At 45.5% G+C, this 144,179-nt stretch overlaps 2 protein-coding genes across 6 annotated transcripts; one reads left to right on the top strand and one right to left on the bottom strand.

Moving 5' to 3' along the window:
• Positions 1-31,360: 31,360 nt before the first annotated feature.
• Positions 31,361-93,583, bottom strand: LOC141272989 (uncharacterized). 2 transcript variants are annotated; one of them, XM_073684254.1, is made up of 9 exons: positions 93,441-93,583; positions 83,351-83,465; positions 80,107-80,298; positions 79,899-80,022; positions 38,252-38,349; positions 38,061-38,139; positions 37,610-37,707; positions 37,370-37,481; positions 31,361-32,962 (listed from the first exon to the last, which is right to left on the bottom strand). In XM_073684254.1, the coding sequence occupies exons 1-9, from the start codon at positions 93,566-93,568 to the stop codon at positions 31,815-31,817; spliced, it is 2,094 nt and encodes a 697-aa protein (XP_073540355.1). In that variant the 5' UTR covers positions 93,569-93,583; the 3' UTR covers positions 31,361-31,814. The 2 variants fall into 2 exon arrangements, with proteins under 2 accessions (XP_073540355.1, XP_073540356.1); XM_073684255.1 differs by having other exon boundaries at positions 93,403-93,541.
• LOC141272987 (uncharacterized) lies at positions 93,578-121,696 on the top strand. Of its 4 annotated transcripts, none has more exons than XM_073684251.1 (9): positions 93,578-93,741; positions 100,701-100,785; positions 105,189-105,259; positions 105,335-105,452; positions 105,542-105,639; positions 115,003-115,114; positions 115,189-115,262; positions 117,317-117,410; positions 119,184-121,696. In XM_073684251.1, the coding sequence occupies exons 2-9, from the start codon at positions 100,776-100,778 to the stop codon at positions 120,920-120,922; spliced, it is 2,316 nt and encodes a 771-aa protein (XP_073540352.1). In that variant the 5' UTR covers positions 93,578-93,741; positions 100,701-100,775; the 3' UTR covers positions 120,923-121,696. The 4 variants fall into 4 exon arrangements, with proteins under 4 accessions (XP_073540352.1, XP_073540350.1, XP_073540353.1 ...); XM_073684249.1 differs by having other exon boundaries at positions 93,579-93,741; positions 115,189-115,286; positions 119,184-121,694; XM_073684250.1 differs by lacking the exon at positions 93,578-93,741 and adding an exon at positions 96,682-96,780 and having other exon boundaries at positions 115,189-115,286; positions 119,184-121,694.
• Positions 121,697-144,179: the final 22,483 nt, after the last annotated feature.

Here is a 144,179-nt window from a genome sequence, read left to right as displayed (position 1 = left end):
ATGAATAATGTGACATGGTTGTCTGTCTGGTACTTTGTACAGTAGAGGAGTTGAGTATCATTTTTCTACTTTCCAGGGGCTTACGTTCCAGGGGCTCTCTGGAGTGCGCAGGTGACTTCAGTGACCTTTTGCCAGACTTTGTTCAGTTTGATGGCAAAAATATGTTTAGTTAGTGAGTTATGGGCTGCTCATTCAGCCATGTGTTTATAACTTAAATCTGGGCGTCCATTTGAATCACCGAAAAACAGGATTCATATTCCCCCCCACCTTCCCATGACCCATAAAATTGAATGAGGAAAGGGAGTCCAACATCTGAATCTTCAGCCTCTGTCTGTGCTCCTCTCTCGCAGTGTCCTTCTTCTCACACAGGCAGAATCATGTAGTCAACTATATTAATGTGTAACGGGTCTGGGAGGCGGAACCTCTGGGCTACAATACAAGGGGGCGGTCCTTGTAAGGGAGCGGGTGGCGACCAGGCAGGCAGTCACAGGAGGTGACCTGGACAGTCTCTGAGTGAACGGGACAGTCTCTGAGTGAACGGGACAGTCTCTGAGTGAACGGGGCTGGAGGTCACGGCAAGTGACCGGGGCAGTCTCTAGGTATAGGGTTGGTACGACCTGTGGCGGCTGAAGATAGACGAGAGCTCCCAGGTGAGCAGGCGAGAGTCTCTGGATGAACGGGTGGTCACAGCATGTGACGGCGGAGCCTCCAGGAAGACCAGCGGACAGGCGACAGATGAGCGCTCCCAGGTGAGCGGGCAGAAGTCTCTGGACAGGCGGGTGGTCACAGCACGTGACGGCAGAGCCTCCGGGTAGGCAGACAGACAGGTAGCAGATGAGCGCTCCCAGGTGAGCGGGCAGGAGTCACTGGACAGGCAGGTGGTCACAGCACGTGACGGCGGAGCCTCCAGGTAGGCTAGCAGGCAGATAGCAGATGTGCGCTCCCAGGTGAGCGGGCAAGCTGGTCCATAGACAGACTGACAGGAGTTGGTAGGCAGACCGTCGGACCTCAGGCAGGCAGGCAGGTAGCTGATGGGCGCTCCCAGGTGAGCGGGCAAGAGTCTCTGGAATAGCTGGTGGTCACAGCACGTGACAGCGGAGCCTCCGGGCAGGCAAGCAGGCAGGTAGCAGATGTGCGCTCCCAGGTGAGCGGGCAGGCTGGTCCTTAGACAGACTGACAGGAATGGTAAGGCAGACCGTCGGACCTCAGACTAGCAGGCAGGTAACAAGTAATCAGGCAGGAATCTGGCAGGTAACTGGCAGGTATCTGGCAACGGGACCTGAGGGCTGAAGCACAGGTGAGACACTGGTGCAAACAACATTGCTCGGGCACGTCCATTTTGGAGGAGGTGCCTTATATATGATGAAGTCCTCCGGCCATTGGCCGGGGACTCCTTAGTACGACGCGCGCGGCCCCTTTAAGAGGAGGGGAGCGCGCGCGCGCGCCCTAAGCACAGGGGCCGGGAAGGAGCGCGGGCTGAGAGCAGAGCGGGAGGAGGACGCCGGGAAGGAGCGCGCGCTGACAGCAGAGCGGGAGAGGGACGCCGGGTACGGGGCAGAGCGGTGAGGGGAGCAGCGTCCCTGCCTAGCAGAGGGCAGGGACGCCGGCACTACATAATGTATCTGAAAAGAAGCGCAAATCTAGTTCAGTGTTTCATACTTTACCTTATTCACCTGTATGGCTCAATCAGGGGCAGGTCTGAATCACGAACCCCAGATGAGAGTCACAAATGCACTGCCAAAAATAGCGTGAATGGCACTTTAGTTAAGCACATGCAGATCCAACCAGATAATGATCACCCCGAGTATATGATGAACCAATTTTATTAATCATAGGTAATCTCAGTGTAGGTCCCACTAATTTTGACTTGCATTCTGATGAACAAATACTTTCACAGTGTTACGGATCCGGGTGGTGGAACCTCTGTGCTGCGGTGCAAGGAGGGACCAGAGGGGCGTGACTAAGTATCTACTCGGCCTGACCAATGTCGCACGGCGGCTCAGTCGACTCCGTGAACCAGGGAGGGACCGAGCAGAGGGACCAGGTGCCACTCTGGGACCTACATTGTATGAGAGCAGGTGACTCCCACAGGTCAGAAGGCAGGAACTGACCGGTACAGCGTAAGACCACGGCAGGCAGGCTGACGGGTGGTCCAGGTAGTCAGGCAGGATTATTCGACTGATAGCCAGACAGGTGCTCCGGGTAGGCAAGCTGGCGGGCACAACAGGTAACAGGCAGGTGCTTCCAGGTAAGCAGGCAAGCGAGCACGGCAGGTAACAGGCAGGTGCTTCCAGGTAAGCAGGCGGGAAGAGCCCATAGACAGACTAGCGGACTGGACTGTAGGCAGACTGTCAGGCAGGAAAGTAGTCAGACTGGCGGACTGAACTGAAGAACAGACTGGCGGACAGGACTGACTTGCAGAGGACCTGAGAGCTGAAGCAAAGTAAGAATAACAAAGCAACAACCTTGCACGGGCACCTCCATATTGGAGGAGGTGCCTTTTATAGAGGAAGTCCTCCGGCCATTGGTCGGCGACTTTTTAAGACGGCGCACGCGGCCCCTTTAAAGAGGGAGGGAGCGCGCGCGCCCTAAGCACAGTGCCAGGGAAGCTGTGTGCACCAGCAGCAGCAGGGAGGCCGGAAGACGCCGGAGCAGGACCGCGGCGGTAGGGGGCCCCTTCTTTTTTAGGCCAGCAAGAAATTCTTTAAGAAGAAGAGGGTCATGGATGTTCTCCCTGTGTTCCCAAGACCTCTCCTCCGGGCCAAACCCCTTCCAATCCACAAGAAAAAAAGTTTTTTCCTCTTACCCTTTTGGTGGCCAAAATGTTCTCTACCTCATAGACGTCCTCAGCAGAGACTGGGGGTGGAGTGGTACCTGATTCATCAGAAAAAGAATTAAGAACAACTGGCTTGAGGAGAGATACGTGGAAGGAGTTGGGAATCCGTAAGGTGGCCGGGAGTTTTAGCTTGTAAGCCATGGGATTAATTTGCTTGAGAACCTAAAACGGGCCGATGAACCGCGGACCCAACTTATACGATGGTATTTTGAGCCAAACATGTTTGGAGGAGAGCCAGACCCGGTCTTCGGACGGAATTGAGGCGGATTCAGACGTGTTTCTTCATCCGCTCAGAGGACAGAAGGAGTGTGGATCTAGTGTTTTCCCAAATAGTGGAAAATTCGCTGACCAGAGACTCCGCGGCAGGATTGTCCACAGAAGCGGAGACGAGAAATGGGATCCGGGGGTGTTGACCATAAACCACAAAGAACGGGGATTTGGAAGAAGACTCATTCTCATGATTGTTATAGGAGAACTCGGCCAGGGCAGGGGCTCAACCCAATCGTTATGGTGAGCATTGACGAAATGCTGGAGAAAGCTGGTAAGGACCTGGTTGATACATTCCACTTGACCATTGGACTGGGGATGATAAGCAGAGGAGAAATCCAGGGTGACATCCAGCAGCTTACACGTAGCTCTCCAGAAGCGCGAAGTGAACTGAACCCCGCGATCAGATACAATGTGGAAGGGAAGGCCGTGGAGACGAAAGATGTGATGGATGAAGTCCTTAGCCAGCACAGATGTGGACGGGAGACCAGGCAGAGGGATGAAGTGGGCCATTTTAGAAAAGCAGTCAGCGACAACCCAAATGACAGTACAACCGGCAGAAACAGGGAGATCCGTAATAAAGTCCATAGCTACAGTACAGACCAAAAGTTTGGACACACCTTCGTAGTTAAAGATTTTTCTGTATTTTCCTGACTATGAAAATTGTACATTCACATTGAAGGCATCAAAACAATGAATTAACACATGTGAAATTATATACTTAACAAAAAAGTGTGAAACAACTGAAAATATGTCTTATATTCTAGGTTCTTCAAAGTAGCCACCTTTTGCTTTGCACACTCTTGGCATTCTCTTGATGAGCTTCAAGAGGTAGTCACTGGAAATGGTTTTCACTTCACAGGTGTGCCCTGTCAGGTTTAATAAGTGCCTTATAAGTGCCTTATAAATGGGGTTGGGACCATCAGTTGTGTTGTGCAGAAGTCAGGTGGCTACACAGCTGATAATCATACTGAATAGACTGTTAGAATTTGTATTATGGCAAGAAAAAAGAAGCTAAGTAAAGAAAATCGAGTGGCCATCTTTACTTTAAGAAATGAAGGTCAGTCCGTCCGAAAAATTGGAAAAACTTTGAAAGTGTCCCCAAGTGCAGTTGCAAAAACCATCATGCGCTACAAAGAAACTGGCTCACATGAGGACCGCCCCAGGAAAGGAAGACCAACAGTCACCTCTGCTTCTGAGGATAAGTTTATCCGAGTCACCAGCCTCAGAAATCGCTGGTTAACAGCAGCTCAGATTAGAGACCAGGTCAATGCCACACAGAGTTCTAGCAGCAGACATATCTCTACAACAACTGTTAAGAGGAGACTTTGTGCAGCAGGCCTTCATGGTAAAATAGCTGCTAGGAAGCCACTGCTAAGGACAGGCAACAAGCAGAAGAGACTTGTTTGGGCTAAAGAACACAAGGAATGGACATTAGACCATTAGAAAGTTGTGCTTTGGTCTAATGAGTCCAAATTTGAGATCTTTGGTTCCAACCACCGTGTCTTTGTGCGACGCAGAAAAGGTGAACGGGTGGACTCTACATGCCTGGTTCCCACCGTGAAGCGTGGAGGAGAAGGTGTGATGGTGTGGGGGTGCTTTGCTGGTGACACTGTTGGGGATTTATTCAAAATTGAAGGCATACTGAACCAGCATGGCTACCACAGCATCTTGCAGCGGCATGCTATTCCATCCAGTTTGCGTTTAGTTGGACCATCATTTATTTTTCAACAGGACAATGACCCCAAACACACCTCCAGGCAGTGTAAGGGCTATTTGACCAAGAAGGAGAGTGATGGGGTGCTACGCCAGATGACCTGGCCTCCACAGTCCCCAGACCTATACCCAGTCTAGATGGTTTGCGGTGAGCTGGACCGCAGAGTGAAGGCAAAAGGGCCAACAAGTGCTAAGCATCTCTGGGAACTCCTTCAAGATTCTTGGAAGACCATTTCCGGTGACTACCTCTTGAAGCTCATCAAGAGAATGCCAAGAGTGTGCAAAGCAGTCATCAAAGCAAAAGGTGGCTACTTTGAAGAACCTAGAATATAAGACATATTTTCAGTTGTTTCACACTTTTTTGTTAAGTATATAATTAAACATGTCTTAAATCATAGTTTTGATGCCTTCAGAGTGAATGTACAATTTTCATAGTCATGAAAATACAGAAAAATCTTTAAATTAGAAGGTGTGTCCAAACTTTTGGTCTGTACTGTATGTGTTGCCACGGGGCGGAAGGTACGGGTAGAGGCAGGAGATGGCCGGCGGGAAGATGCCTGGGAACTTTGTTACGGGCACAGGAGGAACAAGCCGTGACGAAATCCGCAACATCCTTGCATAGAGAGGGCCACCAGTAATGCCGGGCGATGAGCAGGAAGGTCTTCCTCTGGCCTGCATGGCCGGCTAGTTTGGACGAATTACCTCAGAAAAGAACCTTCTTATGATCCGGAACAGCTACAAAAGTCTTCCCGGGTAGAAGACGAGACAGGTCTAACGGAGCCACAGTCATTACTCTGGAGGAGTCGATGATATGCAGAGGCTCCTCCTCTTGGTCGGAGGACAGGAATGAATGGGATAGAGCGTCGGCTTTAATGTTCTTGTCCGCAGGGCGGTAATGTAGAGTAAAGCAGAATCGGGCAAAGAACAGAGACCACCGGGTCTGACGTGGATTGAGTCTCTGGGCGTTTTGTAAATATGCCAGGTTTTTGTGGTCTGTGTAGATGATTACCGGGTGCAGTGCCCCTTCCAGCAGGTAGCGCCACTCCTCCAGCGCCAATTTGATGGCAAGCAGCTCACGATCTCCTATGGAGTAGTTGCGCTCGGATGAGGAGAAGAGCTTGGAGAAGAAGCCGCAGGTTACCATTCTTCCGGACGGGGAATTCTGGGTGAGCACTGCTCCGGCTCCGGAGGAGGAAGCATCAATCCGGACGGTGCAGCACAGGGGCGGAGGAGAAGGCTTGTTTTAGGGAGATGAAAACCTCCTCCGCTTCGGAAGTCCATTCCTTGGGATTTGCTCCCTTACGGGTGAGCGCGGAGATGGGGGCGGTCCGGGAGGAGAAATGAGAGATGAAGAGGCGGTAATAATTTGCGAAGCCCAGGAATCACTTTCAACCCCTCCGGTCGGGGCCATTTTAAGACGGCAGAAACCTTCTCGGGGTCCATCTGAAGACCAGTCTCGGAGATAATATATCCCAGGAACGGAAGGGAAGTCTGCTCGTAGAGACATTTCTCAAATTTTGCGTAGAGACGATTCTGCCGGAGCCTTAGCAGAACCTGACGAACATTCCTCCGGTGTGTGGGCAGATCAGGAGAGAAGACCAAGATATCGTCCAGGTACACCACTACGCAAGAATACAAGAGATCTCGGAAGATGTCGTTAACCAGCTCCTGGAAGACGGCTGGAGCATTACAGAGACCAAAGGGCATCACGTGGTATTCATAGTGACCATCCCGGGTGTTGAATGCCGTCTTCCACTTGTCTCCCTGGCAGATCCGGACAAATTGTACGCCCCACGAAGATCGAGCTTGGTAAAGATCCTTGCGCCTTAAAGGCGGTCGAACAACTCCGAGATGAGAGGCAGGGGGTACTTATTCTTGATGGTAATCTGGTTAAGGCCTCTGTAGTTGATACACAGCTGTAGTGAGTAGTCTTTCTTTTTAATGAAGAAGAATCCTGCTCCAGCCGGGGAAGTAGATTTCTGAATGAATCCCCTAGCAAGATTCTCCTCAATGTACTCAGACATGGCCCGGGTCTCAGACAGCGACAAGGGTTAGATACGCCAGCGGGGAGGAGAAGCACCGGGTACCAGGTCGATTGGGCAATCATATGGCCTATGAGGTGGTAGAGTCTCAGCTTCCTTCTTGTCGAAGACGTCCGCATAGGACCAGTAGGGTGCCGGCAGACCAGGTAGATTAGCCGGAGAAGACAGAGGTTCAGCTGGAAGAACCGGCACCAGGCAGGTCTCATGGCAACCCTGCCCCCAATGGAGCACCTCACCAGATCGCAAATTCCGGACGGGTTCATGTCTCTGTAGCCAGGGTAGACCTAGCAATAGGGAGTGAGAGAGTCCGGATAGCACATGAAAGGAGATCCTCTCCGAGTGCAGCATTCCCACCTGAAGGGTAACTGGCTCTGTGACGAGCAAGATGGTCTCCGGAAGGAGTCTCCCATCCACGGAAGCGACTGCCAATGGTTCGGCCAGATGTTTGTTAGGAATCTGATACCACTCCATAAGGGCCTGAGAAATGAGATTCCCAGCAGCTCCGGAATCCAGGTGGGCGGTCTCAAAGAAGCGGGTCTCACCACTGGAAATAGAAACGGATAGAGTCAAGGACGGAGAGGATTTACTCTTGCCTAGGACGACCTCTCCGAGCGGTCCTAGACACTGGAGTTTCCCAGCTTCGCCGGACAGGAACGGATCAGATGCTCCTTACTGCCACAGTAGAAGCAGCTCCCCTCGGCTCGGCGTGTCTCTTGGCGAGACTTGACCATCTTGGTCTGGTCAATTTGCATGGGTTCGGGTGAGCGTGACCAGGGATTTGCTGGTTGGGAGGCAGGTTTCTGGAATACAAAAGCGAGACGAGGAAATCTTCCCTCAGGTAGTCTCCTTAACTCGTTCCAGGAAATTGATGTCAATCCAGGTAGCTAGTGACACCAGGTCATCCAGGGTGGAAGGGATGTCATGACCGGCTAGCTCATCCTTGATCCGACCGGAAAGGCCCTCCCAGAAGGTGGACACCAGGGCCTCGTTGTTCCAGGCAAGCTCAGTTGCGAGGGTATGGAACTGTATGGCATACTGGCCCACGGTGAGACTCCCTTGGCGGAGACGGAGAAGAGAGGAGGCAGTAGAAGTCTTTCGTCTGGGCTCATCGAAGACCTTACAGAAGGCAGTGAGGAAAGCCGGAAGATCGGACACCAGGGGATCCCCTCTCTCCCATAGAGGGTTTAGCCATGCCAATGCTTCCCCGGTGAGGTGAGACATGAACGCCACTTGGCCCGGTCGGAGGGAAACTGATGTGCCAGGAGTTCAAAGTGCAGCGTGCACTGGTTTAGAAAACCCCGACATAAGACGGGGTCACCACCAAAACGTGGAGGCACAGAGACCCGGGGACCAGGACCGGATGCCATGACACTAGTGCCGCTCGGCTCGAGACGGACACAGGTGGGATGGACAGCGTGTCCAGGCGGGAGTTGACAGACCACAGGTAGGTCAGGATAGTTTCCTGTTGGGATCTCTGACGAGAAACCTCCTGGTACAGGTCAGAAAGCGAAGGAGCCTGGGAGCCACCGGGTTCCATGGCCCTTGCAAACTGTTACGGATCCGGGTGGTAGAACCTCTGTGCTGCAGTGCAAGGAGGGACCAGAGGCGCGTGACTAAGTATCTACTCGGCCTGACCAAGGTCGCATGGCGGCTCAGTCGACTCCGTGAACCAGGGAGGGACCGAGCAGAGGGACCAGGTGCCACTCTGGGACCTACATTGTATGAGAGCAGGTGACTCCCACGGGTCAGAAGGCAGGAACTGACCGGTACAGCGGAAGAGCACGGCAGGCTGGCTGACGGGTGGTCCAGGTAGTCAGGCAGGCTGATTCGGCTGATAGCCAGACAGGTGCTCCGGGTAGGCAAGCTGGTGGGAACAACAGGTAACAGGCAGGTGCTTCCAGGTAAGCAGGCGGCAGAGCCCATAGACAGACTGGCAGACTGGACTGTAGGCAGACTGTCGGGCAGGAAAGTAGTCAGACTGGCGGACTGAACGGAAGAACAGACTGGCGGACAGGACTGACTTGCAGAGGACCTGAGAGCTGAAACAAAGTAAGAATAACAAAGCAACAACCTTGCACGGGCACCTCCATATTGGAGGAGGTGCCTTTTATAGAGGAAGTTCTCCGGCCATTGGTCGGGGACTTTTTAGGATGGCGCGTGTGGCCCCTTTAAAGAGGGAGGGAGTACGCGCGCCCTAAGCACAGTGCCAGGGAAGCTGCGTGCACCAGCAGCAGCAGGGAGGCCGGAAGACGCCGGAGCAGGACCGCGGCGGTAGGGGGGACGGCGTCTCTGCCTGTCAGGGGGCAGAGACGCCGATGCTACACACAGCACATTGTGGACGCCCCGGGTATTGGCATCAATCCACTGCTAGCAATTTCGTTGAGACTTACATTTTTTTTCCGTTGGATCCACTCCAGTGTAAAGGGGGGTTGTTTCAAGCCCTCTATTGTCAGGGTAGATGTTAGAGGAGGGGGGCACAACCTTTTTTGATCCAATGGCCACATTGATTCAGTATGACTATCACAAGGGTCATATTAAAAATTGAAGAGGATATTTATTTTTGTTGCATCATAAATGTATCAAAATGCTGATCAGTGCAAATTCTCTTTCCAAGACTGTTACCACCACCAATAAGCACTCTACTGGTAGGTTCACAGAGATGATATAGAGCAGACCTGGGCAAACTACAGCCCGCAGGCCACATCTGGCCCTCTGGTTGTTCCAGTCCGGCCCGCGGATCGAGACAGCCGAGGGTCTGGAAAACGGTGGCCCACACCATGCCATCCCACGTCCTTCCGCTGTCTCCATCCGTGCTGACTACATTGGTGGAGGAGGGCCTCCAACCCCTTCTTTCACCAATCAGCATGTGAAACAGCTAACGCAATGATGTCATTTCATTGCGTCAGCTGTGTACTGCGGAGAGTCAGCACAACGGAGACAGGAGCAGAGGCAGAGAGCCGGGGGAACGAGACCAAGGTGAGTATGTGGTGTTCTTTTTGTTCATGTGTATGGGATGTTTGGCTGGACATGGGGATGCTATGGGGGTCTCGTGCTGGACATGGGGAGGCTATGGAAGTCTCGTGCTGGACATGGGGAGGCTATGGAAGTCTCGTGCTGGACATGGGGAGGCTAAGGAAGTCTCGTGCTGGACATGGGGAGGCTATGGAAGTCTCGTGCTGGACATGGGGAGGCTATGGAAGTCTCGTGCTGGACATGAGGAGGCTATAGAAGTCTCGTGCTGGACATGGGGAGGCTATAGAAGTCTCGTGCTGGACATGGGGAGGCTATGGAAGTCTCGTGCTGGACATGGGGAGGCTATGGAAGTCTCGTGCTGGACATGGGGAGGCTATGGAAGTCTCGTGCTGGACATGAGGAGGCTATGGAAGTCTCGTGCTGGACATGGGGAGGCTATGGAAGTCTCGTGCTGGACATGGGGAGGCTATGGAAGTCTCGTGCTGGACATGGGGAGGCTATGGAAGTCTCGTGCTGGACATGGGGAGGCTATGGAAGTCTCGTACTGGACATGGGGCTCTCGTGCTGGGCATGGGGAGGCCATGGGGCTCTCGTGCTGGGCATGGGGAGGCCATGGGGCTCTCGTGCTGGGCATGGGGAGGCCATGGGGCTCTCGTGCTGGGCATGGGGAGGCCATGGGGCTCTCGTGCTGGGCATGGGGAGGCCATGGGGCTCTCGTGCTGGGCATGGGGAGGCCATGGGGCTCTCGTGCTGGGCATGGGGAGGCCATGGGGCTCTCGTGCTCGGCATGGGGAGGCCATGGGGCTCTCGTGCTCGGCATGGGGAGGCCATGAGGCTCTCGTGCTGGACATGGGGAGGCCATGGGGCTCTCGTGCTGGACATGGGGAGGCCATGGGGCTCTCGTGCTGGACATGGGAAGGTCATGGGGCTCTCGTGCTGGACATGGGGAGGCCATGGGGCTCTCGTGCTGGACATGGGGAGGCCATGGGGCTCTCGTGCTGGACATGGGGAGGCCATGCGGCTCTCGTGCTTGACATGGGGAGGCCATGCGGCTCTCGTGCTGGACATGGGGAGGCCATGCGGCTCTCGTGCTGGACATGGGGAGGCCATGCGGCTCTCGTGCTGGACATGGGGAGGCCATGCGGCTCTCGTGCTGGACATGGGGAGGCCATGCGGCTCTCGTGCTGGACATGGGGAGGCCATGCGGCTCTCGTGCTGGACATGGGGAGGCCATGCGGCTCTCGTGCTGGACATGGGGAGGCCATGCGGCTCTCGTGCTGGACATGGGGAGGCCATGCGGCTCTCGTGCTGGACATGGGGAGGCCATGCGGCTCTCGTGCTGGACATGGGGAGGCCATGCGGCTCTCGTGCTGGACATGGGGAGGCCATGCGGCTCTCCTGCTCGACATGGGGAGGCCATGTGGCTCTCCTGCTCGACATGGGGAGGCCATGCGGCTCTCCTGCTCGACATGGGGAGGCCATGGGGCGGCCATGGGGCTCTCGTGCTAGACATGGGGAGGCCATGGGGCTCTCATGCTGGACATATTATTAATAATATAATTATAATTAATATATTGATGTTAATATTGAGCAGAATTAATTTCAACCTATTGGTTCAGCCCTCCACAACAGTCACTGTCTTTCATGTGGACTCTCGGGAAAATTAATTGCCCACCCCTCAGAGGATTTAGGAACAGATTCACCTCCAAAATCCACATAAAAATGCTTCAAATATTCAGAATTATGCTATCGATCAACTGGAATGAGAAAAAAAATATATAGTGTAGAGTTCTGTTTATTTATGTAATTTTCATAATTTCTCCTTAAAATCAACCGAAATCGTATTTATGGATCATTAGAAGCTTTTTTACATGAATTTTGTAGTAAAATCTGCTTCTAAATTCTCATTAAAAAAATTAGTCAATATACCCTAATAAGGAAGAGATCATGCATGCAAATGGCTCTGTACAATAGGTTATAGGTTCTGTACTTCCAACAGAAAGGCCACAGGAGTTATTCACATACAGTGCTGCTCACCATTATTGGCACCCCTTCATTTTTTTCCATAGACTGTACAATATCTTCAGAAAAAAATAAAAATGTACCAAAGTTATATCCTCAGGATTTTTTAATTAGTGGTCCAATAAAACATTGTTTTTCAACTTCCATGTTGCAATGTCAAAGAAGAAACAGAATAAACAGCATGTGCAGCAATAAAAGCACCCCTAATTAATACTTGGTTGCACACCCTTGGGCATTGCTGACAGCCTCCAAACGTTTCTTGTAGCCATCTGTAAGCTTCTTGCACTTCTCAGCTGGAATTTTCTCCCACTCTTCCTTTGCATTTTTCTCAAGCTCTTGAATGTTTGAATGGTTCTTTTTCCCAATGGCAGATTTCAGCTCACCCCAAAGATTTTGAATGGGATTGAGGTCAGGACTCATTTCTGGCCATTTTAAAACAGTCCATTTTTTCTTTTTCAACAATTCCTGTGTACTTTTGGATGTGTGCTTTGGGTCATTGTCTTGCTGGAGGACCCATGATCTTCGACTCAAACCAAGTTTTCTTACACTGGGTAGGACATTTCAATCTAAAATCTCTTGATAATTCTCTGATTTCCTGATTCCTATGATACGGTCAGTACCACATGCAGCAAAGCAACCCCACAGCATTATGGATACTCCACCACACTTAACTGTTGGTAAGGTGTTCTTTTCCTTATAAGCTTCATTGCACCATCTGTAAACAAACTGTTGCTTTACATTGCAAAAAGCTCTATTTTTGTTTCATCTGTCCACAGAACATTTTCCCAGAAGGATTGTGGTTTGTCAAGGTAATCTTTGGCAAAGATCAGTCATTCGTTTTTATGTCTTTTCTTCAGTAATGGTTTCTTCCTTGGCCTTCGCCCATAAAGCTCTGCTTGATTTAGTGTGCGGCGTATGGTACTTGTTGAAACCATGACCCCAGACTGTTCCAGGATGACCTCCAGGTCTTTGGATTTTTGACGTGGTGTTTTTTTCCACCATTCGCACCAACCTTCGAAGACATCCCTTGTCAATTGTCCTCTATCCCCCACGTCCATGGAGGTTCTTGACGGTTCCATGCTAGGCAAACTCCTTAATAACGTTGCGCACTGTTGAAGCTGGGATACCAAGATCTTTGGAAATGGCCTTATATCCTTTGGAAGTCTTGTGTTTGCTAATAATAGCAGTTCTGATATCCTCAGACAGCTCCTTTGTCTTCACCAATGTGACAAAGGAACAGGGCCTACCATGTCACATTTTAAAACACTGAAGTCATCATTCATTGGCTAATTCATGTCACATGGGCACCGACAATTAATCACAGGTGAATCTCTTTTGTGATCTACCACAGGTGAGTCAAAATGTTTCTCCATACTAAATTAATGTAAAGGGTGTCAATACCAGTGTCACAGCAAGCCTTATGTTTTTCTATTTTTCCCTCCCATTGTTTTTTTTTTTAATTATTGTTTATCATTTGCTCTTTTGTACTCGAGTGCTCTATACAAAAAACGGTTTCTCTTGATTCATTTTATTCAGGAGATATTCCACATTATGTACTTAAACTTCATGGATGCCAATAGCAATGAGCAGGACTGTATTCCTTTCTGGAGTGCTGAATGTCCTTATTTTCCTTAGATAGTAACATAGTTTTTAAGGTTGAAGGAAGACTAAGTCCATCTAGTTCAACCCATAGCCTAACATGTTGATCCAGAGGAAGGCAAAAAAAAACCATGTGGCAAACACTAAGCTCCACATTGGGGAAAAAAATTCCTTCCTGACTCAATACGGCAATCAGACTAGTTCCCTGGATCAACGCCCTATCAAGGAATCTAAATATATAACCTGTAATATTGTACTTTTCAAGAAAGGCATCCATGCCTGCCCTTCTTACATTTTAGTAGTGAATCACTCATTACAACATCATGGGGCAAAAAGTTCCATGGTCTCACTGCTCTTACAGTAAAGACTCTGCGTCTATGATTATGATTAAACCTTCTTTCCTCCAAACATAGAAGATGCCCCCTTGTCCCCGTCTCAGGCCTCAGAGTAAAAAGATCAGTAGAAAGGTCTTTGTACTGTCCCCTCATGTACTTGTACATAGTAATAAGATCACCCCTAAGCCTTCGTTTTTCCAAAGTAAATAACCCCAAGTGTAATAACCTGTTTTGGTATTGCAGACCCCCGAGTCCTCTAATAACCTTGGTCGCTCTTCTCTGCACCCGCTCTAATTCAGCTATGTCTTTCTTATACACCAGAGACCAGAACTGTACACAGTATTCTAAGTGTGGTCGCACTAGTGACTTGTATAGAGGTAAAATTATGTTCTCCTCATGAGCATCTATGCCTCTTTTAATGCATCCCATTATTTTATTTGCCTTTGCAGCAGCTGCCTGACACTGGCCATCAAACGTGAGCTTGTCGTCCACCAATACACCCAGGTCTTTTTCAGTTACAGTTTTGCCCAGTGTTTTACAATTAAGCATATAATTATAATTTTATTTCCTCTGCCCAAGTGCATTGCCTTACATTTATCCCCATTAAAGCTCATTTGCCATTTATCAGCCCAAGCTTCTAGTTTACACAGATCCTCCTGTAATATAAAATTGTCCTCCTCTGTATTGATTACCCTGCAGAGTTTAGTGTCATCTGCAAATATTGAAATATTACTCTGTATGCCCCCTACAAGGTCATTAATAAATATGTTAAAAAGAAGGGGGCCCAATACTGACCCCTGTGGTACCCCACTGTTAACTGAGACCCAGTCTGAGTGTGTTCCATTAATAACCACCCTTTGTTTCCTTTCACTGAGCCAGTTCTTAACCCACATACATATATTTTCCCCTATCCCCATTGTTCTCATTTTATGTATCAACCTTTTGTGTGGAACCGTATCAAAAGCTTTTGAAAAGTCCATATACACAACATCCACTGCATTTCCTTGGTCCAGTACAGAACTTGCCTCCTCATAAAAGCTGATCAGATCAGTTTGACAGGAACGGTCCCTCGTAAACCCATGTTGATATTGGGTCATGAGGTTATTCTTCTTCAGATACTCTAGTATAGGATCTCTTAGGAAACCCTCCAGGATTTTACCCACAGTAGAGGTTAAGCTTACTGGCCTATAATTTCCAAGGTCAGTTTTTGTCCCCTTTTTGAATATTGGCACCACATTTGCTATACGCCAGTCCTGTGGTACAGACCCTGTTATTATGGGATCTTTAAAGATTAAAAATAATGGTCTATGACGTTACTTAATTCCTGCAGTACTCGCGGGTGTATCCAATCCGGGCCCGGGGATTTGTCAACTTTAGTGATTTTTAGTATCCGCCGTACTTCCTGCTGGGTTAAACAAGTGACATTTAATGGAGAATTTTTGTCATCACTAATCATGTTTTCTGTCATGCGATTTTCTTGTGTAAATACGGTTGAAAAAAAAAATAATTTCGCATATTGGCTTTTTCCTCATCCTCATCCACCATTTCACCCAGACTATTTTTAAGGGGGCCAACACTATCATTTTTGAGTTTTTTACTATTTATGTAGTTAAAGAATATTTTGGGATTATTTTTACTTTCTCTGGCAATGAGTCTCTCTGGCTCAGACTTTGCTGCCTTGATTTGGTTCTTACATAATTTATTTAATTTTCTGTATTTATTTAATGCCTCATCACTACCTACTTGCTTTAGTTCTCTAAATGCTTTCTTTTTGTCACTTATTACGCCCCTTACAGCTCTATTTAGGCATAGTGGTTTCCTCCTATTTCTAGCATGTTTATTCCTATAGGATATACAGTCATATGAAAAAGTTTGGGCACCCCTATTAATCTTAAGCTTAATGTTTTATAAAAATTGGTGTTTTTGCAACAGCTATTTCAGTTTGATATATGTAATAACTGTTGGATACAGTAATGTTTCTGCCTTGAAATGAGGTTTATTGTACTAACAGAAAATGTGCAATCTGCATTCAAACAAAATTTGACAGGTGCATAAGTATGGGCACCTCACCAGAAAAGTGACATTAATATTTAGTAGATCCTCCTTTTGCCTCTAGTCACTTCCTGTAGCTTTTAATGAGTTCCTGGATCCTGGATGAAGGTATTTTTGACCATTCCTCTTTACAAAACAATTCCAGTTCAGTTAAGTTTGATGGTCGCCGAGCATGGACAGCCTCTTCAAATGATCCCACAGATGTTCAATGATATTCAGGTCTGGGGACTGGGATGGCCATTCCAGAACATTGTAATTGTTCCTCTGCATGAATGCCTGAGTAGATTTGGAGCGGTGTTTTGGATCATTGTCTTGCTGAAAGATCCATCCACTGCGTAACTTCAACTTTATCACTGATTCTTGAACACTATTGCCAAGAATCTGCTGATACTGAGTGGAATCCATGCGTCCCTCAACTTTAACAAGATTCCCAGTGCCGGCATTGACCACACAGCCCCAAAGCATGATGGAACCTCCACCAAATTTTACTGTGGGTAGCAAGTGTTTTTCTTGGAATGCTGTGTTTTTTTGCCACCATGCATAACGCCTTTTTGTATGACCAAACAACTCAATCTTGGTTTCATCAGTCCACAGGACCTTCTTCCAAAAAGAAATAGGCTTCTTCAAATGTGCTTTTGCATACCTCAGCCGACTCTGTTTGTGCGTACTTGCAGAAACGGCTTCTTTCGCATCACTCTCCCATACAGCTTCTCCTTGTGCAAAGTGCGTTGTATAGTTGACCGATGCACAGTGACACCATCTGCAGCAAGTTGATGCTGCAGCTCTCTGGAGGTGGTCTGAGGATTGTCCTTGACTGATCTCACCATTCTTCTTCTCTGCCTTTCTGATGTTTTTCTTGTCCTGACACTTCTGGCCTTAACAAGAACTGTCCCTATGTTCTTCCATTTCCTTACTATGTTCCTCACAGTGGAAACTGACAGGTTAAATCTCTGAGACAGCTTTTTGTATCCTTCCCCTGAACAACTATGTTGAATAATCTTTGTTTTCAGATCATTTGACAGTTGTTTTGAGGAGCCCATGATGCCACTCTTCAGAGGAGATTCAAACAGGAGAACAACTTGCAAGTGGCCACTTTAAGTAGCTTTTCTCATGATTGCATACACCTGGCTATAAAGTTCAAAGCTCAATGAGGTTACAAAACCAAAAAAAGTGCTTTAGTAAGTCAGTAAAAAGTAGGCAGGAGTATTTAAAACAAGAAAATGATAAGGGTGCCCATACTTATGCACCGGTCAAATTTTGTTTGAATGCAGATTGCACATTTTCTGTTAGCACAATAAACCTCATTTCAAGGCAGAAACATTACTGTGTCCAACAGTTATTACATATATCAAACTGAAATAGCTGTTGCAAAAACACCAATTTTTATAAAACATTAAGCTTAAGATTAATAGGGGTGCCCAAACTTTTTCATATGACTGTATATTGTGCACAGGTCCTATTCAGGATGGTAATAAATGTCTCCCATTTGCTTTGTGTAGTTTTAGGTGTCAGGATATCGTCCCAGTTTATTGCACTAAGATCATCTGTCAACCATTGGAAATTTGCCTTCCTGAAGTTTAGTGTCCTTGTAACCCCTCTACTACACATCCTATTAAAGGATACATGAAAACGTATTATTTTGTGATCACTATTACCCAAGTGACCCCCAACTCGTATATTTGATATGCGGTCTGGCCTGTTGGTTAATATTAGGTCTAGCAGTGCCCCCCTTCTTGTTGGGTCCTGAACCCGTTGTCAAAAACCTATTACCTTTGCTTGAACTACAGGTTTCTGTCCCCCCCATGATAATGACTACTCCTTGAGTCGCTGCTTCATCTATTTGCTTTACGAGGATATTCTCTGCTGCTTCCATTATTTTTGGAGACTTATAACAAACCCCTATCAGTAATTTTTTTTTTTTTACCCCCTCCCCTTATCTCCAGCCACAGGGACTCTACCTTATCATTAGATTCACATATATTCCCCCGCAAGATGGGTTTTAATGATGATTTTACATAGAAACAACCCCCCCTCGCTTGTTTGTACGGTCATTTCTGAACAGATTATAGCCCTGTAAATTAACTGTCCAGTCATGGCTCTCGTCCAGCCATGTCTCCGATATCCCCACCATGTCATAATTATTTTCCAACAAAATTAATTCTAATTCCTCCATTTTGTTGGTGAGGCTTCTGGCATTAGTGTACATGCATTTTATGTATCTCTCTGTACCTCTATTCCTTCTTACTATATTGACTGTTCTAACCCCACCCCCAATTTCTTTATTTGTGCCCAGTTCACTATCTGCACTATCTTACCCACCTATAAAATGAATACCCTCCCCCCAATCCCTAGTTTAAACACTCCTCCAACCCTCTAGCCATTTTCTCCCCCAGCACAGCTGCACCCTCCCCATTGAGGTGCAACCCGTCCCTAGCATAAAATCTGTAGCCAACTGAGAAGTCGGCCCAGTTCTCCAGGAACCCAAACCCCTCCTTCCTACACCAGTTCTTGAGCCACTTATTTATCTCCTTAATCTCCTGTTTGCCTCTCTGGCGTGGCATGTGGTACAGGTAGTATTTGAGAGAATACCACCTTGGAGGTCCTTGCTTTAAGCTTGCAGTCTAATTCCCTGAAATCATCTTTAAGGACCTTCCACCTACCTCTAACTTTGTCATTTGTGCCAATGTGCAACATGACCACTGGGTCCTCACCAGCCCCTCACAGTAATCTGTCAACCCCGATCAACGATGTGCCGGACTCGAGCACCAGGTAGGCAGCACACTGTTCAATGATCCCTGTCTTTGTGACAGATTGCCCTATCTGTTCCCTTAATAATTGAGTCCCCCACTACCATCACCTGCCTGGCCTGCCCTGCTCTCCTATTTTCCCCCTTACTGGAGCTGACACTCCTCCAGCTTTCAGAGGACATGCCTTGCTGCAGCAGTGCTACCCCTCTACCGACACCCCCCTCATCTGCCAACTTTGCAAACTTATTGGGGTGTGCCAGATCAGGACTAGCCTCCCTGGCACTCTTCACTCTACCCCCCTTCTGTCACCCAGCTTACGTATGAGGCATCTAGAGATATCTACATTAGTACTTGCCAGTCTCTGCTACTTCATGGCCACTACTCTGTGCGGCTGCTCACATATACATTCCTCAGCATTAAACGTTCAACACCAAGAAGGAAAAGTCAAAACCTATCGATTTATGCAGTGCTGAGTGTGAGCCACTTGCAGAAATTCCTACACTTAAAGCTTCGGCTGCTATGAATTCACTTATTAATGGTCATCTGAGGAAGGTTCTGCACTGAGTGCACTTAGGCAAATTATCAAGATAAGCTGTTGGAAAGCTCGGAAAAACGGCTTCTCGGACACTTTAAATAAATGGCTGTACTACTGGTTCCACAAGTAAATCACTGCTCATAGTGTTCCTGGAATGAAGAAAAGGGGTGTACATTATGCCACCCCACACATAAATCTCTGGAGAACCGGTGTGAGGTTCCAATAACCTAATGCCACCATTCTCAAAAGCTTTTAATGTGCAAAGCAATACAGCAGAGGGCTATCCCTATCAGCAATGAGTCCTACTTTTTTCTTGGACACAATGATAGCAGGAGATTGGTCTGGAGAGTAGGTGGATAATGCTAGGAAGAGGCCTTCACGAGGTAACATCACACTGGTCTTACTCCCAGGATTTTGGAGTATGGCAGCTCTGTGTTGATCTGGCCATGGAACCAGTGGTACGGCCACTTTAAAGTATTCTAGGAGCAATCTGTCAGAATGACAACACCAGGACATTTGTATTACTGTGAGCAGCTTGCCTGGCCTAAAAGTGCTCCCATGGTTTACAGCATCTCACATCGAGCACATCTGGGACTTCATTGGTCACCAAGTACACATGGAGCTGACAGATTTTCATGGCCACATAGATTGGGAATGCTTCTGCCACGCTCAAACAACCATTAATAACTTCATTTATAGCAGTCAAGGCTTTAAGTTCTGGATTACTGTGTGTGGCACTCAATAACTGGTAATTGGTACTAAATAACTTATGATGTTTAAAAAAATTTGTCTCCTTTTTTTCATCATTTGCAGATCAGTAACATGTCTATCTATCCTGTGATTTCCATAGTCTAACTACTTTTCCCTCTTGGTGTTGCAATTTCAATGTTGAGGAGTGTAGTTAACCTGTCGTGCAAGAATATTTGTGTCTATATTTTATAGGACTACACAGAATGGCATTGTGGTCTGCAGGTTGGTTACCCCTATGCTAGTGTATGGACTCCTGGTGGGCAGGGCATTTGGTTACATATCTCTGTGGTCATGTGGGGCACTCGCAGGCATGTTCTGTTTTCTTCCAGACTGCGCAGAAGGTTGGAGAGCAGCAGAGCAGGTGACTGGGTCACTCCAGCGTTGAGTATGAGTCGTGTGAAGAGCTCAGTCACTAGTAAGTGGCTTCTGGAACAATGAGAAGCTGTTAGTGATGATCCACATGCTGAAAGAGACTTTTATATGTAGTTGAAAAGGTGAAAGTGGGAGTAGTGAGGTTAGGGGGCTTATAATTGGGGGGGTGCGGAATTAGGATCGTCTAAAATGGGAGGAGTGTAGAACGATCCTTGAAATGTAGACGAGGGGTGCGAAGAGAGTATAAGGGGGATTTTTCTGTGAAGGTTTTAGCATTTAAAGTACACCTCTGTTCTGAGGTCCTAAATAATGTATGTTTCGAGGTATGTATTCTGGGAGTTTTGGGTTGTCTGCATTAGTGGGTCCCTGTCCCTGTAGTGTATGGAATTGAGTTTTGAGATCTTTATTAGTTAGCGAGTTGTTCTCAGATCTGTAAGATTGTTCTATATTTAGGAATTCTGTTCTCCAGTCTTTGGTTCCTCTAAATCTTGGACAAGCACCTAATGATCATTAGATAACAGCTTTCTAACTACTGTATTAAAAATGGTCTTCGTCAAATATTTTAAACTGCAACGTGTCAGGATGGGTTGCAGACTTAAGAAACATATCTCGAGAAATGTGACAATTGTCAGAGGAGCGGCATTGTGAACTACCATATGTCACTAAGTCACTGAGCAGGGCTGTGGCATGGGAAAAAATGTAATTTCCCTACTGAATGAGCACAACTAGGTTTTTTTCTCTCCAGTCTCAGTCCTGCTGTGTGCTCAGTCTGTTTCTGTCCCCTGTTGTAACATTGTTAGTCTGACTGAGCAGAACAAGAATACAATTACATTAAGCACAGAGAAAAATGAAGCAGGAGGAAAAAAAAAACTATCGTCCTCAGTCAGGATGGAGGTTTATTTTCTCTCATGTCACAACCCTGCTCTGTGGCTGATTGAGGTATGTTTGTTCAGGATGCTGCTTCTCCGACAGTTGAGACACTTCTCAAGCTGTTTCTTCAGTCTGCAACACATCCTGACACGTGACAAGGACAGGCTGCACTTTGAAATATGTGACAAAGGCCGTTTTTATCACATTCCCACAGAACCCCTTTAAGATCATGTAAATTAGTCAGTTTTATTGTTTTGGCATATCTGAATCGTGTATCACCCCATGCATAAAAAGGAGAACAAAATAATCTGAAGGCTGCTATTAGCCATCACCTGATCATTAAAAGTGGTTGTCTATTACCGACAGATGTGACAGAAGCCAGAGAAGAGAACTACGGTACTACATAGAATCTTCTTTAAGGCCTCGTTCAGATGTCCAATTTTTGTGTATGAGTGCTATCCGTGTGTTTTCACGGATAGCATTCGTACCGGTGATAGTCTATTGTGCCATTCACATGACCGTTATTTTTCGCGGGCTGAAAACAAATTGGAAATTATATAAATTTGTGGAGACAAGTCTGATATTGATCAGAGTCTCAGATCTAAATCGGCAATACAAGTCTATGGGTAATGAAAAAAATCGGACCATACTTGGATAACATCAGAGTGTGGTCCGATAGTCAAGAACTGTCAGAATATAGAATTTTTTTTTTAAATCTCTCCAAGTAGGAAAAAATTAGATGACACTCAGAGCAGGTGCTGATCAAACTCTGATCACAATAACAGGTCTATTTTTCGTGTATGTGTAAAAATAAGACATCTGCGTGAAGCCTAAATCGTATATACACGACATCTTTTAAAATGGAATCTGTTACCCCCTGGAATGTATATAACCTATTAATATGGGCATCACGGCTGGCTCCAGGTATTTATGGGCCCTGGGCGAAAGAGTCTCAGTGGGCCCCTATAACACATACCATGTCGTGATGCACAGATACCGCAGAGAAATATATATATACAGTACAGACCAAAAGTTTAGACACACCTTCTCATTTAAAGAAATTTCTGTATTTTCTTGACTATGAAAATTGTACATTCACACTGAAGGCATCAAAACTATGAATTAACACATGTGGAATTATATACTTAACAAAAAAGTGTGAAACAACTGAAAATATGTCTTATATTCTAGGTTCTTCAAAGTAGCCACCTTTTGCTTTGATGACTGCTTTGCACACTCTTGGCATTCTCTTGATGAGCTTCAAGAGGTAGTCACCGGAAATGGTCTTCCAAGAATCTTAAAGGAGTTCCCAGAGATGCTTAGCACTTGTTGGCCCTTTTGCCTTCACTCTGCGGTCCAGCTCACCCCAAACCATCTCGATTGGGTTCAGGTCTGATGACTGTGGAGGCCAGGTCATCTGGCGTAGCACCCCATCACTCTCCTTCTTGGTCAAATAGCCCTTACACAGCCTGGAGGTGTGTTTGGGGTCATTGTCCTGTTGAAAAATAAATGATGGTCCAACTAAACGCAAACCGGATGGAATAGCATGCCGCTGCAAGATGCTGTGGTAGCCATGCTGGTGCAGTATGCCTTCAATTTTGAATAAATCCCCAACAGTGTCACCAGTAAAGCACCCCCACACCATCACACCTCCTCCTCCATGCTTCATGGTGGGAACCAGGCATGTAGAGTCCATCCGTTCACCTTTTCTGCGTTGCACAAAGACACGGTGGTTGGAACCAAAGATCTCAAATTTGGACTCATCAGAAAAAGCACAAATTTCCACTGGTCTAATGTCCATTCCTTGTGTTCTTTAGCCCAAACAAGTCTCTTCTGCTTGTTGCCTGTCCTTAGCAATGGTTTCCTAGCAGCTACTTTACCATGAAGGCCTGCTGCACAAAGTCTCCTTTTCACAGTTGTTGAAGAGATGTGCCAGCTGCTAGAACTCTGTGTGGCATTGACCTGGTCTCTAATTTGAGCTGCTGTTAACCTGCGATTTCTGAGGCTGGTGACTCAGATAAACTTATCCTCAGGAGCAGAGGTGACTCTTGGTCTTCCTTTCCTGGGGCGGTCCTCATGTGAGCCAGTTTCTTTGTAGCGCTTGATGGTTTTTGCAACTACACTTGGGGACACTTTCAAAGTTTTCCCAATTTTTCGCACTGACTGACCTTTATTTCTTAAAGTAATGATGGCCACTCGTTTTTCTTTACTTAACTGCTTTTTTCTTGCCATAATACAAATTCTAACAGTCTATTCAGTAGGACTATCAGCTGTGTATCCACCAGACTTCTGCACAACACAACTGATGGTCCCAACCCCATTTATAAGGCAAGAAATCCCACCTATTAAACCTCACAGGGCACATCTGTGAAGTGAAAACGATTTCCGGTGACTACAATCTTGAAGCTCATCAAGAGAATGCAAAGCAGTCATCAAAGCAAAAGGTGGCTACTTTGAAGAACCTAGAATATAAGACATATTTTCAGTTGTTTCACACTTTTTTGTTAAGTATATAATTCCACATGTGTTAATTCATAGTTTTGATGCCTTCAGTGTGAATGTACAATTTTCATACTCAGTGTAAATTCTACAATAGCTCAGAAACCGGCGAATCCTCGCAGCGCACCGTGCAGACCGGACAGTATAGTCCTCCATACCGTATAATGGCACCACATAGTCCTCCATACAGTATTACGGGCCCCATATAACGCTCCATACAAAATACTGGCCCCCATATAACGCTCCATAGAGGATGCTGTCCCTCATATAACGCTCCATACAGGATGCTGGCCCTCATAACGCTCCATACAGGATACTGGCCCCCATATAATGCCCCATGCAGGCTGTGCCACCCACATAATGCCACATACAGGCTGCCCCCCCCCACACACACACATAATGCCCCATGCAGGCTGCCCCCCCCCACAAAATGCCCCATGCAGGCTGTTTGTGCCACCCACATAATGCCACATACAGGCTGCCCCCCTCACACACACACATAATGCCCCATGCAGGCTGTCGTCCCCCCCCCCCACAAAATGCCCCATGCAGGCTGTTTCTCCCCCCCACACAATGCCCCATGCAGGCTGTTTCTCCCCCCACACTCAATGCCCCATGCAGGCTGTTTCTCCCCCACACACAATGCCCCATGCAGGCAGTTTCTCCCCCACACACAATGCCCCATGCAGACTTTTTCTCCTCCCCCTCACATAATGCCCCATGCAGGCTGTCCGCCCCCCCCATATAATGGCCCATGCGGGATGTCACTCCCCTCCCCTATAATGGCCCATGCGGGATGTCACTCCCCCCCCCCCCTATAATGGCCCATGCGAGATGTCATTCCCCCCCCCCTGCTGGCACCGCACTCCTCCACTCACGGGTCCCATAGCATGCAAAGGTTCCCGATGGCGAGTGGGCCCCCCCGCCAGCTCGGGGCCCCGGCACTTGCTCGGGTGCCGACGCCGGGCCTGATGGGCATACAGGTGATAGAAATGTTAATCTAGTCCTACCTGTATGCCTCATATTAATGGTCTTGTTGTGTTGAAATCTTATATTATATTGTTATGGTAAGTGATTCTTTCCTGGTCCCGGAAAAAATCCCCACCTCCTCTATTCATTATAATAGTACCCCCCTCCCCTGCATGTCACAGTGTCCTGTGATGTGCAGTTGCGGCTCTGTAATCCTGCGCCTTGAACTCCCTCCACGATCCTCCCTTCTAAGGGAGAAAGTCTCCGTGACTCACCAGTGCCTGCACTTAGATCACAGACTAGTGTATTCAGTGATCTTCTGCGCAGGAACCTGCGAGTCTCAGAGACTTTCTCCCTTAGAAGGGAGGATCATGGAGGGAGTTCAAGGTGCAGGATTACAGAGCCGCAACTGCATATCACAGGACACTGAGACATGCAGGGGAGGGGGGTACTATTATAATGAATAGAGGAGGTGGGGATTGTTTCCGGGTCCGAGGCCTGGAAAGAATCATTAACATAAAGATATAATATAAGATTTCAACACAAGACCATTAATATGAGGCATAGAGATAGGACTGTTTTAACATTTTTATTACATGTATGCCCATATTAACAGGTTATAAAAGTCCCAGGGGGTGACAGATTCCCTTTAAGGCAAGATCTGTCTGGAATTAGTCTGAAAAAGCCCCCTATAAAATGAACAGACGAATATAAAGCAAAAAAAAAAAAAAAAAACAGCAGCAGAGCTGTCGCAAGAACGATAGCGTAGACACCGCAGAAAAACAACATGAGGCATTTTCCTGATGTGTCTTCATCTGGGAAAACTTTGTGGCTGCGTCATCGTCTAAACAGTACCAAATCAGAGAACAAAGATCGGAAATGCACATTAATATACTACAGGATCAGGGCTCCACTAATGCAGACAATCAAAATCTCACAAGTACAGATATCTACACATGCATTATTAAAGGGAAGGTGCCATAAAAAAAATATTTGAAAAAATGTAAAGCTCCGTCCACTTTTATGGGAGCACTAGTGTAATGTGTGACCCCGCTCGGTCCACTTCTATGGGAGCAGTGGTGTAATGTGTGACCCCTCTCCTTCCAGTTCCGTTACACTAAATCTCCCAACACACACAGTAAATCTCCCCCAGCCCCGTTACACTAAATCTCCCCCACACAGTAAATTTCCCCCAGCCCCGTTATACTAAATCTCCCCCCTCGCACACAGTAAATACCCACATACACAGTACATCTCCCCCAGCCCCGTTACACTGAATCTACCCCACAACACACAGTAAATATCCCCCAGCCCTGTTACACTAAATGTTCCCCCACACACAATAAATCTCCCCCACACAGTAAATCTACCCCAGCCTGTTACGAATCATGGTTCCATGGTCCCACCTGGTAATGGAGCTGGTCCGTTACTGTGCATCTCCGGTCACCATCGCCGCCATTGACCTGATCCGGGAGGCGGAGTTACTACGCTTGCAGGGAATCAGTCCCAATCTCGTGTAGCGTCTAGTTCTGGTGTTTTGGGATGTGTGAGGACACGAGATGCTGTGTCCCTCACTGATTTCTCTGCCCAGGGAAGATGGGACCCTATCTTCCCTGGTTGCCAAGCAACCCAGGACGCTGCTTTGTTTAGCAATGAGCAATGGTGGGATTTTGTCCAGCCTGTGGTTGAAGCTAGCAGGGAGTGGCTGTCTGGAGATGATTGGGAATTAGTCAACAACTGATCTTTAGGCCAACTATATAATTCTGCTCCATGCTCGGTCCTTTGCTGTTTATTGTAGTTTCCATGTGCTTGGTGGTTTGTGGTGTTAGCATTAGGTTTTGCTATTTCAGCAGGGTTTTTCTCATTTTCCTTTTGGTTACGCTTTCTGGGGTTCCTGCAGAGGTACTCATCTGGTCCTAGACTGAGCACCAACCGCGTCACCAGACGCCAGCTGTCTGGCAACAGTGGGCCTGGGAAGGGCTCTGCTAAAATTCCCCTTCCATTTAATGGGAGCAAGGTCTCACCTAGCTGGGCAGCTTGCGCCAAGTGCGTCTGTAGCTGCGTTGCTGGATTGGTGCCAGTCTTTTGGGTCCCTCTTAGAAGCGCATAACACAGACCCGTTACACTAAATCTCCCCCATGCAGTAAATACCCACACACAGAGTATATACCCCCCCTCGACACACACAAAGAGTATATACCCCGTTACATGAAGCACTTACCACCGATGCTCTTCGCGCTTCTGGGCGCCGGTGAGTGACGTCAGCAGCGTGATCACATGACATGATCACGCTGCTGGCGTCACTCTGACCTTGCGGTCAGAGCTTCAATTGTACTCGTGTCTGAAAGAGGGAGCTGTTGCGCCGCACATTCTGTGAGCTGGCTGTCAGCCTGACAGCCGGCTCAGAGAACGGCCAACTCCAAGTACAGAGGGGGGAAGCAGAATTCAGCCGATGGGGGAGACACTTCAAATCACCGCATTAGACAGCCTGACTGCGACCCCCTGCCACATACCCCGGCTGCCCCAACTAGATATGCCTCTGCACAGCAGCATACATTGCTGTGCTCTGAACGAACACGACGGCGGTGGGGAGCAGTGATCAGCAGCCTGTACTGTACTTCTAAAGTTAGGCTGTGAATACCGCTGCCGATACTCACCTCATGCTGGACCAGGGGGCGTGCCCAGGTCACAACAAGAGGCAGCCACAATGTAGGAGATGTGGTCGGACACCAATTGCAGGCTCCAATGTACAGGGGCTGCTGCATTTGAGGCAAATGTCGTGCTCAGCCACTTAAACACCAACAGATGCAAATGGCAGCCCCCAGTGGCTGCTGAAAAAAATAGTAAATGAAAAACTGTTGAAGTGCAGTTAATTTTGTATTAAAAAATAATTGACTTTATAATCAATAATAATTAATACAAAAAGAAAAATCGCAGCACCTTCCCTTTAAGGACCCCATAACAGAGGCCTACCTTATTGCAGAACACCTTCAGAGGAAAAGCCTCTTTATGCACTCCCCAAACAATACAAAAAAAAAAACACTCCATACAGTTTGCAAATCCCACCAGACATCCCTCAGCATTATATACCCACAAAATCCCACACTGGCATTCCCATAGCATCGCACGCCCTCAAAATCCCACACAGACATTTCCCCAGCATTGATGCGCCCCCAAATACCCGCCAGCACTGTAAGCCCCCTGAATCCCACACAGGTATGCACCCATGGTCACCAACCCCCCAAAATCCCACACAGGCATTCCCCCAGCATCACACGCCCAAAATCCTATGCAGGCATTCTTCCAGCATTGCACGCCCCCCCAAATCCCAAACAGGCATTTCACCCAGCATTGAAGCGCCCACAAATACCCCCCAGCACTGTAAGCCCCCCAAATCCCTCAGAGGCATTTCCCCAGCATTGATGCGCTCCCAAATACCCCCCAGCACTGTAAGCCCCCTGAATCCCACACAGGTATGCACCCATCGTCACCAACCCCCCAAAATCCCACACAGGCATTCCCCCAGCATTGCATGCCCCATTAAATCCCACACAGGCATTCCCACATCATCGCACACCCCCAGTACCATATGCCCCTGAATCCCACACAGGATTTCCCCTAGCATTGCACGCCCCATTAAATCCCACACAGGCATTCCCCCAGCATCGCACACACCCCAAAATCCCCCAAGTACTGTACGCCCCCGAATCTGGTACATTTATTCCGACAGCATTGCACGTCCTCCAAAATCCCACACAGGCATTCCCCCAGCATAGCATACTTGCCAAAATCTTCCCAGTATAATACGCCCCTCGAATCACACACAGGCATAACTCCAGCATCTCACGCCCCCAAAATCCTATACAAGAATCCCCCCAGCATCGCACACCTCCCAAAATTCTCCCAGCATCGTTGCAAACTCCCCTCAACAAGTCCGACACAGGAATCCCCCCACCATCGAACACACCCAAAAATAGCACACAGGCATTCCTCCAGCATGGCTCGCGTCCCCAATCTCCCCCAGCCCCACACACCTACCGAATCCCACACGGGCACCCCCATACAACTTTAAACGCTCTGATGACACCACACTTCGTCCCTTTGCACCTGCATCTTCTCATTGATGCAGAAACAAGGACTAAAGATGGAGCCCATCTGTCCCAGTTTTCTACTATGATTAATGGCGCTCCGAGGAAACCAGACGCACACAACACTTTACGGAAATTATATCATACCATGCCGGAGCCCATACATTCTAGCATTTATCGTGCTGCGTATTTTGTGTGGAGGTGAAACAAAATGGTTCAGTGCACTGGCGTTCCGCCAATGGCGGCAGGCCACGCTACGACTATGGGGCCCCGTGAGCCGGAGGGCCCACAGTGGGCCCTGCTCGCACTGGGCCCTGCCTCTGCCCGTTAGCACCCGGCCGTCCGCACAGAACGATGGAGGTGGAAGCGTCTGCTGGCGCTCCCTACTCAATCATCATTGCTCGCGCTGATGGCCGCAGGGGGGGCCAAGTGCATTACAGCGCGCCCGCTGTTCTGAGATGTCGATGTCCGTTGCTTCACACCGCACGCTGAGGAGACTGGAGCATCGGGTGGAACCAGGAGAGGCGAGTACTGTGTTTATTTTTTTTTAAATCAATGACTGGTGGCCATATAATACAGTATCGGGGTGCATTATATTGTGTGGAGGACCATGGGGGTGCGTTACACTGTATGGAGGACCATGGGGGTGCATTATGCTGTATGGAGGACCATGGGGGTGCATTATGCTGTATGGAGGACCATGGGGGAGCATTATGCTGTATGGAGGACCATGGGGGTGCATTATGTTGTATGGAGGACCATGGGGTGCATTATGCTGTATGGAGGACCATAAGGGTGCATTATGCTATATGGAGGACCATGGGGGTGCCTTATACTGTCTGGAGAATCATGGTGGGCGCATTATATTGTGTGAAGGACCATGGGAGTGCATTATACTATATGGAGGCCTATGGGGGTGCATTATACTTGTATAGAGGACCATGGGGGTGCATTATATTGTGTGGAGGACCATGGGGGTGCATTATATTGTATGGAGAAACATGGGGGTGCATTATATTGTATGGAGGAACATGGGGGTGCATTATATTGTATGGAGGAACATGGGGGTGCATTATATTGTATGGAGGAACATGGGGGTGCATTATATTGTATGAATTACCATGGGGAGAGCATTTTATTATATGGAGGACCATGGAGAGAGCATTTTATTATATGGCGGACCATGGAGGGTGCACTATATTTTATGGAGGACCATGGGGAGTGCACTATATTTTATGAAGGACCATTGGGAGAGCATTATATTGTATGGAGGATCATTGTGAGAGCATTATATTCTATAAAGGACCATGTGGAGTGCATTATACTATATGGAGTGTTATGGGGGGCGCATTATACTATATGGAAGGCTATGTGGGGCCATTATACTGTATGCAAGCAATTATACAGTGTAAAGGTTTGTGTGGGGTCCTTCATACTCTGTGGGGGCCATTATACTGTTTGGAGGGCTAGTACGGGCCATTTATACTGTATGTAGGCCCATTATAGTGCATGGAGAGCTGTGTGGGGGGGGTCACAGTTGGGGGATCATACTGTGTTGGGGTCACCATACTTTGCCTTGGGAGTTGAGGTGGGGTACAGTAGGGTCATTATACTGTGCATGTGGAGGAATTCACTATGGGGGTATCATACTGTGTTGGGTGTGGGGGGCCTTTTGTTTGCATAACACTTTATGGGGGCAATAAAAGAGAAAGGTAAGATCGCCTTACTGTGGCTACCAGGTACACATGAATTGGCCAATTTATGCGCTAAGATTTCTCAGTTATTCCTATTTTCTAGAGCAGTAATGCTATTCAAATTCCATATATTTCATGTTCGCATACTTAGCGTTGCAGAGTGCTACTTTGTTAGATGGCTTCTCCTAGTAAGCACCTGTACACACCTTTTTCTTGTTTTGGAAGTGATAGTCAGTCTTTTTTGTTTGTTGTTTTGAAGATTCTCAATCGGTTATTCTTATTTCTATTCTGCAGCATATATTTTAATTTTATGAATTCAATGACAAAAATCATAGTGACAATTCAGATTTAGTGCATCAAAATGCAGGAAGGAGATTTTCCCTCTTTGGTTTTGTAAACGGTTTCCCATTATTTTCATACTGTCCTATCTTCCTATAAAGGTCATCAATATAAGATCAAAGGGGGTCCAAAACTCAGAACCTCCACCAATCAACTACTATCCTCTCCAGCCACAGCTGGATGTAAACAGTATATGGAGTAGATCACCACAGCTCTGTACACGGTTTAGTGGCTGCTGTTGGGTACTGCAGCTCAGTTCCTATCCTCACCTCCAGAAGCGGATGGATGTAAACAATGTATGCAGTGGAACACTACAGCTCCATACATCGTTTTGGGGCTGCTGCTGGCTATTACAGCTCAACTTCTATTCTCTTCAGTGTGCTGTTGACTTCTGGCTGCCATCAGAGGTGAATATTAGCTGATGGGTGGGTGTTGACACTCCAACAATCTGATATTGATGACCTATTATGAAGATACATCATCGATATCAAAGTAGTGAACAATTCCATTGATTCTTTTGCTCAATATATGACAAGCCCAGTTGACATTATCATTTGGTGGCTTAGCAAATCTGGGTTCATTTCACTATTTAGAACACTTTTATGAATGAAAGAATGCATAAAATACCTAATTTCTTTAAAGTTTTTATTTGGTCCTAAAACAATTCCCACATAATGAACACGAAAACAGCCCCTCCTTGTGGGAATTCTCTGATGCTGAACAAGCTCTAATTCCTAGGTAAAATATTCTGATCATGAATTCTTTGTGCATTTTCTGGTGATAAACAAGACCAGATTTCTTGTAAAAAAATAAACAGTATGAACTGGCAATCAACAAGAATAAAACTTTTCCTCTGCGTCAATTCGGTGATGTTCATGAGTTCTGATTTCAATGTAAACCGTCTTCTACAATCTAAATATAAAAATGGTTTCTCTCGTGTGAGTTCAATGATGTTCAACATGAACTTATGTATGGGTAAAACGTTTCCCGCATTCTTTATTAGTTCCAAAAACATTTTCCTACATATTGAACACAAGCACAGCTGCTCAAAGTGAACTTTCTGACGGCGGACAAGCCGATTCCTCGGTAAAACATTTTCTTCATTCTGTTCATAAATATGGCATCACCACTGTGTGAATTCTCTGGTGATAAACAAGACTTGATTTCTTGGAAAAACACTTTTCACACTCAGAACATGCGAATGGCTTCTCCCCTGAGTGAAATCGATGATGTTTAATAAGATGTGATTTTTGAGTAAAGCCTTTTCCACATTCAGAACATATGAATGGCTTCTCCCCAGTATGAATTCTCTGATGAACCTTCAGTTTTACTTTAGTGATAAAGCATTTTCCACAATCGGAACAAGAATAAGGCTTCTCGCCTGTGTGAATTCTCTGATGTTCAACAAGATCTGATTTCTGTGTAAACCGTTTTCCACATTCTGAACATAAAAATGGTTTCTCTCCCGTGTGAATACGTTGATGTTCAACAAGAACGGATTTCTGGGTAAAACGCTTCCCACATTCTGAGCATGGGTATGGCTTCTCACCTGTGTGAAATCGTTGATGTTTAACAAGATTTGATTTCCGGGTAAAACATCTCCCACATTCCAAACATTTATGTAGTTTCTCACCTGTATGAATTTTCTGATGTTCAACAAGACCTGATTTCTGAATAAAAGCTTTTCCACATTCAGAACAAGAGAATGGCTTCTCCCCTGTGTGAATTTTCTGATGTTCAGCAAGACCTGATTTCTTGGTAAAATATTTACCACATTCAAAACATGTTAGTTCAACTGGTTTCTCCCCTGTATGTATCATTTTATGGCTGAAAAGTAATGATTTCTGAACAAAGCTTTGCCCACATTCTGAACATGAAAAAGGCTTCTGTCCTGTGTGAGTTCTCACATGTTGGTCAAGGCTAAATTTACGGGTAAAACATTTTCCACACTGTGCACAGGAGTATGGCTTCTCCCCAGTGTGAATTCTTTTGTGTACAAAAAGATTTGACTTTTTTGTAAACAGTTTCCCACATTCTCCACATTGAAACATTTTGTTCCGTCTGTAATCTGTACTTGGAGTAACAATCTTTGATTGCTCAGAAGGTTCCTTATAATTTGGGGAATTGGATGACAAATCTATAATGTGGTTGCCTGGATATACAGTTAGGGTAATTAAGTTTTCTACTGAAGAATGTTGCATATCTTTTGCTTTATGTGACAACAGGCAGTTCCCCTCTGTTGTCCTGCTGAGATGATCTGTTAAGATTAAAAATGGATAGGATTATTATTTTCAGTTTTTTAGACTTAAGTAAACAAAAAAAATCCTATTCTAAGTCCTTGGTATAACATTTCATCTTTAGTCACGACTACATTCATTCATTGGCCACATTTATAACGTACACCCAGCCTCAACAAAACTGTGAAGGTAATTCTGCATTGCAATAAAAATTACATAAATTTTCAATGCTGATTTTAAAGAATATAAATTTGTTTCAAAGCAGCTAACACTAGTGCACTTTACAGGTGGATTGGGTCATTTGGAAATAATGTTTTTCTGATGCTTTTAGAACAACTGTACAGAGTTTTTTTTCACAATTTCATGACACTTGGTATTTTTTCACATTTTTCCAGTACATTGTATAAGCTGAATGATCTAATTCAAAACTACAACTCAGCCAAAAATAATAAGCCTTCATTAAATTATTTAGAAGAAAAAATAAAACAAGTTATGACTCTTGGAAAAATGAGAGGAAAGAACAGAAGCACCTGCTCAGGAAGTTATTAGAAGAAAATCACTTTAAGGGTATGTGCACACGATGCGGTTTTTCCGCCGCAGAAACGCATTAAAACCGCTTGTTAATAGGTCTGCTAGCAATGTTAATCCGCATGTGCTGTGCACATGATGTGGAAATTTCAGCTCCGGATTACCATTGCGGCAAAAAACGCAGCAGGACCATTTATTGCGTGATTCCGCCGCAAATTTGCGCCCATTGACTTGCATTGAATCGCAGCAAACCCGCATGTATAATATCTATACATGCGTATTTGCTGTGTTTCAATGAAAATCAATAGGCACAAAATCGCACCATAATCGCGCTATGGGTGGTGCCCGGGTCGGGAGAGGAGGCTATTACTCCTCTCATCCGATCGCCGCTTTGGCTGATAAAAGCAAGGGCAGAGTGGATGGGAGGAGCAGTAGTATGCTCTTCCTAGCCCGCGGTAGTAAAAAAAAAAAAAAAAAAAAAGTAAAAATAAAAAAATAAACCAGTATATTCACCTGTCCGGCGGCCCCTGGTGTCCTGCTGGTCCCCGTTGGCGATGTCTTCAGCCTGGCGGCCTCGCGCCCCACAGTATACTGTGCTTCCGGGACCTGCGCTGACGTCACCGATCACCTGATGGTCACATGACCATCAGCTGATCGCTGCCGGCACTGATCAGCTGATTACCAACCCTAGTGACCTCCTGCAGCAATGTACACTGACAGGGGGTGATTTTACACCCCTGTCAGTGTACATTGCTGTCTTCTACAGCAGTGACATCAGTGATGGCTGATGTCACTGCTGTACAAGTGACCCAGATCACCGCGGGACACGCGGCGGTACGTGGACTGCGTCAATGACAGGTGAGGGATATGCGGACAGGTGAGGGATATGTTTGTTTTTTTACGTTTTTTCAGGAGATCGAGGGCTTTGCAGAGACGTGTAATAATAAAAATTGTAGAACTGTGTGTGTTTTATTTTATTAAAATACTTTATTCTGGCCGTGTTTTATTGAAAAAGTGCCGACCACTTTACTACGCGGTTAGTAATGGGGGCGTCTTATAGACGCCCTCCATTACTAACCTGGGCTTCACGTCAGCCACCAATACAAGGCCGACGTGAACCCCCAACCCCATTGCCACCGCTACAGGGCAGTGGGAAGAGCGAGGCTGAGCGCCGGATTTGGCGCATCTTATGATGCGCCATTTCTGGGACTGCTGAGGGGTGATATTAATAGCCGCGGAGGGGGGCTAGTATCCATGACTCCTTCCCTGGCTATTAATATCAGCCTGCAGCTTTCTACTTTAGCCTTTGCTGATTAGATTTTATAGGGGGACCCCACACCAACTTTTTTTCTGGGGTCCCCCTGTAATCTAGCCAGTAAAGGCTAAACAAACAGCTGTGGGTTGATTTTAATAGCCAGGGAACATTTTAGGCTTATGGTCCCTTCCGTGGCTACTAATATCAGCCCTCAGCGGTCGGCTTTTCCTCTGCTGGTTATAAAAATGATGCGGGAGCCCACACCATTTTTTTTTACATTTTCGGCTCTGTGCCCACGATCCGGTCTTAGCAGCGCTTTGGACGCATATTGTTTCTGCGTCCAAAACGTTGCATTCTATTGGACGTAGGTAAATCCCCATGTGTTCACTGAACCATGCGGATTTACCACATTCAATACATTCTAGTGGTCAAATTTCTGTTGCGCAGACTAGCGACTCCGCAAGAGAATTTGACATGCTGCGGTCCTGAAAGACGTGCGGCATATCAGTGTCCACGGGAAATCCGCAGCCTCTGATGCATGCATAGTGAACATGGGATTTCTAGAGATCTCATCCACTATGCTGTAACATCTGGATGCTGCGGGTTTGACGCTGTATAAACACGCAGCGTCAAACCTGCAGCGGCTCCTGACCGTGGGCACATACCCAAACTCACCCGCAGCATATCAATTTCTGTAGCGGACACGCTAGTCTCTGCTGCAGATTTTGACTGACTGAAGTCTCCTTATAAGCGGTGGATTCACTTGTACCGACAAAAAAAGTGCGGCATTAGAACACGCAATAAATGCACATAAATACGTTGTGTCCAAAGCGCTGCTGGTTGCTGTTCCTGGCAGCTAACGAACCAGCTGTGAGATGCTAATTATGGCCAGGGAAAATGTTTGCCTAATGGCACCTTCCCAGGCTAAAATTAACAGCTCACAGCAGTCACATAAATTACATAAATAGAAATGCTAATGAAGATTGGGTGAATGGGACTAGCTGACACCTAGCTCTTTTGTTTGGTTATGTCAAGGTGTCAATCAGACCTTATCATGACCAAACTTAATTAAAGTAAAGTAAAGAGTTAAATAAACACACAGACAAAAAGTAAACACTTTATTTGTTCCTCCTTGGTGGTTGATATATGCCACCACTGTGGCATTGTCGGATTGGACTCCTATCGGGCGGCTGGAGAGAAGGTTCTGCCAGTGAAGAAGAGCAAGGAGGATTGCTCTGAGTTCCATAATGTTGATAGGAAGGGACAGTTCTTGAGTATTCCAATTGCCCTGTACTGTTAGGTCCTGAAACACTGCTTCCCAACCGAGCAGACTGGCATCCGTTGTTACAACCTTCCAAGTCATTGGCAGAAACAATCTTCTGCGACAGATGACGGGGGAGCGTCTCCACCATTCCAGAGACTTCTTGATCCGGGAAGGAAGTGTGAGAAGCCAGTCCAGACAGTGAGCGGACTTATCCCATCTTGATAGAAGAAAAAGCTTACATTGAGGCTACCATCTTGCCCAGTACGTTCATGCAGAACCGGAGGGGTCATGGGGAGGGACCTCAGAGAGCGAATCCCGCATAGCAGGGCTCAGTACTTTTTTAGGGCAGAAACACACTAGCCCGCACGGTGTTGAACAGCATTCCCATGGTTTCCTGCATCCCCCAATGAAGCTTTAAGCTGTGTGCCCACTATGCGTTTTTTAAGCGTTTCCGCAGCGGGACGATGTTCTTAGGGTTGTACTCATCCTTTTTCCTCCAAACACGGCGAGTTGAGTTAATGCCAAAGAGCTCAATTTTTGTCTCATCTGACCACAGCACCTTCTCCCAATAACTCACAGAATCATCCAAGTGTTCATTGGCAAACTTCCGATGGGCCTGCACATGTGCCCTCTTGAGCAGGGGGACCTTGTCGGCACTGCAGAATTTTAAACCTTTAAGGAGTAGTGTGTTACCAATGGTTTTCTTGGTGACTATGGTCCTAGATGCCTGGAGATCATTAACAAGTGTAGTTTTAGGCTGATCTCTCACCTTCCTCATGATCAAGGATACCCCACGAGGTCAGATTTTGCATGGTGCCCCAGATCGATGTTGATTGACAGTCATTTTGTATTTCTTCCATTTTCTTACTATTGCACCAACAGTTGTCTCCTTCTCACGCAGTGTCTTACTTATGGTTTTGCAGCCCATTCCAGCTTTGTGCAGGTCTATGATCTTGTCCCCGACAGCTCTTTGGTCTTGCCCATGTTGTACAGGTTAGAATCTGACTGATTAATTGAGTATGTGGACAGGAGTCTTTTATACAGGTGACTATGTAAGACAGCTGTCTTTAATGCAGGTAACAAGTTCATTAGGAGCGTCTAACTGGTCTGTAGGAGCCAGAACTCAATGGTTTGTAGGGGATCAAATACTTATTTTTCACTGCAAAATGCAAATAAATGTATCTAAAATTCATAGAATATGATTTTCTTGATTTTTTTTGGATACTCTCTCTCTGTCTCAATGTTAAAATTAACCTACCCTTAAAATTATAGACTATTCATGTCTTTGTCAGTTGGCAACCTTACAAAAACAGCAAGGGATCAAATAATTATTTCCTTCACTGTAGGTGAAGGAGTAGTCTGCTTAGGCTTATTACTAACCTTTGCCAAGAAATACTGGAATTTGTTCCTCCTTCCACAGCTGCACACCTTTCACAAACGCCCCCTCTTCTTCCGCTATTCTCTCCACTTTTACATCAGAGAATTCTTCACCCTGATTTGACATATGTATAACTGAGAAGACATTTGGAGAAGTTCAACGTATTCTTCTAAAAGCAGCAAAAATCTAAGACTACGTTATTTTGACTGACCAGGAGGTTCTCACAATTTTAATCCATCTACCTGATAATTCTGTGGGATATTGTGATCCTCCTTTGGATAACCGTGGGAATACAAAGACCTGAGATGTCCCTCAGGTGGATTTCTTGGACTAAATTCGTCTGTAGGAAATGCGAACAGTGAATTATAATATTCATGTACAAAGAACAGGATTCTCAGATCACCTCTCTCCTTTACAATTAAAATGTAATTAAACTTTAATTTTTTTTTACATAGATCAGTAAGGAACCTAAGACCCCCATTAATCACTTCTGTATAATCACGCGCACAGCAGTACACAGAGACAAAACCCTTGACAATAAATACACCCCTGGGCGCTTCTGTACAGTCTTTTGAATGGACAGTGTTTCAAGATCCGAACTACCGCTAATCTACCTACAGGACTTAATATTTCTAGAAAAGAAAACATCTATAAGTTTAGTTACATGTTAAATCAACTTTTCCACCTTCTTACATTGGTTATCAGACTTCATGAAAGGCTCCTCTTCTACTTCATCTTTTACTTCAACTTTAATATCAAAAAGTGCTTCATCCTAAACAGACACGAAAAAATATTGCAGATCATTAATAAGATAAAAAATAACTTGTCAATTGAGTTAATGTTAATGATATTTTAATATTTGGTGAGATTTCAGCTCAGTTTACCTGATGATCTTGTGGGACACATTCATTTAACTCTGAAAAATCCTGGAAATGTAGAGAACGGGGACATTGCTCAGACTGATTTTTGGTACTGATCCAATCTATAAGAGACACACACACACAATGACTATGCATGTTTTATATGTGACGTCATGATTAAATTACATAAATTTTAGATATTTGTGTATACCAGGATATCAGATGCGCTTACTGAGCATTTTCAACTAAAAAAAAAAAAAAGGTATCAATGAAAATGTCAAATTGTCCAACGAAAAAATCCCACACACAGCTTTACCGGTGAAAAAATAAAGTTACAGCTCTCAGAATTTGACGATGTAATAAATTAAAAACAATATTTTACAAACGTTACTGTGCAAAAGTAGAAAAGCATTAAACTATATAAATCTGGTATAGCAATAACTGAACTGACCCGGAGAACAAAGCCATATTATGACTTGTACCGTACAATATACAGCGTAAAAAATAAAAACAATAACCAAATTGCTGTTTTTTGTTTATTCTGTGTCTGAAAAATCTAAGTATAAAGCTATCAAAAAATGCTATGCACCCCAAAATGGTACCAATAAATACTTCAAATCCTGCAAAAAATTAGCCCTTCTACAGTTCTGTCGGCCAAAAAATAAAAGTTTTGGCTCTCAGAATATGGTGCCGAAATTTTGTTATTTTTTTTTAAGAAAAAAATAAATTTTTAGTGTGTAAAAGTAGCAAAGCACAAAAAAACAATACAAATCTGGTGTTGCAGTAATCTTACTGACCCAAAGAATAAAGTCGCCGTATTACCTATACCGCATGGTGAACTGCATAAAATTAAAAAGGTTCTTGAACTGCTGTTTATTTGTTCAATCTGCCTCCCAAAATCCAAATAGTTGATAAAACATCAACTCAAGAAAAAAAACAATTAGTGAATGTTACAGAGCGGAAAGACAGGTGCGTCTCACTAAATTAGAATACCATCAAAAAGTTAATTTATTTCAGTTCTTCAATACAAAAAGTGAAACTTATATATTATTTAGAGTCAATACAAACAGAGTGATCTATTTCAAGTGTTTATTTCTGTTAATGTTGATGATTATGGCTTACTGACACATTCAGTAAAAATTTCATAACAATCTGTCCAGATCATTTCTCTCATTACCCCTTGTGTGAATTAAGACTGACTCTAAATAGCATTTTAGTGGAAAATCCTTAAATTTTTCATTTTCATGGCCCAATCCTATAAAATTCCATGAAGTAGTTTGTGGGTTAAAAATGCTCAGCCCTAGGTGAATTCCTAATGAGGTTCGGTTTCCCAAATGTGGTCATTTGTGGGTGTTTTGGCACTTCAGGGGCTCTATAAATGCAATATGGTGTCAAAATTCACACACCAAAAATTAAATGATGCTCTTTGCTTACAAAGTTTTGCCATGTGCCCAAACAATATTTTTTTGACCACATAGGGAGGGGGGGTGGGGTTACTTGCATTCAAAAGAAACTGTATAACAAATTATGGGGTGTATTTTCTCCTATTACCCCTTGTGAAAATTACAAATTTGGTGCTAAACATTTTACCATAAAAAATATAACATTTTTCGTTTTCACATCTAAAGTCCTGTGAATCACCTATATGTTAAAAATGATCAACACGCCCCTAGATGAATTTCTTGAGGGGTCTAAAATGGGGGTTTGAAGATTCTGCTGTTTAGGCATGTCAGGGGCGGTGCAAATGCGACATAACGTCCACAATCTATTCCAGCCAAATTTGCGCTCCCAAAGTCAAATAGTGCTGCTTCATTTCCATGCCCTGCCATATGCCCAAACATTCACTGTGTTCGGATAGAAATTCTGTAACAAATTATGTTGGCTATACCCCTTGTGAAAAATTAGAAACTTGGGGTTAAAGGGAATTTGTCAAAGTTTTTGCCACCTATTCTAAGAGCTGCATAATGTAGAAAGTGACGCGATTACAGTGATGTGTCACTTATTGGGCTGCTTGCTACAGTTTTGATAAAAATCACAGTTTTATCAGAAGGAGATTATCATTAGAGGACTAGTAAAACAACTGTCAGGTAGTCAAGCATATTCATGAGCTCTGTAAAACTCCACCCTCACAACTGATTGTATACTTTATATAGGCAGAAAGCTGCCAGTGAAAGCTGCCAATCAGTGGTGTGGGTGGGGTTATCCAGAGCTCAGCATTCAGAGAACTGCTAAATCTGCAGCACAGAAAACAGGGGATTTTATCAAATCAGCAATCAGCTCAATCAGTGATACATCGCTAGAATCTAGGTCTTTGTCCCTACATTAATTATGCTGCTCTCAATTGGGGTAGCAAAAACCTGGTGACAAATTCCCTTTAAAACAGCATTTTACTAGATAAAACACATTTTTTGTTTTCACATCAAAATGTTATGTTCATTGAAGAATTGTTCGGTTAAAAATACTCAACACACATCTAGATAAATTCCTTGAGGGGTCTGGTTTCCAAAATGGGGTAATTTTTGGGGAATTTCTGTTTTGGCATGTCAGGGGTCCCCCAAATGCAACATGGTATCTATTCCAGCCAAATTTATGCTCCAACAATCAAATAGTGAGCCCTGCAGTGTGATCAAACAGCAGTATTTGACCACATATAGGATATTGCCACATTCAGGAGAAATTGTGCAAGATTTTTTGTGGTCCATTTTCTCCTAATGGTCTCTGTGAAAATTAAAAATTTGCGGTTAAAGCTATATTTTAGTGTAAAAAATATAATGTTTCATTTTTTTGCATATCACATTGCCTTAATTCCTGTGTTGCACCTGCAGGGTTAACAAATTTCAGGATAGCAGTTTTGAATAATTGAAGTGTACAGTTTTTAAAGCACCACTCCAGCATTTTCTGTTCAGCGCTGAAGTGGCGCTTCAAATGTAAGCCTCCTGCCCCCGGTCATATACTCACCCTCCGGCATCTTCATAGTTTTTTCGGTGCTGCTTCGTTCCCCCTGCGTCATCTTCTTACAGTAGCTTCTGACTGACCGGAAGTCAGAAGCTACATCACACGCTCTCAATACAAGTCTATGAGAGTCAGAACGAGGCCAGAACGAGGATCTCATAGACTTGTATTGAAAAGTGACCTCCGCGCAGCTCCATGAAACACTGGAGCTACAGGCAGGTCACTTTTCGCCAGAGACCGACCGCAGCAGCAATGGAAACAGATGAAGGCGGCAGAAGGTGAGTATCAGGCAGGGACAGAGGATTCACATTTAAAAGCACCACTCCAGCAGTGCAATAAAAAATATATATAAAAAACACTGGAGTGGTGCTTTAAAATGGCATCATTTCTGGGGGGCGGGTTCGATTATGTAGGCCCCTCATAATCCCTTCATGTCTGAATAGGTCTGTAAAAAATACAATTTGTAAATTTCCTTGACAAAAATGAAAAGTTTATGTAAAATTTCAACCCTTCTAACATAACAAAAAAAGAAAAAAAAAGAAAGAAAAAAAAATGATGTTGACAAAGTAGACATATAGAAAGATTAGTTATTGACTATTGTGTGTGGTATGACCATCTGGTTTAAGGTATAAGCATTCAAAGTTTAAAAATAGCTAATTTTTTTAAAATTTCAACAAATTACAGATATTTTCACAAAAAGATACAACACATATTGACCTAAACTTACAGCTAACAAAATACAATGTGTCACAACAAACTTAGAACCACTGGAACATGTTAAAGCATTCCAGAGTTATTACCACATGAAGTGACATGTCAGAATTGATAAACAGACCTTGGTCATTAAAGGGGTTGTCCAGGATTTTCACGAAAGTCAGTCTATGTAACTGCAGGCTTGTGAATCATCACAGCACTCAGATTGTGCGCTGTGAGGATTCTTCTGTGCCTGCAGTGAGATCAGGCGGTCATATGATTGAAAGTGTGCAATATACATACTTCCGGCCACATTCCAACTAGACATGTGTGGCCTTGGTAAATACAAGTGAACTGAGCGAGGCCGCATATGTCTAGTTGGAATGTGGCAGAGAGTATGCATATTTCATGCTTGTGGTCACATAACCACCTGCTCTTGACACTGGCAAATCCCGACAGCCCACGCCATGAAGATTCACAAGTGTGAAGTCACTATGTCACACCACTGATTGGCAACTTTCTGTCCATGTACAGTGTATACAGAAAACTGCCAATTACTGGTGGGTACGTGGTTGTACAGACCTCATGACTACAACTACCTGGCAATACGTCTATTAGTCCTCTAATGATAATCTCCTGCTGATAAAACAGTGATTTTATCAAAACTACACTAAGCAGCCCAGGAAGTGACACACGGCTGAAATCAGGATCTGTTTTTACTTTATGCTGATCTCAGATTAAAAAAAACCTGGTGACAGATTCTGTTTAATTAGAGGCAAGGACTTTCAGCCACATCCTGGCCTTGGAAGTCACTGCATGTTGTAAGTTGGCAAAGTCAAGATGTGCGCTGCAACCTTAAGTTGCACCAAGACCTTGACACCTGGCCGGAAGTCCTGCCTGTAGTGAAGAGGTCGGAGATGCAGCATGCAACGACAGAAAGAAGAGGACAGGATGGTGGGCACCAATGCTGATGTGCCTGAAGAAAAGGAGAGACTACATATACAAAATAGAAGCAGAAGCTATGCAAGTATCATATGGATAGAAATGGAGAAAAACCAAAATGCTCCTCCAATGCTCCTGGTAATATGCAGGTGTATGTTGTCCTTGCATGACTGTAGTGTTTTGCACCTGTCTGCCTCGCGACCACTCAATTATAGAAAACACATGAGCGCTCGGCAGAGCAAGCACTCCGTTATATGAGAGAGCCTGCAGAGATGGCAGCCAACGAAATGGTTGGCACTATCGTTGTGCATCTGACAACCATCTAATGTATATGGCAGCTTTAAAGATGTTTCAGTTGGGCCCTTCACTCCCAATAACCACTAAAAATAGTAGGGCAAACAGTAAATAAAGTAGACAAAGGCTTTGCGATGAAAGTCATGTCGAGGAATGCACCGCACTACATCACCAGTAGCAGACCTCATAGTTATATATTGAAAAAGTTTATTTTGGCTCACACGATTACTTTGCTTTTATGGATTGTCATGTATCCTAATACTAAGCTTTGAGTCTCATTTGTTCTGCAATTTTGTTAAATTGGTGTAATTCACTAGCTACAGTGCTCTTCTAAGTCTTTAGATATCAGATACTGTTGTCGCCAGGTTACCTGGTGACAAATTGCAATTGAACTCTCTTCACTTACACATACAGTATTTTAACCAGGACTGTGGAGTCGGTAAGCCAAACCACCAACTCCGACTCATCAATTTCCATGACTTCTGACTTCACAGCACTGGTAGGAGGAGCTTCACTACTGAGCGTATACATAAAGTGCAGCATAGATTCATCTCACTGCCTCACTACTGAGCGTGTACATAAAGTGCAGCATAGATTCATCTCACTGCCTCACTACTGAGCGTGTACATAAAGTGCAGCACAGATTCATCTCACTGCCTCACTACTGAGCGTGTACATAAAGGGCAGCACAGATTCATCTCACTGCCTCACTACTGAGCGTGTACATAAAGTGCAGCACAGATTCATCTCACAGCCTCACTACTGAGCGTGTACATAAAGTGCAGCATAGATTCATCTCACTACTGAGCATGTACATAAAGTGCAGCATAGATTCATCTCACTGCCTCACTACTGAGCGTGTACATAAAGTGCAGCACAGATTCATCTCACTGCCTCACTACTGAGTGTGTACATAAAGTGCAGCACAGATTCATCTCACTGCCTCACTACTGAGCGTGTACATAAAGGGCAGCACAGATTCATCTCACTGCCTCACTACTGAGCGTGTACATAAAGGGCAGCACAGATTCATCTCACTGCCTCACTACTGAGCGTGTACATAAAGTGCAGCACAGATTCATCTCACTGCCTCACTACTGAGCGTGTACATAAAGTGCAGCACAGATTCATCTCACAGCCTCACTACTGAGCGTGTACATAAAGTGCAGTATAGATTCATCTCACTACTGAGCGTGTACATAAAGTGCAGCACAGATTCATCTCACAGCCTCACTACTGAGCATGTACATAAAGTGCAGCATAGATTCATCTCACTACTGAGCGTGTACATAAAGTGCAGCACAGATTCATCTCACTGCCTCACTACTGAGCGTGTACATAAAGGGCAGCACAGATTCATCTCACTGCCTCACTACTGAGCGTGTACATAAAGTGCAGCACAGATTCATCTCACTGCCTCACTACTGAGCGTGTACATAAAGTGCAGCACAGATTCATCTCACAGCCTCACTACTGAGCGTGTACATAAAGTGCAGCATAGATTCATCTCACTACTGAGCGTGTACATAAAGTGCAGCATAGATTCATCTCACTGCCTCACTACTGAGCGTGTACATAAAGTGCAGCACAGATTCATCTCACTACTGAGCGTGTACATAAAGTGCAGCACAGATTCATCTCACTACTGAGCATGTACATAAAGTGCAGCACAGATTCATCTCACTGCCTCACTACTGAGCGTGTACATAAAGTGCAGCACAGATTCATCTCACTGCCTCACTACTGAGCGTGTACATAAAGTGCAGCACAGATTCATCTCACTGCCTCACTACTGAGCGTGTACATAAAGTGCAGCACAGATTCATCTCACAGCCTCACTACTGAGCGTGTACATAAAGTGCAGCACAGATTTATCTCACTGCCTCACTACTGAGCGTGTACATAAAGTGCAGCACAGATTCATCTCACTGCTTCACTACTGAGCGTGTACATAAAGTGCAGCACAGAATCATCTCACTGCCTCACTACTGAGCGTGTACATAAAGTGCAGCACAGATTCATCTCACTGCCTCACTACTGAGCATGTACATAAAGTGCAGCACAGATTCATCTCACTGCCTCACTACTGAGCATGTACATAAAGTGCAGCACAGATTCATCTCACTGCCTCACTACTGAGCATGTACATAAAGTGCAGCACAGATTCATCTCACTACCTCACTACTGAGAGTGTACATAAAGTGCAGCACAGATTCATCTCACAGCCTCACTACTGAGCATGTACATAAAGTGCAGCACAGATTCATCTCACTGCCTCACTACTGAGCGTGTACATAAAGTGCAGCACAGATTCATCTCACTGCCTCACTACTGAGCGTGTACATAAAGTGTAGCACAGATTCATCTCACTGCCTCACTACTGAGCGTGTACATAAAGTGCAGCACAGATTCATCTCACTACTGAGCGTGTAAAGTGCAGCACAGATTCATCTCACAGCCTCACTACTGAGCGTGTACATAAAGTGCAGCACAGATTCATCTCACTACCTCACTACTGAGCGTGTACATAAAGTGCAGCACAGATTCATCTCACAGCCTCACTACTGAGCGTGTACATAAAGTGCAGCACAGATTCATCTCACTGCCTCACTACTGAGCGTGTACATAAAGAGCAGCACAGATTCATCTCACTGCTTCACTACTGAACGTGTACATAAAGTGCAGCACAGAATCATCTCACTGCCTCACTACTGAGCGTGTACATAAAGTGCAGCACAGATTCATCTCACTGCCTCACTACTGAGCATGTACATAAAGTGCAGCACAGATTCATCTCACTGCCTCACTACTGAGCATGTACATAAAGTGCAGCACAGATTCATCTCACTGCCTCACTACTGAGCGTGTACATAAAGTGCAGCACAGATTCATCTCACTGCCTCACTACTGAGCGTGTACATAAAGTGCAGCACAGATTCATCTCACTGCCTCACTACTGAGCGTGTACATAAAGTGCAGCACAGATTCATCTCACTGCCTCACTACTGAGCGTGTACATAAAGTGCAGCACAGATTCATCTCACTGCCTCACTACTGAGCATGTACATAAAGTGCAGCACAGATTCATCTCTCTACTGAGCGTGTACATAAAGTGCAGCACAGAGTCATCTCACTGCCTCACTACTGAGCGTGTACATAAAGTGCAGCACAGATTCATCTCACTGCCTCACTACTGAGCGTGTACATAAAGTGCAGCACAGATTCATCTCATTGCCTCACTACTGAGCATGTACATAAAGTGCAGCACAGATTCATCTCACTACTGAGCGTGTACATAAAGTGCAGCACAGATTCATCTCACAGCCTCACTACTGAGCATGTACATAAAGTGCAGCACAGATTCATCTCACTGCCTCACTACTGAGCGTGTACATAAAGTGCAGCACAGATTCATCTCACTGCCTCACTACTGAGCATGTACATAAAGTGCAGCACAGATTCATCTCACTACTGAGCGTGTACATAAAGTGCAGCACAGATTCATCTCACTACTGAGCGTGTACATAAAGTGCAGCACAGATTCATCTCACTACTGAGCATGTACATAAAGTGCAGCATAGATTCATCTCACTGCCTCACTACTGAGCGTGTACATAAAGTGCAGCATAGATTCATCTCACTGCCTCACTACTGAGCGTGTACATAAAGTGCAGCACAGATTCATCTCACTACTGAGCGTGTACATAAAGTGCAGCACAGATTCATCTCACTACTGAGCATGTACATAAAGTGCAGCATAGATTCATCTCACTGCCTCACTACTGAGCATGTACATAAAGTGCAGCACAGATTCATCTCACTGCCTCACTACTGAGCGTGTACATAAAGTGCAGCACAGATTCATCTCACTGCCTCACTACTGAGCGTGTACATAAAGTGCAGCACAGATTCATCTCACTACTGAGCATGCACATAAAGTGCAGCACAGATTCATCTCACTGCCTCACTACTGAGCATGTACATAAAGTGCAGCACAGATTCATCTCACTGCCTCACTACTGAGCATGTACATAAAGTGCAGCACAGATTAATCTCACTGCCTCACTACTGAGCGTGTACATAAAGTGCAGCACAGATTCATCTCACTACTGAGCATGTACATAAAGTGCAGCACAGATTCATCTCACTGCCTCACTACTGAGCATGTACATAAAGTGCAGCACAGATTCATCTCACTGCCTCACTACTGAGCATGTACATAAAGTGCAGCACAGATTCATCTCACTACTGAGCATGTACATAAAGTGCAGCACAGATTCATCTCACTGCTTCACTACTGAGCGTGTACATAAAGTGCAGCACAGATTCATCTCACTGCCTCACTACTGAGCGTGTACATAAAGTGCAGCACAGATTCATCTCAATACTGAGCATGTACATAAAGTGCAGCACAGATTCATCTCACTGCCTCACTACTGAGCATGTACATAAAGTGCAGCACAGATTCATCTCACTGCCTCACTACTGAGCGTGTACATAAAGTGCAGCACAGATTCATCTCACTGCCTCACTACTGAGCGTGTACATAAAGTGCAGCACAGATTCATCTCACTGCCTCACTACTCAGCGTGTACATAAAGTGCAGCACAGATTCATCTCACTACCTCACTACTGAGCGTGTACATAAAGTGCAACACAGATTCATCTCACTGCCTCACTACTGAGTGTGTACATAAAGTGCAGCACAGATTCATCTCACTACTGAGCGTGTATATAAAGTGCAGCACAGATTCATCTCACTGCCTCACTACTGAGCGTGTACATAAAGTGCAGCACAGATTCATCTCACTGCCTCACTAAGCGTGTACATAAAGTGCAGCACAGATTCATCTCACTGCCTCACTACTGAGCGTGTACATCAAGTGCAGCACAGATTCATCTCACTACTGAGCATGTACATAAAGTGCAGCACAGATTCATCTCACTGCCTCACTACTGAGCATGTACATAAAGTGCAGCACAGATTCATCTCACTGCCTCACTACTGAGCATGTACATAAAGTGCAGCACAGATTCATCTCACTGCCTCACTACTGAGCGTGTACATAAAGTGCAGCACAGATTCATCTCACTGCCTCACTACTGAGCGTGTACATAAAGTGCAGCACAGATTCATCTCACTACTGAGCATGTACATAAAGTGCAGCACAGATTCATCTCACTGCTTCACTACTGAGCGTGTACATAAAGTGCAGCACAGATTCATCTCACTGCCTCACTACTGAGCGTGTACATAAAGTGCAGCACAGATTCATCTCAATACTGAGCATGTACATAAAGTGCAGCACAGATTCATCTCACTGCCTCACTACTGAGCATGTACATAAAGTGCAGCACAGATTCATCTCACTGCCTCACTACTGAGCGTGTACATAAAGTGCAGCACAGATTCATCTCACTGCCTCACTACTGAGCGTGTACATAAAGTGCAGCACAGATTCATCTCACTGCCTCACTACTGAGCGTGTACATAAAGTGCAGCACAGATTCATCTCACTACCTCACTACTGAGCGTGTACATAAAGTGCAACACAGATTCATCTCACTGCCTCACTACTGAGTGTGTACATAAAGTGCAGCACAGATTCATCTCACTACTGAGCGTGTATATAAAGTGCAGCACAGATTCATCTCACTGCCTCACTACTGAGCGTGTACATAAAGTGCAGCACAGATTCATCTCACTGCCTCACTACTGAGCGTGTACATCAAGTGCAGCACAGATTCATCTCACTACTGAGCATGTACATAAAGTGCAGCACAGATTCATCTCACTGCCTCACTACTGAGCATGTACATAAAGTGCAGCACAGATTCATCTCACTGCCTCACTACTGAGCATGTACATAAAGTGCAGCACAGATTCATCTCACTGCCTCACTACTGAGCGTGTACATAAAGTGCAGCACAGATTCATCTCACTGCCTCACTACTGAGCGTGTACATAAAGTGCAGCACAGAATCATCTCACTACTGAGCATGTACATAAAGTGCAGCACAGATTCATCTCACTGCTTCACTACTGAGCGTGTACATAAAGTGCAGCACAGATTCATCTCACTGCCTCACTACTGAGCGTGTACATAAAGTGCAGCACAGATTCATCTCACTGCCTCACTACTGAGCGTGTACATAAAGTGCAGCACAGATTCATCTCACTACTGAGCATGTACATAAAGTGCAGCACAGATTCATCTCACTGCCTCACTACTGAGCGTGTACATAAAGTGCAGCACAGATTCATCTCACTACTGAGCATGTACATAAAGTGCAGCACAGATTCATCTCACTGCCACACTACTGAGCATGTACATAAAATGCAGCACAGATTCATCTCACTGCCTCACTACTGAGCGTGTACATAAAGTGCAGCACAGATTCGTCTCACTGCCTCACTACTGAGCGTGTACATAAAGTGCAGCACAGATTCATCTCACTACTGAGCATGTACATAAAGTGCAGCACAGATTCATCTCACTGCCTCACTACTGAGCGTGTACATAAAGTGCAGCACAGATTCATCTCACTGCCTCACTACTGAGCGTGTACATAAAGTGCAGCACAGATTCATCTCACTGCCTCACTACTGAGCATGTACATAAAGTGCAGCACAGATTCATCTCACTGCCTCACTACTGAGCGTGTACATAAAGTGCAGCACAGATTCATCTCACTGCCTCACTGCTGAGCGTGTACATAAAGTGCAGCACAGATTCATCTCACTGCCTCACTACTGAGTGTGTACATAAAGTGCAGCACAGATTCATCTCACTGCCTCACTACTGAGCGTGTACATAAAGTGCAGCACAGATTCATCTCACTACTGAGCGTGTACATAAAGTGCAGCACAGATTCATCTCACAGCCTCACTACTGAGCGTGTACATAAAGTGCAGCATAGATTCATCTCACTGCCTCACTACTGAGCATGTACATAAAGTGCAGCACAGATTCATCTCACTGCCTCACTACTGAGCGTGTACATAAAGTGCAGCACAGATTCATCTCACTGCCTCACTACTGAGCGTGTACATAAAGTGCAGCACAGATTCATCTCACTACTGAGCATGCACATAAAGTGCAGCACAGATTCATCTCACTGCCTCACTACTGAGCATGTACATAAAGTGCAGCACAGATTCATCTCACTGCCTCACTACTGAGCATGTACATAAAGTGCAGCACAGATTAATCTCACTGCCTCACTACTGAGCGTGTACATAAAGTGCAGCACAGATTCATCTCACTACTGAGCATGTACATAAAGTGCAGCACAGATTCATCTCACTGCCTCACTACTGAGCATGTACATAAAGTGCAGCACAGATTCATCTCACTGCCTCACTACTGAGCATGTACATAAAGTGCAGCACAGATTCATCTCACTACTGAGCATGTACATAAAGTGCAGCACAGATTCATCTCACTGCTTCACTACTGAGCGTGTACATAAAGTGCAGCACAGATTCATCTCACTGCCTCACTACTGAGCGTGTACATAAAGTGCAGCACAGATTCATCTCAATACTGAGCATGTACATAAAGTGCAGCACAGATTCATCTCACTGCCTCACTACTGAGCATGTACATAAAGTGCAGCACAGATTCATCTCACTGCCTCACTACTGAGCGTGTACATAAAGTGCAGCACAGATTCATCTCACTGCCTCACTACTGAGCGTGTACATAAAGTGCAGCACAGATTCATCTCACTGCCTCACTACTGAGCGTGTACATAAAGTGCAGCACAGATTCATCTCACTACCTCACTACTGAGCGTGTACATAAAGTGCAACACAGATTCATCTCACTGCCTCACTACTGAGTGTGTACATAAAGTGCAGCACAGATTCATCTCACTACTGAGCATGTACATAAAGTGCAGCACAGATTCATCTCACTGCCTCACTACTGAGCATGTACATAAAGTGCAGCACAGATTCATCTCACTGCCTCACTACTGAGCGTGTACATAAAGTGCAGCACAGATTCATCTCACTGCCTCACTACTAAGCGTGTACATAAAGTGCAGCACAGATTCATCTCACTGCCTCACTACTGAGCGTGTACATCAAGTGCAGCACAGATTCATCTCACTACTGAGCATGTACATAAAGTGCAGCACAGATTCATCTCACTGCCTCACTACTGAGCATGTACATAAAGTGCAGCACAGATTCATCTCACTGCCTCACTACTGAGCATGTACATAAAGTGCAGCACAGATTCATCTCACTGCCTCACTACTGAGCGTGTACATAAAGTGCAGCACAGATTCATCTCACTGCCTCACTACTGAGCGTGTACATAAAGTGCAGCACAGATTCATCTCACTACTGAGCATGTACATAAAGTGCAGCACAGATTCATCTCACTGCCTCACTACTGAGCGTGTACATAAAGTGCAGCACAGATTCATCTCACTACTGAGCATGTACATAAAGTGCAGCACAGATTCATCTCACTGCCTCACTACTGAGCATGTACATAAAATGCAGCACAGATTCATCTCACTGCCTCACTACTGAGCGTGTACATAAAGTGCAGCAGATTCATCTCACTGCCTCACTACTGAGCGTGTACATAAAGTGCAGCACAGATTCGTCTCACTGCCTCACTACTGAGCGTGTACATAAAGTGCAGCACAGATTCATCTCACTACTGAGCATGTACATAAAGTGCAGCACAGATTCATCTCACTGCCTCACTACTGAGCGTGTACATAAAGTGCAGCACAGATTCATCTCACTGCCTCACTACTGAGCGTGTACATAAAGTGCAGCACAGATTCATCTCACTGCCTCACTACTGAGCATGTACATAAAGTGCAGCACAGATTCATCTCACTGCCTCACTACTGAGCGTGTACATAAAGTGCAGCACAGATTCATCTCACTGCCTCACTACTGAGCGTGTACATAAAGTGCAGCACAGATTCATCTCACTGCCTCACTACTGAGCGTGTACATAAAGTGCAGCACAGATTCATCTCACTGCCTCACTACTGAGCGTGTACATAAAGTGCAGCACAGATTCATCTCACTACTGAGCGTGTACATAAAGTGCAGCACAGATTCATCTCACAGCCTCACTACTGAGCGTGTACATAAAGTGCAGCACAGATTCATCTCACTGCCTCACTACTGAGAGTGTACATAAAGTGCAGCACAGATTCATCTCACTGCCTCACTACTGAGAGTGTACATAAAGTGCAGCACAGATTCATCTCACTGCCTCACTACTGAGCGTGTACATAAAGTGCAGCACAGATTCATCTCACTGCCTTACTACTGAGCGTGTACATAAAGTGCAGCACAGATTCATCTCACTGCCTCACTACTGAGCGTGTACATAAAGTGCAGCACAGATTCATCTCACTGCCTTACTACTGACCGTGTACATAAAGTGCAGCACAGATTCATCTCACTGCCTCACTACTGAGCGTGTACATAAAGTGCAGCACAGATTCATCTCACTGCCTCACTACTGAGCGTGTCCATAAAGTGCAGCAGATTCATCTCACTGCCTCACTACTGAGCGTGTACATAAAGTGCAGCACAGATTCATCTCACTACTGAGCGTGTAAAGTGCAGCACAGATTCATCTCACTACTGAGCGTGTACATAAAGTGCAGCACAGATTCATCTCACTGCCTCACTACTGAGCGTGTACATAAAGTGCAGCACAGATTCATCTCACTACTGAGCGTGTACATAAAGTGCAGCACAGATTCATCTCACTGCCTCACTACTGAGCGTGTACATAAAGTGCAGCACAGATTCATCTCACTGCCTCACTACTGAGCGTGTACATAAAGTGCAGCACAGATTAATCTCACTACTGAGAATGTACATAAAGTGCAGCACAGATTCATCTCACTGCCTCACTACTGAGCGTGTACATAAAGTGCAGCACAGATTCATCTCACTGCCTCACTACTGAGCGTGTACATAAAGTGCAGCAGATTCATCTCACTGCCTCACTACTGAGCGTGTACATAAAGTGCAGCACAGATTCATCTCATTGCCTCACTACTGAGCGTGTACATAAAGTGCAGCACAGATTCATCTCACTGCCTTACTACTGAGCGTGTACATAAAGTGCAGCACAGATTCATCTCACTGCCTCACTACTGAGCGTGTACATAAAGTGCAGCACAGATTCATCTCACTGCCTCACTACTGAGCGTGTACATAAAGTGCAGCACAGATTCATCTCACTACTGAGCGTGTACATAAAGTGCAGCACAGATTCATCTCACTGCCTCACTACTGAGCATGTACATAAAGTGCAGCACAGATTCATCTCACTGCCTAACTACTGAGCATGTACATAAAGTGCAGCACAGATTCATCTCACTGCCTCACTACTGAGCGTGTACATAAAGTGCAGCACAGATTCATCTCACTGCCTCACTACTGAGCGTGTACATAAAGTGCAGCACAGATTCATCTCACTGCCTCACTACTGAGCGTGTACATAAAGTGCAGCACAGATTCATCTCACTGCCTCACTACTGAGCGTGTACATAAAGTGCAGCACAGATTCATCTCACAGCCTCACTACTGAGCGTGTACATAAAGTGCAGCACAGATTCATCTCACTGCCTCACTACGGAGCATGTACATAAAGTGCAGCACAGATTCATCTCACTGCCTCACTACTGAGCATGTACAAAAAGTGCAGCACAGATTCATCTCACTACTGAGCGTGTACATAAAGTGCAGCACAGATTCATCCCACTACTGAGCGTGTACATAAAGTGCAGCACAGATTCATCTCACTACTGAGCATGTACATAAAGTGCAGCAAAGATTCATCTCACTGCCTCACTACTGAGCGTGTACATAAAGTGCAGCACAGATTCATCTCACTACTGAGCATGTACATAAAGTGCAGCACAGATTCATCTCACTGCCTCACTACTGAGCGTGTACATAAAGTGCAGCACAGATTCATCTCACTGCCTCACTACTGAGCGTGTACATAAAGTGCAGCAGATTCATCTCACTGCCTCACTACTGAGCGTGTACATCAAGTGCAGCACAGATTCATCTCACTACTGAGCATGTACATAAAGTGCAGCACAGATTCATCTCACTGCCTCACTACTGAGCATGTACATAAAGTGCAGCACAGATTCATCTCACTGCCTCACTACTGAGCGTGTACATAAAGTGCAGCACAGATTCATCTCACTGCCTCACTACTGAGCGTGTACATAAAGTGCAGCACAGATTCATCTCACTGCCTCACTACTGAGCGTGTACATCAAGTGCAGCACAGATTCATCTCACTACTGAGCATGTACATAAAGTGCAGCACAGATTTATCTCACTGCCTCACTACTGAGCATGTACATAAAGTGCAGCACAGATTCATCTCACTGCCTCACTACTGAGCGTGTACATAAAGTGCAGCACAGATTCATCTCACTGCCTCACTACTGAGCGTGTACATAAAGTGCAGCACAGATTCATCTCACTACTGAGCGTGTACATAAAGTGCAGCACAGATTCATCTCACTGCCTCACTACTGAGCATGTACATAAAGTGCAGCACAGATTCATCTCACTGCCTCACTACTGAGCATGTACATAAAGTGCAGCACAGATTCATCTCACTGCCTCACTACTGAGCGTGTACATAAAGTGCAGCACAGATTCATCTCACTGCCTCACTACTGAGCGTGTACATAAAGTGCAGCACAGATTCATCTCACTGCCTCACTACTGAGCGTGTACATAAAGTGCAGCACAGATTCATCTCACAGCCTCACTACTGAGCATGTACATAAAGTGCAGCAGATTCATCTCACTGCCTCACTACTGAGCGTGTATATAAAGTGCAGCACAGATTCATCTCACTGCCTCACTACTGAGCGTGTACATAAAGTGCAGCACAGATTCATCTCACTGACTCACTACTGAGCGTGTACATAAAGTGCAGCACAGATTCATCTCACTGCCTCACTACTGAGCGTGTACATAAAGTGCAGCACAGATTCATCTCACTGCCTCACTACTGAGCGTGTACATAAAGTGCAGCACAGATTCATCTCACTGCCTCACTACTGAGCGTGTACATAAAGTGCAGCACAGATTCATCTCACTGCCTCACTACTGAGCGTGTACATAAAGTGCAGCACAGATTCATCTCACAGCCTCACTACTGAGCGTGTACATAAAGTGCAGCACAGATTCATCTCACTGCCTCACTACTGAGCATGTACATAAAGTGCAGCACAGATTCATCTCACTGCCTCACTACTGAGCATGTACAAAAAGTGCAGCACAGATTCATCTCACTACTGAGCGTGTACATAAAGTGCAGCACAGATTCATCCCACTACTGAGCGTGTACATAAAGTGCAGCACAGATTCATCTCACTACTGAGCATGTACATAAAGTGCAGCACAGATTCATCTCACTGCCTCACTACTGAGCGTGTACATAAAGTGCAGCACAGATTCATCTCACTACTGAGCATGTACATAAAGTGCAGCACAGATTCATCTCACTGCCTCACTACTGAGCGTGTACATAAAGTGCAGCACAGATTCATCTCACTGCCTCACTACTGAGCGTGTACATAAAGTGCAGCACAGATTCATCTCACTGCCTCACTACTGAGCGTGTACATAAAGTGCAGCACAGATTCATCTCACGGCCTCACTACTGAGCATGTACATAAAGTGCAGCACAGATTCATCTCACTGCCTCACTGTTATGCACACGCCCGGGCTAAGCGGCGTGTGCGTGTGATTGGTAGTGATTCCACTGGACCGTGCCGGAGAGTGAATGCCTGGAGGGGCGTGACTAAGTATTCACCCGATCCGACCAGGGTCGCACGACGGCATACGACGCCAGTGCACCAAGGAGGAACCGAGCAGAGGGACCAGGTGCTACTCCAGGACAGACCCCGGACACGGCTGTTGACCCACACAGGGGAATACAGGAACAGGCTGGTAGGCTGGCACACAGACTGGAGGGTATAGGCAGGCACGACTGGTATGCAGGCAGGGGGGTAAAGGCAAGCACAGCTAGAGTGCAGACAGGGAGGCACTAGCAGGTAGGAACACAGGCGGGATAGGACCCAGTACACACCGGGACTCAGGAACAATACAGGCAGAGGGTTACAGGCAAGCACAGCTAGAGTGCAGACAAGGCTGAGAAGGGAGGACAGGGCTCTGTACACACGGAACAGACAGGAAGGGAAAGACAGAGCCAGATACTCACACAGTACTTGCAGAGACAACAAGCAGGAGTTAGGTACGAGTTCAGACTCTGCAGAAAAAGGAAGGGAACGGACATAGAGGCAAAACAGGTAAAGGACAGGAGAGAGTTCAGACTGGAACTGAGTGTACGGAGGAGACCGACACTGCAGAGGGATACAGGAGCGGGTCTGGGAATACGGCCCCCAGAGAGGCGGAACGAACAGGCAAGGAGCGTGTTCAGACAGGACAGACCAGACGCAGGAGCGGGTCTAGGAAATCGGCCACTAGAAGGCGGAACGAACAGGCAAGGAGCGTGTTCAGACAGGTCAGACAAGATACAGGAACGGGTCTAGGTAATCGGCCCCTAGAAGGCAGGAGGAACAGGCTAGGAGCGTGTTCAGACAGGACAGACAAGAGAACACAGAAAGGACTCAGTTCAGACACGGGAGCTGATACCGCAAAGCAGGAGACATACAGGACTCAGTTCAGACACGGGAACTGATACAAAAAGCAGGAGACAAGAGACGGGACCTGGCACCTTCAGAGTGCAAGCACACACTGAAGGAAACACTATGCTCAGGCAGGGATAGAAGGGAGCTGCTGAGCTATATACCAAGTGACAGACAGCAATAGGCTGAGGACGCACAAGGGGTGTGACCCACAGCAGGTACAAAAGGCAGGAAGTGATCGGGCGCCGCCCTTAAGCAGCAGAAACAGACACAAACAGACAGCATGGAGGGAAGCCAGAGAGACATTCTGGACAGGAGATCAAGTGCGCCCTCTTGCACAGTGGGAGATGGACCACCATGCAAGGACGCCGCCAGGTATGTTACAGTACCTCCCCCCTTACGCCCCCTCTTCTTCAGGCCTGCCAGAATCTTCCGCAGGGAATTCGAGGGCCAGTCGTTCACTGGGTTGGAGGGGGACAGAGACTTAAGGGTAATCTCTGCTTCGAGGTACATCTTGTCAAGCTTACAGGAAGAAATAGACGGGTTATCACGTACATAATGAGGAAAAGTCACTGTCTCTTTGTTATCTGGTGGTATCCCGGAGGATTCAGGAAACAACTGGAGGTCCTCCGCCGGGTCAGAAGAGTGCAGAGGCTCAGAGAAAACAACTGCTTCAGAGTACACTAGGTCGGACTCACTGGAGGAAGCAGGCGAGGTATCGGGTACCGAGTATAGGAAAGTCTCTGTCCATTCACCACCAGGTGGCACCCCGAAGGGTTCTGGAGACAGCTGGCGGTCCTCCGCCTGGTCAGAGGGGTGTTGTTATGCACACGCCCGGGCTAAGCGGCGTGTGCGTGTGATTGGTAGTGATTCCACTGGACCGTGCCGGAGAGTGAATGCCTGGAGGGGCGTGACTAGGTATTCACCCGATCCGACCAGGGTCGCACGACGGCATACGACGCCAGTGCACCAAGGAGGAACCAAGCAGAGGGACCAGGTGCTACTCCAGGACAGACCCCGGACACGGCTGTTGACCCACACAGGGGAATACAGGAACAGGCTGGTAGGCTGGCACACAGACTGGTGGGTATAGGCAGGCACGACTGGTATGCAGGCAGGCGGGTATGCAGGCAGGGGGGTAAAGACAAGCACAGCTAGAGTGCAGACAGGGAGGCACTAGCAGGTAGGAACACAGGCGGGATAGGACCCAGTACACACCGGGACTCAGGAACAATACAGGCAGAGGGTTACAGGCAAGCACAGCTAGAGTGCAGACAAGGCTGAGCAGGGAGGACAGGGCTCTGTTCACACGGAACAGACAGGAAGGGAAAGACAGAGCCAGATACTCACACAGTACTTGCAGAGACAACAAGCAGGAGTTAGGTACGAGTTCAGACTCTGCAGAAAAAGGAAGGGAACGGACATAGAGGCAAAACAGGTAAAGGACAGGAGAGAGTTCAGACTGGAACTGAGTGTACGGAGGAGACCGACACTGCAGAGGGATACAGGAGCGGGTCTGGGAATACGGCCCCCAGAGAGGCGAAACGAACAGGCAAGGAGCGTGTTCAGACAGGACAGACCAGACGCAGGAGCGGGTCTAGGAAATCGGCCACTAGAAGGCGGAACGAACAGGCAAGGAGCGTGTTCAGACAGGACAGACCAGAGAACACAAAAAGGACACAGTTCAGACACGGGAGCTGATACCGCAAAGCAGGAGACATACAGGACTCAGTTCAGACACGGGAGCTGAAACCGCAAAGCAGGAGACATACAGGACTCAGTTCAGACACGGGAGCTGATACCGCAAAGCAGGAGACATACAGGACACAGTTCAGACACGGGAGCTGATACCGCAAAGCAGGAGACATACAGGACTCAGTTCAGACACGGGAACTGATACAAAAAGCAGGAGACAAGAGACGGGACCTGGCACCTTCAGAGTGCAAGCACACACTGAAGGAAACACTATGCTCAGGCAGGGATAGAAGGGAGCTGCTGAGCTATATACCAAGTGACAGACAGCAATAGGCTGAGGACGCACAAGGGGTGTGACCCACAGCAGGTACAAAAGGCAGGAAGTGATCGGGCGCCGCCCTTAAGCAGCAGAAACAGACACAAACAGACAGCATGGAGGGAAGCCAGAGAGACATTCTGGACAGGAGATCAAGTGCGCCCTCTTGCACAGTGGGAGATGGACCACCATGCAAGGACGCCGCCAGGTATGTTACAGTACCTCCCCCCTTACGCCCCCTCTTCTTCAGGCCTGCCAGAATCTTCCGCAGGGAATTCGAGGGCCAGTCGTTCACTGGGTTGGAGGGGGACAGAGACTTAAGGGTAATCTCTGCTTCGAGGTACATCTTGTCAAGCTCACAGGAAGAAATAGACGGATTATCAGGTACATAATGAGGAAAAGTCACTGTCTCTTTGTTATCTGGTGGTATCCCGGAGGATTCAGGAAACAACTGGAGGTCCTCCGCCGGGTCAGAAGAGTGCAGAGGCTCAGAGAAAACAACTGCTTCAGAGTACACTAGGTCGGACTCACTGGAGGAAGCAGGCGAGGTATCGGGTACCGAGTATAGGAAAGTCCCTGTCCATTCACCACCAGGTGGCACCCCGAAGGGTTCTGGAGACAGCTGGCGGTCCTCCGCCTGGTCAGAAGGGTGTAGAGACTCACGGGTAACCTCTGCTTCAGAGTACACTAGGTCGGACTCACTGGAGGAAGCAGGCGAGGTATCGGGTACCGAGTATAGGAAAGTCTCTGTCCATTCACCACCAGGTGGCACCCCGAAGGGTTCTGGAGACAGCTGGCGGTCCTCCGCCTGGTCAGAGGGGTGTAGAGACTCACGGGTAACCTCTGCTTCAGAGTACACTAGGTCGGACTCACTGGACGAAGCAAGCGAGGTATCAGATCCAGGATATAGGAAAGTCTCTGTCCATTCACCACCAGGTGGCACCCCGAAGGATTCTGAACACAACTGGAGGTCCTCCGCCTGGTCGGAGGGGTGTAGAGACTCAGGAGTAACCTCTGCTTCGGAGTACACTAAGTTGGACTCACTGGACGAAGCAAGCGAGGTATCAGATCCAGGATATAGGAAAGTCTCTGTCCATTCACCACCAGGTGGCACCCCGAAGGATTCTGAACACAACTGGAGGTCCTCCGCCTGGTCGGAGGGGTGTAGAGACTCAGGAGTAACCTCTGCTTCGGAGTACACTAAGTTGGACTCACTGGACGAAGCGAGCGAGGTATCAGGTACAGAGTATAGGAGAGTCTCTGTCCTTTCGCTACCAGGTAGCACCCCGAAGGGTTCAGGAGACAACTGGAGATCCTCCGCCTGGTCGGAGGGGTGTAGAGACTCGGAGGTAACTACCACTTTGGGGTACCCATTGTCAGGCTCACAGGACGAAGCGGACAAAGTATTGAGTACCGGGTGTAGAGAAGTCTCTCTCCATTTGTCATCGAGTGGTATCCCGGAGGGTTCAGGAGGCAACAGGGGATCCTCCGCCAGGTAGTAGAGGTGCACAGACTCTGAGGTAACCACAGCTTTGGAGCATCCTTGGACATGCACACCGGTTAAAGAGAAAGAAGCATCTGATGCCGGGTGCAGGAAGTTCTCCTGTGTGGAGTCTGGATGGGCAGAAGTCTCTTCGGCCAGGAGAACTGGTGCACTACCCACGCACATTACCCATTGGGGTTTCTCCGGGATACAGGGAGATGAAGCTTCAGTAGGGACTTCAAGGTTGGGGTCAAGAGGTCTCAGGGAGGACAGACCCTGGCGTGACGGCTTGCCTCTAAGTCTAGCACGTCTGGACTGCCTCTTGAGGTTGAGAGAAGTATTCCGGAAAGCGTAGTCACCCTGTGAGGATTCTGGGTGGGCAGTAGTCTCATTGGGCTGGAGGACTATTGCGCTACCCACACACATTACCCGTCGGGGCTGCTCCGGGATATTGGGAAGTGAAGCTTCAGCAGGGGCTTCAGAGTTAGGGTCCTCGAAGACCATACGAAAGGCCACCAGGAAGGCCTGCAGGTCAAGGATGACAGGATCCCATGCTTCCCATAGGGGGGTGACCCATTTCAAGGCATCACCCGCTAGGTAGTCAATCATAAAGGCCACTTTAGCCCAATCGGAAGGAAAATAGAGAGGGTAGGCCTTAAAGTGTAGCATGCATTGCTCCACAAATGCACGACACTGTCTTGGATCCCCATAGTAACGTGGCGGATCCGCAGGAACGAGAGCTGATAGATCCATCTGGACGGGTGCGTAATTCGCCTGGAACTCAGCTAAAGGGGGGAAAAAAATTTATTTATTTATTTTAATGCATGTATTCGCTGGAAAAACTTCTCAAAGAGCGAAGGCCGTGGGGCTCAACGGGAACCATGGCCTGAGCATGCTGTTATGCACACGCCCGGGCTAAGCGGCGTGTGCGTGTGATTGGTAGTGATTCCACTGGACCGTGCCGGAGAGTGAATGCCTGGAGGGGCGTGACTAGGTATTCACCCGATCCGACCAGGGTCGCACGACGGCATACGACGCCAGTGCACCAAGGAGGAACCGAGCAGAGGGACCAGGTGCTACTCCAGGACAGACCCCGGACACGGCTGTTGACCCACACAGGGGAATACAGGAACAGGCTGGTAGGCTGGCACACAGACTGGTGGGTATAGGCAGGCACGACTGGTATGCAGGCAGGCGGGTATGCAGGCAGGCGGGTAAAGACAAGCACAGCTAGAGTGCAGACAGGGAGGCACTAGCAGGTAGGAACACAGGCGGGTTAGGACCCAGTACACACCGGGACTCAGGAACAATACAGGCAGAGGGTTACAGGCAAGCACAGCTAGAGTGCAGACAAGGCTGAGCAGGGAGGACAGGGCTCTGTTCACACGGAACAGACAGGAAGGGAAAGACAGAGCCAGATACTCACACAGTACTTGCAGAGACAACAAGCAGGAGTTAGGTACGAGTTCAGACTCTGCAGAAAAAGGAAGGGAACGGACATAGAGGCAAAACAGGTAAAGGACAGGAGAGAGTTCAGACTGGAACTGAGTGTACGGAGGAGACCGACACTGCAGAGGGATACAGGAGCGGGTCTGGGAATACGGCCCCCAGAGAGGCGAAACGAACAGGCAAGGAGCGTGTTCAGACAGGACAGACCAGACGCAGGAGCGGGTCTAGGAAATCGGCCACTAGAAGGCGGATCGAACAGGCAAGGAGCGTGTTCAGACAGGACAGACCAGAGAACACAAAAAGGACACAGTTCAGACACGGGAGCTGATACCGCAAAGCAGGAGACATACAGGACTCAGTTCAGACACGGGAGCTGAAACCACAAAGCAGGAGACATACAGGACTCAGTTCAGACACGGGAGCTGATACCGCAAAGCAGGAGACATACAGGACTCAGTTCAGACACGGGAACTGATACAAAAAGCAGGAGACAAGAGACGGGACCTGGCACCTTCAGAGTGCAAGCACACACTGAAGGAAACACTATGCTCAGGCAGGGATAGAAGGGAGCTGCTGAGCTATATACCAAGTGACAGACAGCAATAGGCTGAGGACGCACAAGGGGTGTGACCCACAGCAGGTACAAAAGGCAGGAAGTGATCGGGCGCCGCCCTTAAGCAGCAGAAACAGACACAAACAGACAGCATGGAGGGAAGCCAGAGAGACATTCTGGACAGGAGATCAAGTGCGCCCTCTTGCACAGTGGGAGATGGACCACCATGCAAGGACGCCGCCAGGTATGTTACAGGTGTAGAGACTCACGGGTAACCTCTGCTTCAGAGTACACTAGGTCGGACTCACTGGAGGAAGCAGGCGAGGTATCAGATCCAGGATATAGGAAAGTCTCTGTCCATTCACCACCAGGTGGCACCCCGAAGGATTCTGAACACAACTGGAGGTCCTCCACCTGGTCGGAGGGGTGTAGAGACTCAGGAGTAACCTCTGCTTCGGAGTACACTAAGTTGGACTCACTGGACGAAGCGAGCGAGGTATCAGGTACAGAGTATAGGAGAGTCTCTGTCCTTTCGCTACCAGGTAGCACCCCGAAGGGTTCAGGAGACAACTGGAGATCCTCCGCCTGGTCGGAGGGGTGTAAAGACTCGGAGGTAACTACCACTTTGGGGTACCCATTGTCAGGCTCACAGGACGAAGCGGACAAAGTATTGAGTACCGGGTGTAGAGAAGTCTCTCTCCATTTGTCATCGAGTGGTATCCCGGAGGGTTCAGGAGGCAACAGGGGATCCTCCGCCAGGTAGCAGAGGTGCACAGACTCTGAGGTAACCACAGCTTTGGAGCATCCTTGGACATGCACACCGGTTAAAGAGAAAGAAGCATCTGATGCCGGGTGCAGGAAGTTCTCCTGTGTGGAGTCTGGATGGGCAGAAGTCTCTTCGGCCAGGAGAACTGGTGCACTACCCACGCACATTACCCATTGGGGTTTCTCCGGGATACAGGGAGATGAAGCTTCAGTAGGGACTTCAAGGTTGGGGTCAGGAGGTCTCAGGGAGGACAGACCCTGGCGTGACGGCTTGCCTCTAAGTCTAGCACGTCTGGACTGCCTCTTGAGGTTGAGAGAAGTATTCCGGAAAGCGTAGTCACCCTGTGAGGATTCTGGGTGGGCAGTAGTCTCATTGGGCTGGAGGACTATTGCGCTACCCACACACATTACCCGTCGGGGCTGCTCCGGGATATTGGGAAGTGAAGCTTCAGCAGGGGCTTCAGAGTTAGGGTCCTCGAAGACCATACGAAAGGCCACCAGGAAGGCCTGCAGGTCAAGGATGACAGGATCCCATGCTTCCCATAGGGGGGTGACCCATTTCAAGGCATCACCCGCTAGGTAGTCAATCATAAAGGCCACTTTAGCCCAATCGGAAGGAAAATAGAGAGGGTAGGCCTTAAAGTGTAGCATGCATTGCTCCACAAATGCACGACACTGTCTTGGATCCCCATAGTAACGTGGCGGATCCGCAGGAACGAGGGCTGATAGATCCATCTGGACGGGTGCGTAACTCGCCTGGAACTCAGCTAAAGGGGGGAAAAAATTTATTTATTTTATTTTAATGCATGTACTCGCTGGAAAAACTTCTCAAAGAGCGAAGGCCGTGGGGCTCAACGGGAACCATGACCTGAGCATGCTGTTATGCACACGCCCGGGCTAAGCGGCGTGTGCGTGTGATTGGTAGTGATTCCACTGGACCGTGCCGGAGAGTGAATGCCTGGAGGGGCGTGACTAAGTATTCACCCGATCCGACCAGGGTCGCACGACGGCATACGACGCCAGTGCACCAAGGAGGAACCGAGCAGAGGGACCAGGTGCTACTCCAGGACAGACCCCGGACACGGCTGTTGACCCACACAGGGGAATACAGGAACAGGCTGGTAGGCTGGCACACAGACTGGAGGGTATAGGCAGGCACGACTGGTATGCAGGCAGGCGGGTATGCAGGCAGGGGGGTAAAGGCAAGCACAGCTAGAGTGCAGACAGGGAGGCACTAGCAGGTAGGAACACAGGCGGGATAGGACCCAGTACACACCGGGACTCAGGAACAATACAGGCAGAGGGTTACAGGCAAGCACAGCTAGAGTGCAGACAAGGCTGAGAAGGGAGGACAGGGCTCTGTACACACGGAACAGACAGGAAGGGAAAGACAGAGCCAGATACTCACACAGGACTTGCAGAGACAACAAGCAGGAGTTAGGTACGAGTTCAGACTCTGCAGAAAAAGGAAGGGAACGGACATAGAGGCAAAACAGGTAAAGGACAGGAGAGAGTTCAGACTGGAACTGAGTGTACGGAGGAGACCGACACTGCAGAGGGATACAGGAGCGGGTCTGGGAATACGGCCCCCAGAGAGGCGGAACGAACAGGCAAGGAGCGTGTTCAGACAGGACAGACCAGACGCAGGAGCGGGTCTAGGAAATCGGCCACTAGAAGGCGGAACGAACAGGCAAGGAGCGTGTTCAGACAGGTCAGACAAGATACAGGAACGGGTCTAGGTAATCGGCCCCTAGAAGGCAGGAGGAACAGGCTAGGAGCGTGTTCAGACAGGACAGACAAGAGAACACAGAAAGGACTCAGTTCAGACACGGGAGCTGATACCGCAAAGCAGGAGACATACAGGACTCAGTTCAGACACGGGAACTGATACAAAAAGCAGGAGACAAGAGACGGGACCTGGCACCTTCAGAGTGCAAGCACACACTGAAGGAAACACTATGCTCAGGCAGGGATAGAAGGGAGCTGCTGAGCTATATACCAAGTGACAGACAGCAATAGGCTGAGGACGCACAAGGGGTGTGACCCACAGCAGGTACAAAAGGCAGGAAGTGATCGGGCGCCGCCCTTAAGCAGCAGAAACAGACACAAACAGACAGCATGGAGGGAAGCCAGAGAGACATTCTGGACAGGAGATCAAGTGCGCCCTCTTGCACAGTGGGAGATGGACCACCATGCAAGGACGCCGCCAGGTATGTTACACTCACTACTGAGCGTGTACATAAAGTGCAGCACAGATTCATCTCACTGCCTCACTACTGAGCGTGTACATCAAGTGCAGCACAGATTCATCTCACTACTGAGCATGTACATAAAGTGCAGCACAGATTCATCTCACTGCCTCACTACTGAGCATGTACATAAAGTGCAGCACAGATTCATCTCACTGCCTCACTACTGAGCGTGTACATAAAGTGCAGCACAGATTCATCTCACTGCCTCACTACTGAGCGTGTACATAAAGTGCAGCACAGATTCATCTCACTGCCTCACTACTGAGCGTGTACATAAAGTGCAGCACAGATTCATCTCACAGCCTCACTACTGAGCATGTACATAAAGTGCAGCAGATTCATCTCACTGCCTCACTACTGAGCGTGTATATAAAGTGCAGCAGATTCATCTCACTGCCTCACTACTGAGCGTGTACATAAAGTGCAGCACAGATTCATCTCACTGACTCACTACTGAGCGTGTACATAAAGTGCAGCACAGATTCATCTCACTGCCTCACTACTGAGCGTGTACATAAAGTGCAGCACAGATTCATCTCACTGCCTCACTACTGAGCGTGTACATAAAGTGCAGCACAGATTCATCTCACTGCCTCACTACTGAGCGTGTACATAAAGTGCAGCACAGATTCATCTCACTGCCTCACTACTGAGCGTGTACATAAAGTGCAGCACAGATTCATCTCACAGCCTCACTACTGAGCGTGTACATAAAGTGCAGCACAGATTCATCTCACTGCCTCACTACTGAGCATGTACATAAAGTGCAGCACAGATTCATCTCACTGCCTCACTACTGAGCATGTACAAAAAGTGCAGCACAGATTCATCTCACTACTGAGCGTGTACATAAAGTGCAGCACAGATTCATCCCACTACTGAGCGTGTACATAAAGTGCAGCACAGATTCATCTCACTACTGAGCATGTACATAAAGTGCAGCACAGATTCATCTCACTGCCTCACTACTGAGCGTGTACATAAAGTGCAGCACAGATTCATCTCACTACTGAGCATGTACATAAAGTGCAGCACAGATTCATCTCACTGCCTCACTACTGAGCGTGTACATAAAGTGCAGCACAGATTCATCTCACTGCCTCACTACTGAGCGTGTACATAAAGTGCAGCACAGATTCATCTCACTGCCTCACTACTGAGCGTGTACATAAAGTGCAGCACAGATTCATCTCACGGCCTCACTACTGAGCATGTACATAAAGTGCAGCACAGATTCATCTCACTGCCTCACTACTGAGCGTGTACATAAAGTGCAGCACAGATTCATCTCACTGCCTCACTACTGAGCGTGTACATCAAGTGCAGCACAGATTCATCTCACTACTGAGCATGTACATAAAGTGCAGCACAGATTCATCTCACTGCCTCACTACTGAGCATGTACATAAAGTGCAGCACAGATTTATCTCACTGCCTCACTACTGAGCATGTACATAAAGTGCAGCACAGATTCATCTCACTGCCTCACTACTGAGCGTGTACATAAAGTGCAGCACAGATTCATCTCACTGCCTCACTACTGAGCGTGTACATAAAGTGCAGCACAGATTCATCTCACTACTGAGCATGTACATAAAGTGCAGCACAGATTCATCTCACTGCTTCACTACTGAGCGTGTACATAAAGTGCAGCACAGATTCATCTCACTGCCTCACTACTGAGCGTGTACATAAAGTGCAGCACAGATTCATCTCACTGCCTCACTACTGAGCGTGTACATAAAGTGCAGCACAGATTCATCTCACTACTGAGCATGTACATAAAGTGCAGCACAGATTCATCTCACTGCCTCACTACTGAGCATGTACATAAAGTGCAGCACAGATTCATCTCACTGCCTCACTACTGAGCGTGTACATAAAGTGCAGCACAGATTCATCTCACTGCCTCACTACTGAGCGTGTACATAAAGTGCAGCACAGATTCATCTCACTGCCTTACTACTGACCGTGTACATAAAATGCAGCACAGATTCATCTCACTGCCTCACTACTGAGCGTGTACATAAAGTGCAGCACAGATTCATCTCACTGCCTCACTACTGAGCGTGTACATAAAGTGCAGCACAGATTCATCTCACTACTGAGCATGTACATAAAGTGCAGCACAGATTCATCTCACTGCCTCACTACTGAGCGTGTACATAAAGTGCAGCACAGATTCATCTCACTACTGAGAATGTACATAAAGTGCAGCACAGATTCAACTCACTACTGAGCGTGTACATAAAGTGCAGCACAGATTCGTCTCACTGCCTCACTACTGAGCGTGTACATAAAGTGCAGCACAGATTCATCTCACTACTGAGCATGTACATAAAGTGCAGCACAGATTCATCTCACTGCCTCACTACTGAGCGTGTACATAAAGTGCAGCACAGATTCATCTCACTGCCTCACTACTGAGCGTGTAGATAAAGTGCAGCACAGATTCATCTCACTGCCTCATTACTGAGCATGTACATAAAGTGCAGCACAGATTCATCTCACTGCCTCACTACTGAGCGTGTACATAAAGTGCAGCACAGATTCATCTCACTGCCTCACTACTGAGCGTGTACATAAAGTGCAGCACAGATTCATCTCACTGCCTCACTACTGAGCGTGTACATAAAGTGCAGCACAGATTCATCTCACTGCCTCACTACTGAGCGTGTACATAAAGTGCAGCACAGATTCATCTCACTGCCTCACTACTGAGCGTGTACATAAAGTGCAGCACAGATTCATCTCACTACTGAGCATGTACATAAAGTGCAGCAGATTCATTTCACTGCCTCACTACTGAGCATGTACATAAAGTGCAGCACAGATTCATCTCACTGCCTCACTACTGAGCAAATACATAAAGTGCAGCACAGATTCATCTCACTGCCTCACTACTGAGCGTGTACATAAAGTGCAGCACAGATTCATCTCACTGCTTCACTACTGAGCATGTACATAAAGTGCAGCACAGATTCATCTCACTGCCTCACTACTGAGCGTGTACATAAAGTGCAGCACAGATTCATCTCACTACTGAGCGTGTACATAAAGTGCAGCACAGATTCATCTCACAGCCTCACTACTGAGCGTGTACATAAAGTGCAGCACAGATTCATCTCACTGCCTCACTACTGAGAGTGTACATAAAGTGCAGCACAGATTCATCTCACTGCCTCACTACTGAGCGTGTACATAAAGTGCAGCACAGATTCATCTCACTGCCTCACTACTGAGCGTGTACATAAAGTGCAGCACAGATTCATCTCACTGCCTCACTACTGAGCGTGTACATAAAGTGCAGCACAGATTCATCTCACTGCCTCACTACTGAGCGTGTACATAAAGTGCAGCACAGATTCATCTCACTGCCTCACTACTGAGCGTGTACATAAAGTGCAGCACAGACTCATCTCACTGCCTCACTACTGAGAGTGTACATAAAGTGCAGCACAGATTCATCTCACTGCCTCACTACTGAGCGTGTACATAAAGTGCAGCACAGATTCATCTCACTGCCTTACTACTGAGCGTGTACATAAAGTGCAGCACAGATTCATCTCACTACTGAGCGTGTAAAGTGCAGCACAGATTCATCTCACTACTGAGCGTGTAAAGTGCAGCACAGATTCATCTCACTACTGAGCGTGTACATAAAGTGCAGCACAGATTCATCTCACTGCCTCACTACTGAGCGTGTACATAAAGTGCAGCACAGATTCATCTCACTGCCTCACTACTGAGCGTGTACATAAAGTGCAGCACAGATTCATCTCACTACTGAGAATGTACATAAAGTGCAGCACAGATTCATCTCACTGCCTCACTACTGAGCGTGTAAATAAAGTGCAGCACAGATTCATCTCACTGCCTCACTACTGAGCGTGTACATAAAGTGCAGCAGATTCATCTCACTGCCTCACTACTGAGCGTGTACATAAAGTGCAGCACAGATTCATCTCACTGCCTCACTACTGAGCATGTACATAAAGTGCAGCACAGATTCATCTCACTGCCTCACTACTGAGCATGTACATAAAGTGCAGCACAGATTCATCTCACTGCCTCACCACTGAGCGTGTACATAAAGTGCAGCACAGATTCATCTCACTGCCTCACTACTGAGCGTGTACATAAAGTGCAGCACAGATTCATCTCACTGCCTCACTACTGAGCGTGTACATAAAGTGCAGCACAGATTCATCTCACTGCCTCACTACTGAGCGTGTACATAAAGTGCAGCACAGATTCATCTCACAGCCTCACTACTGAGCGTGTACATAAAGTGCAGCACAGATTCATCTCACAGCCTCACTACTGAGCATGTACATAAAGTGCAGCAGATTCATCTCACTGCCTCACTACTGAGCGTGTATATAAAGTGCAGCACAGATTCATCTCACTGCCTCACTACTGAGCGTGTACATAAAGTGCAGCACAGATTCATCTCACTGACTCACTACTGAGCGTGTACATAAAGTGCAGAACAGATTCATCTCACTGCCTCACTACTGAGCGTGTACATAAAGTGCAGCACAGATTCATCTCACTGCCTCACTACTGAGCGTGTACATAAAGTGCAGCACAGATTCATCTCACTGCCTCACTACTGAGCGTGTACATAAAGTGCAGCACAGATTCATCTCACTGCCTCACTACTGAGCGTGTACATAAAGTGCAGCACAGATTCATCTCACTGCCTCACTACTGAGCATGTACATAAAGTGCAGCACAGATTCATCTCACTGCCTCACTACTGAGCATGTACATAAAGTGCAGCACAGATTCATCTCACTACTGAGCGTGTACATAAAGTGCAGCACAGATTCATCCCACTACTGAGCGTGTACATAAAGTGCAGCACAGATTCATCTCACTACTGAGCATGTACATAAAGTGCAGCAGAGATTCATCTCACTGCCTCACTACTGAGCGTATACATAAAGTGCAGCACAGATTCATCTCACTACTGAGCATGTACATAAAGTGCAGCACAGATTCATCTCACTGCCTCACTACTGAGCATGTACATAAAATGCAGCACAGATTCATCTCACTGCCTCACTACTGAGCGTGTACATAAAGTGCAGCACAGATTCATCTCACTGCCTCACTACTGAGCGTGTACATAAAGTGCAGCACAGATTCGTCTCACTGCCTCACTACTGAGCGTGTACATAAAGTGCAGCACAGATTCATCTCACTACTAAGCATGTACATAAAGTGCAGCACAGATTCATCTCACTGCCTCACTACTGAGCGTGTACATAAAGTGCAGCACAGATTCATCTCACTACTGAGAATGTACATAAAGTGCAGCACAGATTCAACTCACTACTGAGCGTGTACATAAAGTGCAGCACAGATTCGTCTCACTGCCTCACTACTGAGCGTGTACATAAAGTGCAGCACAGATTCATCTCACTACTGAGCATGTACATAAAGTGCAGCACAGATTCATCTCACTGCCTCACTACTGAGCGTGTACATAAAGTGCAGCACAGATTCATCTCACTGCCTCACTACTGAGCATGTACATAAAGTGCAGCACAGATTCATCTGACTGCCTCACTACTGAGCGTGTACATAAAGTGCAGCACAGATTCATCTCACTGCCTCACTACTGAGCGTGTACATAAAGTGCAGCACAGATTCATCTCACTGCCTCACTACTGAGCGTGTACATAAAGTGCAGCACAGATTCATCTCACTGCCTCACTACTGAGCGTGTACATAAAGTGCAGCACAGATTCATCTCACTGCCTCACTACTGAGCGTGTACATAAAGTGCAGCACAGATTCATCTCACTACTGAGCATGTACATAAAGTGCAGCAGATTCATCTCACTGCCTCACTACTGAGCATGTACATAAAGTGCAGCACAGATTCATCTCACTGCCTCACTACTGAGCGTGTACATAAAGTGCAGCACAGATTCATCTCACTGCCTCACTACTGAGCGTGTACATAAAGTGCAGCACAGATTCATCTCACTACTGAGCGTGTACATAAAGTGCAGCACAGATTCATCTCACAGCCTCACTACTGAGCGTGTACATAAAGTGCAGCACAGATTCATCTCACTGCCTCACTACTGAGAGTGTACATAAAGTGCAGCACAGATTCATCTCACTGCCTCACTACTGAGAGTGTACATAAAGTGCAGCACAGATTCATCTCACTGCCTCACTACTGAGCGTGTACATAAAGTGCAGCACAGATTCATCTCACTGCCTCACTACTGAGCGTGTACATAAAGTGCAGCACAGATTCATCTCACTGCCTCACTACTGAGCGTGTACATAAAGTGCAGCACAGATTCATCTCACTGCCTCACTACTGAGTGTGTACATAAAGTGCAGCACAGATTCATCTCACTGCCTCACTACTGAGCGTGTACATAAAGTGCAGCAGATTCATCTCACTGCCTCACTACTGAGCGTGTACATAAAGTGCAGCACAGATTCATCTCACTACTGAGCGTGTAAAGTGCAGCACAGATTCATCTCACTACTGAGCGTGTAAAGTGCAGCACAGATTCATCTCACTACTGAGCGTGTACATAAAGTGCAGCACAGATTCATCTCACTGCCTCACTACTCAGCGTGTACATAAAGTGCAGCACAGATTCATCTCACTACTGAGCGTGTACATAAAGTGCAGCACAGATTCATCTCACTGCCTCACTACTGAGCGTGTACATAAAGTGCAGCACAGATTCATCTCACTGCCTCACTACTGAGCGTGTACATAAAGTGCAGCACAGATTCATCTCACTACTGAGAATGTACATAAAGTGCAGCACAGATTCATCTCACTGCCTCACTACTGAGCGTGTACATAAAGTGCAGCACAGATTCATCTCACTGCCTCACTACTGAGCGTGTACATAAAGTGCAGCACAGATTCATCTCACTGCCTCACTACTGAGCGTGTACATAAAGTGCAGCACAGATTCATCTCACTGCCTCACTACTGAGTGTGTACATAAAGTGCAGCACAGATTCATCTCACTGCCTCACTACTGAGCGTGTACATAAAGTGCAGCAGATTCATCTCACTGCCTCACTACTGAGCGTGTACATAAAGTGCAGCACAGATTCATCTCACTGCCTCACTACTGAGCGTGTACATAAAGTGCAGCACAGATTCATCTCACTGCCTCACTACTGAGCGTGTACATAAAGTGCAGCACAGATTCATCTCACTGCCTCACTACTGAGCGTGTACATAAAGTGCAGCACAGATTCATCTCACAGCCTCACTACTGAGCATGTACATAAAGTGCAGCAGATTCATCTCACTGCCTCACTACTGAGCGTGTACATAAAGTGCAGCACAGATTCATCTCACTGCCTCACTGAACGTGTACATAAAGTGCAGCACAGATTCATCTCACTGCCTCACTACTGAGCGTGTACATAAAGTGCAGCACAGATTCATCTCACTGCCTCACTACTGAGCGTGTACATAAAGTGCAGCACAGATTCATCTCACAGCCTCACTACTGAGCGTGTACATAAAGTGCAGCACAGATTCATCTCACTGCCTCACTACTGAGCATGTACATAAAGTGCAGCACAGATTCATCTCACTGCCTCACTACTGAGCATGTACATAAAGTGCAGCACAGATTCATCTCACTACTGAGCGTGTACATAAAGTGCAGCACAGATTCATCCCACTACTGAGCGTGTACATAAAGTGCAGCACAGATTCATCTCACTGCTGAGCGTGTACATAAAGTGCAGCACAGATTCATCTCACTGCCTCACTACTGAGCGTGTACATAAAGTGCAGCACAGATTCATCTCCCTGCCTCACTACTGAGCGTGTACATAAAGTGCAGCACAGATTCATCTCACAGCCTCACTACTGAGCGTGTACATAAAGTGCAGCACAGATTCATCTCACAGCCTCACTACTGAGCTTGTACATAAAGTGCAGCACAGATTCATCTCACAGCCTCACTACTGAGCGTGTACATAAAGTGCAGCACAGATTCATCTCACTGCCTCACTACTGAGAGAGTACATAAAGTGCAGCACAGATTCATCTCACTGCCTCACTACTGAGCGTGTACATAAAGTGCAGCACAGATTCATCTCACTGCCTCACTACTGAGCATATACATAAAGTGCAGCACAGATTCATCTCACTGCCTCACTACTGAGCGTGTACATAAAGTGCAGCACAGATTCATCTCACTGCCTCACTACTGAGCGTGTACATAAAGTGCAGCACAGATTCATCTCATTGCCTCACTACTGAGCGTGTACATAAAGTGCAGCACAGATTCATCTCACTGCCTCACTACTGAGCGTGTACATAAAGTGCAGCACAGATTCATGTCACTGCCTCACTACTGAGCGTGTACATAAAGTGCAGCACAGATTCATCTCACTGCCTCACTACTGAGCGTGTACATGAAGTGCAGCACAGATTCATCTCACTACTGAGCGTGTACATGAAGTGCAGAACAGATTCATCTCACTACTGAGCGTGTACATAAAGTGCAGCACAGATTCATCTCACTGCCTCACTACTGAGCGTGTACATAAAGTGCAGCACAGATTCATCTCACTGCCTTACTACTGAGCGTGTACATAAAGTGCAGCACAGATTCATCTCACTGCCTCACTACTGAGCATGTACATAAAGTGCAGCACAGATTCATCTCACTGCCTCACTACTAAGCATGTACATAAAGTGCAGCACAGATTCATCTCACTGCCTCACTACTGAGCTTGTACATAAAGTGCAGCACAGATTCATCTCACTACTAAGCGTGTACATAAAGTGCAGCACAGATTCATCTCACTGCTTCACTACTGAGCGTGTACATAAAGTGCAGCACAGATTCATCTCACTGCCTCACTACTAAGCATGTACATAAAGTGCAGCACAGATTCATCTCACTACCTCACTACTGAGCGTGTAGATAAAGTGCAGCACAGATTCATCTCACTGCCTCACTACTGAGCGTGTACATAAAGTGCAGCACAGATTCATCTCACTGCCTCACTACTGTGTGTACATAAAGTGCAGCACAGATTCATCTCACTGCCTCACTACTGAGCGTGTACATAAAGTGCAGCACAGATTCATCTCCCTGCCTCACTACTGAGTGTGTACATAAAGTGCAGAACAGATTCATCTCACTACTGAGTGTGTACATAAAGTGCAGCACAGATTCATCTCACTGCCTCACTACTGAGCGTGTACATAAAGTGCAGCACAGATTCATCTCACTACTGAGCGTGTACATGAAGTGCAGCACAGATTCATCTCACTACTGAGCGTGTACATAAAGTGCAGCACAGATTTATCTCACTGCCTCACTACTGAGCGTGTACATAAAGTGCAGCACAGATTCATCTCACTACTGAGCGTGTAAATAAAGTGCAGCACAGATTCATCTCACTGCCTCACTGCTGAGCGTGTACATAAAGTGCAGCACAGATTCATCTCACTGCCTCACTACTGAGCGTGTACATAAAGTGCAGCACAGATTCATCTCACTGCCTCACTACTGAGAGTGTACATAAAGTGCTGCACAGATTCATCTCACTACTGAGCGTGTACATAAAGTGCAGCACAGATTCATCTCACTGCCTCACTACTGAGCGTGTACATAAAGTGCAGCACAGATTCATCTCACTGCCTCACTACTGAGCGTGTACATAAAGTGCAGCACAGATTCATCTCACTACCTCACTACTGAGCGTGTACATAAAGTGCAGCACAGATTCATCTCACTGCCTCACTACTGTGCGTGTACATAAAGTGCAGCACAGATTCATCTCACTGCCTCACTACTGAGCGTGTACATAAAGTGCAGCACAGATTCATCTCACTACCTCACTACTGAGCGTGTAGATAAAGTGCAGCACAGATTCATCTCACTGCCTCACTACTGAGCGTGTACATAAAGTGCAGCACAGATTTATCTCACTGTCTCACTACTGAGCGTGTACATAAAGTGCAGCACAGATTCATCTCACTGCTTCACTACTGAGCGTGTACATAAAGTGCAGGACAGAATCATCTCACTGCCTCACTACTGAGCGTGTACATAAAGTGCAGCACAGATTCATCTCACTGCCTCACTACTGTGTGTACATAAAGTGCAGCACAGAGTCATCTCACTGCCTCACTACTGAGCGTGTACATAAAGTGCAGCACAGATTCATCTCCCTGCCTCACTACTGAGTGTGTACATAAAGTGCAGAACAGATTCATCTCACTGCCTCACTACTGAGCGTGTACATAAAGTGCAGCACAGATTCATCTCACTGCCTCACTACTGAGCGTGTACATAAAGTGCAGCACAGATTCATCTCACTACTGAGCGTGTACATGAAGTGCAGCACAGATTCATCTCACTACTGAGCGTGTACATAAAGTGCAGCACAGATTTATCTCACTGCCTCACTACTGAGCGTGTACATAAAGTGCAGCACAGATTCATCTCACTACTGAGCGTGTAAATAAAGTGCAGCACAGATTCATCTCACTGCCTCACTGCTGAGCGTGTACATAAAGTGCAGCACAGATTCATCTCACTGCCTCACTACTGAGCGTGAACATAAAGTGCAGCACAGATTCATCTCACTGCCTCACTACTGAGCGTGTACATAAAGTGCAGCACAGATTCATCTCACAGCCTCACTACTGAGCGTGTACATAAAGTGCAGCACAGATTCATCTCACTGCCTCACTACTGAGCGTGTACATAAAGTGCAGCACAGATTCATCTCACTGCCTCACTACTGAGAGTGTACATAAAGTGCTGCACAGATTCATCTCACTACTGAGCGTGTACATGAAGTGCAGCACAGATTCATCTCACTACCTCACCACTGAGCGTGTACATAAAGTGCAGCACAGATTCATCTCAATGCCTCACTACTGAGCGTGTACATAAAGTGCAGCACAGAATCATCTCACTGCCTCACTACTGAGCGTGTACATAAAGTGCAGCACAGAATCATCTCACTGCCTCACTACTGAGCGTGTACATAAAGTGCAGCACAGATTCATCTCACTGCCTCACTACTGAGTGTGTACATAAAGTGCAGCACAGATTCATCTCACTGCCTCACTACTGAGCGTGTACATAAAGTGCAGTACAGATTCATCTCACTGCCTCACTACTGAGAGTGTACATAAAGTGCAGAACAGATTCATCTCACTACTGAGCGTGTACATAAAGTGCAGCACAGATTCATCTCACTGCCTCACTACTGAGCGTGTACATAAAGTGCAGCACAGATTCATCTCACTACTGAGCGTGTACATAAAGTGCAGCACATATTCATCTCACTGCCTCACTACTGAGCGTGTACATAAAGTGCAGCACAGATTCATCTCACTGCCTCACTACTGAGCGTGTACATAAAGTGCAGCACAGATTCATCTCACTGCCTCACTACTGAGCGTGTACATAAAGTGCAGCACAGATTCATCTCACTGCCTCACTACTGAGCGTGTACATAAAGTGCAGCACAGATTCATCTCACTGCCTCACTACTGAGCGTGTACATAAAGTGCAGCACAGATTCATCTCACTGCCTCACTACTGAGCATGTACATAAAGTGCAGCACAAATTCATCTCACTGCCTCACTACTGAGCATGTACATAAAGTGCAGCACAGATTCATCTCACTGCCTCACTACTAAGCATGTACATAAAGTGCAGCACAGATTCATCTCACTGCCTCACTACTGAGCGTGTACATAAAGTGCAGCACAGATTCATCTCACTACTAAGCGTGTACATAAAGTGCAGCACAGATTCATCTCACTGCCTCACTACTGAGCGTGTACATAAAGTGCAGCACAGATTCATCTCACTGCCTCACTACTGAGCGTGTACATAAAGTGCAGCACAGATTCATCTCACTACCTCACTACTGAGCGTGTAGATAAAGTGCAGCACAGATTCATCTCCCTGCCTCACTACTGAGCGTGTACATAAAGTGCAGCACAGATTTATCTCACTGTCTCACTACTGAGCGTGTACATAAAGTGAAGCACAGATTCATCTCACTGCCTCACTACTGAGCGTGTACATAAAGTGCAGCACAGATTCATCTCACTACTGAACGTGTACATAAAGTGCAGCACAGATTCATCTCACTGCTTCACTACTGAGCGTGTACATAAAGTGCAGCACAGATTCATCTCACTGCCTCACTACTGAGCATGTACATAAAGTGCAGCACAGATTCATCTCACTACTAAGCGTGTACATAAAGCGCTGCACAGATTCATCTCACTGCCTCACTACTGAGCGTGTACATAAAGTGCAGCACAGATTCATCTCACTGCCTCACTACTGAGCGTGTACATAAAGTGCAGCACAGATTCATCTCACAGCCTCACTACTGAGCGTGTACATAAAGTGCAGCACAGATTCATCTCACTGCCTCACTACTGAGTGTGTACATAAAGTGCAGCACATATTCATCTCACTGCCTCACTACTGAGCGTGTACATAAAGTGCAGCACAGATTCATCTCACTGCCTCACTACTGAGCGTGTACATAAAGTGCAGCACAGATTCATCTCTCTGCCTCACTACTGAGCGTGTACATAAAGTGCAGCACAGATTCATCTCACTGCCTCACTACTGAGCGTGTACATAAAGTGCAGCACAGATTCATCTCACTACTGAGCGTGTACATAAAGTGCAGCACAGATTCATCTCACTGCCTCACTACTGAGCGTGTACATAAAGTGCAGCACAGATTCATCTCACTGCCTCACTACTGAGCGTGTACATAAAGTGCAGCACAGATTCATCTCACTACCTCACTACTGAGCGTGTACATAAAGTGCAGCACAGATTCATCTCACTGCCTCACTACTGAGCGTGTACATAAAGTGCAGCACAGATTCATCTCACTGCCTCACTACTGAGCGTGTACATAAAGTGCAGCACAGATTCATCTCACTACTGAGCGTGTACATAAAGTGCAGCACAGATTCATCTCACTACTGAGCGTGTACATAAAGTGCAGCACAGATTTATCTCACTGCCTCACTACTGAGCGTGTACATAAAGTGCAGCACAGATTCATCTCACTACTGAGCGTGTACATAAAGTGCAGCACAGATTCATCTCACTGCCTCACTGCTGAGCGTGTACATAAAGTGCAGCACAGATTCATCTCACTGCCTCACTACTGAGCGTGAACATAAAGTGCAGCACAGATTCATCTCACTGCCTCACTACTGAGCGTGTACATAAAGTGCAGCACAGATTCATCTCACAGCCTCACTACTGAGCGTGTACATAAAGTGCAGCACAGATTCATCTCACAGCCTCACTACTGAGCGTGTACATAAAGTGCAGCACAGATTCATCTCACTGCCTCACTACTGAGAGTGTACATAAAGTGCAGCACAGATTCATCTCACTGCCTCACTACTGAGCGTGTACATAAAGTGCTGCACAGATTCATCTCACTACTGAGCGTGTACATGAAGTGCAGCACAGATTCATCTCACTGCCTCACCACTGAGCGTGTACATAAAGTGCAGCACAGATTCATCTCAATGCCTCACTACTGAGAGTGTACATAAAGTGCAGCACAGAATCATCTCACTGCCTCACTACTGAGCGTGTACATAAAGTGCAGCACAGATTCATCTCACTGCCTCACTACTGAGTGTGTACATAAAGTGCAGCACAGACTCATCTCCCTGCCTCACTACTGAGTGTGTACATAAAGTGCAGAACAGATTCATCTCACTACTGAGCGTGTACATAAAGTGCAGCACAGATTCATCTCACTGCCTCACTACTGAGCGTGTACATAAAGTGCAGCACAGATTCATCTCACTGCCTCACTACTGAGCGTGTACATAAAGTGCAGCACAGATTCATCTCACTGCCTCACTACTGAGCGTGTACATAAAGTGCAGCACAGAATCATCTCACTGCCTCACTACTGAGCATGTACATAAAGTGCAGAACAGATTCATCTCACTACTGAGCGTGTACATAAAGTGCAGCACAGATTCATCTCACTGCCTCACTACTGAGCATGTACATAAAGTGCAGCACAGATTCATCTCACTGCCTCACTACTGAGCGTGTACATAAAGTGCAGCACAGATTCATCTCACTACTGAGCGTGTACATAAAGTGCAGCACAGATTCATCTCACTGCCTCACTAGTGAGCGTGTACATAAAGTGCAGCACAGATTCATCTCACTGCCTCACTACTGAGCGTGTATATAAAGTGCAGCACAGATTCATCTCAACTAAAAGCAGAGATCCTTAGATCAGGAACAGAACAGACATTTATAGGACATTTCATAACTTTCACAAATTCTTATGAAAACATTTACAGCTCATCCTGCATTGTACTACTGTACCCAATTTATTATATATTTTAGGAGTCGGTCCATTTTATACTGACTCCGAGACACTGACTCCACAGCCCGATATTTACAGTATTTTGTCTGATCTTAGTGTTTTTTACCATTATAATGTAGGACTCAATTTTAGATATGCCATGCCTATATGTCATAAAAGGATTACATTTGCTACTAAAAATGTCTCCTCTTACCCTGAGATATGAGGAGCTGGTGATTCTCCATCATGACGTCCTTGTACAGATCCTTGTGTCCGTCTATATACTCCCACTCCTCCATGGAGAAATGGACAGTGACATCCTGACACCTTATAGGAACCTGACACACAATGATACATCATCATCCAGACACATCATCCCTTGTGTTCCTGTATAATGTCCCAGTATTCCCAGCAGCGCTCACCTCTCCAGTCAGCAGCTCAATCATCTTGTTGGCGAGTCTCAGGATCTTATGCTCCATGTTTTTTTCATGTATCAGAGAAGGAGTTATAGGCTCTGTAAATGGGTTCTGGGTCCTGCTCCGTCCCCCTGACTTTTCGGGGCAGCAGTTGAGGGTTGCACACTCACCAGTTGTATTCTTTACTACTGTGTAATCCTGTTTATGAATATATTCCTGTTACATATCATTATATACATTGCCAAAATCACTCTCTGGTTACATCCCTATTTTATTAAGACAGACAAGAATGATGTATGAAGTGAAATAGACCCCAGAATCCCTCTCCTCAGCAGCTGAACTCGGGTTTTAGAAGGACGGCGGTCCGAAACGCGCGTCGGGGTTTACGTTACGCGGCTGGCTTATTACCTACAGGTATGAGATGACTTGAATGTTTGATATATCGACCTCTGGACCTCTGTCCATTCTCCCTTATTTTTAGGACAATCTTTATTCCTGGCACTTATATCTTTCTCGGGACATATGACTACATATATTTTTGGTATATTTTTGGTATACTTTGTATGATTTTTCATATATGAAATTGTAGCATTGCCATATTTATTCCTTATTAAGGTTATATGAACATATAGTCTATTCCAAGCATTTCTCTTGTGCCCGAGTACTTCACCAGCCCTCCCCCCCCTTCCCCTTTTATTGTCCTCATTTATGTATTATCTACTTCTTTATTTTCTTTTTTGCTTACTTAAAGGACAGGATGGATAGAGGACCTTTGGTCCTAACTGGTTGCTCTTATGTCTAAATTTTGAAGTTACATATATGCCTATCTGCGTACGTAATTCTCTCCTTTTATAGTGTAGCACTATGTTAATAAAGGTATTTTATTATCTATAAATTGTCTCTCTATTAATTTACTTAGGGACCGGATGTTCGGTTGTTCTTCCTTTTTTTCTTTTAGTGCAATTATACCGAATGGTCTGCCATTCATGGTCCTTGTGCTGATCTCCAACATTGGATTTTATGCCAGAGACTGGATTCCAATATTCATTTCAAATGATATACATTTTCGTTCGGTGGTTCTTTTCTTTTGTTTTAGTAAAAGAGGCAAGAGTCATGTCACATTGCCATTGCTATAGGACTACATGGCAGCCCTTCCACAATTCACTTCATTAAGCTACAACCTAGGCAAGGAAATTTCACCACTCTAGTTCACAACCTCCTCAGAGCCTAAAGGCTCCCAATGACAGACTAAAGTCAGCCGAACCAGCCGATATCGAAGGGTACATACAATGGTCTATTCTGTATAGGAGTGGCATCCAACGAATGCTCGGTACAAATGCTGATCGCGCAGGTCCAATTTCAGAATGCTGATCCCATACATAGGAGCACTTGGCCGAACGAGCACTCCGAAGCATCAATCAGATGACAGCCATCTAGTGTATATGGCCAGCTTAACATCCTCATCTCTTTTTCTTATATTTTCTTTATTGATCAACGTTCAAAAGCATCCAGGGCCAGAGATGCCCCAATCGAATTCATCCAGTCTGATAAAAGCCTCTTGTAGGCATTTTCCTCTTTATGCTAAAGATGTTCATACACATTAAAGCAGTCAGCTGATTATCTTATGTATATGGAGGCTTCCAGACTCCAGGATTGATGATGTCAGGGGAAGAAGGATTGGGCATTATACCTTTCAACACCCAATCCTTTTGTCATCAATGGAGATAAGACGTCACGGGGTTGTCTGGCAGTGAATTGCTCTTCTCTTCCCTTGGAAAACACATGCACTTTCTGCTAAACTGAGCGTGCATGCATACAGTGAAGGGGGAAGGAGTTGTCAGGAGGAATTCCTGGTTAACTAAGAGCTGTTGAAAACATATGGTACCTTAAAGGAAATCAATCACCTCCAAAACCACTAATTACCTGCAGATATGGCGGTGACTTGCAAGTAAATAGCATTTAAAGCAATCAAATCAAAGTGTTATTCCCCCTGAAGCCACTGACTTCCAGTCTGTTACAGTCAGTCACTAATCACTACAGTGTGAGTGCGCTGTACTCACTCTCCTGCACTTTAATCGTTGACCTGCTCCGTGCACACACATGCTGGAGAGCAGTATGGCAATCGTAGTGCTGGGGAGTGAGTACCGCCATGCTCACCGTGTAGTGAGCGGTAACTGTAAGGCTACTTTCACATTGCATTCTGTGTCCCTGTCGGGGCATCATTCCGAAATCCCCAATAAACGGGGTCTGGACGTATGCGCTGACGGTGGCCATAGACTGCAATGGTGACGGCATAGGGAATGTGCACTCTGTCATGCACTTTTTTCGGGAGTGTACGCCTACAGGAGGCAGACACTCAGACGTAGTCAACTACTACTACTCTAAAAGCACCCTAATGGCTCCCTCCACTGCTCTGATAACTGGAAGTAAGAAGCTGCAGGGAGAATAAAAACATAATTTCCTCCCTGTAGCTGTTGCTCCAGTAAGCCGACCAGACATGATTTAAGTGCTATTTACTGGTAGATTACCACTATATTTGCAGGTAAATAGCATTTTTTGGGGGTGACAAATTCCCTTTAAAAGGTTTTCTCTCCTGAAGAGGTGAACCTTGCCAACAACACTGTAATATGCCCTACAGCAAAACCTGCAACTCGCTAAGATGCAGTATGGAGGTCTGACAAACCTTGCAACTATTATCTTGAGGGGACAGAGTTTCTTGCAATCTATATGAATATACAAATAAAGGACATAAACTGTAAAATGTCTGTGTGCTGTTAAAACACAGATAGTACATAAAACTGCCTAACTGATGACCAATGGGTTTTTACAGTGAAAGACTTATTGGTATGGTAATGTTAGAACTATTTTCCAATGTATTTATTATACAGAATTTAGATCTCTTCCTTATACTTATTGGTTTGCAGGTCTACAGAAATTAGTTCTATCTTAGGCATAAGTGCCCTAAATCATGGTGTATGCCCTCAACCACATATTCGCATGCACCATGACATCAGTTCAGACCCTAGTGAGTCTTTTCAGCCTGAAACAACCAACCCTGCAGTAAACTATCTTGACGGGAAAAGGAGATTCTCTTGACGTTTACATTCCCTTATCTCTAACAAGAGTGAAAGAAATGACAACCCAGTTGGTTTCTCTACACACTACAATATCTCTCCTCTTTCCAGTTGTGCCCCAGTTTTATTACTAGATTGGTATGACATAACATACCGTAGTTCCCAAAATCGCTCACCTCTCCAGTCAACAGGTAGATGATTTCAAGGGTAAAGTTCAATATAGTTTTGGTGAGTTTATTCCTCTGCTTGTTCATTCTTGAAATCAGCGAGATGTTTCCTATATTGCAGGCCCTTTAACGAAAAAACAAAGTTCTTATATCAAACAAGGAGCAAAATAACACAATTATAATATGCACACATTGTAAGATTCCACCAAATATTGGTGTAAAATTTTGAGCATTTATACAAATATTTTAGTGTTTGCATAATGTGTACTCAATATAATGTTTTCTGTTCTTCATGAACCATAAATTCCTCAGTTAGGATTTATGGCAGGCTGCCTCTGACCTTTTTAAAAGGGCCACTACTTCCAATGTAAACGTCTTAACAAATTATCAGTCTCTTATCTTTTCATTTTGTCTCTGCTTCTATCTCTACCTATCAAATCCATGCACAGAAAGAGTCTGAATAAAGCAGATGTGTTCATTTTCCCTTGTGTTTATGGGATCTGTGTGCCATCATACAGGCAGCAAAAAAATCCTGTATACTGAAAGAACATGGGAGAAGTCAGCTACATACCTCGTAATAACACATCCATATGTATAAAAGTGCAGCAGTGACTTACGGTAAAATCCCATATAACTACCGTACATTTGCCACAGTATGATCATTATTGTGCAAAATGTAGTTGCAATCTGTAATAAATGTACTTGTAGGCAGTTTTGAAATGGCGCAAAACTATCAACCCAGGGCCGGCTCCAGGCTATTTTGGGCCCTGGGCGAAAGAGTCTCAGTGGGCCCCTTTAACACATATCACGATTTATGATGCACAAATACTGCAGAGAAATATATATACAGTACAGACCAAAAATTTGGACACACCTTCTCGTTTAAAGAAATTTCTGTATTTTCATGACTATGAACATTGTACATTCACAATGAAGGCATCAAAACTATGAATTAACACATGTGGAATTATATACTTAACAAAAAAGTGTGAAACAACTGAAAATATGTCTTATATTCTAGGTTCTTCAAAGTAGCCACCTTTTGCTTTGATGACTGCTTTGCACACTCTTGGGATTCTCTTGATGAGCTTCAAGAGGTAGTCACCGGAAATGGTTTTCACTTCACAGGTGTGCCCTGTCAGGTTTAATAAGTGGGATTTCTTGCCTTATAAATGGGGTTGGGACCATCAGTTGTGTTATGCAGAAGTCAGGTGGATACACAGCTGATAATCCTACTGAAAAGACTGTTAGAATTTGTATTATGGCAAGAAAAAAGCAGTTAAGTAAAGAAAAACGAGTGGCCATCATTACTTTAAGAAATGAAGATCAGTCAGTCTGAAAAATTGGGAAAACTTTGAAAGTGTCCCCAAGTGCAGTTTCAAAAACCATCAAGCACGACAAAGAAACTGGCTCACATGAGGTCCACCCCAGGAAAGGAAGACCAAGAGTCACCTCTGCTTCTGAGGATAAGTTTATCCGAGTCACCAGCCTCAGAAATCGCAGGTTAACAGCAGCTCAGATTAGAGACCAGGTCAATGTCACACAGAGTTCTAGCAGCAGACACATCTCTTCAACAACTGTTAAGAGGAGACTTTGTGCAGCAGGCCTTCATGGTAAAATAGCTGCTAGGAAACCACTGCTAAGGACAGGCAACAAGCAGAAGAGACAAGTTTGGGCTAAAGAACACAAGGAATGGACTTTAGACCAGTGGAAATCTGTGCTTTGGTCTGATGAGTCCAAATTTGAGATCTTTGGTTCCAACCACCGTGTCTTTGTGCGACGCAGAAAAGGGGAACGGATGGACTCAACATGCCTGGTTCCCACCGTGAAGCATGGAGGAGGAGGTGTGATGGTGTGGGGGTGCTTTGCTGGTGACACTGTTGGGGATTTATTCAAAACTGAAGGCATACTGAACCAGCATGGCTACCACAGCATCTTGCAACGGCATGCTATTCCATCCGGTTTGCGTTTAACTGGACCATCATTTATTTTTCAACAGGACAATGACCCCAAACACACCTCCAGGCTGTGTAAGGGCTATTTGACCAAGAAGGAGAGTGATGGGGTGCTATGCCAGATGATCTGGCCTCCACAGTCACCAGACCTGAACCCAATCGAGATGGTTTGGGGTGAGCTGGACCGCAGAGTGAAGGCAAAAGGGCCAACAAGTGCTAAGCATCTCTGGGAACTCCTTCAAGATTGTTGGAAGACCATTTCCGGTGACTACCTCTTGAAGCTCATCAAGAGAATGCCAAGAGTGTGCAAAGCAGTCATCAAAGCAAAAGGTGGCTACTTTGAAGAACCTAGAATATAAGACATATTTTCAGTTGTTTCACACTTTTTTGTTAAGTATATAATTTCACATGTGTTAATTCATAGTTTTGATGTCTTCAGTGTGAATGTACAATTTTCATAGTCATGAAAATACAGAAAAATCTTTAAATGAGAAGGTGTGTCCAAACTTTTGGTCTGTACTGTATATATATTACAAGGCCAAAGATTTCACTTCTTACATTACATGACCGATATCTATTGTATATCAATAGCTCAGAAACCGGTGAATCCTCGCAGTGCACAGTGCAGACCGGACAGTATAGTCCTCCATACAGTATTATGGCCCCCATATAATGCCCCATGCCTCCTGGGTGCCCATATAATGCCCCATGCCTACTGGGTCCCCATATAATGCCCCATGCCTACTGGGCCACAGGCCTCCATACATAAAAAAAAAATAAAAAAATCAAAGCACCTGCTGCTCGGGACTCCTCACCCGCGCCGGCATCTTCCCGCTCTGCACTGTGACTGCTCAGTAGATGGCACGGTGGAAAGACGTCATCGCTCTCTCTGACATGAGACATCAAAGTGCAGCAGCCGCGAAAGACACCGGACCTGATGGGGATGCACAGGGAGATGTAAGAAATGTGCCTGGGCCCTAAGCAAGCGTGGGGGGCGCTCTCCTCCGCACACAGGTCCCATAGTGAGCTGAGGTGCTCGACGGCGAGTGGGCCCCAGCACTTGCCCGAGTGTTCTGTGTGCTGACGCCGGGCCTTTATCAACCCATTATAATCTCACAGAAAACTAAACTTAAAATTCCTGATAACTCGCTGTCTCTAAAGTGACAGCCACAATACTCAGCTTGTGATCAGTTCTGCATAACCATGATGACTTTTTTTCTTTTTTTTAAATCTCACACCTCAACCTCAATGGCCCCTTTCCCTACATTTGCTGGGCAGCACTAGAATGTTTATACATAAATATGTTGGCTGCAATCCCATGTACATAAGTTGCCATAAAAGGAGAACTATAAAATCAAACATTGCTGAACATCTTTGCAGTAGATATTGTAAATTTGTCAAAAACTTTTTTTTTTCTTCTCCCACCACAAAACTATTGGTTAAAGAAGTTGTCCACTACTTGGACAACTTCTTGTCATCACCCATGCTTGGCCCCAATAAAATAAAATAGCCTATACTCACCTCCTGTACCGGCACCATTACTGCGGTGTCAGCACTCGCTCTCCCCGGGGCTCTGGTGCGGTATTGTTGTGACATGTGATGCCCAATCAGTGCTGGCGTCACTGTCCCCTCCTTCGTACGAATTGAACATGAAGAGGAGGTCAGAGATCAACTACAGCCTGGACTACTTCTTCATGCACAATTCGACAGGATTGGGGGCTGGGCTCATGTGTCACAACACTGCACGAAAGCCCCGGGGGAGAGCGAGTGCCGACACCACTGGAACGTCGCTAGCATGGGAGGTGAATACAGGCTTTTTAACTTTATCAGGGCCAAGCGTGGGGTATGAGAAGGAGTTGTCCTAGTAGTGGACAACCCCTTTAAACTTCTTGAAATTGTGGGCAAGAAAAATCTAATGTATACAGGCAGTTAAACAGAAACCCATCATACGATTCATGCTGCCCAAACCATGGCTGCATGAATCAGTCAGAGCCTGGCAGCACAATCACAGCACGAAATTCCAAAACGTTCCAAAGAAAATACAGTTAGAAGATTCGGCCGGGGAAAATAGCCAAAGAAGAGACTAGTCCAGCGCTGCCCCCGGCTGCTTTTCCCAGCGTAACTTCAGGTGACTCATAGGTCTCTCCCATGGCATTGTGGGAAAAACTCATCCAGGGCAGGACAAGTCTAGTCTCGTCTCTGGCTACCATCCCCAGCCTGTTTGTCTAACACTAGAGTGTTTCAGAGATGTATACCCAACTGCAATCAAGCAGACAGGCTGATTCATCCTTCCTGTGGTTTGGGCAGCATGAATCAGGCAACAGGTTCCACTTAAAGGGAATCTGTCAGCAGATTTTTGCAATGTTATCTGAGAGCAGCATAATGTAGTGGCTGAGAGCCTGATTCCAGGGAGGTGTCACTTACTGGACCTCTTAGTGCAGTTTTGATAGAATCCCTGTGTAGATGTCCTAGTGCTCAGAATGCTGAGCTGTGTATTACTCCACCCACACCCCTGCTTGGCAGCTTCCTGTCTACACTATGCATTGTGAGCAAGTTGCCAATCAGTGGCGGGGCGGGGTTACACAAATTAACTGGTCTGGCATACATGTGAGACCTAGTCCTGGAGTGATAATCTCCTACAGATAAAATACTGGTTGTATTGAAACTACAACACAACCTAATAAGTGATAAAACCCTGTAATCAGGATCTCTGCTCCCACATTTTGCTGCTCTCAGATTGAAATAGAAAAAAAAACTGCTGACAGATTACAGTTAGGCTATGTGCACACGTACCGCTTTTTTATGCGTTTTCACGGCGGTTTTCCCGACGCAAAAACGCTTGTTAATAGGTCTGCCATGCATAGCAATGCTAATCCGGATGTGCTGTGCACATGATGCGTAAATTTACGCTCCGGACTCGCATTGCGTTAAAAAACGCAGCATGACCATCGTTTCCACCGCAAGTTCGCGCCCATTGACTTGCACTGAACCGCAGCAAACCCGCAGGTATATGTGGATTTGCTGCGTTTCAATTAAAGTCAAAGGCTGCGAATAAGCGGCGGAAACGCTGTGCGGGTGGTACCCGGGTTGGAGAGGAGGACTACATCTCCTCTCATCCGACCGCCGCTCCCGCTGATAATAGCGGGAGTGGCGTGTCTGGGAGGAGCAGTAGTCTTCCCAGCCAAGCCAGCTACCAAGCGCTGTGTAAAAAATGAAAAAAATAAAGCAAAAAAGAAAAAAAAAACCCTTTATACTCACCTGTCCGGCGGCCCCTGGTGTCTTCCTGGTCCCCGGTGGCAATCCTCTCCTCCCCGAAGTGTACTGAGCTGCCGGACCTGAGGTGACGTCAGCGATCAGCTGATCGGTCACGTGAACGCACCCTGGGAAATTTCAGAAGACAGTTCCCAGGGTGATGGCGGTGAGATCTCACCGGGGCTGATCAGCTGATGAACCCCAGTGACCTACTGCACAGCAATGTACACTGACAGGAGTGATTTTACACCCCTGTCAGTATACACTGCTTTCTTCTACAGCAGTGACATCAGTGATTGCTGATGTCACTGCTGTAGAAGTGACACGGATTGTCGTGGGACACTCGTTGGCGGTACATGTGTAGCACCCCGAGGACTCGGCTGCTACAGGGGTATTGCACCTCGAACCAGAGGTGCGGTATTCCACTCCCGGGTAAGGATGGAGTGTGGAACGGGGCTCAGTTAGCTGCATACACTACACTCACCCCATTTCCGGGGGACAGATCAACGGTACTCCCACCAGATAGATGTGCAGGTACGACAGCGTCTGTCCCTGGCTGGAGTGGGGAGGGGGGAGGAATATCCCAGTGGTGTAGGAGCAGACAGGGGAGGGACTCTGGGCATAGGTAGGAGCCCATTGGGTGCTGGTCACCTGGGCTCGGGTGTCAGAAGGGAGTATAAAAGGTGGGCACCATGATAGAACGGAGGAGAGGTGCAGAGGAGTGCAGTCTGAGAGAGTTCAGCCAGAGAGGGCTGACAGGGAGCTGTGGCTCAGTCCGGGCCCAGCTCCAGAGCCAGGCCTGAAGTGGAGGCCTGAAGCAGAGAGAGAGAGAGAGAGAAGTAAGAGGAAGAAGGAACATAAACACCAGGAAAGGCCCAGAGACGCAAGAAAAGAGGGAACCCTAAGATCCCACGGAATAACGGGTGAAGGGTTGGCAGAACAGGGTACCGGATCCCAAACTGGTGGAGGCCAATTATCCTTAGCCAGGAACCGGAGGTCGTGGTCAAGTCTTGGCGCGACCCCTCACCATATCCACCAGGAAGGCATACCGTATAGGGTCAGGGAAACCGGGAAAGGTTTCGCCACCAGAAGGCCCGAGGGAGCCGGACAAAGGTGGGTCCCTGGTGGGGACGGCCAGTAGGAAGGAAGAGAGGGGAGCTCTGGACCACGCTCTGGAATTGCCTGGGAGTTGGCCGAGTCCCTGACCTGGTGGACGCAGCATGACTCGGGCGGTCTTGACTGCGCACAAGGGACCTGATAAAGAACTGTGAGTAAAGCATTGAAAACTGCAGCTGTACGTCTCACTGATTCCTTGTCGCATTAGCACTATTAGGACGGGGACTACTATAACATCACTACCCATCATCCCCTCTTCGCCTGCTGCCCTGGGGCCATACCCCTCCCGTTGGGGGTTATACTATCCACGCTGCACACCCGTACCACCGGCCTCAGAGGTCTGCCCTGCAGCGGCGGCTTCATAGCCGCAATCAACGGGTGGCGTAGTCGAACAATATAACATCTTATTCTAAGTTCTGCCACTTGGTTTGACACCCTGGGCACGGACCGGGTCACTGCCACGAGGACTACTACCCCTATCAGATCCGGCTCCGGGTATTCCCCGCATGCGCAACGCTGCACAACATGGCCCAGGGGGTGCGTCACATGGACTGCGTCGTTGACGGCGGACAGGTGAGGAATATGGTTGTTTGTTATTTTACGTTTTTTTCAGGAGATCAATGGCTTCACGGAGAAGTACAATAATTTTTTATTTTTTTTTTAAACCGTGTGTTTTTTATTTCATTAAAATACTTTATTCTGGCTGTGTTTTTATTGAAAAGGAGGTGACCATTTTACTACGCAGTTAGTAATGGGGGTGTCTTATAGACGCCCTCCATTACTAACCTGGGCTTCACAACAGCCGCCAATACAAGGCTGACGTGAACTCCAACCCCTTTACCCCACTCGCCACCACTACAGGGCAGTGGGGAGAGCGGAGGCTAAGCGCTAGATTTGGCGCATCTTATGGATGTGCCATTTCTGGGACTGTTGAGGGGTGATATTAATAGGCGCTGAGGGGGCTAGCATTCATGGCCCCTTCCCCGGCTACTAATATCAGCCCCTAGCGGTCGGCTTTCTCTCTGCTGGTTATAAAAATGATGCGAGAGCCCACGCTATTTTTTTATTTTATTTTAGGCTCTGTGCCCACAATCCAGAAGTAGAAGCGTTTTGGACGCATATTTTTTGCTGCGTCCGTAACACTGCATTCTATTGAACGCAGGTAAATCCACGTGTCCATTGAACCATACGTATTTACCGCATTCAATACTTTCTAGTGGTCAAATTTCTGTTGCGCAGACTAGCGACTCCGCAAGAGAATTTGACATGTTGCGGTCCTGAAAGACGCACCGCATATCAGTGTCCACAGGAGACATGCAGCCTCTGATGCACGCATAGTGGACATGGGATTTCTAGAGATCCCATTCACTATGCTGTAATATTTGGACGCTGCGGGTTTGACGCTGTATAAGTATGAAGCGTCAAACCTGCAGTGGCTTCTGATCGTGGCCACGTACCCAAACTCACCCATAGCATGTCAATTTCTGTAGCGGACACGCTAGTCTCCGCTGCAGATTTTGACCGATTAAAGTGTCATTACATGTGGTGGATTCACCGACAGCAAAAGTGCGGCATTGGAACACCGCATTTTGGACACAACAAAAATATGCTGTGTCCAAATCAATGCTGAGTGCTGATCGGGGACACAACACACCAGCTGTGAGATGTTAATTATGGCCAGGGACCATGTTTGCATTAGGCACCTTCCCAGGCTAAAAATAGCAGCTCACAGCAACCGCATAAATTACATGAATAGAAATGGTAATGAAGATAGGGTGTATAGGATCAGCTGACACCCAGCTCTTTTGTTTGGTGGTATCATACCTTTTCATGACCAAACCTAATTAAAGTAAAGTAAAGAATTAAATAAACACACAGACACAGAGTAAACATTTTATTTGAAATACAACAGACACATTCTTTAATCATTAAAATTAACCAATATACCCATCCCAGTTTTGATGGTAATCCAAGGTTTAAGCAATGTCCCACCAAATAACTTTATTTATCTCCAAAAAGCATTTATTGATGTACAAAAACGCATGTAAAATCCGCATGCGTTTTTTCTGACAAGGAGATGCAGAAATGCTCAGGAAATTTCTGCTACAAAAAAGTACTGTGCGCACATAGTCTTAAGAGAAACTTTCTCTCTGTCATGTAGGCATCTTTCAAGTGTGGACGATTACGTTATCCATGAAGGGTACATCTATTCTGGATGGAAATGCTGTAAATTTTCCACCCAAATTTTGTGCAGAAAATCCACAGTGAAATAAAGTAGCAGAAAAGTGGATGAGATTTTAACAAACCTCATCCACATGCTGCGGAAATTGACCTGTACTGCAGATTTTTAAATCTGAAACGTGTCAATTTATGTCGCCTTGAGTTTCACTGGGAAGTCAAAATATGTAATAAAACTCAGTTGTTACAGATTTTGCTATATTTCCCATGAAAAAAAAAGGTTAAAAAAAATCCCACAATGACTGGTGCAGGCAATCATAGTCTGCAGTGGTCACAAAAAATGGACTTACAAGGATCAGACAATAATGGAGGCACCCCAGGTGACACAATGAATGGAGGGTACAGTAAAGGAGGCACCCCAGATGCCACAATGAATTTGATGGTACAATAACGGAGGCACCCCCAGATGACACAATGAATTGAGGGTACAATAATGGAGGCACCCCAGGTGACACAACGAATGGAGGGTAGAATAATGGAGGCACCCCAGGTGACACAACGAATGGAGGGTAGAATAATGGAGGCACCCCAGGTGACACAACGAATGGAGGGTAGAATAATGGAGGCACCCCAGGTGACACAACGAATGGAGGGTAGAATAATGGAGGCACCCCAGGTGACACAACGAATGGAGGGTAAAATAATGGAGGCACCCCAGGTGACACAACGAATGGAGGGTAGAATAATGGAGGCACCCCAGGTGACACAACGAATGGAGGGTAGAATAATGGAGGCACCCCAGGTGATACAACGAATGGAGGGTAGAATAATGGAGGCACCCCAGATGACACAATGAATGGAGGGTACAATAATGGAGGCACCCCAGATGACACAATGAATGGAGGGTACAATAATGGAGGCACCCCAGGTGACACAACGAATGGAGGGTACAATAATGGAGGCACCCCAGATGCCACAATGAATGGAGGGTACAATAATGGAGGCACCCCAGGTGACACAATGAATGGAGGGTAGAATAATGGAGGCACCCCAGGTGACACAATGAATGGAAGGTACAATAATGGAGGCACCCCAGGTGACACAATGAATGGAGGGTACAATAATGGAGGCACCCCAGGTGACACAATGAATGGAAGGTACAATAATGGAGGAACCCCAGATGACACAATGAATGGAGGGTACAATAATGGAGGCACCCCAGGTGACACAATGAATGGAGGGTACAATAATGGAGGCACCCCAGATGCCACAATGAATGGAGGCACCCCAGGTGACACAATGAATGGAAGGTACAATAATGGAGGCACCAATAATGGAGACACTCTGAATGGTACAACTACATAGGACACACAATTACTGGCACTACTAACAGAAGCAGTCATCCACAGACATTACACATAAACGTGGAGCTCTTGAGATTGATAACTCTCACATCTTGAACTGTAATTACTTTCCAGCTAATTACCTCATGAGTAACACTCTTATAGCCATGCATTAATGACATAAATAATGACGTCATGTCACACAGCTAATACTGACCAATGCTAATAAATGACAAGAGAAATGTATGCTGTCACCTGTTCCCGCTTCTTCTTATAATTCTGTCTACTACAGCAATCCTATAGTGCAGAGGAACGAGACAAACCAAACATGTCCGCTCAGTATTGTACGCATGCGCTTTCCCAAACAATAACGTCGCGGCCATTTTGGCTATGGCTTTTGCCCGGCCTCGGTCACCAATGTAAACAGAGCAAGTGCCTTGCTGCCTGATTGCGGAAGTGAACGGCGCAGCAGAGTAATTTGTCGTAAACATCAGTGATGAATAGTTCCGGTGCACTTATTGGCTGCTGATAGTGAAGAGCTGGTCCTGCCATCGGTGTATGTAGAGCCTGCATTGTTATTTATATCCTGCATGTGGTGCATCAGGGAGTGTGGTGTGGGGGTGGGGAGTGACACCTAGGGGGACTAGAAGTGCCAGCAGGCAGTTTATTGGGTGAACTGTTGCAATGTTATAAAAATGGATGGGAAGCAGCCATGTGATGCAGTATGGGATTTTAGGTGTTTCTGCCTCACAAAATGTTAGAAATGAGAAATGTTGTATTATATGTTATCATAGAAATCTGCTTCTTTCTCCTCCTGGACTGAGTTTTCACTCTCCCTTCTGGAGTAAAATCTGTATTAGTGAAGATAAATGTTACCATTACTGAGATAGATGACAATTAGTACTTGTAAATTCCATGGAGCGAAGAGCTAGAGGCAGAGACATTCTGCTACAAGTTCTCCTGATATGACAGTTACAGTTCTCCATAGAACTTTCTGAGCACCAACTGTCATCTCTTATCTCAGTAATGGGGAAATCTTCATTCACTGAAGATAATTTTAACCTGGGATTGAGAATTTTGAGAGTGAAAGATTAGTCCTGGAGGAGAAAAAGTAGATTTCTCTGATAAGATGTATTACAAAGTGTCTTATTATCATGTATGCTATTAAAATGACATTTACTATTTAATGGGTTTAAAAAAATGCCTAAAAATGATAGAAAAATGTAAACAAATCTTTACAGAAAACACTGAAGGAACAATGTTAACAAACGCTTCAGAAAACGTTAGCAAAACAATAAAAAAAAAAGTCACATAAAGTGTTTAATGAAGCGGTTTGTGCTTGAAAAACTTGTCTTTGACCTCCTTATGTGTGCACATACCCTAATAGTTCTCTGCTTTATAAGGCTCTTCCAGGAGTAAAAATACTTCATTACTGATCCCCAACTGCCCTGCATCCGACGCGTTTCCGGCCTGTTATGACCTTACATTTTTCACCTTTTAAGCTGATTATTGGCTGAACAACACCTTCGAGACAAATTGGACCTTTCAACAAATTTACTGTTTTAAAGCACCATTCCAGTGTTTGTTTGTTTTTGTTTAGGTCTGGAGTGGTGCTTCAAATCTAAGGTCCCTGACCATACCCTCATACTTACCCTCTGACGCATTCACCTTTTATTGGCGCCGCTCCTGTCCCGCATCGCCATCTTGTGACCGCTGCTTCTGACTGGCTGGAAGTCTCAATGCATGTTTATGAGAGCTAGAAAGAGGCTCTCATAGACTTGCATTGAAAAGTGTCCTCCAGCTCTTGCTGGAGCGTTCTGGCAGATCACAAACTGCTGGAGACCGACCGGAGCGCCGCTGATAGAAGGTGAAGATGTTGGCAGGTAAGTACGAGGGCAGGGGCCTTACATTAGAAGCACCACTCCAGGGCTGCAATACAAAAAAACGCTAAATGGGGCTTTGAACAATTTTCATTTTCCACTTTTGTTTTTTCCTCCTTTTCCAAGAGCCATAACTTGTTTCTCTTAGTCAACTTAGCCATATTAGGGCTTGTGTTCTTAATTTATTTATTTTTTTTGTGAGATGAGTTATTTTTATAGACATCATTTACATTTCCAGACAATGTATTTAAAAAAAATCCTGGTGGGGTTAAAGGGTCCACTAGTGGACAACCCCAGCTTAATCAATTCAGGTTCCAGTTAAAAAAAGACAGAAGATATTCACCTCCTGCAGCTCCATTCCAGCAATGTCAGCACCACAGTTTGCGGAGAGTGACGTGACTTGTGTGATGTGTCGGGTGCAGCCAATTAGCATCCCGACGTCCGCTCTTACGGATTGATGAGCTGCAGCTGATAGTGGTCGATCATTGGCTGCAGCCTGCTGGGGACAAAAATCACAACATTTTTGCACAACTTTGATTGATGCAAATGTTTTGCAACATTTCAAGGAGCTTTTCTCTAGAAAACTCCTTGATCAATTGGTGCCTTTGTGCGTACCACCACAAATCAAAGGAGACAATGCCCCATTTCATCTCCTAGATGTAAATATCTAGTGTGGAGTTTAGAAGACTGACTACTTTTTTATTGATGGCCTGTCCATAGAATAGGCCATCAATATCTGATCCGTGGGGGTTTTGACAGAGCCGCTGTGTTCTAGCAGCATCCGAAAACTTCTGCCAACCGCCGGTAACACCCCCACCAATTAGATATTTATGACCTATCCTAATAATAGGCCATCAATAAAGAAGTAGTGGCCAACCCCTTTAAGACTATAATAGCTAGATGACATAAGTGATCAACATTTATATAGCCATATATACAGAGCCCTAAATCTGAAAGCAAAGCCCCAAATGAGTGAATGAACAAATTCATTTGGTGCACTTCAGTATAAGAATATACATAAGATGACTTTACAGATGAACTAATAGCATAAGTACCGAAGGTGACTATAGAGATGAATCAATAATGATGATGCAGGTACTCAACAGAAGGTAGTGATATAATGCCAGTAGTATAAAGGAATAATTATTTGCAGAACTATTGCCTACAGATAATTAAGTGTGCCACACAAAGTTGTATATATAAATAACCACCCATCAAATTCTTGAGTATGACTACATTCTAGATAAAAACAATGTTAATGGATCATTTTACCTGCAGATATCACTCCACAAAATCAAATTGCCCCAGCCACTCAAACGGATTGATGCACGTTTCGCTATGCAGCTTCATCAGGGGGTCAGTAAGAAGTTAAAATGGAACATCAGACCCTCACTAGTAAAAGATTTTAAAGTGTAACTGTCACTTCATCAAAATATGAATTAAATGCATCGGGTTGTAGCTCTGGTGTTAATAACTTTCTTATAATCTGAGTTATTTTCATGCAGAGTGTCCCTATACAGCTGCAGAGTTACCAACCATTCATTATTTTTTCAGTGGGAAGTTACTCAGCTAGAGCAGTCTGCTAGGAGTATACATGCTGCAACTTCCTTTCTTTTACTGCAGTGACCATTGGGATGCCAGCCCATAACAGAAAACCCGTATTCTTGTATGAATTGTGACATAGAGGAGAGAATCAGCTAACAGACCACAGCACAGTAAGAGAAGAGAGCTACAGCAGCATGAATAGTTGTGGTTTGAGACCCTAGTTTGATTCTGTTCACCATAGAACCTGTTAATATGACAGGTACCATCATGTACAATATGAAGCTCCAACCCCTCCTGTGACGATATAGAGTAAAATCTTAATTATGCCAGACATACTTTCTGATGGCAAGAGCAGCATTACTTTATTTTTATGTTGACTCTTTAATCTCTGTTCTTCTTTAGTTGATTAACACAGACTATTATTTGTATAACCTTGAATGTAATCTGCTCTTTGATTCTGAAACAGTGATGTGTATTTACAAGAGCCCCTGTATGTCAATAGATTATCACAAAGAATCATAGGTGAGCCCTGCACCTTTACCTCTGACATGTACAGTACAGACCAAAAGTTTGGACACACCTTCTCATTTAAAGATTTTTTTGTATTTTCATGACTATGAAAATTGTACATTCACACTGAAGGCATCAAGACTATGAATTAACACATGTGGAATTATATACTTAACAAAAAAGTGTGAAACAACTGAAAATATGTCTTATATTCTAGGTTCTTCAAGGTAGCCACCTTTTGTTTTGATGACTGCTTTGCGCACACTTGGCATTCTCTTGATGAGCTTCAAGAGATAGTCATCGGAAATGGTCTTCCAACAATCTTGAAGGAGTTCCCAGAGATGCTTAGCACTTGTTGGCCCTTTTGCCTTCACTCTGCTGTCCAGCTCACCCCAAACCATCTCAATTGGGTTCTGGTCTGGTGACTGTGGAGGCCAGGTCATCTGGCGTAGCACCCCATCACTCTCCTTCTTGGTCAAATAGCCCTTACACAGCCTGGAGGTGTGTTTGGGGTCATTGTCCTGTTGAAAAATAAATGATGGTCCAACTAAACGCAAACCGGATGGAATCGCATGCCGCTGCAAGATGCTGTGGTACCCATGCTGGTTCAGTATGCCTTCAATTTTGAATAAATCCCCAACAGTGTCACCAGTAAAGCACCCCCACACCATCACACTTCCTCTTCCATGCTTCACGGTGGGAACCAGGCATGTAGAGTCCATCCGTTCACCTTTTCTGCGTCGCCCAAAGACACTGTGGTTGGAACCAGAGATCTCAAATTTGGACTCATCAGACCAAAGCAGATTTCCACTGGTCTAATGTCTATTCCTTGTGTTCTTTAGCCCAAACAAGTCTCTTCTGCTTGTTGCCTGTCCTTAGCAGTGGTTTCCTAGAAGCTATTTTACCATGTAGGCCTGCTGCACAAAGTCTCTTAACAGTTGTTGAAGAGATGTGTCTGCTGCTAGAACTCTGTGTGGCATTGACCTGGTCTCTAATCTGAGCTGCTGTTAACCTGCGATTTCTGAGGCTGGTGACTCGGATAAACTTATCCTCAGAAGCAGGGGTGACTCTTGGTCTTCCTTTCCTGGGGCGGTCCTCATGTGAGCCAGTTTCTTTGTAGCGCTTGATGGTTTTTGCAACTTCACTTGGGGACACTTTCAAAGTTTTCCCAATTTTTCACACTGGCTGACCTTCATTTCTTAAAGTAATGATGACCACTCGTTTTTCTTTACTTAGAATTTGTATTATGGCAAGAAAAAAGCAGCTAACGGTCTATTCAGTAGGATTATCAGCTGTGTTTCCTCCAGACTTATGCACAACATAACTGATCGTCCCAACCCTATTTATAAGGCAAGAAATCCCACTTATTAAACCTGACAGGGCACACCTGTGAAGTGAAAGCCATTTCCGGTGAATACCTCTTGAAGCTCATCAAGAGAATGCCAAGAGTGTGCAAAGCAGTCATCAAAGCAAAAGGTGGCTACTTTGAAGAACCTAGAATATACGACATATTTTCAGTTGTTTCACACTTTTTTGTTAAGTATATAATTCCACATGTGTTAATTCATAGTTTTGATGCCTTCAGTGTGAATGTACAATTTTCATAGTCATGAAAATGCAGGAAAATCTTTAAATGAGAAGGTGTGTCCAAACTTTTGGTCTGTACTGTATATCACATGTCAGACTAAGCTTTGGGGGAGGAGGGTGAGAGCAGTTCTGCCATTCAGGGGGCTGAGCCCAGAGTAGCAGAAGGGACATGTGTTTCTGAGACAGAGAGAGTCTTGAGACAGAATCAAGCAGAGTCTGTCTTGGGACAGAGAATCAGAAAGACCTTTAGAAGGGGAATGAGAGACTTCCTTCAGGAAAGTAGATGGATTGCATGACATTATCGTAAGAGACACGGATTTGTATTCTACATTCTAGCCTAAGGGTACCGGCCCTGACTGGAAAGATTCAGATCTGCTCCATTAACCATCAGAGAGACATGGATACATTTTGGGGAGTCCAGAGGAGGACGAAGAAGTCACCTGGCCCCATGGATATGTTGTTTTGGGGTTGCTAGGAGGGACCCACCGGTCGCCTCGGACCCATGGAGACATTTGGAGTTGCCAAGAGGGACCCACTTGTCATCTGGCCCCATGCAACCTCTCTAAGAGGCCAGGGTTGGACCCTCGGGTCTCTTGGCCTTGTACTTTGATGGAATCTAGGATTCCTAAGCTTGCCGCTACCTTCTCTCTGTGACTGTTCTGTGTGTTTATTGTCCTCTTTGTGGGGCAATAAAGTATTGCCACGCTGTTTTACCCTCACCCTGCGTTGTCTGAGTAGCGTAGCGCCCACGGAAGACCCCGGGTCTTCACACCTACCTTTACATGTGGAAAGATGTGCCCCTGGGAAAAATTCTGATGTAATGCTGGAGATACCAGGGTGCTGAGGTGACAAGAGGCTGCCCACACTGCTGGTCACCTTTTGCGGATGCTGAGAGCTGGAGATTCGGTGATTACAGACAAAATGAGTGTGATTTGCCAATTAAAGTATTTAGGAATTTATTTATAGTGACATTTCCTTTTAGTTTTTTTTTTTCTACTCGTGGATAATCCCATTAAGGCTGAGTTCACACGATGCGTTTTTCATGCGTTTCCGCGGCGTTTTTGCAGTTGCGTAAACGCCGCGGAAACGCATGAAAAACGCATGGTAGAAGGGCAGCAATGTTCCCCAATGGAAATCCGCATGTGCTGTGCCCATGATGCGGATTTTTCCGCAGCGTAAACGCTGCGGTCAAAAATCCGCAGCATGTAAATTAATTTTGCGGAAACGCTGCTCTTTTGCCGCCATTGACTTGCATTAGACCGCATGGAATCCGCATCACTGTATATGTTGATGCGCTTTTCATGCGGTCTAATGTGCGGATGGTACCCGGGTGTGGATGAGAGGACTCTCATCCAGACCCAGGTACCATTAAAAAAAAAAGAATAAAATAAAAAATATATATTCTCACCTTCTGACGGCCCGCGCTGCATCCTGCCGGCTTCCCGCGCACTTCGCGGTTGAATGAAGGACCTTCGCTGACGTCAGAGTCATGTGACGGGTCACGTGACGCTGACGTCGGAAGGTCCTACAGTCTTCACTGCCGGCAGCCGGGACCGATGAAGCAGGACACCGGGGGCCATCAGATGGTAACGTATAGATTTATTTTTTATTTTTTGACATCACACACTATATAAATCCATGCCGGTTGCATGGATTTATATAGTGTAAAGTTGACAAGCACTTTCCAAGTGATGCTAAAATCGCTTGGGAAGCGCTTGTGAACCCGCATGCGGAAATGAAAGTGAAGACCGCTTCATTTCCGCATGTCCCTGGCAGGAAACCGCATGTACAATCCGCATGCGTTTTTTCCTGCCAGAGAGATGCAGAAACGCTCAGGAAAAAATCCTGAGCATTTCTGCATCGTGTGCACATACCCTAAGGGTCACTTCGATACTCTTATCTTCTGAACAACATGTAAAAACAATGTACTTAGTTGACAGATAAAGCCAATAAATGAAAATCACCAGAGAGATGTTTTACTCTGAATTCCCAGGATTGGTTTCCTGATGAAGTTATGAAAACAGCGAAACGCATGTGGTAGTGTGTGCTGTGACGGGTCCCAGCAAACATGGCCGAGGGTAGGTGCTTATTTGCTTTCTACTTGTAATAAAATTAGCTCATTCAGATGTCAGTATTTTTCATGTACGCAAAAAAAATGGTACTGGTGTCATCAGTGTTTTTGATCCGTGTCTCATCAATATTTTTCACATATGGATAAATAAGTGACAAAGCTTCTCCTATCCTTTGCAGTGTTAGACACAGATGGCACATGAATGTCATCCATGTGCTGTACGTGTTTTTCACAGGCTCATAGACTTCTATCGGCCCTCCTTGTCCATGCTGCCAGATAACAAAGGACATGTCTGTGAGTTTTGCACGGACACACAGTCTGCGAAAAAACACAGAGATGTGAATAGCACCATAGATTATAATGGGTATGTGTTGTATGCGTGAGATAGAACATGTGCGTGCAACACGGACGTCTGAATGAGGCCTTATACTGATGGCTTATTTTATTGCTTGAAGAGACAGTTTCCACTTTATGTGCGTGTATTTTATAGAGTCAGGATAGTGCTTCAGCTCACCAAAGTTAGTGCATGGGCACTTCTCTTCATTAGTAATTCATCGTGAATGGATAAAATAAGGTATTTATTTATATCTTCAGCAACACATTAAAAGCAAGCATCATTAGTAATCCATTGTGAATGGATAAAATATGTATTTACATCTTGAGCAACATGTCTGTCACACTGGTGGTTCATGGACCCACTGTGCCACGGGCCGGGCTTACTCTGGAGGGGCGAGGCTAAGCGGCAACCTGTTTTCACTAGAGCCCCTGATGGTGGAATTAGGCTTGAGCTGCAGGTAGTTGTCAGGTACCACTCCAGGGCAGTTCCTGGTACTGCGGCAGTTGACCCCAAGGGTCAGGATCACAGACTCGGAATCACTGGCAAGACAGAATACTGATGCTGGTTCAGACAATGCGGATACTGGAACACTAGACAGGACGGACACTGGTGCTGGTTCAGACAATGCTTATACTGGAACACTAGACAGGACGGACACTGGTGCTGGTTCAGACAATGCGGATTCTGGAACACTAGACAGGACGGACACTGGTGCTGGTTCAGACAATGCGGATTCTGGAACACTAGACAGGACGGACACTGGTGCTGGTTCAGACAATGCGGATTCTGGAACACTAGACAGGACGGACACTGGTGCTGGTTCAGACAATGCGGATTCTGGAACACTAGACAGGACGGACACTGGTGCTGGTTCAGACAATGCGGATACTGGAACACTAGACAGGACGGACACTGGTGCTGGTTCAGACAATGCGCATACTGGAACACTAGACAGGACGGACACTGGTGCTGGTTCAGACAATGCGGATTCTGGAACACTAGACAGGACGGACACTGGTGCTGGTTCAGACAATGCGGATTCTGGAACACTAGACAGGACGGACACTGGTGCTGGTTCAGACAATGCGGATACTGGAACACTAGACAGGACGGACACTGGTGCTGGTTCAGACAATGCGGATTCTGGAACACTAGACAGGACGGACACTGGTGCTGGTTCAGACAATGCGGATACTGGAACACTAGACAGGACGGACACTGGTGCTGGTTCAGACAATGCGGATACTGGAACACTAGACAGGACGGACACTGGTGCTGGTTCAGACAATGCGGATACTGGAACACTAGACAGGACGGACACTGGTGCTGGTTCAGACAATGCGGATACTGGAACACTAGACAGGACGGACACTGGTGCTGGTTCCGACAATGCGGATACTGGAACACTAGACAGGACGGACACTGGTGCTGGTTCAGACAGGACGGGTTCAGGACTCAGGTTCAGACAGGACTAGGAACAGTTTCAGGTTCTAAGGTAACAGGAACCTGACAACACACTTAGCAGCTTGAAGACTAGCTAAACACTGATGTTGCTCAGGCACATCCCTACAATTGAGGATACCTTAAATACCTGATTCTTTCCAGTTATATGCTGGGGACATTTCCGAAGTGCGCGCCCTGCCTCTTTAAGAAGTGGGGAGCTCACACGCCGTAAGCGTGTTGATGGAAGACCTGTGCAACGTGCGCAGGCCCTGGGATCAGGAAGCCGCGGCAGGGACCGGAACAGAGGCTGTGGCAGTATGTCGACGTCCCTGCCGGGAGGAGGGAGAGGGGTCCTGCATGGACACCAGCGTTACAATGTTAAAAGCAGGCACAATCAATATGAAGAAAAAACATGACAGGAACCGATGCGTTTCTGACCTTACGGTCCTTACTCATAGTCCATAAGGCAAACAATGTGTGTGCAGCTTCATTTATACCAAAAACTGAAACAAAGACACACCCCGTTATTTCCTGTCACATGTGATATAGGGAAATTTATCATTAAATTTACAAACCAGACTAAACAGAAAAAAATATATATATGCAAGCTTTTAGAGCACAGAGTCTCCTTCTTCAGACAATATTACAAATGAAAATGCCTGAAGAAGGAGACTCTGTGCTCCGAAAGCTTATATATATATATACAGTACAGACCAAAAGTTTGGACACACCTTCTCATTTAAAGATTTTTCTGTATTTTCATGACTATGAAAATTGTACATTCACACTGAAGGCATCAAAACTATGAATTAACACATATGGAATTATATACTTAACAAAAAAGTGTGAAACAACTGAAAATATGTCTTATATTCTAGGTTCTTCAAAGTAGCCACATTTTGCTTTGATGACTGCTTTGCACACTCTTGGCATTCTCTTGATGAGCTTCAAGAGGTAGTCACCGGAAATGGTCTTCCAACAATCTTGAAGGAGTTCCCAGAGATGCTTAGCACTTGTTGGTCCTTTTGCCTTCACTCTGCGGTCCAGCTCACCCCAAACCATCTCGATTGGGTTCAGGTCTGGTGACTGTGGAGGCCAGGTCATTTGGCGTAGCACCCCATCACTCTCCTTCTTGGTCAAATAGCCCTTACACTGCCTGGAGGTGTGTTTGGGGTCATTGTCCTGTTGAAAAATAAATGATGGTCCAACTAAACGCAAACCGGATGGAATAGCATGCCGCTGCAAGATGCTATGGTAGCCATGCTGGTTCAGTATGCCTTCAATTTTGAATAAATCCCCAACAGTGTCACCAGCAAAGCACCCCCACACCATCACACCTCCTCCTCCATGCTTCATCAGACCAAAGCACAGATTTCCACTAGTCTAATGTCCATTCCTTGTGTTCTTTAGCCCAAACAAGTCTCTTCTGCTTGTTGCCTGTCCTTAGCAGTGGTTTCCTAGCAGCTATTTTACCATGAAGGCCTGCTGCACAAAGTCTCCTCTTAACAGCTGTTGTAGAGATGTGTCTGCTGCTAGAACTCTGTGTGGCATTGACCTGGTCTCTAATCTGAGCTGCTGCTAACCTGTGATTTCTGAGGCTGATGACTCGGATAAACTTATCCTCAAGAAGCAGAGGTGACTCTTGGTCTTCCTTTCCTGGGGCGGTCCTCATGTGAGCCAGTTTCTTTGTAGCGCTTAGATGGTTTTTGCAACTGCACTTGGGGACACTTTCAAAGTTTGTCCAATTTTTCGCACTGACTGACCTTCATTTCTTAAAGTAATGATGGCCACTCGTTTTTCTTTACTTAGCTGCTTTTTTCTTGCCATAATACAAATTCTAACAGTCTATTCAGTAGGACTATCAGCTGTGTATCCACCAGACTTCTGCACAATACAACTGATGGTCCCAACCCCATTTATAAGGCAAGAAATCCCACTTATTAAACCTGACAGGGCACACCTGTGAAGTGAAAACCATTTCTGGTGACTACCTCTTGAAGCTCATCAAGAGAATGCAAAGAGTGTGCATAGCAGTCATCAAAGCAAAAGGTGGCTACTTTGGAGAACCTAGAATATAAGACATATTTTCAGTTGTTTCACACTTTTTTGTTAAGTATATAATTCCACATGTGTTAATTCATAGTTTTGATGCCTTCAGTGTGAATGTACAATTTTCATAGTCATGAAAATACAGAAAAATCTTTAAATGAGAAGGTGTGTCCAAACTTTTGGTCTGTACTGTATTTTCTGGTTAGCCAATAAAGGTATCACTCCGAGAATACTTTTGTCATTTTTGGGCATAAAAGTATTTACATCGATTTTTCTGGCTAACTCGGTACCACAATATAACTTTGTATTGCACATCAACATCAGAATCAGGAAGGCTTCCCAATTCAGTCCGTAAGGACCATAAGGTCAGAAACCCGTGAGTCCCTATCATAGTTTTTTCTCCACTTTGATGTCTTTAACGTATTGGTGAAGATATACATAAATATCTTATTTTATCCTAACATTGTCCTGCCGTTTGTGGATACACTTTCTGTGCATATATTGAGTGAGGATTGCGTTATCTCATTTGTAAATAATTTAGATATTTTTTGCCTTCTTATACTATCTGCTTTGTCCACCAGAGAGAAGTTCTAGCCCCCTTTACTCCCAGGATTCTCTAGAGGAAAATAACAGTATTCTGCAGGATAATCAGGTAAATGTTGTAGCAGTTAAAGTCAAGTTATGCAAGCCACAATTATTTTGATGCTATATTTTTACTCCTTTTTAGGCTGAAGATTTGCTTGACATTAAAGTTGAAGTTATAGATGAAGAAGAAGAAGATCAGATTTATATGAGGGCTGATCTGGAATGTAAGGAGGAGGAGACTTTCATTAATGATAAAGGAGGTAGTAGCACTGAAGGTTCCCTTAATGCCCATAATATGATCATCCTGTGTAAGCCATGTCTTCAGCTTGTGCATTTGTGTTTTCCATAGATGGATCCAATATGAAAAACCTTTCAGAAAGATATCCCAGTCCTGGAAATTCCTTAGACTTTTCAGTAGAGAATTACAGTGTCCCCAAGGATCTACAGGTAGGCAAAATTGAGAAATTAATAAATTAAAACTACTTCATATTACCTAGAATTTTTTTTATCTTTCCCACATAATTTCTGTACTCCTTAGTAAGAGAAGAGGAAATAGGCAGGTTTTGGGAGGACTGTCAGATGCTGGGAGCGGGTATGCGATCTGTATACTCTCTGACACATTTTGACTAGATGGGCGCTGCCTCGCTCAATGCAAGTGTATTGAGCGAGACCGGAAACCGTCTAGTTGGAATGTGGCGAAGAGTTTGCTCCCTGCATCGTATAATCCTTACAACGCACAGTGCACATGATATGAAGATTTCCAAGTCTGCAGTCACATATCGTGACTGCAGACTTGTAGTTTAAGACCGGACAACCCCTTTAAGAATTTCTGAACAGCTCTTTCATCAGGGTTATGTAAAAGTCTCAATTTACACTTGGAAAAGCCACAGTTCACTCACCCTCCCTGACAATCAGTCTTTGTAAGGATTGTCAGATGACAAGTCACCTTATCGCAGCTCAAGAGGAATACCAAAGAAGATGTGCAAGATTTAAAGCAAATCTAGAAAGATATAACTGGAGTTTCTAGATAGCACTTATATTGGGGATATGTAAAAGTCTCAATTCACACTTGAGGAAGGCACTGTTCTCTCACCACACTAACAATCAGGAGAAAAGCTTAGTATATGGTCATAGACCATCTTCTGCTGGGTCCTCCTGCTACTCACAAAGACTCATTTGACTTTTACGATTTTTGTGACTCCTTTGGTGTAGATCTGGACTCTATTTTGGTTGGATTGACACCATGTACAAAAAAGTATTATTTTTCTCCTTCCCCCATGACGGCACCACGCAGAGAGGGGATCCGCCCTTAAGGACAGGAAACCTACAGATAAAAAGGGCGGCATCTCTCTCCTGCATCAGTTGTTTACAGAGCACAGAGAAGACCCCCAGGTTAGTAACACAAATTTTAACATTTTTAAGGAGTTTACCAGACACACCTCGTGACACACCTCGTCCTTGACGGGGACCTACAGAAAGAATGAAAGAAGAAGGAAAGAAAGAAAGAAAAGAATGAGAAAGAAGAATATTGACTTACCAGGCCCAGCCAGACCGGTTCAGGCAGCGGGGTTTCCCTGCCTCGGCTGGTGCGGTGCCCTGTAGCGCCACTGGGCCTCCAGTGTGGCAGGGAGACGCAGCGCAGGAGAAGACCGGAGCCGCTGTGTTCTCCAGTGGTGTCGGGGCCCAGGTCGGTGAGTATGCCTGGGCTTCCGGGGCCCATTGCGGAAGCCCGAACGCCTCCCTGTGTGTCTGGGTAGTCGGCGTGACTGGGCGCGCGCGCTCGCTGGGCGCCTCCCCTCTGACGCGAGCCGCAGTGCACCACTGGGTGTCGGCGTTCTGGGCGCGCGCACCGGAAGTGCCACGTGCCCTCTGGAAGCGGCGTGGGAACCTGGAGCACGTTATGCCCAGCAAGAGGAAGCGTTGGGGGAGGGATGGACTCCCCTGTGGGGAGGGGGGGCGTCCCCCATGCTGTAGGGAGCAGGAGCTACAGGAGGTGCAGTCCCTGCACCCCCACTCACCACCACCTCCGCAACATGGAAAGCGTGTGAAAGGACCCCCCCAGTGACCCTTCACGCCAGCACAGCCAAAGTGACAGTCGAAGCGGGCAGTCCGGCAGGTCTTCGCAACGCGGCAAGGACTCCAGCGTGGCGTCAACCTCGAGGAAAGGCCCATCTACTGGAGCGGGTTCCTCTTCAAATCCGGTATTCCCTCTTACAACGGGACAGTAAGTGATCTTCGGGAAAGCTCACTTGTAACTTGGGACCCCCCTCTCTCTTTTCTTCTCTCATCAGGGAAGGAAGAGTACGGGCAAGTCCAAACACAGGACCTGCGTGCTTTGCGCAGAGGATCTGCCCACCACATGGCAAAAAAGGCTATGCAACTCGTGTATTGAATAAACAATTTGCGAAGAGACCCCTAAGTTCGCCTCAGAGCTCAGATCCCGGATTAAATCCCAGGTTGAGGATACCTTCAAGTCCCTGCAGAAGGGGGGGAAGAAACGAGAAAAAAACAGGAACCTATTACCCTGTATCAGGATCTAACAGTTTGGACGGGGAGGTGGTAGACTCAGATTCGTCCTGCTTATCTTCGTCCTCATTATCTTCTGAGGGTGAGAGTCGTAGCTGTTTCCCTATAGAGGGTATAGATAATTTAATTAAGGCAGTTAGGTCCACTATGGGGTTGGTAGATCTTCGCCCCAAGAAATACATAAGAAAAGAAGATCTTTCCCTCTCAATGATAAAGTCCACTCCCTGATTAAGAGGGAATGGAAAAAGCCGGAAAGGAAGGGCTTGTTGTCACCTAAGAGAAAATACCCCTTTGAGGACCCGGTATGCTCCTTCTGGGGAATGGCGCCAAAGTTAAACGTAGCAATAGCTAAAGCCTCTAAAAAATTTTCCCTGCCGTTTGAAGACATGGGAGTGCTAAAGGACCCAATGGACAAAAAAGCGGACACCTTCCTAAAAGCAGCCTGGGAGGCCTCAGGGGGAGGGTTAAAACCCGCAGTGGCAGCCATATTTACAGCCAGATCTTTAATGGTCTGGTTTGATTAGCTAGAGGCGCAACTTAAGAACAAAACGTTAAGGGATAACATACTAGGCCCCATCCCAGTAATGAAGGGTGCAGCAGCTTTTTTGGCTGACGCATCAGCCAATTCCGTCAGGCTGGCAGCCAGGGCTGCGAGCATCTCTAACTCGGCCAGGCGGGCCCTCTGGCTTAAATTCTGCCGGGTGACCACCAAACAAAATCTAGGCTGTGTTCCATTCCGTGCGAGGGTGCGTTACTACTCGGATCTACTCTGGATGATATCCTTGAAAAGGCTGGGGACAACAAGAAACGCTTCCCGGTCCTCTCCGGTACTTCATACAGGAAGTCCTTTTGGGGCAGAAAATGTATGCGTAAAAAACCCCCCAAAGACCAGGATACGTGGGAAGATAGGAAGAAAAATGCCAAAGGGCTTATGTTTAACAGGCCCCCCAGCGACAACAGGAAACCCGCCCCATGAGGGTCAGCCCCAGGTGGGGGGGAGACTTCTTCATTTCCTCCCAGCCTGGGAAAAAATATCGAACAGCTCTTGGATTTTAGACCTGATAAAAACCGGGCTCCATTCCCCGCCCGAACTTCGTTATAACCCCCATGAGGTCATCAGGGTTAGAACAACTAGCACTAGAACAAGAAATTCTAGGCCTAATAGGGAAAGCAGTCATTCAAGAAGTCCCTGCACAGGAGGAAGGCGAAGGATTCTACTCCCCTCTGTTCCTCAGGAAAAAAAACAGACGAGACATTCAGGACAATTGTAAACCTAAAAAAAATTGAACACTTTTCTAAGGGTGCAAATCTTCAAGATGGAGTCAATAAAATCGTCAGTGAAATTGTTGTTCCCAGACTGTTTTATGGCTGTCCTGGATCTCAAGGACGCCTATTATCACGTCCCTATACACAGAGACTACCAGAAATTCATGATCAATATTGCTAAAAGGAACAGTCAAACACTACCAATATATGGCCCTCCCCTTCGGTCTAGCGATAGCCCCAAGGGTTTTCACAAAAATAGTGGCAGAGGTAATGGCCCATCTGAGAGAGCAAAACATCCTCATCACCCCGTACCTGGACGATCTGCTAATAATAGGCAACTCTTTCAACCATTGCAAGGACCATCTAGCAAGGGTCATGGATTCCTTGACGAATTTTAGGCTGGCTTCTGAACCTAAAAAAGTCCAGGTTGGAGCCGGATCAAGTACAAGAGTATCTAGGCATCTTATTAGATTCGAGCAATCAGGAATGCCGTCTCCCAGCAGGGAAAATCCAGAATATTATAGCCCGGATATCTCGTGTGAAAGACCATCCCTTTATGACTCTGCAGGGAGCAATGTCCCTTCTAGGTTCCATGACTGCTTGTATCCCGGGGGTCCGTTGGGCTCAGTTGCATACCAGGGACTTGCAATGGGAAATCTTGAGGGCAGAAAAGTCACTGAAAGGGCGTTTAGAAGGTCGGCTAATTTTGTCATCAAAAACCTTGCTTTCCCTAACATGGTGGACGGAGGTAGACCGTTTAACCAGAGGCGTTCCATGAGCAATCTCAGTGTCGCAAGTCCTAACTACAGATGCAAGCCCCAGGAGGTGGGGGGCTCACCTAAACGACCAAATAGCTCAGGGGATCTGGTCAGAGGATTTGGAAGGGGTATCTTCCAACATGAAGGAACTTCTGGCAGTAAAATTCGCTCTCTCAAAATTCCTAAACACCCTACGGGGACACCATGTAAGAGTTTTTTCAGACAACAGGGTAGTAGTGTATGTAAAAATAACCTTGGCACTCAAAATATTTTTCAAAGCAGTGAAAATTTTATTGCAGTCCAAAAGTAAGTATAAAACGTTTCGATCGTAATGACCTTCATCAGTTAACTGCAAGATGTAGAACAATGTGAGTACATAAATATAACAGTTGATAACAAGTACAATTACAATTCCAATTGCATGGATACAAAGGGAGGGAAAACTTGACCGGGGTAATACATGAGGATTGTGACTGGGAAAGGGAGAGGAAACAAAAGGGGGGTTTGGGCAGATAAGCGGATGGCTATCTGTGCTCAAATAGGTAAAGGCCGAGTACACCTACCGATGTTGAAATGTAACTAGGAGTACTGATGTACCATCAGTTAAGCAGGCAATGGTAAGGACCACCTATGGGTAAGGGGACATATGAGCATACTCTATGGCATCTCTGGAGCATCTTAAACAAACTGGTAGTAGCTGAGGACGTTACCTTAAGATGTCTGAGACCTGGCAGGATCCATAACGCGGTATCCACCGCTTGTTGTAGTGGCCATATGTGTGTGGAGAGTTCCTTTTATATATATGGGGCGATTGCTATGCGCGCAGATGCTGTGTGGTGGCTGGGAGCGCGAGACAGGAAGTCGCCGGATGGCGTCACCAGAAGTGGCATATCTCCGCGACGTTTGCGTTCCACGGTTGGTGTGCTTGCGTTCCAGCAACCAGGAAGGAGTTGTAAGCGCTATAGAAGGCGATGGGGCGCTTTGCTGGAAAAGGGTATCGCTAGGACAGACAACTTAGTGGTGAGGAGAGATGGTTGAGGAAGGGACCAAGGTGATGGAGCATCTGTAACAGAGATAATGGAAAACAGCATCATTAAATGATTTATGCATAGCACAACAGTAATAGCAGTTCAATAGAAGTGCTGCAATATGATACTCTTGTAATATAAGCAGAGACAGTAAACAACAAGTACCTTTTCTGAAATGTCACCATAATGGTGTTTCCCTCTGAGGAATAATGGAATGTGCCTATGCTTATTCATACATGTACGTGTGTGACAATATCTGTAAAATATCTGTAAATACACCTCAATGTACAGATAAGAGACCATTTGTAAACTAGGGAGTGATTAGACAAAATGACTACCTAGTTTATGGTTAGACCCTTGTCAAGTAAAAGAAAGGAGATCATATTCGCGGTTGAGTCCTTTGGGGGAAAGAGACTCTAGTTTGTGGATCCAATATGCCTCCCTCTGTTTGAGGAGGCGGATACGGTCACCTCCACGTCGCGGTTGTTGAATCTGTTCTGGAACCTTAGCTGAGATATGTTGTGTCCACTATTGATGAAGTGGTGGGGGATGGGGAGCAGTAGATTCTTACACCGAATTGTGGACTTGTGTTTTGAGATTCTGTCCCTTATGGGTTGGGTGGTCTCCCCTATATATATTATACCGCACTTGCATTTGATCAGGTATACTACGAATTTTTGGATTCTGAAGGAATATCCATCCATCACCAGTTTCCAAAAACCTTCCATGCCCTGCTTCAAACGTGCTCGCAACCTCAGAGATTCTCTAGTTCGAGCAGACATTGGTAGCACAAAACAAGGACCCGTTCAACGGTTCCTTCAGAATCCAAAAATGGGAACATTCCCATGCCTTCAATGCAGACAATGTAGCAAAGTCCTGAAAGGTAGTACTATCCACCACCCCTACACGGGAAAGAAATTTTACATCAAGGGCTACTTCACCTGCGAGAGTTCATTCGTAGTATACCTGATCAAATGCCCGTGCGGTATGATATATATATAGGGGAGACCACCCAACCCAATATTTTGAGTGCCAAGGTTATTTTTACATAGCAACGGGTTCGGCCCCTACTTGAGCACCATTTGGCAGCAGTGCAGAGATTCTTTTGTATTGAACAGGGTAGTAGTGGCATACTTAAATCGCCAGGGGGGGACCCGGTCCCATTCTCTACTACAGGTTTCAAAATCCATCCTCCAGTTAGCAGAGAACAATTTGGAGTCCCTGTCTGCACTCCACATAAAAGGGACAGAAAATATCACAGCAGACTTTCTGAGCAGGACCCAGCTGAGACAGGGCTAATCGGAGCTGAATCAGTTGGTGTTCAACCAACTCACGAAATTATGGGGGAACCCTTCCATAGACCTATTCGCCAACTGGCAGAACAAAAAAGTGGACATATTCTGCTCAATCAACCCCAAGGGGAACCCAGCAGCATTAGATGCTTTCTCAATCCCATGGAACCACCAGCTAGCCTATGCCTTTCCTCCGATCTCTCTGATTCCGGCGGTTCTGATGAAAGACGGGTAAGACAAGGCAAGCATAATTCTGATAGCCCCCTTCTGGCCAAAGAGGCCCTGGTTTTCCTGGCTGAGGATAATGTCCACCTCCGACCCCTGGGTTCTTCCGGAAATTCCGGATCTCCTTTGCCAGGGACCGGTTCTCCACCCTCAGGTAGCAAATCTACACTTGACAGCCTGGATTTTGAGAGGGCGCTCTTAAGGGATAGAGGGTTTTCCCCGAATTTAATCTCCACTCTACTACAGAGTAGGAAACCCGTAACCACCAGACTTTACGGTAAAACCTGGAAAAAATTCCTCTCATTTGCGGGTTCGAAGGTACATGGGGAGGACCCCATTGCTTCCATCTTAGAGTTCCTTCAAAAGGGGTTGGAGCGGGGTCTGGCCACAAGCACTCTAAAGGTTCATGTTGCGGCACTAAGAGCCCTATACAACTGCGACCTGGCCAGAAATAGGTGGATTTCTAGGTTCATCAAGGCATCACACAGGTCTAGGCCCATCCCCTCCCGGAATACTCCTTGGGACTTAAATTTAGTTCTTTCAGCCCTAACCAAACATCCCTTTGAGCCTTTAGCGGATGCATGTCTAAAAGTCCTATCTCTTAAAACGTCACTCTTAGTAGCCCTCACATCGGCATGTAGAGTTAGCGACATACAAGCCTTATCAGCAGGGCCCTCCTTTATGCAAATTCTAGAGGACAGGGTGACTCTTAGGACTGACCCAGCATATCTTCCTAAGGTGGGATCACACTTCCATAGATCGCAGGAGGTCACCCTCCCTTCCTTTTGCCCAAATCCTAAAAACGGGGGAACAAGACCTACACACCTTAGACATCAGAAGGTGCATTATCCAGTACTTAGAGCTGCTGAGCTGCAGCAGACAGGACGCAGCGCTTGAGGAGAGGTGAGGAAGGAAGGTGAGTATTAGTGTTTATTTTTTTTGTGTGTGCAGTGATTGGGGGATGAGGGGGCCATATATACCAGGATTGGGGATTTGGGGGGGGCACACATACCAAGATTGGGGGATTGAGGGGACCACATATACCAGGATTGGGGGATTGAGGGGGCCACGCATAGCAGGATTGGGGGATTGAGGAGGCCACGCATACCAGGATTGGGGGATTGAGGAGGCCACGCATACCAGGACTGGGGGATTGAGGAGGCCACGCATACCAGGATTGGGGGATTGAGGAAGCCACACATACCAGGATTGGGGGATTGAGGAAGCCACACATACCAGGATTGGGGGATTGAGGTGGTCACACATGCCAGGATTGGGGGATTGGGGAGGCCACACATGCCAGGATTGGGGGATTGGGGAGACCACACATACCAGGATTAGGTGACTGAGGAGGCCACACATATCAGGATTAGGTGATTGGGGAGGCCACACATACCAGTATTGGGGGATTGAGGAGGCCACACATACCAGGATTGGGGGATTGAGGAGGCCACACATACCAGGATTGGGGGATTGAGGAGGCCACACATACCAGGATTGGGGGATTGAGGAGGCCACACATACTAGGATTGGGGGATTGAGGAGGCCACACATACCAGGATTGGGGGATTGAAGAGGCCACACATACCAGGATTGGGGGATGAGGTGTGCCTTACGTACCAGCATTGGGAAATTTACTATTAGCTGCTGCATTTCCCACCCTAGGCTTACACTCGAGTCAATATGTTTTTCCAGTTTTTTTGTAGTAAAATTAGGGACCTCGGCTTATACTCGGGTCGGCTTATTTAAAATATACTGTATTTTAAAAATCAGTGAGTACGTGGTGCCCATAATACTGCAGGACTGTGGGGTGCATTATACTATATGGGGGCTGCATTTTACCATATGGGGTGTGTAATATACTGTATGGAGGACTGTGGGGAGTAAATTATATTCTATGGAGGACCATGCGAAGTTCATTATACTATATGGAGGATTATGGGGGGTGCATTATACTATATGGAGGATTATGGGGGCGCATTATACTATATGGAGGATTATTAGTGGCTTATTATACTATATGGAAGGCTATGTGGGGCCATTATAATATTTTGAGGGCTGTGTGGGGGGCCATTATACTGTTTGGAGGGCTAGTGCAGGCTATTATACTGTATGTAAGCCCATTATAGTGTGTGGAGGGCTCTGTGGGGGTCACAGTTGGGGGATCATACTGTGTTGGTGTCACCATACTTTGCCTTGGGAGTTGAAGTGGGGTACTGTAGGGTCATTATACTGTGCATGTGGAGGCTAATGTGGAGGAATGCACCATGGGGGTATCATACTGTGTTTGGGGGGCACTTTTGTTGACATACTTTATGGGGAAATGAAAGAGGGATCTAGGACTTTAGCAGGAGGAAAATTACTATGTAAAGGCTGGAAAGTTCTGAGATCTGCTCTTCTGTGACACAGACAAATATTTATTTATTTATTCGGGGGGAGGGGGGGCAATTAGAGCTTCTGCTCTGGGGCCCCATGATTTCTTTATACGCCACTGCACAGGGGAACATTTATAAGATTATCTCAGCACAGGAACATTTTATTTAAACACATTCAGTTGTGAAAGTTATTATTATTCCAAGATCTATTGATTAAAATTAACTTTCGTTTGTGGGAAAACCCCTTACTGCTGGCATCTCATTTTTGGTTATGGTTCATATTTACAATTTCCAACATTTGTTCTTCTTGATTTGTTATTTTATCCACATGTGGAATCAGGGTGAAGACCTGATTGATATTAAAACTGAGGTGACTGCGGAGGATGATGAGACAAATGTCAGGAGTGAGCAACAGTGTAAGGAGGAGGACATTCCTGTTAATATTGGCCAGGGTGAGAGATAACCCCTAACTACAGAGCATTATTTGATCATCACATGTGTATTCAGAAATATGTCTTTTCTGCAGATTTATACAGTAACAGTAATCCACCAGATAGATGTCCAAGTCCTCTGTATTACCAGAATTGTATAGAAGAAAATGTGAGTGTGCCACAGGATCATCAGGTATTGAAATCTTAGGTGGTATCATACACCAGTATACCAGTGTAGGTTCTGTTTCACAGAGATTGTCCACACACTCAACTGGCTGACCTTATCATTATAGTTGTTGTGAATCGGTTGGCAGGACCAAGTCCATTGACCATGTCAGTAATCTATCGTTGCTGGACAGGAGACAAGAAATGCCTCCTGCCTGACAGCATCCGCTGCTTTTCTTTTGATAAAACAGCCCGGAGCTACGTCATCATGGCAGCATGGCGCTGGACCGGGCGCTACGATTCGATTTGCACCAATTCTATACAGCAAAATCCAATCATTAAAAGGGTTATCCAGGACTAAGATATTGATGATCTGTCCTTAGAATAGGCCATTAACATTTTCACTCCCGGGCAATTTTCAGTGTTTTTTTTTCCTCACTTTCTTCCAAGAGCCATAACTTTTTTATTTTATCATCCACATAGCTGTATGACTCCTTGTTTTTTGCGGGACAAGCTGTACTTTTGAATAACATCATTCATTTTATCATGTAATGCACTGCAAAGCAGGGAAAAAATTCCAAGTGCTTTGACATTGCAAAAAAAGTGCAATTCCACAATTGTTTTTTGTTTTTGTTTTTTTTTGCATTTACCATGTTCACTGTATAGTAAAACTGTTCAGGCAATATGATTATCTGGTCTGTACGAGTACTGAGATACCAAACATGCATAGCTTTTTTCTATTATTTAAATAGTAAAACAAATTCAGAAATTTGTAAAAAAAATAAATTTCTCTTTCGCTTCATTGGAGGATACAGGAAACCATGTTTGTATGCTGCGGCCACTAGGAGGCTGACACTAGGCAGAAAAAAAGTTAATTCCTCCCCAGCAGGCTACACTAACCGACTAGAACCAAGTTAATCAGTTTTTACCATGTATAATATAAAGTGCAATTCCACAATTGTTTTTTTTGGTTTTATTTACGATGTTCACTATATGGTAAAACTGGCAATATGATTCTCCAGGTCAGTACCAGTAACATGTATAGTTTTGTTTTTTTATTTAAGTAATGGAAACATTTTTTGAAGTTTGTAAAAAAAAAATTGTTTTTGTCTCGATTTTCAAAGTCCTGTGTCCCCGTCAGGGCATATGTCTGAAATTCTCCGCAAAACGGGGTCTGGACGTATGCTCTGACAGGACCATAGACTGCAATGGTGACGGCAGAGTGAGCATGAGCTCTGCCGTGCACTTTTTTCGGGAGTGTACGCCCACAGGAGGCGGACACTCAGACGTAGGCTGCTGTGTCTGAGTGTCCGCCTCCTATGGGGGTACACTCCCGAAAAAAGTGCACGGCAGAGCGCACGTTCGCTCTGCCATCATCACTGCAGTCTATGGCCCCCCACCAGAGCATACGTCCGGAGCCTGTTTTGTGGGGAATTTGGGACATATGCCCTGACGGGGACACAGAACCCAATATGAAAGCACCCTTATACATAGCAGGGCTTCAACTCTGCTATGTATAGCTGAAATCACAATCTCCTATGAATGCCAGCTAAACGTTGGCTTTCACAGGAGAATCGTAATGACAAGCACGGAGGTCTTCAGCAGACTTTCGACTATCATGGCAACGCTTCAGTGCCCTGCAAACACGTTACCGGTTTGCCTCCCTACTGACGTGTGTTAAATACCACTGTCAGAGATTGACAGTGACATTTAACAGTTTAAGAGCTGCTGGTGGAACCTGCATCAAAGGCAGAGACACGGCTTTTGACGTATATGAACGTCAAAGGTTGTGAAGGGGTTAAATCAGTTGGATTCGGGTACCCCAACTGATCAGCCTTTACCATGTGCTGTGGCCCGTCTGAAGTATTCCGTTAGCTGAGCTGGAACACATCAGCTTTGTACACTGTGTAGTAGCCATTCTTGGGTACTGGAGCTCAGCTCTAATTGAAGTGATAAGGATAGGTCATGAATATCTTAGTCCTGGACTAAAATGTTCTAAGCCTTATGCCATAGAGAAATTGAAATCTCTCATATTCTGAAATAAATTACACTTTTCAGATTTGTATCAAGGAGGAGATAAAGGAGGAAGAGGATGATGAGCTACTTGTGACCATTAATCAGAGATCCAGATCCCCAGATCGTATCACTACAGGTGAGAGTTGACTCCATAATAGAGAAAGATAAACACATTCTACATTCAGTCAAACTAATGTGTGGGGGAGCATTTGTAAAGCACCATTCAGTTAACTGATCTGGTTAATGGATATCTTGCAGATCCTAAAAATGCATGTGTGGAATATAAGATATACTTCAAGGCACCTTTTTTAACTGAATTGAGATAAGAATTACGGTAGTTGATTAAAATTTTGGGGCAGTTTTCATTATTGGTTACAATAAGAAAATACTGGATTCTACCTGTTACACCAAAGAACATGAAAGCAGTTCTTGCGATAATAGATGTGTGTAATATAATTATTGGGTTTAGGTGTTGAATGTCAAACTCTTTTGTTTGAGTCTTACAAAACTGAGCAACTTAGAGTACCTATCACCAAGCTGGGGCTACCCTTTTTATGTAATAAAAGAATGGGCCTACCTCAGGCTGGTTGTTGTCAAGCGTGTGCAGTAGAGTCAATAATGTCTCCCAAAAATGGTTCAACTTTCTAGCAAAAATCAGTCCCAAATTGTCATGACTCTGTTGTCAGGTATCCCAGGACCAGGGGCTCCTTCCCTGTCCTTAACGCTTGGGGCGCCCTAGATGGCCCTGTTCCCCGGATTACTTCTGAAGGTGAAGATGCCGGGGCCACATGCCTTGTCTGAGCTCCTGAATCCGACATCAGTATGTTCCCTCCCCCCACCCAGGGAATAGTGGAGTAGTAGTGTATGGCAGTACACCAACCAGACTACCAAGGTAATACAAACAGAGATAAAGGAAAATAACAATTACACAAATATACGCATACAAACAACAGAGGTAACACCGGGGAGTGGAGGATGGGGGAAAACCCAAAGCAGGAGAAGGTGGGGATTAACACACAACCAAAACCACGCAACATTCCTAGCTAAATCCACCAAGCACCTTCTCAAACAACAAACCACCAAACTCCTAACCATGCAGCAATGAAGCTAGCTCTGGCAATGACTGCTTGCCAGAGTCCAGTATATATAATATAAGAGCGGGGGGGAGCGGCTAACAGTGAACAGCTGAGAGGGTCAAGGCAGATAAGCTTCATGGAGCTCACAGCTAAACAGATTAATCCCTGCACAGCTAAAAGAAACCTGCACCATTTAAAAAAAATTTTAAATGCTTCTAATGAGTGCACGAGTAGGAGGAATCAGACGCTGCGGTCTTCCGGCTCCTCTCTTTTGCGGCAAACCCGTGATACAAACGTCCTGGTTGTTGGATCCCAACATGATGAGCGGGGTCCCACAAAATTCTGCGGCCCCTTTTTGCAGTGAAAGTGCAAGATCTCACTTGTTATCGTGAGATTTTACTCTTTATCTTAACCCAGCTGCTCATTTAGTAAGCGGTTACCGAACAGTAACTTCCTTAGAGCGGGTACTATTCGGTAATCACTTGGTAAATGATGCAGCAGTGTTGGGAAGTTTAAAGAGCAAAATCTTGCACTTTTACTGCAAGAGGGGCCGCAATGGGTTTTTTCCTCCCACTCTGCATGCCGAGATTCCACAACCCGGAAGTTCGGGCCTGACTTTTGACAGAACAGAAGGGGCATTGGGAACCCTTTTACACGAATTTGACAATAACTTGAAGAAAAAAATAACCAGTCTGTGTCTGCCCACTCTCTTTTAAAATTATAAGGGTTACCCTAGACTGGTGATGAAGGTGGTTAATTAGAGCAGCCCAGCAATATATTGCTATTTTATATTTAATTGCTAAAATACTAAAAATATCCTTTTTTATTTTCAGTATTTGGCCACCGGAAGAACTCTAAGGGAAAAATGTTATATCCAGTCTATAAAGAAAAAAAAATCATATGGGATTCTCCAGGGCAAAACAACATCAAAACTATACTTGGTAGACTTGAAAACAGAGCTCTAGTACCTGATCTCTGTAATTACAAAGAAGTATTTGAGACATCAATATGTTGTGGCAGAGGGAACAGAAGTCGTCTTGGTGAAAAATTGACAAGGTCAAAATTTGGGAAAGATCCTAAAAGACAATCATTTATATGCTCCAGATGTGGAAAATGTTTTAAGCACAGGGTGTTTCTGCTCGCACATCAGAAAATCCATAGAGGAGAGAAGCAATATCACTCCGAACATAAAAGGTTAAAATCATATCCTCATCAGATTCACAGCATGGAGAGACAGTTTTTTTGTTCAGAGTGTGGAAAATGTTTTGTGAAAAAATCAAGTCTTGATGAACATTGGAAAATTCACACAGGATCAAGACCATTTTCATGTTTAGAATGTGGGAAAAGTTTTGCCTACAAATCATGTCTTATCGAACATCATAAAATACACACAGGGGAGAAGCCGTTTTTATGCTTGGAATGTGGGAAATGTTTTGCAAAGAATTCAAATCTTGTGAGACATCTCAGAATCCACACAGGAGAGAAGAAATTTCCATGTTTAGAATGTGGGAAATCTTTTATCGAAAAATCTGGTCTTTTGAAACATCAAAAACTTCACACAGGAGAGAGGCCGTTTTCATGCCCTGAATGCAAGAAAGGTTTTATTACAAAATCTACTCTTGCTCAGCACGAGAGAATTCACAGAGCACGTTCATATTCCTGTTCAGAATGTGGGAAATGTTTTCACAACAAATCAAATCTTGATGACCATCTGAGAATTCACACGGGCGAGAGGCCTTTTTTATGTTCTGAATGTGGGAAATGTTTTGCCCACAAATCTTATCTCACTGACCATCGGAGAATTCACACAGGAAATAAGCCTTTTTCATGTTTGGAATGTGGGAAATGTTTCGCGTACAAATCGAGACTTGTTCAACATCAAAGAATTCATACGGGAGAGAAGCCATTTTCATGTACAGAGTGTGAGAAAAGCTTTACCAGCAAGCTAAGTCTTGTTATACATCAGAGAAATCACACAGGAGAGAGACCATATTCATGTTCAGTATGTGGGAAAAGTTTTACCAAGCAGTCGAATCTTAGTAAACATCGGAGATTACATACAGAAGAAAGGCAATTTTCCTGTTTGCAATGTGGGATTAGTTTTACAAAAAAAGCTGATTTTGTGAAACACTACAGAATCCACAGAGAGAAGAAGCCATTTTCATGTTTGGAATGTGGAAAAAGTTATACCCGAAAATCTGTTCTTGTTGAACATCAGAAAGTTCATACGGGAGAGAGACCATTTACATGTTCAGAATGCGGAAAAAGTTTTGCCCACAAATCTGTACTTCTACAGCATCAGAGAATTCATACAGGGGAGAAGCCGTATTCATGCTCAGAATGTGGCAAATGTTTTGTCAAGAAATCAGGTCTTGTGAGACACCAAAGAAGTCACACAGGGGAGAAGCTGTTTCAGTGTTCTGAATGTGGGAAAAGTTTTGCTCAGAGATCAGGTTTAGTAAGGCATCAAAAAATTCACACAGGGGAGAAGCCATTCTTATGTTCAGATTGTGGGAGATCCTTTTCTGTCAAGTCCAAACTTGTTAGGCATTTGAAGACTCATAAAAGGTAGAAACTGTTAAAACTGGAAGATTTGATGCAGAAATTTCTGTGACTAAAAAATCAGTCTGATTAATCTAAATAGGGTGTTTTAGTGGAAAGCACATTGATATCTGGAAGCCCCATTCCAATTAACAGGAAAGCTGCAGAAATGTCTGCAACAAATTTACCTTATGTAAATATAACCATAAGTTTGGAGGGGGGCCATAATATTGATTTATAACCTTTCCACAGTCCTACCAATTTCTATGTTATATCCAGGGCTGTGGAGTCGGAGCCCATTTTGGTGGAGTCGGAGTTGGAATCGGTATAAAATGGACCAACTCCGACTCCTAAAATATATAATAAATTGGGTACAGTAGTTCAATGCAGTTTTTGGGGAATATTTTTTCATAAGAATTTGGGAAAGTTATGAAATGTCCTATAAATGTCTGTCCTATTCCTGATCTAAGGGTTTGGCTTACCGACTCCACAGCCCTGCTTATATCATTTAGCTTCCTAACTTGGTTCTAGTTCAAATGTGCTTACAGGGAGCCTGTGAAGTCCCAGGCCACCTAACCCACCTCCATAATTGTTTCTAGCCACAGGGTTATTAATATTTTCACAAAAAATACTTTTATTGGCCTCACTCACATATTCAAATTATCTCTGTCCGATTTAGCCAGGCATAGCTTTCATAGGACTTTCTGGCTTCACGGTTGTTATTGACATTCTCCACAGCTTGTCTCGGCTGACTCCAACCTTATGCTTTCACGAGACTTCATTCCTCCCCGATCAGACGGTGTCACGGGTGTGTTGCCACGAAGATCGTCACGAGTACACAGCCTGACTTCTCGCAGCTGACTTGTTGGTGCTTTGTGTTTTTTCGGCAGTGAAGGAGTTAATTCTCTCTCTCTCTGGGCTAGCTGAGGTCCAGCCTCGCCCAGCTGCAATCAATGCTTCTTTAGTGAGACTCCTTCATATTCCTGCAGGTCTGTTTGGGAGGTGTCGGTGAAAGCTTTTCATTCAGACTTACAGAGCGGATCGTGGTGTTTGGAGTTGCTGAGATAAGTGTATTTGGAAGTGTTTTTTCCCTTTCCTCGCTTTATCATTTATCTCCTTTCCCGTTGGTGTTCCCTCTGTTGTAGTTGTGTAGAAGTTGTATGCAAGGTGGTTTTGGTTTTTCCCTTGTACTGTCTCGTTCGTCTAAATACTGTGTGTGGGCATATTATTTCTGGTTCCCAATTGTTGTGATCGGGGTCCTTCTCAGGACTAGATTACTGAGGTGCAGGGATCCTCAGGAGGTAGGGGTTACGCTGGCGGCCTGGACCTCTGTACCTTTAACAGTACCTCCAGGTTGAGGGATTAGTCAGGGCCCCAGCTTAGGGTCAGCTTAGGCCCCCTACCTCCAGTATTCTGTGACAGTGACATTTTCACCGACCAACTTAGTTTTTCTCCAGCTACCATGGATCCAGTAGCCGGTCTAGCTCGGCAGTTGCAGAGTTTGTCCATGGGGCTGGCGGACGTTAGGTCCAAGGTTTTGCATCCTCTGGAGCAAGCCGGACCAGAACCTAAAGTAGCTCTCCCTGACAGGTTCACTGGGGGGCGGGACAAGTTTTTTGTTTTCCGGGAGGCATGCAAATTGTACTTTCGGCTGCGGCCTCGGTTATCGGGCAGCGAAGAACAAAGGGTGGGAATTGTCATCTCGCTCCTACAAGGGGACCCACAATCTTGGGCGTTCTCTCTTCCCCCAAGCTCCCCGGTTCTCCAGTCAGTGGATAGGTTTTTTGCTGCTCTGGGACTCGTATATGATGACCCAGATCGGATCTCCCTTGCTGAGTCTAAGTTACGTAGGATTCAGCAGGGAGATCGTCCGGCGGAGGAATTCTGTTCGGAGTTCCGTAGGTGGGCCACGGACACCCAGTGGAATGACCCGGCTCTTAGGAGCCAGTTTTGTCATGGTTTATCCGACAAATTACAGGATGTGTTGGCACAGTATGACTCTCCCGCGTCACTGGAAGCCGCTATGGCCCTTGCCATTCGCGTTGACAGACGGCTTCGGGAGAGGTGCGGGATAACTCTACCCCCTGTAATGTCTCCACCTCCTTCAAGGTCCCCTCATATGGTGGTTCCCCTGGTCAGTCCGGAGGAGCCTATGCAATTAGGAGGGACATCATTTCGGGGAAGGGGACCGGTGGAGCGCCATAAGACAGGAAGGTGTTTCCTCTGCGGGAAAAAGGGACATTTTATTGGGGGGTGTCCATCCCGTCCCTTGCAGAGTAAAGAGTCGTCGAAAAAACTGTTGATCCCAGGTTGTGTGGTGGACGGCAATCTGGGAGTAGGTATTTCGTCCCTAGGTTCGTCTCAGTTTCTCGTACCGGCGGAGGTGGTGGTGGGTGCGAGAACTGAGAGGATATCTGTTCTTCTGGATAGTGGGGCCGGGGCTAATCTGGTTGATGCTCGGTTTGCCCGGGTTCAAGGTATGCGATTGAGTGAGTTGGCTAAACCCATCCCCATATTCTCGATCGATGCCAGGCCTCTCGGTCAGGGAAGTTTTTTGCAAGCTGTGCATGGCGTAAAACTTCAAGTGGGGGCAATACATAAAGAACTGTTGTCTTGCTACGTGTTGGAGGGTCTTCCCACTCCTATAGTGTTGGGCCTTCCTTGGTTAGCTAAGCATAACCCGGTTATTAATTGGCAAACCAGAGAGATAAGCCAATGGAGTAAATTCTGTAATAAAAACTGCATGAACACGGTCATCGGTGCGGTTACTCCTTGGGTCTTACCTCCATTTCTGGCGGACTTTGAGGATGTATTCTCGGAGAATGGGTGTCAGGAACTACCTCCTCATCGCGAGTATGACTGTTCTGTAAAACTGCTCCCTGAGGCCAAGTTACCTAAAGCTAGGTTGTATAACCTTTCTGGTCCTGAGAGGCAGGCCATGAAGGATTATATTTCTGAAAGTCTGGCTAAGGGGCATATTAGACCTTCATCTTCACCGGTGGCCGCGGGGTTCTTCTTTGTTAAGAAGAAAGATGGAGGCCTACGCCCTTGCCTGGATTTCCGTGAACTTAATCGGATTACGGTCCGAGATCCGTATCCGCTCCCACTTATTCCCGATCTCTTTAATCAGATCGTGGGCGCCAAATGGTTCTCTAAGTTGGATCTCAGGGGGGCGTACAATCTGATTAGGATGAAGGAGGGGGATGAGTGGAAGACGGCTTTTAACACTCCGGAGGGGCATTATGAGAACCTTGTCATGCCATTCGGTCTGACTAATGCCCCGGCGGTGTTTCAACACTTTGTTAATGATATTTTTCGCCACCTGGTGGGACAGTTTGTTGTCATATATCTGGATGATATCTTAATTTACTCGCCGGATCTGGTGTCTCATCAGGAGCACGTTAGACAGGTGTTACAGATCTTGCGGGATAATAAACTGTATGCCAAGTGGGAAAAGTGTGTGTTCGCCGTACAGGAACTCCAGTTTTTAGGCTTCCTGGTTTCAGCGTCCGGTTTTCGTATGGACCCTGGGAAAGTGCGGGCAGTTCTTGAGTGGGATCGGCCGGAGAATCTTAAGGCACTACAACGTTTCCTGGGGTTTGCTAACTATTACCGGAAGTTCATTCGTAATTTCTCGTCCATGGTTAAGCCTCTCACAGACATGACTAAAAAGGGGACGGATTTTTCTAGGTGGTCTGACAAGGCTTGTCAAGCATTCTCCTCCTTGAAAAAATGTTTTGCCTCGGCACCCATACTCATTCAACCTGATGCGTCTCAGCCATTCTTTGTAGAGGTAGACGCTTCCGAGGTAGGGGTGGGAGCAGTATTGTCACAGGGTTCGTCCCCTGGTAAGTGGCATCCGTGCGCCTTTTTCTCTAAAAAATTGTCGTCCGCTGAGAGGAATTACGATGTCGGCAATAGGGAACTCTTGGCCATTAAGTTAGCTTTTGAGGAGTGGCGCCATTTTTTGGAGGGGGCAGTTCATCCGGTCACCGTCATCACCGATCACAAGAACCTGCTATATCTGGAGTCCGCTAAACGTCTGAATCCCAGACAAGCTAGGTGGTCATTGTTTTTTACCAGGTTTAATTTCGTCGTTACATATCGTCCTGGGTCTAAAAATGTAAAGGCGGATGCCTTATCTCGTAGTTTCCCTGGGGCCGGGAATACGGACGACCCGATTCCTATTCTTCAGGAGGGGGTGGTGGTTTCGGCAGTATGCTCTGAGCTGGAGGAGGAGATATTGGAGGCTCAGGGGGACGCCCCTGTTGGACCTCCGGGGAGACTGTTCGTTCCAGATCAGTTGCGACAAAAGGTGATCGAGGCACACCATAACTCAGTTTTTGCAGGACACCCGGGGAGTAAAGCAACTGTGGATCTCCTCTCGCGTCGGTTTTGGTGGCCTAACTTACATAAAGAGGTGGTAACTTTTGTCGCGTCCTGTGGGGTTTGTGCGCGCTCTAAGACCTCACATACCCGTCCATCTGGGGCCCTTTTACCTTTGAAGATCCCGGAGCGTCCTTGGACTCATCTGTCTATGGACTTTATTACGGACCTCCCTCCGTCTTCGGGTAAAACGGTCATACTCGTTGTAGTGGACAGGTTCAGCAAGATGGCACATTTTATCGCTCTTCCGGCTCTCCCTAATGCTAAAACTCTTGCGCAGGTGTTCATTGGGGAGATTGTGAGGCTTCACGGGGTACCCTCCGAGGTGGTGTCTGATCGGGGGTCTCAGTTTGTGTCCAAGTTCTGGAAGGCGTTTTGTGCACGGCGGGGGATGCAAGCGAGTCCACTGGTAAGTCCCCGTTTTTTGGGGCATATGGTTTTCACCCCCAGTTTTGTACTTTCAGTAGGGGGGGCTCTTCGGGGGTTCCGGAGGAGGAACGATTTTCCTCATCTCTCGCTTCAGTATGGAGAGGGGTGCTGAAGAATCTGAATACTATGGGGAACCGATACAAACGTATGGCTGATAGGAGGAGAGTGTCTGGTCCGGACCTAAGTGTGAACGATCAGGTATGGTTGTCTACCAGGAATATTAAACTTAAGGTTCCCTCCTGGAAACTGGGTCCCAGGTTCATCGGGCCGTACAGAATCAGTTCTATTATTAATCCGGTGGCATTCCGTCTTGACCTCCCCCCTACGTTTAAAATTCACAACGTGTTTCACAGATCATTGCTTAAGAGGTATGTGGCGCCGGTGGTACCGTCACTTTTACCTCCCCCTCCTGTGGTTGTCAATGGTAACTTGGAGTTCCAGGTATCGAGGGTCATTGATTCACGCTTTAATCGCCGGTCCCTTCAGTACTTGGTTCATTGGAAGGGGTATGGTCCTGAGGAGAGGATGTGGGTTCCTGCGTCGGATATTAACGCAGACCGATTAGTTCGGGCCTTCCACACGACTCACCCGAATAAACCTGGCCCTGAGGGTCCGGAGGCCCCTCGTAGAAGGGGGGGTACTGTCACGGGTGTGTTGCCACGAAGATCGTCACGAGTACACAGCCTGACTTCTCGCAGCTGACTTGTTGGTGCTTTGTGTTTTTTCGGCAGTGAAGGAGTTAATTCTCTCTCTCTCTGGGCTAGCTGAGGTCCAGCCTCGCCCAGCTGCAATCAATGCTTCTTTAGTGAGACTCCTTCATATTCCTGCAGGTCTGTTTGGGAGGTGTCGGTGAAAGCTTTTCATTCAGACTTACAGAGCGGATCGTGGTGTTTGGAGTTGCTGAGATAAGTGTATTTGGAAGTGTTTTTTCCCTTTCCTCGCTTTATCATTTATCTCCTTTCCCGTTGGTGTTCCCTCTGTTGTAGTTGTGTAGAAGTTGTATGCAAGGTGGTTTTGGTTTTTCCCTTGTACTGTCTCGTTCGTCTAAATACTGTGTGTGGGCATATTATTTCTGGTTCCCAATTGTTGTGATCGGGGTCCTTCTCAGGACTAGATTACTGAGGTGCAGGGATCCTCAGGAGGTAGGGGTTACGCTGGCGGCCTGGACCTCTGTACCTTTAACAGTACCTCCAGGTTGAGGGATTAGTCAGGGCCCCAGCTTAGGGTCAGCTTAGGCCCCCTACCTCCAGTATTCTGTGACAGTGACAGACGGATTGCTCCGATGAAGCTGGAGAGGGTTCACCTTCATCTGTCCAGGGAGGAATTAAGCTTTATGACTTAAAGTCCGTTTTGCATAGATATGAATAACTGTAGGCTACATTAAGGGCATGATTTTACTGCTGGATTTTGGCTGGAAATAATTATGAGGAAGTTTGGGGGGCCTAAGGAACCTGACGGATTCCCTTTAAAGGGCACCCATCACATTTTAAATGCAGTTTTATTTTTTGACATTAGGATATAGAACAGCAGCAACTACAAAGATTGACGTATGGGTTTGTAGTGAGAAGATTCAGAAAAACTTGCATTTTTATTAAAGTCCATGCCCTTTCTATGCTTAGAAGTCTGTTGAGTTGTCCTACTCAGTGTTTGATAGCTATATCTGTATGCACAGTTCTTCTGGAAAGGCTGTCAATCACTAAATAAGACGGCCCACTGGACTCCTAGGCAGACACAGAGCAAGGATTTTAATGAATAAAGTAATACTGGATACTAAAGATATACTGAATCTTTTCAAACAAACATATATATCAATCGGTTTACCTCCTCCTGGTTTATAAGAAGCCGCCTGCAGATGAGGAATGCAACAGGCTTTTCTCAAGGCTGCATGAACAGCCACTGAAGGCACACATTCTGTTTATAGCCCTACGGAAGAGCTTGGTGCTTTAAAATATTGGATAAGAAATAGGCCAGAACCACATGGAGAACTTTTCCTGCACATTCTTTTTTATCTCTTATTACTAGTGCTTGATGTAATCTGTGCAGATGTGTTCAACTACCAGAGAACAATATGGGTATCCTACAATGCTGTTTTGTAGCCACAACCTCCTGGGTGATCATACATTTCTAAGATAACATTGCTGAACTTACGATGGCAAGTGACAACTATAAGTCTAAGAACTGAATGGAACATAATATTTACACTATTATATACAGTACAGACCAAAAGTTTGGACACACCTTCTCATTTAAAGATTTTTCTGTATTTTCATGACTATGTAAATTGTACATTCACACTGAAGGCATCAAAACTATGAATTAACACATGTGGAATTATATACTTAACAAAAAAGTGTGAAACAACTGAAAATATGTCTTAGAATATAAATTCTAGGTTCTTCAAAGTAGCCACCTTTTGTTTTGATGACTGCTTTGCACACTCTTGGCATTCTCTTGATGAGCTTCAAGAGGTAGTCACCGGAAATGGTCTTCCAACAATCTTGAAGGAGTTCCCAGAGATGCTTAGAACTTGTTGGCCTTTTTGCCTTCACTCTGCGGTCCAGCTCACTCTAAACCATCTCGATTGGGTTCACGTCTGGTGACTGTGGAGGCCAGGTCATCTGGCGTAGCACCCCATCACTCTCCTTTTTGGTCAAATAGCCCTTACACAGCCTGGAGGTGTGTTTGGGGTCATTGTCCTGTTGAAAAATAAATGATGGTCCAACTAAACGCAAACCGGATGGAATAGCATCCCGCTGCAAGATGCTGTGGTAGCCATGCTGGTTCAGTATGCCTTCAATTTTTAATAAATCCCCAACAAGTGTCACCAGCAAAGCACCCCCACACCATCACACGTCCTCCTTCATGCTTCACGGTGGCAACCAGGCATGTAGAGTCCATCCGTTCACCTTTTCTGCGTCGCACAAAGACACGGTGGTTGGAACCAAAGATCTCAAATTTGGACTCATCAGACCAAAGCACAGATTTCCACTGGTCTAATGTCCATTCCTTGTGTTCTTTAGCCCAAACAAGTCTCTTCTGCTTGTTGCCTGTCCTTAGCAGTGGTTTCCTCGCAGCTATTTTACCATGAAGGCCTGCTGCACAAAGTCTCCTCTTAACAGTTGTTGTAGAGATGTGTCTGCTGCTAGAACTCTGTGTGGCATTTACCTGGTCTCTAATCTGAGCTGCTGTTAACCTGCGATTTCTGAAGCTGGTGACTCGGATAAACTTATCCTCAGAAGCAGAGTGACTCTTGGTCTTCCTTTCCTGGGGCGGTCCTCATGTGACCCAGTTTCTTTGTAGCACTTGATGGTTTTTGCAACTGCACTTGGGGACACTTTCAAAGTTTGCCCAATTTTTCGCACTGACTGACCTTCATTTCTTAAAGTAATGATGGCCACTCGTTTTTCTTTACTTAGCTGCTTTTTTCTTGCCATAATACAAATTCTAACAGTCTATTCAGTAGGACTATCAGCTGTGTATCCACCTAACTTCTGCACAACACAACTGATGGTCCCAACCCCATTTATAAGGCGAGAAATCCCACTTATTAAACCTGACAGGGCACACCTGTGAAGTGAAGACCATTTCCAGTAACTACCTCTTGAAGCTCATCAAGAGAATGCCAAGAGTGTGCAAAGCAGTCATCAAAGCAAAAGGTGGCTACTTTGAAGAACCTAGAATATAAGACATATTTTCAGTTGTTTCACGCTTTTTTGTTAAGTATATAATTCCACATGTGTTAATTCATAGTTTTGATGCCTTCAGTGTGAATGTACAATTTTCATAGTCATGAAAATACAGAAAAATCTTTAAATGAGAGGGTGTGTCCAAACTTTTGGTCTGTACTGTATGTATAACATGAGTGGTATGGATGATTGAAAATTGTGAAACATGTTTGTTTTTGTATTTTAAATCAATTGAATTGCCATTTGCTTGAAACCAAAAGATAAATTCATTGTTACTGTTGCTGTGTTCTCTATGTTGTTCTTTTCTGACTGTGAAGTGAAACTACACAGAGTACAATATATATGCTGTGTGATTTTGTGTACCCCCTTCTTGCGTTTTATCCTGTTTGAAGGTCTAGACCCAGAAACCTGTAAGATGGATTCCATTTGCCATTTTCATTTCTGTATTTTTATTTGCTATTTACATATGGTAGCAGATACTGTGCCAAATAGCAACTTCAAATCAAGAATTGCACCTGAAGTAAGTAGGTTGTGTATGTGTGTGTATGTATGCATGTATATGTGTGTATATATATATATATATATATATATATATATATATATATATATATATAAAACAATATATTTCAAATATTTTTGTACATTTTGAAGACCAGTGCCTTTTTGTGGACTTTTGTGTCTCCTTTTAATATGTAATAACAAAAGTGCCATTTAAGTTTATGAATAAGGTGGAGATTCGGTATTATTTTGCTCTTTGGGCTTTAGGAAATTGTGTTAATTACAATATCCGCAGCATCCAAAAAAGACTGTGTAAATTCAATAACATGTACTGTATTTTTCAGACTATAAGACTGAGTGCCCACGATGCGGATTCAATGCGTTTCCGCGGCACCATTCCCGCCGCAAAAACGCATTAAAAACGCTTGTTAAGTTGTCTGCCATGTTTCCCAATGACAGTCCGCATGTGCTGTGCACATGCTGCGGAAATTTCCGCTGCGGTTTATCATTGCGGAAAAATCCGCAGCATAACCATTAATTTTGCGGTATCGTGGCGTTTTAATCGCCATTGACTTGCATTGGACCGCATAAAATCTGCATGACTACACGTGCGCTGACTTCGGCGGTCACGTGACCTGTCACATGACTAAATGACATCACGAAAGGTCCTTTTACACCACCGCGAGCCGCCAAAGACACCGGACGCACCGGAGAAGGAGACCGGGGGCCATCAGGAGGTGAGTATAATGTGTTTTTTTTATATTTTTCACCATTTTTATTCTTTTTTTTACTATTGATGCTGCATTTGCAGCATCGTAACTTGGTCACACAACATAAATCCATGTCGGTTGCATGGATTTAAAGAGTGTGATCAAGTTGTCAAGCACTTTTCCAAGTGATGCTAAAATCGCTTGGAAAAGCACTTGACAAAACACATGCGAAATCGCATGTTAAAAACGCTTAACAAATGCTTCTACCTGGCAGAAAAAACTCATGTAAAATCCACATGTGTTTTTTCTGCCAGGGAGATGCAGAAATGCTCAGCAGCATTTCTGCATCGTGGGCACTTAGCCTAAGACGCACTTTTTTCCTCCAAAATTTTGGAGGAAAGTGGGGGGTGCGTCTTAAAGTCCAAATGTATACTTGTTGCTGTGGCTATGGATGGGCAGGGAGCGGCAGCGGCGATAGAGCGGGGCACAGGAGGCAGTAGCTGGCAGCTGCAGCTCTTGCATGTGGGAGTGCCATGTATACCAGGATTAGGCTGCCATGCATACCAGGATGGGGGACAATGTATACCAGGATGGGAATGAGAACCACGTATAACAGGAAGGGGGCCATATATACCAGGATGGAGGCATATATATACCAGAATGGGGGATATAAATACAGAATTGTGGGACATTACCCCTATAACAGTGTCAACAGCAGACCCTATCCCCCATAACAGTGCATCATGACCACATTTTTTGCTTTAATTTTTTTTTCTGTTTTTCTCCTCTAAAACCTATAGTCCGAAAAATACGGTAATTGCCTAATCTAAGCATCAAGAGAATTGTCAAATTTATGAATCTATCATGCTAAGATATCACGAATCAGCTGTTAATGTGTGTTCAAGATAATAGCAGATAAGACACCAACAGAATATAGTTGTCACAGGTGTGTCAGATGTAACAGACAGTCACTCTGCATCTGTCTGCTGAAGGACACTGCGTTTGGCATTGCAGACGCCTTCTTAATCCTTCTGACTTTTGCAACCTCCCTCCTGCTCTGATTGACACATCCTGGTCTGGGTGTTTATAAACTTTCAGTCTGCTTCAGGGAGTCGCCGGTGATATTCTCTTTTTCCCTTGTGAAGGCTTGGAGACGTTTGGTGTTATCCATCTGGTGTCTGCTCAAGCTAAGTTTTCCCCCCTTTGTTTGTCTCCCTTGTTGTGTTTAGTTTATAGTGGGGACTGACCAGTGCTCACCTTCCCCCTCTCTATCTAGGGCCTAGCTCTAGGTATATACAGGGCTTAGGTTTCCTTCTCGGCGATTGGTGTAGAACCAATATAGGGATGGTAGGGTAGGCAGGGTGTTATTAGATCTGCCTAGGGGTCTCCACTTGTGTCTGGGATTCTTTCTACTCATCCCTTCTGTGATGATACAACTTAAAATCTTAATTAGCCAGACAATTAGATTTGTTAATCCAAGAGAAATACCTTATTGTGTTTTATTAGAGATTGCTGGCTGTGTTTTATTAATGTTCTGCTTGCTCATCAGTTTATGTACACTAATTTAACTTGCAAAGTGTCCAGCATTCCACTTATCTCATTAGTATTCTCAGGAGCCTCTAACCATTGTTCAAAAATCGTCTAGGCCCATTGTGTAAGTGTTGAAAGAAGATCCGGCGGAGCCTTCACCACAAGGAGTCTTACATGTAGACCCAGGTGATGCGGGTCGACCTGAGAAAGATACCTCCACTAATGCACACTTAGTTCTGCCATTCAGGGGGCTGAGCCCAGAGATGCAGAAGGGACATGTGTTTTTGTAGCAGTCAGACTTGGGAAGCAGAATCAAGGAGCATCAGAAAGACTTTACAAGGAGAATGAGAGACATCCTTCAGGAAAAGTAGATGGATAGCATGGCATCCAAAGAGACACAGATTTGGATTTTACATGATTCTAGCCAAAGAGTATCGGCCCTGACTAGAAAGATTCGGATCTGCTCCCTTGACCATCAGAGAGACATAGATACATTTTGGGGAGACCAGGGTGGGACGAGGAAGTCACATGGCCCCATGAATATGTTGTTTGGGCTCATCAGTAGGGACCCTCCGGTCACCTGGAACCCATGGAGACATTCAGAGAAGCCAGATTGTGACCCACCGGTCATCTGACCCCATGGAAACTCTCGGAGAGGCCAGGGTGGTTGTGTTTATTCTCCACTTTGTGGTTCAATAAAGTATTGCCACGCTGTTTTACTCTCACCCTGTGTTGTCTGAGTAGTGTTACGCCCACGAAAGACCATGGGTCTTCACACCTTTGTGTTGCACTTAGTCTTTCATACACTCTGCGTGACGTTAGTATAGTTATAGGTCTACATCAATTTATTGCAGATTGTTACTGTAGCCAAAATTATAAATAAAATCAATTATTATAGGAACTTTTAGTAGAGGTCCATCATTATACTTATGGTCAGTGGCAATCAGGGTCGGACTGGGACTAAAATTCAGCCCTGGCATTTGAAAGCACACAAGCATATGCAGTCCTCCCTTCCCTAGATGGGGTTTCTATTACTAATATTACCCTGTCAGGTGTGAATCAAGATTTAATATAATACCTATATTTTCAATAATACTGCTATATAGGATTGCAACCTGTCACCTTGGATAATGCTATTTATCTGTCTATGTAGTGTTTATCCACCTTTATTTAGCATTCAAATGCTGTTTGACTGTCTTACTGAAAGTGCAGCTAGTGGGAAAAGATGAACTTTATTCCTCTCGGGAGCCGATGCCTTTGTCATAGAGGCGGTGCCCAGAGCAGCTTCAGTCATTGCCCACAACACTTTGAAGGTTGCAATCACACCCTGGAACTTGAATGACAGCCACCGTTTTGTGACCAGAACGGAGGGGGGAGGTAGTGAACAGTAATAGGAGTGGAGTATAGAAAAGAATTGAGGACTTACGGGCCGCTATTTCTCACTTCTCTGGCAGATATATATTATGTCGGAGGAGAGAGAAAGCAATTTTACACCAATGATGCACTTTGTAAACTTGATCACCTTTAGCAGTCATGTGATCGTGGACCGAACAGAACGGCCCACTTGTCTTAGCTGCATGTGATAGCTGAGAACCCGAGTATTTGGAACATGAGGGAGCACTATTCTCTTATTTCTCATCGTTACAAAAAAGGAATAAGTATCCTTAATGACTGCCGAATAGAAAATGTGTTGTGGGTCATTAAGGGCTTGTTACAATGCTGCAATTTCTAAAAAAAAGACCAACGAAGAAATGGTAAGTAAACACCAAAAAAAGAAAAGCAGCAATAGATGGCATTAATGGCGTGGCATGTACAAACGTCAAATTAGCCTACGAACACAAAGCATTCATCGGAGTTATTCTACCCAAGCTAAATAACAGAGCCAAGAGAAAACGAGAAAGGGTTCTAAATGACACTATCATGGAAATCCACGCTCCGGAACTAATCAACAAAACTTCCCTCTCTAATGCCCTTCTAAATAAACTCGGAGTTACATTTTAAATGAATAGAATGTCTCTTATATGATTATGAGAAAACGCAGTAAAGCACATTACTACTCTCAAAACCATAAAGCATGGAGGTTGTTAAGTCAAAAACTAAAATCACAAGAAATTAAAGCGAAAATTCCCTTTCTAAAAAGCTACTTGCACAATTCTAAACATTTTGACCCTAAATATAGCTAACAAATTCAAAAAATTATATTCCTCACTCTATAACCATCGTGATATAAAGAAATCCCCAGGACCCTTCTCAACTATTGAATTCTTCAAATCAAAACTACAACTACCTAAACTTATTGGAGAACAATTACTGTAGATATTCTTAATGTCCCTATCACATCCGTGGAAATAAGAATTTAATCCTTACCTATGAATATAGCCCTGGGTCCAGGCAGACTTTCCAATGCTTATTACAAATTATTTGGGGATATACTAACTTCCTTATGACAGAAATGTTTCAAAATATGATTGAACCACGTGAGCTTCCCAGAGATATGTTGTCAACAATAATTATTACACTACCAAAACAAGGTAAAAAAACGGATATACCACAAAATTTCAGACCTACGAGGGTCAGTCAATAAGTAATGCCTCCTATTTTTTTTCTCCTTAAATAAGGTAGTTATGTTAAATATTAGAATTTGGCACAATTCCTCAAACCTTCTTCTCCAATCCACAGCAATTGTAACTTCCTGCACCAACAGGTGGCAGGACTGTATCCGTTTGCAGAATGGCTGACATCGATGTTCGTATCAGACAACGTTCTGTGATTGAATTCTTGCATGCAGAAGGTGAAACTCCCATTCCAATTCATGAGAGACTGAAAAATGTGATGCAACAGTGGATGTCAGTACGGTTAGACGATGGGTTCGTCGCTGTAACATAGCTGAAGGGCCATCACCGTTGGCTGACAAAATGCGGAGTGGCAGGCCAGTAACCGCAGTGACTCCAAGCAACATTCAGCAAGTCGATGACATCATTCTTGGTGACCGCCGGGTGACTACAGATGAATTGTGTGGCATTATCTGCCTCAGTAAAGGCAGTGTAATGAAAATTATTGGACAACTGGGATACAGAAAAGTTTGTGTACGGTGGGTCCCAAGAATGCTTTTTACCATTCTGGAATACATGCCCTTGTTAAATGGTGGACCAAGACTGTGGAAAAGGATGGAGATTATATTGTAAAGTGACAAATTAACCGTTAATGTTGTGGTTTTCAACCTATGTAATTGCATTTGAATTTCTTGCCAATTAAAAGGAGAGAAAAAATAGGAGGCATTACTTATTGACTGACCCTCATATATCATTTTAAACACTGACGTCCAAATATACACAAAATGTATTTCCCTGAGGCTTGCACATATAATGTAATCTTTGGAAGGCTCAGACCAGGTTAGTTTCTGTGTAGGATTGGCAGATCACTGAAAATAATTGCAGAACACTCTATATAATTATGTTAATAGCAACAAAATCCCTCCTGTCCTGGTCTACTTAGATGCTGAGAAGGTGATTGACCGGATTAGGTGATCGACCGGATTAGGTGATCATTCATGTAATCAGTATTGAAGGAAATGGGCTTTGGGGTTAACATTCTAAAAGCTAATAGGGCCTTATATCCCACCTCATCAGCTATAGTGGATACTAATGGAGCCCTTTCAGAAGAATTTCTAATCACTAACAGGATGAGGCAAAGTTGTGCCCTGTCCTCCCTAATCTTTGTTTTGTCCACTGAACCCCTGGCTCAAGCAGTTCACCACTCTGTAGCATCGGCGTTTCTGCCTCCTGCCAGGCAGGGACACCGTTCCCGTCACCGCTGCGGTCCAGGATCTTCCCGCTCACCTGCTGCTGTGGCGCGCACCTCGAGCAGCTTCCTGGGTACTGTGCTTAGGGCGCATGCGCTCCCTCCCTCTTAAAGGGGCCGCGCCAATGGCCAGTGGGCTTCCCCTATATAAGACACCTCCTCCAAAATGGAGGTGCCTGTGCAAGGTTGTTCCGTGTGCTATACACTTGCTCCAGCCCTCAGGTCCCGCTGCCTGTCAGTCCTGCCTGCCAGTCTGTCTGTCAGTTCAGCAAGCCAGTCTAACAGTTCTGTCCTCCAGTCTGTCTACTGTTGTGCCCGACAGCCTGCTTACCTGGAGCACCTGTCTGTAACTTGCCGTGCCCGCCAGTCTGCCTACCTGGAGCACCTGCCTGTTACCTGTCGTGCCCACCCGCCAGCCTACCTGGAGCACCTGCCTGTTACCTGTCATGCCCGCCAGCCAATCTACCCGGAGCACCCGTCTGGCTATCTTCCAAACCAGCCTGCTTGTCTACCCGGTCCACCCATCAGCCTTCCTGCGTGCTCATCCGCTGTACCGGTTAGTTCCTGCCATCTGACCCGTGGGAGTCACCTGCTCTTACACAAGGTCGGTCCCAGAGTGGCACCTGGTCCACCTGCCCGGTTCTTCCCTGGTTCACGGAGTCGACTAAGCCGCCGTGTGACCTTGGTCGGGCCGTGTAGGCCCTTCTGGTCCCTCCTTGCACCGAAGCACAGAGGTTCCACCACCCGGACTCGTAACGCACTCCACTAAGATTCAAGATATAAAGAAAGGAAAGCATGAACACCGTATTTCTTTATGTGCAAACAATGTGATATGATCACTGCAGAACCCTGACAGCTCTTTGGAAGCCACTTTTTAGATTATAAAGCACTATGGTTCCCTTTCACATTTTAAGTATATATATATTTCCCCTGCATAGTTACAATGCTGTACTAATAAATAAATCTAAATATAATCTAGCATTTGCAAATAAACTACTTGGGACTTTGCATTACTGCATCCATTAATGAATTATATACAGCAAATCCCATATTCATGCTGAAATCTCTGTCATTGGATACCTTAAACATGTCCAAAAATGGGTCCTCCTTGATCGGACTGATATCGGTTTTCTCTACCAAAAATATTATTTATTTTCTGTATTCTACCCATTCTCTTACCACAGTCATTTTTTAATCAGGCACAAAAAAAAACACTAAACTAGTTCATCTAGACACCTAGGAAACTTACAACTGGCAAACAAAAAATCCAGTGGATCCAACCTACCCAAACTATATGATTACTATTTAGCTTCTCAGATTAAGTTTCTCAAATATTAGTGGGTGGGGGGACGCCTCTCACCACTGGGCCCATATGTAATCATATCCTGCCCCTATGAAAAATCTCAAAGCTTTACTCATCACATGTCTATCCAAGCACCTTCCCTTGCCCATTATGCTGAACGATTTCCATTTTTTTACAGAATTGGAAGCAATTTCATGGGAGGAATGACCAAGCTAATCACTCCCTCTTGTCTGTGCCGCCAATTGAAACCTTGGAATTGCTCCTCCCAGATATCCATCTTAAAGATTAGAATCAAAAAGTGATCCACCATGTATAGGATTTGTTCGATGGGAATATCCTCCATCAATTTGAATATTTACACCACTACCAACAGTTGTCACACAAAAACTTCTAGAAATACCGTATATTCCGGCGTATAAGACGACTTTTGAAGACTGAAAAATCTTCTGTCTAGTCTGGGGTCGTCTTATACGCCAGTAATGCTTTTGAACTTTCAGAAATTGACATGCGGGGATACTCTGGGGGTGTTAATAAGCTGCCGTGGCCGTATCCCTGCCATGTCGGAGTTAATATAAGGTGGAGGGAGTTAAAATACGGCGGCGGTAGGTCCAGACAGTCAGCGCTTCTGTGCTGAAACTGACACATCGCTGCGTATTCCCAGCTCCGGACACAGCGCAGGGCTTCTGTGCCGACAGCTTTCACTTGTCACAGAAGCGCTGCGCTGTGTCCGGAGCAGGGAAGTTCGCATCGCTTCTGTGACAATATATGAAAAGCCGGCAATTCAGCAGCGGCATAAGCCGGCACCCGACAATTTAGAATAGAAAGAATAGAGCATCACACATAGATTAGATAGATAGAAACATGTCAGTCACATATATATGAAGTACAGTGACAATGTTGCTTACTGTACTTGTCATTTAGTGTAAAGGATTTATTAAAAAAAATAATTGTGTTTTCATGCACTGTCTCTTTAAAAAAGCCGGCCGGCAATTCAGCATCTGTACCCGACAATTTATAACAGAAAGATAGAGCATCACACATAGATTAGATAGATAGAAACATGTCAGTCACATATATATGAAGTACAGTGACAGTGCTGGTTACTGTACTTGTCATCTAGTGTTAAAATAACGGATTTATTAAAAAAAAAATTGGCGTGGGGTTCCCCGTAATTTTAGTCTCTAGCCGAGGTTAAGCAGACAGCTGGGGCAAATGTTTGAAGCCTGGGAAGGGGGTAATACCCACGGAGCTTCCCAGGCTACTAATATCAGCCCCCAGCTGAATACCTAGCCTTTACTAGCTATTAAAATGGGGGATCCCAAAAAAATGACGTGGGGTCCCCCCTATTTTAATAGCTAGCAAAGGCTAGGCAGACAGCTGGAGGCTGATATTAATAGCCCAGGAAGGGAGCCATGAATATTGGCCCCCTCCCAGGCTAGAAACACCAGCCGTCAGCCGCCCCAGAAATGGCGCATCCATAGGATGCGCCAAATCTGGCACTTAGCCTCGCTCTTCCCACTGCCCTGTAGCGGTGGCAGTGGGGTAATAGGGCTGGGGTTGATGTCAGCTTATAATGCCAGCTGACATCAAGCCCAGGTTAGTAATGGAGAGGCATCTATAAGACACCCCCATTACTAACCCCATAGTCAAAGTTAAAAAAAAACACAAACACCCAGAATAAAGTCCTTTAATTGAAATAAACACACAATTCTTTATTGTTCTAAATTAAACCATACTTACCATCACGCCCATTCCAGCTGAAGCCAATGATCTCCTGCAATAAAAGAAAAATAATAAACCAACCTCATCCTTACCTTTCCATGGTTCCCAGGACGGGTCCAGCTCTGCTACATCGAGATGACAGGCTGGACCGCAGCAGAACGCTGCCATCCAGCCTGTCATCCCGCAGACACTGAGAAGCGCAGGCATGCTTGCGCTCCTCAGTGTCTGACTGTGACGGCATCCAGATGAGCCGACAATGAACTCAGCTCACCTCCTGGACGTCCGTCACTGACAGCGTGGGAAACTTCTACTGCGCATGCGGGGAGCAGGAGAATTTTCCCACGCTGTCAGTGACGTGCATGAGGTGAGCCGAGTTCATTGGACATGATCTCTGCTCATCTGGATGCCGTCACAGTCAGACACTGAGGAGCACACGCATGCCTGCGCTTCTCAGTGTCTGCCGCATGGCAAGCTGAACGGCAGCGTTCTGCTGCGGTGCAGCCTGTCATGTGAATGTAGCAGAGCTGGACCGGTCCTGGGAACCATGGAGAGGTAAGGATGAGGTTGCTTTATTATTTTACTTTTATTGCAGGAGATCGTTGGCTTCAGCTGGAATGGGCGTGACTGTAAGTATGGTTTAATTTAGAACATTAAAAAATTGTGTCTTTATTTCAATTAAAGGACTTTATTCTGGGTGTTGTGTTTTTTTTAATTACTTTACTAGAAATTCATGGTGGTCATGTCTAATATTGGCGTGACCCCATGAATTTCGGGCTTAGGGCCAGCTGATAATGCCAAGCTGGCCCTAACCCCTTTATTACCCAGTGAGCCACCGCACCAGGGCCCTGGATGAGTTGGGTACAGTGCCAGAAGATGGCGCTTCTATGAACGCGCCATTTTCCGGGGTGGCTGCGGACTGCAATTTGCAGCGGGGGGGGCCCAGAAAGCTTGGGCCTCCCTGCGCTGCAGATTCCAGCCCCCAGCTGCCTAGTTGTACCTGGCTGGACACAAAAATAGGGCGAAGCCCCACGTATTTTTTTTTTTAATTATTTCATGAAATAATTTTAAAAAAAAGGCCTTCCCTATATTGTTGTGTCCGGCCAGGTACAAATAGGCAGCTGGTGGTTGGGGGCAGCCCGTTCCTGCCTGCTGTACCTGGCTGGACACAAAAATATGGCGAAGCCCACGTCAACATTTTTGGGAAAAATTAATTACAAAATTAATAATTTAGGGACTGCATCTTTATTAACCCCTCAATTGTCATTTAGTGTTAAAATAAAGGATTTTTTAAAAAGAAAATTGGCGTGGGATCCACCATCATTATAGTCTCTAGCGGAGGTTAAGCAGACGGCTGGGGCAGATGTTTGAAGCCTGGGAAGGGGGTAATACCCACGGAGCTTCCCAGGCTACTAATATCAGCCCCCAGCTGAATACCTAGCCTTTACTAGCTATTAGAATGGGGGACCCCCCCCAAAAAATGACGTGGGGTCCCCCCTATTTTAATATGTTTATGAGTGACAGTTTTCCTGCTATATACCTGCATGTCATAAGAATTTAAATGAAAAAAGGACCATGTTAAATTCAAATCTGTTTTTTTTTAATTTTTACCGGTGTTTGGTATGCGTTGGAAAAGGGGTAGTCTTATACGGTGAATATATCCTAAACTCTATATTTTAACAGGAAAGTAGGGGGGTCGTCTTATACACCAGGTCGTCTTATACGCCGGAATATACGGTATTTGAGAATCAGACATCTACTAAATTCAGAATCTCCATTTTCAGTTTCTGCAAAGACTAATATATTCATTGTATGGTTCATACTGAATTCTAGAAGCCTATGCCCAACTTATTCGATGTTATATGGCAAAGATGAATTCATTAAATTAACCCCTTTCCTGTCATGGGAGAAAGATCTGGGCAACTCTTTCTCTGACATTACTTGGGTCACTTCTACATCATTTATCCACATTGCTTCCATTACGCTACACATGTAGGATCAGCAATGAAAACTATTCTCAAATGGTATCACACCAGAAAAGCTTATTATTATTTATCCTGGTACATTATTATTATGCTGGAAGGGTTGTGGGTTGAAGGGAACACTTATACATATTCTTTGCTCCTGTTGACAGACTTGTGGAGATCCATCTTCTGGTTTCTCGAGTACTACAATTTCACCTTCCCCTTCTTTAGCTCTACTCTTTTTGACATTTGACTTGTCCTTAATGTATCAGTTAGGTGCAACATATAAGAGATAACCTACCAAACAAAGCATAAAAGAATTCAAAAACATCACAATTTTTAATTGAAAAATTAATAAAAACATATTAAAATACAATACAAGGAATCTATTCAATGTAAAGAAATAGGAATGTATGAAATTAATTAAAAATATATGAAAAGAAAAAGATGCAACAATCCTCAATGAATAACATAATATATCTCAAAGTGCAATAAATCAGCTAAAAAACAGTAAGAACATGAAGACACATCAATATGCTAATAAGTAAAGTGCATATACTGATATTTGGCGTCATTCATCACAGAAAGATGCCCCAAAGTGTAATGCAAAAAAATAATTGCATCATAATGAAATGCATGGTACCAACCAAAGTACGGGAGAAACCAGGTGCCCAGCCAACCCGATGCACGTGTCATCAGGAGTGAACATAATGAATATTTGTACTTGACCAAGAGTTTGATCATGTGAGAGGTCATGTGTTCCAATATACAATGTTATGAGAAATGCTTAATAAAGCATCAGAGAGAAGGCATGACCCAATGCCGTAGTGCTCAAGCAGAGCGTCATTTGATGGACCAAGCTGTTCTCCACGATGTGCAAAGGGTAAAGACTGCAGTCAGTAATCATATTAGAACCAGCAGAGGGTGCCCAATGCATATATGTATAATTATATAATAAAATAACCAGTGAAAAAAAAGGATACAAGGGAAAGGGGTGAAGAGGAATAAAGGGAAAATGTATGCATATATATGGTTATGTCAATGTGGAAAATATAAATATAATAAATAATATAAAGAATAAGTAACAAAGTGTGGACAGAGTATGTGAATGGAATGTTGTGTGTGTGTAGTCAAAGACAAATTCAAAAATTATAATGAAAAATTTAAAATAAAGTAAAAATACCAATGATAGTAAGTAAAATGTGTATGGTGTGTATGAGAAAATACATATCAGAAAAGAAAGTGAGCATATATAACTAAAAAGGTTAAGTTTAAATGCACAGTATAATATATATACAGTGGCTTGTGAAAGTATTTGGCCCCCTTGAACTTTTCTACCTTTTGCCACATTTCTGGCTTCAAACATAAAGATATAAAATTCTAATTTTTTGGGGAAGAATCAACAACAAGTGGGACACAATTGTGAAGTGGAACTAAATTTATTGGATATTTTAAACTTTTTTAAAAAAATTAAAAACTGAAACAACTGAAAATATGTCTTATATTCTAGGTTCTTCAAAGTAGCCACCTTTTGCTTTGATGACTGCTTTGCACACTCTTGGCATTCTCTTGATGAGCTTTAAGAGATAGTCACCGGAAATGGTTTTCACTTCACAGGTGTGCCCTGTCAGGTTTAATAAGTGGGATTTCTTGGCTTATAAATGGGGTTGGAACCATCAGTTGTGTTGTGCAGAAGTCTGGTGGATACACAGCTCATAGTCCTACTGAATAGACTGTTAGGATTTGTATTATGGCAAGAAAAAAGCAGCCAAGTAAAGAAAAACAAGTGGCCATCATTACTTTAAGAAATGAAAGTCAGTCAGTGTGAAAAATTGGGAAAACTTTGAAAGTGTCCCCAAGTGCAGTTGCAAAAACCATCAAGCGCTACAAAGAAACTGGCTCATATGAGGACCGCCCCAGGAAAGGAAGACCAAGAGTCACCTCTGCTTCTGAGGATAAGTTTATCCGAGTCACCAGCCTCAGAAATCACAGGTTAACAGGTGCTTTGGTCTAATGAGTCCAAATTTGAGATCTTTGGTTCCATCCACCGTGTCTTTGTGCGACGCAGAAAAGGTGAATGGATGGACTCTACATGCTTAGTTCCCACCGTGAAGCATGGAGGAGGAGGTGTGATGATGTGGGGGTGCTTTGCTGGTGACACTGTTGGGGATTTATTCAAAATTGAAGGCATGCTGAACCAGCATGGCTACCACAGCATCTTGCAGCGCATGCTATTCCTTCCAGTTTGCATTTAGTTGGACCATCATTTATTTTTCAACAGGACAATGACCCCAAACACACCTCTAGGCTGTGTAAGGGCTATTTGACCAAGAGGGAGAGTGATGGGGTACTACTCCAGATGACCTGGCCTCCACAGTCACCAGACCTGAACCCAATCGAGATGGTCTGGGGTGAGCTGGACCGCAGAGTGAAGGCAAAAGGACCAACAAGTGCTGAGCATCTCTGGGAACTCCTTCAAGATTGTTGGAAGACCATTTCTGGTGACTACCTCTTGAAGCTCATCAAGAGAATGCCAAGAGTGTGCAAAACAGTCATCAAAGCAAAAGGTGGGCTACTTTGAAGAACCTAGAATATAAGACATATTTTCAGTTGTTTCACACTTTTTTGTTAAGTATATAATTCAACATGTGTTAATTCATAGTTTTGATACATTCAGGGTGAATGTACAATTTTCAGAGTCATGAAAATACAGAAAAATCTTTAAATGAGGTGTGTCCAAACTTTTGGCCTTGTACTGTATATATATACACACAGTGGCGACCAAATGTTTTGCATTTTTTTTAAAGTGTGATTACTTCTGTCTGGTTGTTGTGATGCCATTTTCTTGGTGATTTTAGTAAAGCGGAAGCAAATGGTTGTCACCTATAAGGACAAAAATTGTGTTTGACATTGTTTTATCCCTTTATGTGTTAGTTTTCAGCATTTGCTGGGCCAAATGTTTTGCATATTTTCTCATGGGTAGTCGAATTTTGCCTACATTTTTTTTATGTGTGTTTTTAGGTTAAAACATGGCAAAGCCAAATGTATCACCAGATGTCAGGAAGCTGATTATTCTGAGAGTAGTCAGGCAAAAGCCAAAAAGTGGTAGCTATGGAATCATGGGCGTACCCAAGATCAAAACTAGGGGGGGCAAGCCATGGTCACAGATACAGAAGAGAATTATATATATAGTACAATGCAAAGATTTCACTTCTTACATTACATGAGTGATATCTATTGTAAATTCCACAATAGCTCAGAA

Source organism: Phyllobates terribilis, unplaced genomic scaffold (genome assembly GCF_046119375.1).
Source record: "Phyllobates terribilis strain yellow unplaced genomic scaffold, ASM4611937v1 Scaffold_5__5_contigs__length_657084704, whole genome shotgun sequence".
NCBI classification, from domain to species: Eukaryota; Metazoa; Chordata; class Amphibia; order Anura; family Dendrobatidae; genus Phyllobates; species Phyllobates terribilis.
Note: the sequence above shows the minus strand (reverse complement) of the source record. Positions and strands in the feature narration are given on the sequence as shown.

Coding starts and splice junctions, on each gene's coding strand:
- LOC141272989 (XM_073684254.1), bottom strand. CDS start 93,568: ATGGCCGCGACGTTATTGTTTGGGAAAGCGCATGCGTACAATACTGAG. Junction 80,023..80,106: donor TTGAGCTGCTGACTGGAGAG/GTGAGCGCTGCT, acceptor ATTGTGTGTCAG/GTTCCTATAAGGTGTCAGGA. Junction 38,140..38,251: donor GTGTCCCACAAGATCATCAG/GTAAACTGAGCT, acceptor GTGTCTGTTTAG/GATGAAGCACTTTTTGATAT.
- LOC141272987 (XM_073684249.1), top strand. Junction 105,260..105,334: donor GTATTCTGCAGGATAATCAG/GTAAATGTTGTA, acceptor ACTCCTTTTTAG/GCTGAAGATTTGCTTGACAT. Junction 115,287..117,316: donor GTGTGCCACAGGATCATCAG/GTATTGAAATCT, acceptor TACACTTTTCAG/ATTTGTATCAAGGAGGAGAT.